This window comes from Poecilia mexicana, unplaced genomic scaffold (genome assembly GCF_051168715.1).
Source record: "Poecilia mexicana isolate PSO_F unplaced genomic scaffold, ASM5116871v1 scaffold_9, whole genome shotgun sequence".
Classification (NCBI taxonomy): Eukaryota; Metazoa; Chordata; class Actinopteri; order Cyprinodontiformes; family Poeciliidae; genus Poecilia; species Poecilia mexicana.
In genome coordinates, this window is record NW_028263378.1 from 1015185 (window position 1) to 1157161 (window position 141977).

The 141977-nt window shown below is 43.1% G+C and overlaps 7 protein-coding genes and 1 long non-coding RNA gene across 11 annotated transcripts in view; 4 read left to right on the top strand and 4 right to left on the bottom strand.

The window, feature by feature from the left end:
• Positions 1-979: 979 nt before the first annotated feature.
• ccdc180 (coiled-coil domain containing 180) lies at positions 980-19070 on the top strand. Its single transcript, XM_088008590.1, has 37 exons — positions 980-1475; positions 1603-1694; positions 1836-1903; positions 3009-3118; positions 3197-3313; positions 3721-3831; positions 4536-4631; positions 4700-4863; positions 5105-5212; positions 5296-5375; positions 6565-6653; positions 6749-6868; positions 6942-7115; positions 7196-7311; positions 7596-7722; positions 7802-7859; positions 7930-8024; positions 8136-8308; positions 8380-8540; positions 10797-11019; positions 11088-11234; positions 11304-11448; positions 11525-11641; positions 11720-11797; positions 12278-12361; positions 14773-14879; positions 14957-14997; positions 15103-15151; positions 15963-16070; positions 16717-16783; positions 16856-16991; positions 17064-17224; positions 17293-17418; positions 17487-17583; positions 18119-18197; positions 18272-18416; positions 18843-19070. The coding sequence occupies exons 1-37, from the start codon at positions 1416-1418 to the stop codon at positions 18981-18983; spliced, it is 4170 nt and encodes a 1389-aa protein (XP_087864716.1). The 5' UTR covers positions 980-1415; the 3' UTR covers positions 18984-19070.
• A 649-nt stretch (positions 19071-19719) lies between these two features.
• On the bottom strand, positions 19720-27376 carry card9 (caspase recruitment domain family, member 9). Of its 3 annotated transcripts, none has more exons than XM_014968905.2 (14): positions 27276-27376; positions 27068-27190; positions 26914-26983; positions 24736-24873; positions 24548-24666; positions 24277-24483; positions 24125-24208; positions 22932-23126; positions 21366-21491; positions 21110-21298; positions 20668-20722; positions 20299-20429; positions 20169-20218; positions 19720-20094 (listed from the first exon to the last, which is right to left on the bottom strand). In XM_014968905.2, the coding sequence occupies exons 2-14, from the start codon at positions 27179-27181 to the stop codon at positions 20010-20012; spliced, it is 1563 nt and encodes a 520-aa protein (XP_014824391.2). In that variant the 5' UTR covers positions 27182-27190; positions 27276-27376; the 3' UTR covers positions 19720-20009. The 3 variants fall into 3 exon arrangements, with proteins under 3 accessions (XP_014824391.2, XP_014824388.2, XP_014824390.2); XM_014968902.2 differs by having other exon boundaries at positions 22932-23177; XM_014968904.2 differs by having other exon boundaries at positions 22932-23177; positions 27068-27185; positions 27276-27358.
• Positions 27377-30574: 3198 nt separating this feature from the next.
• On the bottom strand, positions 30575-50159 carry LOC106904533 (protein mono-ADP-ribosyltransferase PARP14-like). The gene is made up of 23 exons (XM_088008573.1): positions 49835-50159; positions 49155-49243; positions 48940-48970; positions 48414-48488; positions 48039-48212; positions 47490-47615; positions 47178-47279; positions 44451-46629; positions 41849-42070; positions 41570-41645; positions 40756-40992; positions 40372-40593; positions 40195-40303; positions 38478-38627; positions 37326-37388; positions 37031-37216; positions 35986-36189; positions 35405-35520; positions 34986-35221; positions 34628-34899; positions 34402-34544; positions 31406-31580; positions 30575-31014 (listed from the first exon to the last, which is right to left on the bottom strand). Exons 1-23 carry the CDS (start codon positions 50016-50018, stop codon positions 30734-30736), a joined length of 5652 nt encoding a protein of 1883 aa, XP_087864699.1. The 5' UTR covers positions 50019-50159; the 3' UTR covers positions 30575-30733.
• An 11705-nt stretch (positions 50160-61864) lies between these two features.
• On the bottom strand, positions 61865-104429 carry LOC148157560 (protein mono-ADP-ribosyltransferase PARP14-like). Its single transcript, XM_088008574.1, has 18 exons — positions 104171-104429; positions 103528-103616; positions 103313-103343; positions 102787-102861; positions 102412-102585; positions 101875-102000; positions 101563-101664; positions 100016-101008; positions 99620-99793; positions 95415-95540; positions 88393-88494; positions 83323-84897; positions 74465-74580; positions 74046-74281; positions 73688-73959; positions 73462-73604; positions 64572-64746; positions 61865-64180 (listed from the first exon to the last, which is right to left on the bottom strand). Exons 1-18 carry the CDS (start codon positions 104352-104354, stop codon positions 63705-63707), a joined length of 5169 nt encoding a protein of 1722 aa, XP_087864700.1. The 5' UTR covers positions 104355-104429; the 3' UTR covers positions 61865-63704.
• On the top strand, positions 75237-76622 carry LOC148157561 (uncharacterized). The gene is made up of 2 exons (XR_015764220.1): positions 75237-75640; positions 75918-76622. It is a non-coding gene; the product is annotated as an uncharacterized LOC148157561 (long non-coding RNA).
• A 14651-nt stretch (positions 104430-119080) lies between the features above and the next one.
• On the bottom strand, positions 119081-129601 carry LOC106904537 (uncharacterized). 2 transcript variants are annotated; one of them, XM_088008585.1, is made up of 3 exons: positions 129456-129601; positions 120500-120578; positions 119081-120092 (listed from the first exon to the last, which is right to left on the bottom strand). In XM_088008585.1, exons 1-3 carry the CDS (start codon positions 129521-129523, stop codon positions 119202-119204), a joined length of 1038 nt encoding a protein of 345 aa, XP_087864711.1. In that variant the 5' UTR covers positions 129524-129601; the 3' UTR covers positions 119081-119201. The 2 variants fall into 2 exon arrangements, with proteins under 2 accessions (XP_087864711.1, XP_087864710.1); XM_088008584.1 differs by having other exon boundaries at positions 120500-120581; positions 129456-129598.
• On the top strand, positions 121717-128128 carry LOC148157562 (phosphatidylinositol 3-kinase regulatory subunit gamma-like). Its single transcript, XM_088008426.1, has 4 exons — positions 121717-121734; positions 127164-127301; positions 127375-127500; positions 127566-128128. Exons 1-4 carry the CDS (start codon positions 121717-121719, stop codon positions 127794-127796), a joined length of 513 nt encoding a protein of 170 aa, XP_087864552.1. The 3' UTR covers positions 127797-128128.
• Positions 129602-141394: 11793 nt separating the features above from the next.
• Positions 141395-141977, top strand: part of LOC106931031 (GTPase IMAP family member 8-like) — a 6907-nt gene continuing 6324 nt past the window's right edge. The window contains exon 1 of the mRNA XM_015008942.2: positions 141395-141971. Within this exon, the coding sequence (XP_014864428.2) occupies positions 141419-141971 (553 nt within the window). The 5' untranslated portion in view covers positions 141395-141418. The remainder of the gene's footprint in view (positions 141972-141977) is intronic.

Genomic DNA, 141977 nt, shown 5'->3' on the forward strand with positions numbered 1-141977 from the left:
TATGGTAACCACCAAGGAGCAGCATAACAGAAAATAAATATCTGGAGAAACAACTGAAGAATCTGAATTAATATGAGTTATTAATTCAGAGTGGATGCCTCAATGCTAACAAAACAAACCTGTGTGTGTGTGTGTGTGTGTGTGATGGTCCAGGTACAATCAATAACTGATCAATAAGCTATAAGCATTGTGCCAATATGTCCAACTCTAAATCTGCAGCCTTTAACAAATGATCTGTGATGTTAAAAAAGATAAAATAACAAAAATAAACATTTTTTCCTCTTGTCCTAAACATTCAGTAGTGTATTGAACATCTATTGTGATATAATCATTTTAAGAACAAATAATGAATTACATCTAATTTCTGCCATTATTCCACAGCTGAGTTCTGCAAACAGGCAGAAATTAACATTCATCTTTTAAATTATATTTAATGTTCTGAAGTACAAAATATTTCTGAGCACACTGAGACAAGATGTTTGATTTTTCCTGAAACATTATCTGGCTTATTTCATGACAACCAGCGCCTTCACATTTTATACATTCAGAAAAAAATAAAAATAAAATAAAAGATTTTCCCGTCAGAAAACATTTACCTGTAATAAAATAGTTGACCGATCTGTAATTTGAATTGAGTGAGAGTGAGACCTCTTGTTTGTGTACAAGCTTTGTTATTTTAACTCAAATTCAAAAATGTTTTATTTATCCCAAAACGAAATTAAATGTCGTGATAAGTCAGATCACCAGAGTTGATATTGATGAAATTCGGCTCGATTTCTGATTTCATTTCATTTTTTCCAGAGAAGAAGCAGCTTGACTGATATTAAATGATATTTCCTAAACCGAACTGAACCAACTCGCTGATCATCAGATCAAATAAGAAAAATACAGGTTCTGATTTTCTTAAATCAATAAAACATCTGAAACCAGAACTTTTGTTGGTTCTGAAATGTTTCCTGGTCAAACAGGAAAACCTCCATCAGAGCCATAAGTCTGCAGTGTCTATGTAGCTTTAAATGCTACATTTACGGCAATAAATGTGGGTCATTTACTGTTTATTTCCACTAAACCAGGGTGTACTTCATATTACGGCGTCAGCCTGTTGCTGAGCATAAACTATTCAGGATTGATGTTGAAGGTTTAAAATACCCGATAATTATATTTGAAGACAAAATAAACGACTCCTTCAGGGGTCCGTGAACGTCCCGCGTTGCCATAGTGACAGTAAACCACAAAGAGACGTTAAACAGAACCGGACCGACGGACAGAGAAACAGATTAAAGAACCAGACAAACGAACCGACACCGACGCTGAGCGCCGTTTGACGCCGCCCAGCAGCCTCTTTCCCCCGGATCTTCTTCCTCCGACTGTCCGGGGAACCCTGACCCGGCTGGAGGCTCCAGACCCGGGGCAGGATGAGTGCGAACCGAGCGATTCCCGGCGGGAAGGTTTACCGGCAGCTGTTCGACGCACAGGTGGGTCGAACCGAGTCTGGGTCAGAACCGGTCCGTTCGGATCCCTCCGATGTCTCAGTTGTGCTCCAGGAGGACATTTCTGTCCCATCTGAGCTGCTGAAGACACCCGCTGTCTCTCACGTTTCAGGCGCAGCTGTCCAGATCCCTGCTGGCAGGACGCAGGGTCCAGAGGACAGGCAGTCTGTCCCCGGTGGACAGCAAGACACCTGACAGCAGCAGGTGGACACACACACACACACACACACACACACACACACACACACACACACACACACACACGCACACAGGCCCTCAGGGGTCCTGTCTGTCCCCTCAGGACTAACGTGTCCAGGTGTAACTCAGGGGTTGTTCTTCCACCAGCAGGTGGCAGCAGAGGTCTGATGAAGTCGATGGCTCCGCTGACGTCATCCGGCTTCCTGACCGTCTGGGTCGGTACCAGCCGCTGATGGTTTGATGTTTATGAATGACATAAATCAGGTTTGCTTCCTGTCACAGCGCTGCATGGAGGAACTCTTCTTCACCTTCCGTCTCCGTTAATCGTGCGGCTCCATCTCGGCATCCGGGTTATTGTTGCAGTAAAAATGGCGACGTAATCACAGAAAAACAGCAAAATGTCCAACTGACGAAAATCAGAGTAACTGTTGATAACTGCAGTGAGAGACGGAGTGGATTTCTGGGTTGCAATAATGCAGCGCAGCCACATGGGGTTATTGTGGCCTTCTAGAATTAAGTTTACTGAAAATTTCAAAATAAAAGCCTTATCATCACTTACCTACTTTCTACATATTAAACTGCCAAATGACTATAACGGGATATTGGCTCAGAACAAAGACTTCATGCTTGTGATAGAAGACATTCTCAAGGTAGCGTCAACATGCTAGTAGATCAAAATGCTAGTGAGAACACACACACACTAAAAGTAGCATTTGAGCTAACATTAGCAGGGGACAGCAGCCCACTAATGCACTGCCTTGCGGAGCAGGACAGTGTATTAGCATTAGCATTTTAGCTATTTTTTAGTATCTTTGTTTAGCCTACTGAATGGAGCAAGTCAAGGTAAGACAACAAGCTAGTGATGCCGCACATGCTACTGACAACATTTAGGCTAACATTAGCATTTTGGCGAATTTTAACTTATACAACAACGTTTGCATACCGAGTGGATGTTAGTCAACATGCGTGTGACTCTCCACATGCTATACCACAGTATAGCTTACTTTAGCATTGATGCTAATTTTTAGCATCAGAGCGCTGGGTCCAACCAACGGGCACACTTTGACAGGCCCCTTTAAATTTCTTCAGAAATGTTCTAGTTATTGTTCAGCTCAGAGATTAAAGCATGTGAGGAAGAAACAGAAACCAAACAGTGTTTCAGATTTCTGATCGATTATTTCAGCTTTCAGTATTTTTGACTCATTTCTGTTCACAGTTTTAGGTTAAAAACTGAAAATGAATATTATCACCAGGACTTTTGGAGTTTGATTAGTTTAATTTGGTCTTAGCTGGTGGTGACATCACGGTTCTGATCCTCAGTGATTGACGGGTCCAGCTCCAGGATCATTGACAAACTGATGAAGAGGAGGAAGAAGAAGCATGATGAAGCTCTGAGGCAGCAGGAGGCGGAGCTGCACCACCTGTCCCAGGTAGCTGCTTCATCACCATGACAACCACGTGGATGGATGGAATAAATGATGGATGAACTGATGGTGTCTCTCTGTCAGGTGTGTGAGCTGGAGGTGAGGTCCATCTGTGAGCAGCTGGTGTCCTCTCTGGGGGAGGTGGACCTCAGATTGGACATCCTGAGGGACAGGATTGGACAGAAGCCTGTCAGTCTGGAGGTGTGAATACTGAGCCACACTGAAGGACTCCAGTCCTCGAGGACATGTCCCCACTGCAGCCTGTCTCACAGGAACCTGGTGCCCCCTGCTGGTCAAACAGCCTAATGACACGTCAGATCATTAGGCTGACGTCTCATGAGGCTCAATCCATGGGAAGCTGGATTGAGAAAAGTAGAGGGATCTTAACTAATAAGTTTTATTTCTTGCACTTGAGCCGATCTCCCTGCGGAGCCAAAGCTGAAATATTCACAAGTTAGATTTTCTGGTCCACTGGTCCACCATCTGGCTTCTTGTGATTAATCTCAGGAAAAGCTTGGACTATTGTTAGTAATGTGTGTGTGTGTGTGTGTGTGTGTGGGTGTGTGTGTGGGTGTGTGTGTGTGTGTGGGTGTGTGTGGGTGTGTCAGTGCCTGCACAGCCTCTGGGAGGAGGCGGATGGGGAGATGAGGCAGAAGAAGAGCCAGGTCTCAGAGATGCAGCAGAAGCTGAAGAGCTGTGATGACGGCAGGAGCCTGGAGGTCAGAGTTCACGCTTTCAGATGAACAGTTCCTGTGTGACCTGCAGGTCAGGTCTCCTCCACAAGGGGGAGCCAGTGATACCAGGCTGCAGGAAACAAACAGAGAAATCATGGGGTCCTGTGGTGGCGCAGAGGCAAAACACAACCCACTTACTGAGGCCTTGGTCCTCGTCCCGGTGGCCACAGGTTCGATTCCCGGCCTGGCGACATTTGCTGCATGTCTTCCTCCTCTTTCCTGTCAAACTACTTTCTAATAAAGGCCACTAGAGCCAACAAAACCTTTAAAAAATAGATAAATCAGGATGATAATTAATCAAATGGAGATTCAATAACACAGATAAACAAGCAGAAAATAGAATCATTGATTTATAAATAAATGAAACAAATAAAAAGATCCTCTGAACCAAAATGGTACCAATCTGACACTAACCGCTTCACGTCCCTCAGCCCGGTCCACGTCCCTCAGCCCGGTCCACGTCCCTCAGCCCGGTCCACGTCCCTACCCGGTCCATGGGTCGTGTTTTGTAGTTGTGCAGCTGGAACCCTCTGGGTGGAGCGCCTCCACCTCCACCAAGAGGAATGAATGTCCACCTGAAACCAGTCAGGACATTCCTGACTGGACCTTCAGTCAGAGCATCAGGTGGTTGTTTGGTGATGATGATGATGATGGTGATTCTTCTTCTTCTGTCTCTACTCCATCTTCAGATCAAAAAGATTCTGAAGAAGCAGCTCCACCTCCTGCAGCAGATCAGTTTCCTGTCTCCACCCGACGTCCACCGACTGATCCACTCCAAGGCCATGGTACCGTCTGCATGTCCCCACACGTCCCCTCTGACTTCATCATTACGCTCCTCCTCTTCCTCCTCCAGATGCTGAACCAGTCTCTGCTGGCCAACCGGCGCAGCTCGGCCCGGCTGGTTCTGCTGCTGCAGGACCAGAACCTCCAGCAGGAGTTCGTCCTCCGTCTGCACTGGGAGGAGAGTCTGGACCGCTGGAGGAAAGGCCGGGTGGAGGAGATGCTGGAGGAGCTGAGGTAGGGGAGGTCCGAAAGCCCGGCAGGTCCAGAGATGATCAGAACCAGCTGCTGCAGAGATTTAACTGGGTTAACAGATTATAAGCAGATCTACTGGTCAGAACCGGTCTGGGTTCTGTTCCCACTGCAGTCAGAACTAATTGTTGTCCTGGTTCTGGTTCTGATCTGAAGCAGATTTGGTCAGAACCATTTGTACTCCTGGTTCTGCCTCTGGTTCTGGTTCAGCCCGTCTCTGTTCCAGAACCATGTGCAGCAGCAGGGAGGAGGAGCGGAACCTGTTCTCGGATCAGATGCTACAGAACCAGGAGGTTCTGGTCCAGCAGCGCTCCGAGGTCATCTACAAGATCTGGTACCAAGCTGCTTCCTGTCTCTGAGCACAGGCTCCGCCCCCTGCTCTCTCCACCAATCACCTTCCATCACTCTGTGCTCCAGCTCTCTGGTCCCGCCCACCGGCTCCTCAGCTCTGGTTTCTAATTGGTTCAACGAGTTGATGGCCGTCAACCAGCAGATTGGTGGGTTGGAGACACGTCCTCATGTCTGTCCTCCTGTCTGTCCTCATGTCTGTCCTCATGTCTGTCCTCCTGTCTGTCCTCATGTCTGTCCTCCTGTCTGTCTTCCTGTCTGTCCTCCTGTCTGTCCTCATGTCTGTCCTCATGTCTGTCTTCCTGTCTGTCCTCCTGTCTGTCCTCATGTCTGTCCTCCATGTCTGTCCTCATGTCTGTCCTCATGTCTGTCCTCCTATCTGTCCTCATGTCTGTCCTCATGTCTGTCCTCCTATCTGTCCTCCTATCTGTCCTCATGTCTGTCCTATCTGTCCTCCTGTCTGTCCTCATGTCTGTCCTCCTATCTGTCCTCCTGTCTGTCCTCATGTCTGTCCTCCTATCTGTCCTCATGTCTGTCCTCATGTCTGTCCTCCTATCTGTCCTCATGTCTGTCCTCCTGTCTGTCCTCACGTCTGTCCTCCTATCTGTCCTCCTAGCTGTCCTCACGTCTGTCCTCCTGTCTGTCCTCATGTCTGTCCTCCTGTCTGTCCTCACGTCTGTCCTCCTGTCTGTCCTCACGTCTGTCCTCCTGTCTGTCCTCACATCTGTCCTCCTGTCTGTCCTCCTGTCTGTCCTCACGTCTGTCCTCCTGTCTGTCCTCCTGTCTGTCCTCACGTCTGTCCTCATGTCTGTCCTCCTGTCTGTCCTCACGTCTGTCCTCACGTCTGTCCTCCTGTCTGTCCTCCTATCTGTCCTCCTGTCTGTCCTCACGTCTGTCCTCCTGTCTGTCCTCCTGTCTGTCCTCACGTCTGTCCTCACGTCTGTCCTCATGTCTGTCCTCATGTCTGTCCTCACGTCTGTCCTCACGTCTGTCCTCATGTCTGTCCTCATGTCTGTCCTCACGTCTGTCCTCACGTCTGTCCTCCTGTCTGTCCTCCTGTCTGTCCTCACGTCTGTCCTCCTGTCTGTCCTCACGTCTGTCCTGTCTGTCCTCACGTCTGTCCTCCTGTCTGTCCTCATGTCTGTCCTCCTGTCTGTCCTCATGTCTGTCCTCACGTCTGTCCTCATGTCTGTCCTCACGTCTGTCCTCCTGTCTGTCCTCACGTCTGTCCTGTCTGTCCTCACGTCTGTCCTCCTGTCTGTCCTGTCTGTCCTCACGTCTGTCCTCCTGTCTGTCCTCACGTCTGTCCTCCTGTCTGTCCTCCTGTCTGTCCTCCAGCTGGTCTCCATGCCGACATGCGGGAGCAGCTGCAGAGGTTCTATGAAGACGCCTGGCAGCGTCGCCGGGCCGAGGCTCAGCGCTGCCAGGTGAGATCTGACCGACCAGAACCAGAACTCTAACAGAACCTTCCAGAAGTTCCTGCTGTCAGAAACCAGATTCAGTTAAAGCTGTCTTCCTGCAGGAGGCGCTGGCGGCGCTGCAGCTGTCTGACCAGCAGCTGGAGGACATCACGTCCTCTCGGCTCCTCCCTCTGATTGGACAACGCCAGAGAGACGACGAAGAGCGATTGGCTGGTTTAGACGTCGGTCACACAAAGCTTCCCGCTGTCTGTCCCCTGTCTGTCCACCTGTCCTCTGACTGTCCCTTGTCCTCAGGAGTGCAGTGACTGCGTGGACCAACATGTCCTGGGGGTCAGCAGGTCGGTGTCTGAGGTGATGCGCGCCGTCGCGTTGCTATGGGAGACGCACTGCCGCCGGTTGAAGAGGAGAGAAGAAGAGCTGGAGGCAAAGCTGCAGCTGTTGAAGAAGACGCAGAAGCAGCTGGTGGAGGTGAGTCCTCTGACCTCTGACCCCCAACCTGAGGGGCAGGGGTTGTGGGTATCCTCCCATGATGCTTTGCTGTTTCCCAGAGGATGATGGTGCCTTTGGAGAGCATGTTGGTGGCGCTGCGTCAGGAGAGCAGGGAGGAATTTCTGGACATGTGTCTGGAGCAAGTTCTGGAGCAGCTGAAGGACATCCAGGACAGGTAGGACAGGTGGGACAGGTAGGACAGGTGGGATGGATGGGACATCCAGGACAGGTGGGACGGGTGGGACAGGTGGGACATCCAGGACAGGTAGGACATCTAGGACAGGTGGGACGGGTGGGACATCCAGGACGGGTAGGACAGGTGGGACATCCAGGACATCCAGGACGGGTAGGACATCTAGGACGGGTAGGACAGGTGGGACATCCAGGACAGGTGGGACAGCAGCTGCAGTGTAGTGAGGACGTCCAGGTGTCTGATTGTCCCTGTCCGTCCCCGTCCAGCGTCAGGCCGTGTCTGTCCCAGCAGTGGGACGTCCTGGACCAGCTCCCTGCCGTCCTCATGGAGGAGCTTTACTCCTACAGTAACGCCGTCAGCTCCTTCTTCAAACTCAGCCATCAGAACAGACCGGTAACCATGGAAACGTACAGGCATGGACATCGAGGCCGGTCTCTCTCTCTGACATCTCTCTTGGCCGTCTCCTCCTCAGAGTCTAGCGGACTTGCACAACGTCTCGGTGTCGTCCAACAGAACTGGATCGGACCTGGGTCAGTCTCACTGTGCCGGTTCTGACTTTGACTGGTCCGTTCTGGCCTCACCTCGTCTCCGTCTTTCCAGAATCTTCCTCCCACTCAGAGATGTTCCACCCGAGAAGCGACTCCATCAGCAGAGAAGCCGGTTACTCCTTCAGCGCCCTCAAGCTCCTGACCGAGGTGAAGCTGATTGGCTGCTCAGCCCAGTGACATCAGCGACTCTGACGCACCTGTAAGCTGTGTGTGTGCGTGTCTCTGTGTGTGTGCGTGTCTCTGTGTGTGTGTGTGCAGGCGGCATCCTCGCTGAACCAACTCTACAACAGCAACACCACCTTTACATCGTCAGGGGGCGTGGTCTACTCCGGCCCCGCCTTCAGATGCCCCGCCCCCGACCTGCCTGACTTCATCCAGGAAACATACCTGACCCAGTTTCCTGTGGAGCTCCTCAGCCACACCCTGACCAGGTGGACGTCCGTCCGTCCACTCATGTCCTCACAGGGACATTCTGTCTCACCCTGCCTGTCTGATTGACCAGGACCCGGATTCTGGTTCTGGACCACATCGAGCAGAGCTTCAAAGACCTTCTCAGCTCAGCTGTTGCCATGGTGACCGAAAAGAAGGAAGTGGTCCGATTGGAGCAGGAACTCTCACTGACACCAGAATACATCCGGACAAAAATCTACGAGCCACGTCTCCGTAAGACACACACACACACACACACACAATTGAAGTCAACCAACAAGCTAATGTAGCTAGCATGACATGATAGCATGGTGGCTAACACTGGGCTTTCAGATAATTTATCTTAAAACCAAACTTAACTCACTGCATGTGAACCAACATGCTAACAGCCCCAATGACGATAGCTTTTTAGCTAACGTGGCTAAAACTTTCTAGCTATGCTTTATTCACCAAACCTCTAGCTGATGTAAACCAACATGGCAGCCGGAGCCAATGTGACAATGACAGCATTTAAGCTAATGTTAGATTTTTTTTTAGCTAATTTTGACTGAAAAGCTTCATTTGGTTAGAGAATGGATTGAAACCTTTTGACCTTTGGTCAAAACTGGCTAATTTAATCCAGCATGGGCCACAGAGTTAGGGGTCATTAGGGATTATTAGGGGTTATTATGGGTTATTAGGGTCATTAGGGATTATTAGGGGTTATTATGGGTTATTAGGGTCATTAGGGGTTATTCGGGGTTATTATGGGTTATTAGGGTCATTAGGGGTTATTAGGGGTTATTATGGGTTATTAGGGTCATTAGGGGTTATTAGGGGTCATTAGGGTCATTAGGGGTTATTAGGGGTTATTATGGGTTATTAGGGTCATTAGGGGTTATTAGGGGTCATTAGGGTTATTAGGGGTTATTATGGGTTATTAGGGTCATTAGGGGTTATTAGGGGTTATTATGGGTCATTAGGGTTCATTAGGAGTCATTAGGGGTCATTAGGGTTAACCCTAGTTTAAAGTGCAGAAATTTGTTTTTCAGCTAATTTGGACTATTATTATCTTACTGATTAGATTATGTCACATGTGTCAAACTCAAGGCCCGCGGGCCACATGTGGCCCGCCATGTCATTTTATAGGCCGATGATTTACTTAAAATAGGTTTTGAGCACGAATTGACTACAAACTACATCTCCCACAATGCATTCCGATTGTTACCAGCCAACATTGCGGCTTCTCGCCACTAGAGAGCAGCAGAGTCACCTCAAGCTGCTGATTGGTTTTCCCAGCGAATAAAACTGAGACATCGACAAGCTAACATCAAAACGTCCAAGGAAAGAAAAATCGATTTACAAGTAAGACTGTGAATGAAGATGTGTGAGTTGGTGTCAGGGCGGCAGGTGGCGCTAGACTTTTTTTGTTATCCTTATCTTGACCGACAACATAAAAAAAAAAAAATTGGCCATGTACTATTTTTATCAGTGAAATTACAATCATATTAACATCGGCTATTTAGCCGCATTTTATGCGGTTTAGTGAATATTCACCGTGAATCCAGATCCCATCACAGATTAAACAGATAAATGTATCTACATTTTTCTCTGTAGTGACAAAAACCACTGACTGAGGCCCCAATAACTTTTAATAAATTAAATTAAGCGACTTCACTTAAATTAGCATCACTTCACCCGCTGGGGTCTGAACAACTTCCTCCTGGTTCCCATCTGCAGAAAAATCTGCGCTAATTCATCAGTCAGTTGGATCTGTCTGATCCAAACAGATCAACTGAACTCTGAGTGTTTTACCCTGTCCGGTGTGGCTTTTACCAGGATTTTTATTTATTTTTTGCGTGGTTTCGCTTCTCCGAAACGGACAGATGATACGTCTGCAGCTCCTCCAGAGCGCCGCTCTCCTGGGTGACGTGAACCCAGGAGGCTCCATTTGCTAAATCCGCTGCCAGTTCCTCAAATGGATTAACACAACGTTCCATTCTCTTTAGTTTTCTCTGGTCTGTAATGGAAACTTGAATTTAACGCTCCATTTCAACCAAAGGTTTGTAATGCGCTTCCTAACCAGACGCTCCAAAGCGTCCGGTCCATAATCTTCAACACGCTGTCAGCTCCGGTCAGAAAGACGCATTTAGTTCAGAGACCATGAGATGCCCAAGTCTAGTTTTCCAGAGCTACCATCTGCAGCTTTAGATGGTTCCTTCTCTAACACACCTGGACCATTGACTCATTATGAGCCTCTACAGACCTGAATGAGGGAAGTCAACCTTTTGTTGGGGTGTTTTAGCAGGGATGCACTCCTGATCTGTACCGTCAATGTGGCCCGTTGAGGGGGGCCAATATGCTGAAGTGGCCCTCGGTGAAACTGAGTTTGACACCCCTGGATTATGTTAATGTTACTCAGAATGTTGGTGTAAGCCACCGTGTGTGTGTGTGTGTGTGTGTGTGTGTGTGTGTGTGTGTGCGTGCGTGCGTGTGTGCGTGTGTGTGTAGTTGAGCTCCAGGTCCACCGGCAGAATGTAGACACTTTCTCTCAGGAAATCTCGGAGATCCTGACCTCCTGCAGGATAGAGCTCCACGATCTCCTGGCCTCCATCCACAAGAAGAACCTGGAGCTGTTTGACCTTTTGACCTCCCGTAAGATGGCGCTGCAGGAGCTGCAGATCTCCATACAGAAGGACAACCAGATCGTCCTCCAGGCGGCGTTCAGGAGACGGTAAGACCTGACCCACCGTCCGCCGCCGGCCTGCAGCTGCAGACTCTGATCTGCCCTGTGTGTGTCAGGCTGGAGGACTTTGGCGCCGCCCTGCAGGAGCAACTGGACCGGCACGCCGAGGACACCCTGTGGTGCCAGACCAACTTCAAACAGGTGATCCGCGGCCGCCTGGAGGAGGCCAGGAAGAGAGCGGGGGAGCTGCAGAAGTCCTTCAGGTAGCCTCAGCTTCAGCTCAGGCAGCAGGAGGACGGCAGGCCTTCATCCTCCTCCTCTTCCTCCTGCAGGACGTTCAAAGAAGGAGGAGACTTCTCTCCCCAGGAGGTAAAGATGTTTCAGAAGAAGATGAAGGAGGAAATCAAGCGGATCGGTTCCACCGAGGACTCCATCTTCTCTGAGCTGGAGGTGTTTGAGTCCAAGAGTCTGCTGCAGGTGTGTCCATGTCCGGAGGGAACCGTGTCCCCTGCCGCCGGTCCTCACATGTCCAACCGTCTCCGTCCCTCTGCAGCTCCGCAAGGTGCTGGCTCCCCTGGACGACAAGTTCTCCTCCCTGCAGGCGGAGGTGAAGTTCACTGAGGAGATCCAGAAGATCATCAGCAGGACACAGATCCAGATCAAGGCCGAGGTGGCTGACCCCTGACCCCTGTCCTCTGTCCCTGTCAGACCGTCTCCGTCCACCTCTAACCGTCCTTCCGTCCTGCAGGCGGCCAGCAGCAACCTGCAGCAGACCAGGCTCAGCGGCCGGCTGGAGGAGCTGAGGGAGATGACGACCAACATCCAGGTACGACTGGGGGCCCCTGGGGGCCCCGGGGCCGTCCCTGGCCCCCCTGAAGCTCCGACCCTGCCCTGTTTTTGTAGATATAAAGGAAACAGATTGGATCATAGCCATGGAGTTTTCTATGATATTAACATTATTTCACTTTTCAGCTGCAGTTTAAACCCTGAACTTTGGGCTGTCCAAACTTTTTGTCTCATGGGCCAAAATAGTCGAGTCAAAAGTACCGATAGGCCAAGAAACAATATAATAAATTTAGAAAAAGACGAGCAAATCACAGTTAAATTTTGTTTCTGTTTGTTTTTGTTGTTCATCATAAATCCAAAGGATTTTCCATGTTTGCTGTATTAAAAGAAAAGCTTCAGGTTTTCTAGGTCTTTACTATGGCGCCCTTAGACTCCTGGCGCCCTGAGCATCTGCCTTTACGGCTCAAACATGGGGGACCTGCTGCTGGTTCTGGTTGATTCTGCCTCCCCGTCTCTCCAGGTGTCGCCGGATCAGATCTGCTGTTCGTTCTCGTCAGTGAAGGAGGAGATAAAGTCGCGCTGCAGCTACCTGGGTTTCAGCCAGGTGAGTTCAGCTGCTGCCTGAGAGACAAAAAGACATATTATATATTTAGATAAATATCTATTTTAGACAATTTGTTGTAATTTTTCTAAAAAGGCCCCATTTTATCTCTGTCTTTGAATTTAAGCAACGAAAAACAGAGAATACAGCAAGAGGAGGATTTATAGTTTTATTCTTCTGTGGGAAAGAAAATGATGTAAAATTAAAAGAACAGATTCGTGTCGATCCCTGAATGTCGTAAATCTGGTTCAGCTGGTGGAAACAGATCCGATGTCAGAATCCAGGTTTTACTGAAGCCTTTGAAAAAATTCACAATTTAAAATCATAAAGTGGAAAATGCAACACAAAGTCTTCATCCAGGTTTTTGCTTTGAATTAAATTTACCGTAATGGTAAAGGAGACAACAGAAAGCCGCTGACTTTCACTGAAATGCAGACGAGGCGGAAACATTTAATAAACAGGAACCAAATCCAGGAACCTGAAAACACACAAAACAATCTAGAAAAAGACAATTAGCCTGGAAAACGCTGTGATGTTTTAAATCTACAATCATTTACAGAATCTGCAGAAATGGGATTGCTTATTCTATTAAAATGTTAAGCTCCGTTTATGCTTCTGTTTATGCCAGTTTATTTATAACTGATGCAAATAAAACAATGAAATAGTTTAAGTAATAAAAAGAACAAAGAAAAATACAAAAACTGCCTTGGTGTGGACAGCCCTGGTGAAGAACCACTTCCTGTTTATCTGATAACAGTAACAGGAAGTCACTGTCTCTCTCGTCTCACCTGCTAGCCGTTAGCTTGTCAGCCCAGGTCTCATGTTCAGCGTTCAACCGACTCAGTATTTAAGCTTCTCTTTTCCAGTCATTACTGGCCGGATCCTCCCATCTCCTCCCTTCTCCTCCAGTCTCCTCCCGTCTCCTCCCGTCTCCTCCCGTCTCCTCCCGTCTCCTCCCGTCTCCTCCCGTCTCCTCCCGTCTCCTCCAGTCTCCTCCCGTCTCCTCCAGTCTCCTCCCGTCTCCTCCCGTCTCCTCCAGTCTCCTCCCGTCTCCTCCAGTCTCCTCCCGTCTCCTCCAGTCTCCTCCCTTCTCCTCCAGTCTCCTCCCATCTCCTCCAGTCTCCTCCCGTCTCCTCCAGTCTCCTCCCTTCTCCTCCAGTCTCCTCCCGTCTCCTCCAGTCTCCTCCCATCTCCTCCAGTCTCCTCCCGTCTCCTCCAGTCTCCTCCCATCTCCTCCAGTCTCCTCCCGTCTCCTCCAGTCTCCTCCCTTCTCCTCCAGTCTCCTCCCGTCTCCTCCCGTCTCCTCCCTTCTCCTCCAGTCTCCTCCCGTCTCCTCCAGTCTCCTCCCATCTCCTCCCGTCTCCTCCAGTCTCCTCCCATCTCCTCCAGTCTCCTCCCGTCTCCTCCAGTCTCCTCCCATCTCCTCCAGTCTCCTCCCGTCTCCTCCAGTCTCCTCCCGTCTCCTCCAGTCTCCTCCCTTCTCCTCCAGTCTCCTCCCGTCTCCTCCAGTCTCCTCCCATCTCCTCCAGTCTCCTCCCGTCTCCTCCCATCTCCTCCAGTCTCCTCCCGTCTCCTCCAGTCTCCTCCCGTCTCCTCCAGTCTCCTCCCTTCTCCTCCAGTCTCCTCCCGTCTCCTCCAGTCTCCTCCCATCTCCTCCAGTCTCCTCCCGTCTCCTCCCATCTCCTCCAGTCTCCTCCCGTCTCCTCCAGTCTCCTCCCGTCTCCTCCAGTCTCCTCCCTTCTCCTCCAGTCTCCTCCCGTCTCCTCCAGTCTCCTCCCATCTCCTCCAGTCTCCTCCCGTCTCCTCCAGTCTCCTCCCATCTCCTCCAGTCTCCTCCCGTCTCCTCCAGTCTCCTCCCATCTCCTCCAGTCTCCTCCCGTCTCCTCCAGTCTCCTCCCATCTCCTCCCGTCTCCTCCCTTCTCCTCCAGTCTCCTCCAGTCTCCTCCCGTCTCCTCCCGTCTCCTCCTCGTGTCCCCCTTGCTGGTGTTTTCGATATTTTTGTTTTTTCCGTGGCTCCCTTTGATTTTCCTACGCTTGTTTTCCATATTCTTTCATGAAATCTTTGGATTCTCTGGCATTTGGTCCATCAACACATCATGACAGTTTCATCTGGAATAAAACCAACAGCCGCCAAACACGGCGGTGGGGGTGTGATGCTCTGGGACTAACGGAACCATGAATTCTGACTGATCCAAACCTCAGACTGACTTTATGAAATCTTTCTGAGTGGTCTAGTCAAAGTCTTGTATCTCAACTTGCTGCTGCAGGACCAGGAAAACCTGGCAGTCTGCCTGAACTAGATTCGTCCTTTAGGGCAGAGCGGTCGGTCAAGGGTGTGTGTGTGTGTGTGTGTGTGTGTGTGTGTGTGTGTGTGTGTGTGTGTGTGTGTGTGTGTGTGTGTGTGTGTGTCCAGGACTCTGTGCTGCTGGACAGTTTTGCTCTGTCCAGAACCAAGGTCCAAGGCGCCGGCCTGCGGCGCAGCCGGTCCGCCACGGAGCTGCACGAGGAAACAACTGTCAGGTTTGTAGAGCAGCTGAAGCTCCGCCTGCCCAGGTTCACACACGTTACGGTTCTTCTTCTCCCTCCGAACCCGGCAGGTTCTCCTTCCAGCCGGACCAGAAACCAAAAACCGCTGGAGGTGAGCAGCAGACGGCGCCCCCTGCTGGAGCGTTTAGGATCAGCCGGTTGGTGTTCAGGTCTCTGGTGAGACGCTGAGCAGCAGTAAAACCGTTTCTGTGTGCAGACCAGAGCTCCGCCGCGCAGCAGAAGAGCAACTCGACCCGCAAACAGAGGTACAGACCCAACGGGCCCACAGCAGAACCGCCTGGTTCTGATGGAACCAGAGACCGGCCCATAATAATTAACAAATAAATAAACACAAACATATAAGCAGACAAATATAAATATTTCATTCCAGGATGAATATTTCCTAAACATTTTAATATCAGGACTGCAGCACAGAAAGCAATTCTTATGAAATATGTATAATTATATAGAAATACCATCAGATTTCATGGTTCTTTAATTAAAACCAAACAATTAAATCAATATTAATAGCAGATATTCTTTTAATCTCAACCTGTATAGTAAAGCCTCATAAAAGAGAAAAACTGGATGATATTCAGTCTGACCCGCCGGGCCGTCGCTCTGGCTTCAGGGTTCAGGACCAACTTCTTTGCTTCACATCATTTTCCTCTTATTTTATGGATTTTAACAAATATTTTCCCACAATATTAACTTTATATTTGCTCTCAAACTTAAAGCCGATTAGCTTAACGCCTCAGAAGGTGAAAACATCCAGTTTCTTATCGAGGTCGAGGTTTCATATCATCTTCATCTTGTGGTTTTCAGATTGATAATCAAATCAAATCATAACAAAATGCTGGACCTGAGAACCAAAAATTATTTCTAATAATTAAATTATCTTTCATTCTTTGAACCGAAATTAACATTTTTATGAATTGTAAAGCAGAAAGATTTGTTTCTTCCAGATCCAGAAAACTGGAGTCACTATAATTACTGACCCATTACTGTGTGAACAGAACCAGCCACCCAGGCGGTTCTGGTCTTCAGGTTCTGTTGGTTCTACTGTTTGTGTCTCAGTCTGAGGAGGAGCTCCAGGTCCACCAGGTCAGACGTCTTCACCGACATGAAGACCAAGAGGAAGTATCAGATTTTTGGAACTAAACCGGAACCGGAGCTGAGCTCACAGTAAGTCTGAATATTTCCCATCCCGACCCACTGGGTCAGCGGTCTGAGGTTCTGAGTTTCATCCCAGTTTCACTGAATAACAGAAGAAAAAATCCTGTTGAGTTCAGGCTCCTCCCAGAATTTACTCATTAACCGCCATGCTAACCTCAGAGAGCTAAGAGCTGTGTTTACGGCCTTAAAGATGGCCGCCGCAGCACTGTTTACGGCCTTAAAGATGGCCGCAGCAGCGCTGTTTACGGCCTTAAAGATGGCCGCCGCAGCGCTGTTTAAGGCAGTAAAAATGGCTGCCACAGCACTGTGTTTATGGCAGTAAAAATGGCCGCCGCAGCACTGTGTTTAAGGCAGTAAAAATGGCTGCCACAGCACTGTGTTTCTGGCAGTAAAGATGGCTGCCGCAGCACTGTGTTTATGGCAGTAAAGATGGCTGCCGCAGCACTGTGTTTCTGGCAGTAAAGATGGCTGCCGCAGCACTGTGTTTATGGCAGTAAAAATGGCTGCCGCAGCACTGTGTTTCTGGCAGTAAAAATGGCTGCCGCAGCACTGTGTTTATGGCAGTAAAGATGGCCGCCGTCTCTGGTTGTGCATGGTCAGCAGATGGTAAACCCGGCTCAGAATCATTGTCTCCATGTTGCTGATCTTCTCCCAGGTCCTTCGCCGCGGCGCTGAACGCCATCCTGTGGTGGTCCAACGACACCGTGCTGGAGGCTGCCAGGGTAACGATCAGAACCTCAAGAACCTCCAGTTCGGTCCGATCTGGCCCATAACCTGTCTGTCCTCCCCTTCAGGTTTTCTACAGCGCCAGCCACGTCTCCACCTTCAGCCTGGTGCCCGAGTCGGCCGACATATGGGCCGAGGCCATACAGAAAAGGCTGCTGGGATACCAGGAGCAGGGCAAGAAGTTCCTGATCATGAGCAAAGACGGTACGATATCTGCTCACTGTTAGACCCTACCTGTCCAGGTCTCACCTGTCCTCACCTGTCCTCCTGTCCCAGAGGTGGTGAAGCAGCTGTCCAAGTTCAGGGAGATGCTGGACTCCCTGCCTGAGGTCCTGATCAGCCATCATGTAGGCCAGGAGGGGGTGTGGCTTACAGAGGAGCTGGCCTTGGTCAGGAAGAGGCTGGAGGAGGAGTTGGCGGCCGGCAAGGAGCAGAAGGTGAGACGCTCAGAGTCTCTGGTCCACCTGGACGGACGGAGGTCCCTGAAGCTGCTGTCCGTCCCCAGATGTCCAACCTGGGCCGGCTGCGGGTGTCCCTCAAGGAGGACGAGCTGAAGACGCTGGAGAGCAAGGAGGAGCGCCGGCAGCAGCAGCTGCACAGCGCCATCCTCAGGTCACACTTGGAGCTGCAGGTAGAAGGGGGCGGAGCCAGAGAGGTTACCCCACCTGCAGTCAAACGCTCACTGTGTGTGTGATGCAGGAGTGTGTGAGAGGAAGAGCCGAGCAGTTTGTGACATCACTGGCATCTCTGACGGAGAAGCTGCTGCACCTGCTGGACGAGGTGCTGCCGGCCGCAGGTAAACCCCACTCACCTGGAACCAGTCCATTTACTCACCTGGAACCAATCCACTCACCTGGAACCAGTCCACTTACCTGGAACCAGTCCATTTACTCACCTGGAACCAGTCCACTCACCTGGAACCAGTCCACTCACCTGGAACCAGTCCATTTACTCACCTGGAACCAGTCCATTCACCTGGAACCAGTCCATTTACTCACCTGGAACCAGTCCATTTACTCACCTGGAACCAGTCCATTTACTCACCTGGAACCAGTCCATTTACTCACCTGGAACCAGTCCAGTCACCTGGAACCAGTCCACTCACCTGGAACCAGTCCACTCACCTGGAACCAAGCCACTCACCTGGAACCAAGCCACTCACCTGGAACCAGTCCATTTACTCACCTGGAACCAGTCCATTTACTCACCTGGAACCAGTCCAGACACCTGGAACCAGTCCACTCACATGTTGTCCCTGCTGACAGAGGGTTTTATCAGGTTTTATTGGTTTTTAACGGTTTTATCGGGTTTTTGATGGATGTGTTCTGTAGAAACGGATCCATTCAAGCCGCCTGAAGCTGAATCCCCGGAGGCAGAAGAAGAAACAGGAAGTGAGCCGATCAAAACCTGGTAAGGCGACGTTCCTGATAATTCAGACAGAACCGCGTTCCCCAGTAAACTCTGGGCTTGTGTGTGTGTTTAAGGACATGGCCAGGTATCACTCACCTGTTCTCATTGACCAGTGAGTCAGCAAAATCTCCCATCACCATGACAACAGCACCCATCAGTACAGTGAGGAACAGCCAGAAACATGAGGCGGTCATTGAGCGCAGAGACACTGCGTTAAAGGTGGCCACACACACATACACACACACACTCACACACACACACACACACACACACACACACACACACACACACACACACACACACACCTACTCATGTACACCTACACACGTTTGCGTGGCTATCTTTGTGGGGACTCTCCATTGACTTCCATTCATTTCTGCAGCCTAGCCCTTACCCCTATCCCAACCCCAACCAACCAAAACTCAATTCACACCTTAGTCCTAAATCTGACCCCTGACCCAAAAACAGTTTCCCCTTGTGAGAACCAGGCTTTGGGCCCCACAAGGAGCAGTGGGTCCCCACGACGTAGTGTCAGGAAAATGGTTCCCACAAGGCATTACAAACAAACACACACGCAGTAAGCACTGACTGATTGTGTGTGTGTGTGTGTGTGTGTGTGTGTGTGTGTGTGTGTGTGCGCGCCAGCGGTTTGAGCAGCTGATCCACTCGGAGGTGTCGCGTTCTGAAGCAGACAGACGGAACCAGCTGAGCGAGCAGCAGAACTGGATCTCCTACTGGGCCCAGCAGGTCTTCGCTCTGAGACAGACCCAGAGGAAGCAGCGCTGAGCCACAGCAGCTGATTGGCTGCTTAGCTCCTGTAGTTACCGTTTCCATCCAGCAGGTGGACGACCGTCCTCTGAACCCTCACACCAGCAGCTGGTTCGGTTGCCATGGCGTCCAGCTGATGTAATAAAACATTTGCTGTTGCAGATCTGAACAGTGGTTGGTTCTGGTTCTGTAGGTTCACACCTTCACATACGAGTCTTCATACCTGCCTGTTAGAGCTTAGCCCCGCCCCCTGATACATTTAGACCAATTCCACCAAAGTGGGCGGAGTCCAGAGACACAGAGGGGCGTGGCCTCATGTGAGGATGAGTGAACTTAGAAACTTTTTCTGCATTATTGGAGACGTTTCTGAGGAAACCGGCTCCACTCCACGTTCACATTGCTGACGCTGACAAACTGCCAGACTGCAGGTGTGAATTAGCTGCTTTAATCTGATACATTTATGTTTGAGCTTCACATTGTCTTCTTTTAAATAAAGTTTATTGTTATTCTCTACCTCCTGACTCGCCACCAGGGGGCGCGTTTGAGTGAGATGGTTTTGTACCTGAACTGAGTGGTGAAGACATAAACCAAGCTGGAACCAACAGAAAAATCCACCTGCAGTACCACCATTCAGCCCAAGGAGGGCAGCATTGAGACAGTCCAGCCAAATTTAAACAAAGTGTCACAAAAAACAAAGATGGCTCCCTGAAGGATCAATTTAAATTTACCTGTGAAACAATTGTTAAACATCTGCTTGTTTTCATAACTGATTTAGTTTTATTAACACAGGAGGTTCATGAACTGCAACCAGGTGAGAACCTGAAGGTTCTGGTCTGGAGGTCGGGTCCAATATTTAACCGAACAGGTTCAGTTTCAGAAATAAAACATTTATTTAACTGAAGAGAAACAGAAAATGCTTCAGAAGTTGTAAAAGAAGCGACGCTGTAGATCAGGAAACAGAAGTTTGTTGTGGTGAATCGTCTTCAGAACCGAACCGGACCCTCGTCAGAACCTGGTCTGCTGCTGGACCAGAACAGACCGACCTCAGTCCGACTCGCTGCCGGTGCTGTCCCCCACGTTACAGGCCACCGACTCTCTGCTGGGGAACTTTGACCTCAGGGCTCGCTTCCTGTTGTCATGGAAACCAGACAGGAGTCAGAGGCGCTGCGGTCAGGTGAGCGTGGAGAACAAGGCGGCGCTCACCTGAAGTTGGGTCGGCTCAACGTGAAGAATCCGCCGTCCGGCTGCTCGTCCTGCACAGAGGAGGCAAGAGTTCGGCTGAGACCCGGTCCGTTTCCACCGCGCTCCGGTTCCGGTGTTACAGCAACATTACCCATGATGCAGCGTTGTTGGGCCTGTGCTCCGACTCTCTGGGGCCCCCTGCTGGAGAGCCCTGTTCCTGCGGCGGAGCGGCCGGCTCCTCGTTCTCCCCCGACGTCCCGCTGGGAACCTCCTCGCTGCTGCCTGGACCACCAGAACCAGAACCGGACAGTCAGAACACCGGAATGGACCGGGCCGCCTTTCACATCATCCTCCTGTCACACCTCGCAACGCCCCTCTAGCATGAAGGTAAGCCGTAAAGGGAGAGCGCCCCCTATCTGCACACGCTGTCAACAACTCTTCAGGTTTTCACCGACATTGTTGGTATTTTGTGGAAAATCATAAAAGTGTTTGTAATTCTGCACGGGTCAAAGTTTCTGACCTTTAGCGGCGCTCTCGTTCGCCTCGTCTTCCTCGCTGCTCAAGTTCCTCTCAAACTGTTGAGGAAAGCGGCGTCATTACATCATCATTACATCATCATTCAATCAAATTTTATTTGTATAGCCCATTTCAGCAGCAAGCCATCTCAAAGTGCTTCACATAATTAAAATAAAAATAGGATGTGAGAAAGAGAAAGATTTTTTAAAAAAGATAATAACATTAAAATCCCTTTTAGGAGTTAAATGTCGGTTAACTCTAACCCTCTGGGCCTTTAGCCAAAAACGGCCTTTGACAAGGACATTACATCATCATTGTGTCATCGTTACATCATCGTTACATCATCGTTACATCATCGTTACATCATCATTACATCATCATTGTGTCATCATTACATCATCATTACATCATCATTGCATCATCATTACGTCATCATCCTCCCCCACCTGCTGGGAGTTGAAGGTCATCTTGCGGAGGCGTGTCCTCAGCTGGAGCTCCTCCCCCTGTGACCTCAGCAGCAGCAGCTCCAGCTTGTCTGTTTTCTCGGCCAGCTGCCGGACGCGCTCCCTGTAGCGGTCCTTCTCCTGCAGGTGGAGCCGCGCCTCCTCCTGCTGCTGCGCCTGCGCCACCAGAGCCTGGACACCACCCACAGTCAGTGACATCACCACCCTGCTCTTCATCCCCCCCCCTCCTCCTCCTCACCTTGTCCCTCTCTCGGATCACCTCCTCCAGCTGCCGGACCGTCTGCTTGCTCTGCTGCCGGTACATCTTGGCGTCTCCTTTCAGCTGAGCGCAGCGGAGGCTCAGCTCCTCCTTCTCCTCCACGCTCTGAAACAAACACACGCTTCTGTCTGGGCCCTGAACGCATCACAGCTGGAAAAAACTGAACTTGCATGTGTCCATGAATGCGCCATGCACAAACGCCTCAGAGTTCAACATGAAACACTTTACTCCTGGAGAGAAACGCACCTGAACGCATCACCAAAGCTTCCCTGAATGCATCAGGTGCTTCTGATCCACAATAAGTTTTTACTTCACTAATCGATTAATCTGATAAGAAAATGATCACATCCTGCATTTAAACCTTTTTATACCATATTACAAATACATTAAAATGCAACTATTACTTTTCTAAATAAAAAGATTTCATTTCCTTTGAGTGAATAATGTTGGTTTATGAACAAATAAACATCCAGATCTGATCTGATTAACTCATCAGGACAAAGTTTCTCCATCTTCACAGAAGGTGAAGCTAAAGAGTAAAAGATTTACAGACCGAAGATTTTCATCTGAATGCAAAATGTAATATGAAAACAGAGTCTGTATCAGTTAGCGGTTAATCGACCAGTTAATCAATTTATAATTAGTCAATAATGATTTCAATAATCGCTTCAAATCGGCAATTGAAGCAATTACTGGTGCGATCCATTCTAGCCCACTCCAGTCCAGACCGGTCCGGTCTGGTCCGGTCCAGTCCAGACCGGTCCGGTCCAGTCCGTTCTGGCCCGCTCCAGTCCAGTCCAGTCCGGTCCGGTCCAGTCCGTTCTGGCCCGCTCCAGTCCAGTCCAGTCCAGTCCGGTCCGGTCCAGTCCGTTCTGGCCCGCTCCAGTCCAGTCCAATCCGGTCCGGTCCAGTCCGTTCTGGCCCGCTCCACTCCAGACCGGTCCGGTCTGGTCCGGTCCAGTCCAGACTGGTCCGGTCCGCTCCAGTCCAGTCCAGTCCAGTCCAGTCCAGTCCGGTCCGGTCCAGTCCGTTCTGGCCCGCTCCAGTCCGGTCCAGTCCAGTCCGGTCCGGTCCAGTCCGTTCTGGCCCGCTCCAGTCTGGTCCAGTCCAGTCCAGTCTGGTCCGGTCCAGTCCGTTCTGGCCCGCTCCAGTCCACTCCAGTCCAGTCCAGTCCGGTCCAGCCCGCTCCAGTCCGGTCCAGTCCAGTCCGGTCCGGTCCAGTCCAGTCCAGTCCGTTCTGGCCCGCTCCAGTCCGGTCCAGTCCAGTCCAGTCCAGTCCGGTCCGGTCCAGTCCATTCTGGCCCGCTCCAGTCCGGTCCAGTCCGGTCTGGCCCGCTCCAGTCCAGTCCAGTCTGGTCCGCTCCAGTCCAGTCCGGTCCAGTCCAGTCCGGTCCAGTCCAGTCCGGTCCAGCCCGCTCCAGTTCAGTCCGGTCCAGTCCGGTCCGGTCCAGTCCGCTCCAGTTCAGTCCGGTCCAGTCCGGTCCGGTCCAGTCCGCTCCAGTCCAGTCCGGTCCAGTCCGGTCTGGTCCTCCTCCTGCCCCTCACCTTTGCCCTCTGCTCCTCGGCCTTGTGCAGCTCCCTCCTCAGTCTGAACACGGTGGTGAGGAGGTTCATCTGTGGAGACGCGCGGCCGTGCCGCTGGCCCTCCTTCAGCACCTCCTCCCTCCTGTCCAGCTTCTTCTCCTCCTGCGCCTCCTCCTCCTGCTGCTTCCCCTGAGGCGGCGCCTCCTGCTGCTCCTCCTGGTCGTTGAGTTGAAGAAAGGCGTCAGAGGGCGGAGTCAGGATTCTGCTCTGGAAGATCGGCTCACATGTTAGTCTGAGCTGCAGCTTCAGGGGAAAATCACAGAAACACAGTGATGTCATGAAACCATCATGGATGATCACATGATTTCTGCTATCGGTGAACTCTGACCCTGAACGCATCACACTACAGCCCAGCATGGTGGTGGCAGCATCATGGGACGCTGGATGGAGGCAGAAGGGCAGAAACTGGAGGAGTTCACGACCCGACGGGGAATTATGACTGAAATATTTCATATTTATGACTGAAATACTTCAATAATTATGTTTTATAAATATTTCTGTAACTGCCTCACTCTGACCTGTGACCCCGTGACCCCTGTCCTCTGGTCGGTTCCTCGTTTTCACGGTGGAGGACAGACTCCAGCTACGTCCGGTCCAGTCAAAGTAACAGGTTCAGAGCTGGATTGTACGTTTAGCATACAGTTAGCATAAGGTTAGCATATGGTAGCGTACGGTTAGCATATGGCTAGCGTACGGTTAGCGTATGATTAGCGTACGGTTAGCGTACCTGAGACCATTAGGTGGAAAATTCTAAAGTAATTTCAGCACAAACAGGAAGTGACCTGACCAAACTTCCTGTTTGATGTGGAAGCAGAAACACATCAGGAGGAAAACGGCAGAACTCGTGTGGAGACTCAGAGGTCAGAGGTCAGGGAGTGACAGATAGAAATATGAAACTAGATCAAAATGGAGGAGCAGATTTTCTGACTCTTCCTTCTACTCAGAAAACTTTCAGGCATCCAGAGTTTTTCCGACGGCTGGTATGAAAAATGAAAGTTTCCTTTCATTAGAACCGGTTCTGACCCAGAACCAGTTCTGACCCAAAACCAGTTCTGACCCAGAACCAGTTCTGACCCAGAACCGAACCGGTCCGGCTGATGAGCCTGTGAGTTTTGGCCCTCCTGGCTTCCCGTACTGCAGCAGCGGGTCGGTACCTGCTGCAGCGGCCTCATGGTCCTCCGTTTCAGCAGCCGCGTCTCGCTCTCCGCCCGCAGCACCGTGTGCTTCAGACGCTCCACCTGCACACAGAGGTCAGAGGTCAGCTGGGGCCGGGGCGCGGGTGGGCCGGGGTCAGAGGTCAGCTGACCTCTATCTGCAGGTCCCTGTTGGCCAGCAGGGCGTTGCTCTTGTCCTGCGTCAGGTTGGTGACGTCGGCCATCAGGTTGTAGTTGTGGAGGCGGAGCTTCTTCAGCTCCTCGGTCAGCTGCTCGCGCTCCTCACGCAGCTTCTGCACGCGCTCAGTCAGCTTCTTCAGCTCGCGCTCCTTCAGCTTCTGCTGCCGGGACCACGCCTCCTGCACCACACACACCTGGTTCAGCCACACACACACACACCTGGCCGCGGGTCGCCATGCCAACCTGTTCCTGCGCCACGGAGCAGGCCTGCTGGCGCCGCCTCCGCTCGTCCTGCAGCACCCTCTGCAGGCGGCTCAGCTCCGACATCAGGAACTGGGTCAGGCCCGATTCTCCCGCCGTGTCTGGACCAACAGAACAGAAGGCGTCAGAGAGGGCGGGTCCAAACGGGCCGGCTCAGGAACCGGACCCACCGATCAGGATGCTGAAGGTCTTGTTGGGCTCCTTCCCCGTGATGCGGCTGTACAGCTGGGGGTAGTCCAGCTCCAGGCTCTCCAGGAACGCCGTGTAGCCCTTCATCCCGGTCCGCTGCAGCATGTCCAGCAGGGCTCCTGCACACACCAGTCAGACCAGTCAGGTTACTGGGAACACACCAGTCAGACCAGTCAGGTTACTGGGAACACACCAGTCAGACCAGTCAGGTTACTGGGAACACACCAGTCAGACCAGTCAGGTTACTGGAAACACACCAGTCAGACCAGTCAGGTTACTGGAAACACACCAGTCAGACCAGTCAGGTTACTGGAAACACACCAGTCAGAGCCAAATGTACAAATTAAAACATATTTTGATGAAACAAAGTATAAAGTATAAATTTCTGCCTGAATCACAGATCCAGAGTTTATGGATGTTTACAGTCGAATGTTTTCTATGAATTCATCTTTCAATGATTTTCATCTGATCACAGCAGTTTAAACTTCACCAACTTCCTCCTGAATTCATTCTTCAGGTATCTAAAAGGTCAAAGGTCAGCTGCTGACTGGAGCTTTGTCAGCACAGAGGAACTGCAGGCAGGGAGTTAAATACTTATTTTTCCACCACAGCTGATAAGGGAGAAAATATATAAGAAGAAAAAAATACAAAAAGTTTCTGAATCACCTCAATAAATCAGCATCAACATCGGTATCGTCAGTATCGGTATCGGCCCGATACGTAAAGCTGGGCTGGTATTAAAAACTCAGGTTTATTTCTATATTTTTGTGCTTCTAGAGTGGAGAAGGTTGTTCCTGTAGCTTTAGTTTGGTCATATGACAGGTAAAGTGAAGCAGCAAAGGATTATGGGATGCTTAACTGTAGGTGTGGCTGCTTTTATATTGTGGCAAAAGTTTAGCAAAATATGGACAATAAGCATAATATCGGTAAATATCGGTTCGATATCGGCCCAAATTTCCATATTGGTGCATCTCTAATTTGTTCTGCATCCAGGAGCCACAAAGATTATTTCCAGGGCCGCAAATGGACACCGCAACATTTATAAGTCTAAGTCCCAGAATACAATTTAATATGAATAAATGATTCTAAGAACATGCGTCAGGTAACTGCAGTCGTTGAACCAGAGGCTGGTATATTGACTGAATGAGAAAAGTCTCGTTTCTTCAGGCTGGACGGCAGCCAGTCCGACTCTGACTGAGCTGTGACGCTCAAGAAGAAGAAACAAACCAGATCCTGGAACTCTGGATCAGTTTCTGTTTGAAGCAAAGGAACGTTATGATCAGGTGAAAGCTGCAGGAGCCGCAGGCCCAGCTGGTGAGCCAGGTCCCAGTGATGGAGGAGAAGGAGAAGTGAAAGTGAAGCAGGAAGCAGCTTCTGCAGCGTTACATCACATCGGTAAATTATATTCCAACAACTTCCACATTCATGATCACCTGATGCGATGCTTCAATAAGACCGGACTCACTGTAAAACCCAAACTGTTCCCCTCCATCAATAATCCCACAGATTATTCATGCTGCTCAGCATAAAGGGCCTCAGACTGTCTGGTTCCAGGGGTTTGGCTGCAGCGTTCTCCGGTTCTGTCTTTTCCTCGACAGAAACGTTTCACTTCATGTTGGATACACTATAAATTTAACTGGCAGCCAATCAGAAATATGAGCATAACAAATATAATTTCAATAAATTTAACAGATTTTAACTTAATGATTGAAAAGCAGATTAGATTTTATGATAAAACGTATGATCACTGATCAATAAGGTGGAACATCTTTTCACCCAGTTAACATCTGAACTAAATCTTTAAAAGTCCAAACGATGAATCATGAATAACCGGTTATTGAAAAATAGTCAACTAATTTAGTAATCGATTATTAGTTATACAGAACAGAGCAGGAATTAAACCAAACCTGAACAAAACATTTGCATTTAAGACAAACGAAACCTTTTCTGGAAACATGTTCAAAACTCCTCCATGTGTTTCTGTTAAATAAAACAAAAGATTCTGCTGAACCCACCAAGATTCTAATGTTATTGATTAATCATCAGATTAATCAATAGATTAATTAATCGCTATGATAACTGTAGCTGCAGCCGTGTTTGAAAGGTTCTGACTCAGGTTCTGGTTCTGGTCTTACTGGACCTGAACTGTGAGAACGTACCGACTTTCCTCCGGCGGATGACCAGGGTGGGGTCGTTGAAGAGCTGCTCCTCATCCTCAGCGCTGATCACCTGCCAGCAACCAGAACAACATCCAATCAGGACCAGGAGGAGCCCAGAGCGGGTCAGGAGGAAGAGGAGGAGGAGGAAGAGTACCTGGCACTGGCGGAGGTACGGAGTGATTCTGGATGGGTCGATGGTTTTAATCAGCAGCATCCTGAAGTCATCCAGCTGCAGCCAGCAGAGATCATCCTCACTCACTCCCTCCATCCTGCTGTCCTAGTCAAAGTATCACGATCAGAGTACAGAGCGAGAAGGAGGAGGAGGAGGAGGAGGAGGAGGAGGAAGGCCACCGGTTGGTTACCTGCTGAGCTCCAGCGCTGCTCCGTCTCTGTGATGCTCTGGGCTTCTGGAAAGATGTTGGTGGAACTTCTTTTCTTTGAAAGGCTCCGCCCCTTTCTGACTGAGAGCGATGTGATTGGTTCAAGCTCCTCCAATCAGATCACAGAGAAGCCTGAAGCTGTAGAGACTCTGCAGAGTCACTGCTCATAATTTGAGTCCTTTAAAAGATTCACATTTACTGTTTGGGAACCTTTAAAAGGTACAATCTGAGTTTATTAATCTGTTTGTTTCTTTATTTGTAGACACGATGAGTTAGTTGGTTTTGTTCAGTTCATTCAGACACAAAGAGGCCAATAGAGGAACCAGGGATGGATTAGAGAAGTTAGAACAGGAATAAGCTGCAGGCAACAGGAAGCACCAGCTGACAGATTCAGGAAGTCCTTTCACAGCTCATTCCTGAAAGTTATGACAGAAGTTATAGATGCAATCACAAAAATCACCAAGATGCTCTTTCCTGATACAAACCGCAGGGTACGGCATGTCGATTGGGCCACAAATCACTGCATCTTACCATACATGAAATGCTTTGGAGAGGCAAGTCGCTGTAGGCCCGATGTAGGAAAAAATCTAAATACAAGTGATGATAAAAATTTGTGTAGCTAAAAATAAATCTGATGAGTTGAAGGACATTAAGTAATTTATGGAGAAGGCAATATGATTTTCTCATTTCTAAAGGACAATAAAAAGTTACCAAAGTGTATTCTGTTTATATTTCACCCTCTATGGCATGGCGTTGCCCTCAGGCAACCAACCACATATCTGTACCTCATGTTGCTCCTTTATTTTATTTTTTTGGGGGGCGGGGGATGATTTAAAATACCTCCAGACATATTTTTGTCCACACAAAAGAGGTATTGAGGTTCATGTGACCTTTACTTAGAAGAGGAGCAGTCCTTTTTATGAAGCAGAGGTGCATGCTACACCTTGCCTACTACTTGTAAGTTATACATCACTTTTCTTCATGTTTAAATTTTGGGTAACTAAAAATATTTTTCATGTCTGTGAGTATGTAAAGAAGCATTGTAGATAATTTCAAGACAATTTTTTAAAATAATTTATTTGCTAAAACTGTGTTTTTTCTGTTTGTTGCCTCAGGGTAACATTGCGCAGTTAGGGCCCTTTTGCTCAGACATTATTATTCTAGTGCGTTGAAATGCAGTTTATTACAAAATAATTATCACAGCCTATTTTTTTTTTACTTTATTATTGACTAACAGCAATAGGAGATGGATGCAAGATCATTTCATGGACAAAATGTGCTTGGTTCATAAGCTGGGGTCATTCCCAATGAAAACATGAGGATCCACTGTACAACCATTATTTCATTGTTTGTTTATCCTCAAAACTAACTTCAGTCCCAAAGGGTGAAGAGCTGGTCATCAATGAACAAATGGCCCCATTCCAAGGCAGGCAAAGACTGAAGCAATACCTGCTAAACCCAAATATACGGGTCTGCAGGGTACTTCATATGTGAAGTGAAAATCTGTACAGGGTGAGTCATGCAACCACCAGATCTACCATATATGGTAGCTGGTGGAAATTTTGTAATTTCCACCAGCTAAAATCAGAATTACAAACTCTTAAAAAAAGAACCTGCAGCCCTAACTATAGTGACTGATGTAAATCTGGTCGCTACAACCCATAGATAATCAGATAAACAGATGGTGGGTCCCAGGTACGCCAATAATCAAGTGCCAAAAATGTGATATACACTCTTTTTCACATCAACAAGCAATCCCTTCTTGATGTTTTACACATAATAGGGGAAAAGACTGATGGCAACATTCTTAGTGATTTTAACTCCGCCAAACATACACATGTTAAGAAAATACATTTAAAATAAGCTAGTTTTAAAACTTAACATGTCTTGATTGAAATCGCCTAATTATAGTTTTAAAATCAGTAACGTATTCTGGCCTATTGACCTTTATTTTACCTGTAGTTAAAGCAGATGGTTTGTTAGGATCGTTTGAACTGCCTTTTGTCTTTGGGAAAACAATCAATAAGTAGAAGTTCCAACTTTCACACCCATCTGTGGAGAGTCGTAAACACAGCAGGAGTTCCTGGCTTCAGATAGAGGGTCAGAGACAGGTCCTGGTTGGATGAGCAAAGATACGCCTTATTTGAATAAATTAAAAAAAAGAAGATAAAACTTTCCACAAAGAGTAACAAATCAGATTTTGCTCTTGCAACTTCTCCAAAGACGTCTTTGCTTTTTGTTTGTCGTTTCCATCTTTTGTCTTTTTCTCTCTTAGGTAAATCCATGTGTTGTTTGTGCTCTGAGGTTTCTGATGTTTGTGCTTTTCTGGTGATAGTATGCATCTGTCTTGAATAAATGCTGATTATTGTGACGCCGTTATCTCAGTCTTTGCGCACAGCATTTTTCTGAATCCGGGCATAAGAGAGGATATAACGAGTCAAAGGGTTTTTAAAGTTTAAGAATTTTTCCTCTCTTAATAATGTACAAACACAAAAATGCTAGTTTTAGTAATTTGCTTAAATGTACCAGTCATTAATGAATGTTAGTTGTTTATTTTATATTTGGTGAGTTGGAACCATGCCTGATTTATTTTTGCAAAAAAAGTTTTTTTTATAAATATAGTTTTTGTTTGATTTGGATTTCACTTCTCATAATCACTGTAAAAAAACTTAGTGTTTTAGACCCCTTGTAGGGCAATGTTGCCCTGAGGAAACAAACTCAAATCTGGTTCTGGGAGGTGTCAGGGTCCGATTTTATGATTGATATGTAATTAAGGACCACCAAGCTCCCAAAGAATGCAGGAAAATATCCCCCCCCCCCAAAAGTTATGCCATAGGGCTAATGATCATTCACACACATCCTTGTTAACATCCCACCAGAGGCCTGAAAGTAGCTTACTGTTTTGTGGGGTCCACACTTTCTAGTGGTCCTACAACAGTGAAAAAAAAAATCAGGCTAGTCCACACACACACACACGCACACGTATGTGCGTGCGTGCGCGCGCGGACACACACAGAAGCACTTGAAATGACCTTTGACCTGCGACCTGGGTGTGTGGTCATTTGTCATTTCTCTGAGCTTCATGCTGTAACCTTGGGAAGATTGGTTGATGTTTTCCTCTCTCGAGAATGGACTTCAGATAAGATGATAGATGATATGACTCTTATAACCAAAAAGAACCACTGCTGGTGTTTTTCTGCCCCATAATAACACACAGTTTTCTGCTTTTATAGAAGATGAACTTGTTTTTTATACAAAGAAAAAAACACATCAAAAATGGATTCAAGAATTTACAATTTCCATCTTTATTTTGAGTTGAAGAAATTTACACCCACTCTTTCAGTAATTTATAACAATAGGTTCCAGTGGTTTTGATCTACAGTAGAAGAGTTATAGTCAGAGTTTAATTTGATCAGAATATTTGCAAAAGAGCTAAATCTTTAAGTGAATGTGATAAGGTATTCTGGATATGCCTGAATGTCGTTGAAAACAATAAACATGGATGGATTATTAGGTCTGTCAGTGACGCTGTCATACAGGTCGGCAGCATTGCCAGATTTGGCAGGGGGTGCTATCATGTTAGATCTTCCCGGGGTATAGTCTCCAACCAGAACCCGGGCCTGGTACATTCGCTTGTGACCTTTATTGTCTGGTTGAGCATAATTCCCGGCTGAATATGCAGGGTCCACAGCAAAGTAAGAGCCTTTACCGTATGCAGCACCTGTAGGAAATAAAACAGAAGGAGTCATGGATGGTAAAGTAAATACAAGTGTTAAGATCTTTAGAGGTTAAAATATATGAATTGATCTCTGAAAGACAACAAATAAAAAATAACACTTGAGTACACTGATGGTTAGAGAAGTTAAGGCTAAACTAGCTTAGGTAGCACGAATAAAGCAAACCACACTAACAGAGACAAGACAGAGTTAGACAATGGTGTAAAGAAAAGGGTTACAAATACAGAACCTTGAGGTATAACTTAAAAAAAGGATACAATGTTGAAACTTTTGTTTTGGAGGACAGAACTCCAAAGGGCCAATCAGAGCCTAAAATTGTTGAACATTTCTGTTTTCACATTTTCATCATGGACTGTCGAGTGTGACAATGTTTACCATGCATTCCCGCGTAGCTCCGGTTGAAGCCTTTAGAGTTGATGAGGTCAATGGAGTTGGCCCCAGTGCCATGATACAGCAGCCTTTCATTGTTGGTGTGTTTGTTCTTTACCTCCATCTGCTTCTTCAGGAGCTGGTAGCTCTGCCACAACGTGGTATTTTGGATCCGCTCGATCTGCCGACAGTTTAAACCACATGATCATGATTCTGATCAAATCCTAAATCAGTCGATATTAGTCATCTCTCATTAGGGTATGTGGAATAAAATAAAGGAGCAACGTGTGTCATGATGTAGTGGTGTGTGGTGGTGAGAGAGAACGCTGAGACCCAGATGATGATGATGATTTAATAAAGAGAAGCTCAAACACAGTCCAGTACAGGCGGCATGGCAGGAACACTAGCACACAGCTAATACCGGTAGCACCTAAAAAGCAAAAGACTGTATACCAAAGCTAAACCAACACAGGACTTGACAGTTCGACTGTGAAGGCAAACTGTCGTATGTCAGTTGTTGACATACGACAACAACTGACAAATCACATCTGTCGAGTCACAAACAACAGGACAGGACGGAACGTATTTGTCATGTTCTGTTTCATCCTGGTTTTATCCAATAAACTTCATTTTTTTCCACTCTCAGTAATGTATCTAAAAGAGGACTCCTCTTTTAGATACATTACTGAGAGTGGAAATTACTTATAATTATAAAAATAAAATAGCATATCTGGGGGCACTGGGGGAGGTAGAGTACAGTCAGACCTCCTCCCCTTCTTGCAACATGCTGTTCGTCCGTCCGCCCCCATCCGTCCGTCCCCCCAGCCCTCAACAGTACGCTAGCCCCGCCCTCTAAAGATATGCTAGCTCCCCACCTCAACTTCTCTCTTTCCCCCACAGTCTACCCTCCATCTTCTCTCCTTCTTCAAGGGACCTTCCAACCCCGTTCCTCCTGCGCCACCATTCCCTTGGCCCCCCATTCTCGCTCTTCAGTATGCTTTATCCCCCTTGCTCTGACTGTAGCAGCGGGGGACTAAAAGTTTCCGGTATTCTCAGATCCAAAACTTGTCAGCACTCTTACGGTCATGATCATTCTCTCCCGTGAGTTGTGAAGTTCTGCTGAAGAAATACATCCAGTTTTGACAGGTTCTAACAACGTGTCTTTCTGCAGCTCTCCATTGGTGAGAAAAAGTCCTGTAGACACCGTTATGCATGAGGGAGCAGAAAGCTTGACTTTGATGCAGCATAGATGCATACATAACACATGGTTACACATTCAGCTGGTGGATTCATGTCAAAACAAACCCCAAAATGCATTATATTCTTATGACAGGACACATGTTGGCTACACAACGGTGGCTTTAGGGTTTCCTAGTTGACCAGTCAGAAATATTCCAGAAAGAATACAGGCATGTCAACACAAGCTCAAGTCGCTCTCTGGTTATTATTGGCTCGGAAAAAGCCATTTCATAACATTACTGGTTGAATGCGGTGCCAATCAAAGGGGCTGGGGGTGGGGAGGTCAAGGCCGCCCAATAAAAGTGTCATAATGGACACCAGCAGAGTTTAAACCCTTAAATCTCAGACCCGGAAAATAAAATGGAAAAACGGCACGTGGACATTCCACAGCAGGTTAAGGGGTTAAGAAAAACCCTGTTCTTAAAGAAAGTTTCTCTCCTTCTATGGCTGTTGCTGCATTGGAAGAGCATCATCACAGTAAACCAAAGTCAAAGTATATATTCAGTCCATCATCTGGGTATCCAGTGACTATGATCCAGCTGAAGAATAAGCAAGCCTTGAATAAGTGGCTATTTATAATTCGATTAAAAAACCCTTTGAATTATACATTCTCCAAAAAGAGACACAGTCTCTGATCCTGTTGCTGAAATCACACTGCTGCCATTGTCTTGAAAGGAGATGCTGCAGCTTCGGACACACTGCCTTTATGCTAGTTCTTCTAACCGAGTCGTCACTGCTTTCCCCATTTTCTGCCTCAGCCGTCCCAAGAGAAAGAAACACCACATTGCAGCTCCATGTTTGGCCCACCACATACCAGTGCAATCGCATCGTCAAATCAAATGCTATCATGGCCACACCATCACATCTTCCTTTGTTCTCCACCACACAACTCACTGAGTACCGGAGATCTGACTCGTTCTCAATAACTTCTAGAGTAAAGCTTTATGTCTGGGCAGAGACAAACTAATTTAGGAGAAAACTACTGAAACATTGTTTCTGATTGTCTAGTTCATTGTCAATTTTGTCAAGTTTGGCATCTCATAAGAGAGGTGAGAGCAGAGAAGCTTATTGATGGCACTTGACAAAATGGTATTTTCTGTGACTTTGTATATTTTTCATTTTCATGATGTAAATCACTTTGAACTGCCTTGTTGCTGAAATGTGGCATACAAATAAACTTGACTGATTGACTGTGTAGGGACAGAAGGAGATCCTGACATGATCTGGCATTATTTAGATTGGCTCATAAAACTAATGACATTCACTGTGAAGATCTATAATTACTACATGCTGTGAGCCTCTGGAGGCTGGCTGACTGAATCATGATGTTACTCCATATCATTCTATGAGTTATTTCATGTTTTTCATGAGCCCAGACCTGGTGCTGTTGATCTGAATTACTAATTTTATAAATAACTTCCTTTGGTATTTATTAATAGTTATTCAAAGTCTAACCTATTGTTAAGTAAGGTGTTAACAAAAGTAATGCTAAAGGTAAATTTAAAGGTTTTTATACAGTTTTAATCAGTTCATCTAAATATTTTCACTAAAATGAGAGATAAACAATAATATCTCTATTATGTGTGTGTTTTATTCAATGATCCTCATGATCTCTTGTTTTCTGAGTTTTCTTCTTATTTGATTTCATTGGTTTGTTTGAGCTGCATTTTACCTTTTCTTCTCTGCTTTCAGGGCTGCATTCTGGAGGTCCAGAAGGTCAAAGGTCAATCTTTGCATGTCTGATGTTCTGAAGACGAACGTACCTCGATGATGTTCAGGGAAAGTCCGTTTTTAGTAACGTCTGCCAACACGTCGTTGTATTCCTGGGACCCAGCAGTCAGGGGAACTCGCTTCAAGATGCTGCCCTTCATGTCATCCCAGTGCTGAGGCAGCGGATTGTCAGGGGCTACGAGAAGAAGAGTTTTTAATGTTTGAAAGTTTTACAGCCTGGTAGCTCTCTGAAACCTGTCTGATCGTAGATTCACTCACTTCTCAAGTCATTTCTCATCAGCTCTATCTGCTTCCGTCCGATAGAGGAAAAGGCCCTTTTAATCACTGGATCAGCGTTAAAGGTCTCGTTTTTGATTTTGATCTTCACACTTTGATTTTTCTCAAAAGCTTCTTCAAGCTGGAGGTTGGTGTGGATGTCAAAGGACACCATTGATCCATCCTGGTGCTGGAACTTCCATTCCACCTGTTTCCTCACCATCATGGCTTTGTTCCTCAGATTCTCACTTCTCTCCACTTTCCGGATGATGTTCCTAAGCAGCATCAAAAAGATGAAAGAACACTTCAGAGTAATTTGATGACTGTGTACCTATAAGGAGCATATCGTCTGTTTGCTGACCTGATGTCTGACTCGGCTGTCAGGACGTCTCTGGTCAGACCTTCCAGGTGGATCCGGGGCTCCTGGTCTTCCTGTCCTCTGTCCAGGCGGATGCTCACCGTCAGATTCCTCTGCAGGGCCTTCAGCTCGTCCATGTCAGCCTGAGTGAACTGGTTAATGTACTGGTCCCTGATGGTTCTCTGGGCCTGCTCATTCAGAATGAGCTCACTGATCCTCTTCTTAGCCGTGCTCAGATTCTGTGGTGGAAAGAAAAACCAGAAAACCGGTGAAGATCAAGAGCAGAGGATTGGTTTTGGTCTCCTTCCGGCTGGTAGTCAGGTAACTAGTTTGTTCTCAGCACAGCACATGATGATGATGTCATGAACTGCTGCAGAGATTAAATAGCTTCCTATTAGTCACACAGAGATTCTCATACGAACCCTTTGGTTGTCGGCACACAGCTGAAACACAGCGGGGTCAAACTCCTGCTGCTCCAGATAAAAGTCAGTAGTGCTTCGCTGCTCCCCTCCAAGTCCAAAAAGTGAAGAAAATGTATCTGGGAATCAGATCAAGAGATATTTTCATCATGTGAAATGACTGCGCTAAATTTGACTGTTTCTGCTTAACAGCCAAAGTGCTAAAAGTTTGAACATCATTTCCAATGTTTCTGCAGATTTATCATCATTACGCTTTCCTGCACCATGAGTTGTATATCTGCAGAAATCTAAAGCTTGCTTAAGATTAAGTGACATTTTGCATTTCTTCATCCACAAATGCAAAATTATTTTCCTCACATGATGTTCAGATATTTAATTAGATTAATGGAAGTATATAAACTCATCCAACACCAACCTGCTAGTCTGTAAGCTCAGAAACCAGAAGCATTTAGAGGCCTGCTGTAACTAGTTTAGATTCCAACAGAACAGAAACCTTCTCTCTATTCACAGATTCACAGAATTATTCACAAATGATCTCTGGATAAAGTAAGTATGTTTTCACATAAAACAAAGCTGGAGGATACCTTTCATCTTGTTGAAGATGCTCTTTTCCGCCACCTCTTCTCCCTGCCTCTTTTTCATGCTGTTGTGAAATTCAGCGATCATGGCTGTCTGAAAGATTAGGATCTTCACGCTGCAAACAAACTTTGGCTGCTTCTTCCTCACGAACTCCACCACTGCACCGACCATGGCGTCGGCCACCGCCGATGGACTGACACCGCCCTGACCTGGAGGGGATGTGCGGACCAACCAAATAATGAAGATGAGGATGAAAACTGAAGCAAGTCTGCTCAACAATGTAGAAACGATGAAGCGATAAGTATGATGTAGCAAAACTTGTGCCGAGTTTGAATGTACCCTTTCAAATTGTTTATAGCTTTATATCCACACCTTAACAGCTGCAGCCAGTTTAGAAAATAAAAACCTTTTTGAATATGAAGTATTTATTTTAGAGCTAAAAACTAATATTTAATATATTTAAATGCAGTGTGTATAATTATTTGGTTGCTGCAAAGCAGATCTGCTCCTGGCTAGCTCGCCACTCATAATCCACAATGCTGAATTAAAAGTGGCGAGCTAGCCACAAGCATCAGAGTTTACAAGTTACATTGGTGATTTTATTTCCTCTGTGATGTTATAAGTTAAAAAAGTAAGATATAGTAGTAAGAGCGTCAAATGGGTACCACTTAACCCTGGATCAGCTGGATTCTTGGGGGCTCGTCCGGGAGAATAACACTACAGTTAACTTATATATTTTCATATGTAGGACTCTGATGGGGAACCTTTTTTTTAACAGTTTTTTTATGGTTCAACAAAACAACATAGGTTGTGTGCTAAAATCTCTGGTTTGCTAAGACTCTACCATTCAAAAAGTTGATGCAGTTTATGATTTACACTAAGCTAGTTTTTATGCAGCTAAGATGGCAAATGGCAGCAAAATAATCTGAATCTGGTGGTGAAAAGCCAAAAACAATCAGAAGGAAAAAATATACTAATCAAAAATGCTTAAATATATAGATACATATCATCAGTTTTGCATTTTTTTTGTATTTTGTTCCCAGCACAGACCTGTTCCCAGAGCTGGGAAGGCGACCGATCTGAACTTGTTCTCCTCGCAGACCTTCAGGACTCCCTGAACCATTTCCTTAATCTTAGTAGCATCATTCTGGCCGACGATGTGGATGATGTTGCTGGAGGGAAGCTGACCGCCTGAGGTTAAGATCATGGAACGAGGCATGTAGCCCGGAGAATTCACTGCAGAGAGGAAACATGTTCATTCACACTGTTGCAGATGTGCAGGTTGTTGTCAAAATGACACAAAACAATAAAAATGTTTTTAAATAACTAGAAATGAGAAACTCACCAATCTGTGCACACTCCAACAGAACCGTTGGGCCGGCGTTGTCCAAGATCGCCTTGGAAACTCCTGAAAAATAAGGAAAACACTGGATCAGTAAAAGTTCTGCTGCTGAGTTTCATCCTGGTTTTATCCAATAAACTTCATTTTTCCATCACTTCCGGTTTTCCAGATCCTTCTTTTATTCCTTGTGATGGGATTTTTTACATTTTCAGTTTTTCTCAGTTGGAGTTGAGCTGAAAGAAATGACCAACCTCAACCCAACTAAGCCGGACCTATCAGAGCTCTATGAGTCGCTTTAAAACTCCACAGAAACAGAAACCAGGTCGAGCAGAAAGCCTGGAAAACACAGGCAGGATGTCTGTTTATCACTGACAGATGGGATTTAAACGACTGAGCTGGGATCATAAAGATAATCTGAACTTTAACCAGATAAGAACAGAGCAGAGAGATTTCAGCAGAAATGAAACCAGAAACCAGAACTGGACCCATAAACCTTCATCCATTAAAAGAACTGGATCTGGGTTCATGTTCAGAGTTCACCACTTCACCATCTCCAAACAGGAAATAGGGTCAGCAGTATGCTGTCTGCCTGCATGCTGTCCTGTCCTCTTTGTTCATGTTTATATTTTAATAACACAATCATAAAGAATTCATCCATTTATATTTATGTTAGATTCAAAACAATCTAAAAATCAGGTTAAAAACTTTCACTTTCTCAGTAAAAGTCAAGTTGTTTTTATTACTAGATGAACCTTAATTATCACTTTTATATCAGCACTCAGTCAATCCAACACTCTCAATAAAACAGCTGCACACAGAGAAACTTATTTCTGGGATATGTTGCCTTCTGCATGACACTGATTCTCGATCATGTAAATTGAATTGATGAAATGGCTACATTTATATTCAAAGTTTATTTATTTTTATTTATCTTTGTTTTTGATTTAGTGTTGATATTGCTGAAATTGTGTAGTAATGTCCTTTCATAATGTTTGTAAAACGTTGCAACCTGTATATTTAAATTTGAATTTTGTGTGTAATTTAATTTTGTCTTATGTCCTTTGGTAATTTCAAAAAGGGATATTTAATTGTAATTAAATTGATGTTCTGCTTTCAACAGAGAGGAGAGGAAGACAACCAGCAACCATCCATCACCTGCTTGAAGGTTGAAGTTCTGATTGGATGAGTTGACGATGACATCACAGGTCTCCTTGGTGATGTCTCCTGACGACACCTCCAGGGCGAGTTGACCCATCTGCATCCGGTAGACGCCGAGGGACGGGGACAAGACCGGGCTGAAGGACGCTGAGACAAACGGAGACACAAAGGACCGATTCAGGATTTAAACGTTTTATTGGAGGTTCTGGTTGGTTCTGGTCTCTAAACAACCTGGAGAGACGATCCAGAACGCTGCTGCTGGAGCTCTGACTAAAACCAGGAACATAGAGACACCACCCGGTTCTACACCACCTGATTCTACACCACCCGGTTCTACACCACCTGGTTCTACACCACCCGGTTCTACACCACCCGGTTCTACACCAACTGGTTCTACACCACCTGGTTCTACACCACCTGGTTCTACACCAACTGGTTCTACACCACCTGGTTCTACACCACCTGGTTCTACACCACCTGATTCTACACCACCCGGTTCTACACCACCTGGTTCTACACCAACTGGTTCTAGACCACCCGGTTCTACACCACCTGGTTCTACACCAACTGGTTCTACACCACCCGGTTCTACACCACCTGGTTCTACACCACCCGGTTCTACACCACCCGGTTCTACACCACCTGGTTCTACACCAACTGGTTCTACACCACCTGGTTCTACACCACCTGGTTCTACACCAACTGGTTCTACACCACCTGATTCTACACCACCTGGTTCTACACCACCTGGTTCTACACCACCTGATTCTACACCACCTGGTTCTACACCAACTGGTTCTACACCAACTGGTTCTACACCACCTGGTTCTACACCAACTGGTTCTACACCACCTGGTTCTACACCACCCGATTCTACACCACCCGGTTCTACACCACCCGATTCTACACCACCCGGTTCTACACCACCTGGTTCTACACCAACTGGTTCTACACCACCTGGTTCTACACCACCTGGTTCTACACCACCTGATTCTACACCACCCGGTTCTACACCACCTGGTTCTACACCACCTGGTTCTACACCAACTGGTTCTACACCACCCGGTTCTACACCACCTGGTTCTACACCACCCGGTTCTACACCACCCGGTTCTACACCACCCGATTCTACACCACCCGGTTCTACACCACCTGGTTCTACACCACCTGGTTCTACACCAACTGGTTCTACACCACCTGGTTCTACACCACCTGGTTCTACATCAGCTGGTTCTACACCACCTGGTTCTACACCACCTGGTTCTACACCACCTGGTTCTACATTCCGTCACTGAGACTTTAAATCCTGCTGGTAGTTTATAAACCACTGAACGGATTAAAGATCTGCTGCTGGATCGACCTTCAGACCTCTCATGTCTCCTGGTTCTGGTTCTCCTGTGGTTCTGGTTCTCCTGGTTCTGGTTCAGTTTCTATGATCTTCAACAACAAACTTCCTTTAAATCACAGATAAAATCTATTTCTCCAGCGTTGCTTTAATAACTGGAACGGTTGTGGCATCATAAGCTTTTCTTTGCATTGTCATTATGATGTTTTAGCTTACTGTTCTATGTTTCCATCATGTGAAACACGTTCTGTGTTAAACCCTGGCTTTCCTTCATACATCCCCATCTGTCTGCAGCTGCAGTCCAGCCCATAATAAGCAGAATTTGATCTGAGCGGCTCTGAAGACAAGAAGTTGTAAATGTTTTCCTACTGGCGTTCTGCTGTGACCGGCTGAGCTGCGTCCGATCGGCAGACGAGTTCCCGTCAGAACCTCCATGCTGGACGTTCCCCGTCTGACCACTGAACTCTCTGGTGAAACACTGGAAAAACCACATGTTGAGTTTTTGCAGCAGGGTTTCCTGAAGCAGCGCAGCAGAGGTCGTCTCACTTCGGTGGTTTGGCGGTCGCTGTGGTGAACCACGATGACCACTTCCTTCAGGTGGCGGGGCGCCCCCCGGTGGCTGAACAGGTGGATCTGCCTCAGCAGGACTCTGGCCACCAGCTGCCTGGGGAAGCTCAGGTTCCCGGTTCCGATGGCCGGGAAGGACAGAGAGGTGAGCCGGAGCTTCTCAGCCTCCATCAGACAGGAAGTGATGATGTCCGCTAACCCCTGGTCAGAGCAGCGACACAGTCAGAGGTGATTTTACTTTCATAAAGGGCAGAAAGACCTGATGTTGAAACGTTCAGCACATTCTGCTGTGGGACAACAACTTCCTGAAATATTCAACTAAACGAACGGCCTGGAAATAAAACGACCTGAATGACCTCTGACCTTCTCCGCCTCACCGCCGCCGTTGTCCCAGCTTGGGCAGACAGCATGGAGGACTTTCTGACACATCAGGTTGAAAGCGTCAGTGACGACCACGTCTCCGAACTGCAGCGCCGACACGCCGGCCTCGGTCAGGACGGCCCGCTGCAGGTTCTCACCCGCCGCCCCCAGGATGGCTTTGGACACGGCGCCCTGGGTCAGGTTCATGTTGTCCGCCACCGTGTTCACGATGCCGTCCGTCTGCAGACCGAGGTCAGAACAGCTCTAAACACAGCCAGAACCTCCACTAAAAACACACTGAACACGGGCTGGGACCCGACTTCAGCGTCAAACTGAGGATCTGAAAATAAATTCACTGAAAAGGATGAAAACTGAAAGTTTTGTGCAGGAATCAAAAACGAGATGAGAAGAATAAAAGATTCAGCTTTAAAGAAGAGAGATGAACAGCAATCCCATGAAATGTTCATGTCTGAGCTGCAGGGGGCGCTGTTGGCTATAATTTATGTTCTAAACGATTTTTTCTCCATCTTAAACTTAAAAAGCATCATTAGCATTTCCTCCTCTGTGTTTCCGATACTTCAAATATTTATTAAGACGTAAACAAATAGACACAATCTAGCTGAAGATCTGGACACTCCAAACCTTACCAAGTATTTTTGATCCAGTTTCTAGTGAAATATCTCAGTACGCTTTAAATAAGACAAAATTAACTTACAAGCAACTTTTCAGCAGGAAAAATTTGTTAGTTTTACGTCAATAAAACCTTAATAATGAATTAATTTGCTGATTAATTTCCAGGTGTTCCTGAACGCCTCACCTGCTGGTCCTCAATGTTTCCTGTGCACAGAGCGATCTTCAGACCTGCAGGTGTGATCTGCTCCAACCTGCCAGACCTGAAATCAGCACAAAACTGAGTTTTTACCTTCACTAAAATACAAAGAGGAATCCGGTCTCAGCTGGTTTATAGCCAAAAAGCAGATCTATGTCGGTAGAATGGGACTGGAGATGGAAATGAGATGAATCTCACATATTTACATGTAAATGTCCTTTAATGCTTAACGGCCATTTGTTAAAACCAACAGGAACTTGGACTTACCCTCCCTGCTCTCCATGTCGGTTCTGACCTCTGGGGCTCGAACCGCCTGGCTGATGATCGCCATGGTAACCTCCTCTTCCATCTTCTCTTCTTCCTCCTCTCCCTCCTTCTGCTCCTCTGCCTCTGCCTCCTCCTCCTCTCCCTCCTCTTCCTCCTCCTCCTCCTCTCCCTCCTCTTCCTCCTCCGGACCAGGAGCCTTTGCCTCGTCCTCTCTGCTGACCGCTGGTGGAAACATCAGAGGTCATTCTGGATTTCCTCCAGCTGTTAGAAACTAACATCTGGTTCTGGTTTAGATCGGTCCAAACTTTCAGTCACAGAAATCATGCAGTCAGATTCACAGGCCGAGAAAATAAAACAACATAAATCAATAAAGCAGTCATCAAATTTTACTTTGCTTTATTATTATTATTATTATTATTATTATTATTATTATTATTTTAATCATAGATTCAAAATGTAGAAATGTTTTTCCATGTTTGCTGTATTAAGAGAGTTTTCAAACTGTTTTGAACATATTTGTCATATCAGTCCACTTACTTCCAAAATGTTTGTTTTATTTATCAAAGTTTATAAATTAAAAGTCGGTTTTCAGTAAAAGTTTCTGGATAAACTTGGTTCTAGTTATTATGAGAGCTCAGTTATAAAAATATGAAAACTTTGTTTCATGCTTAACATTTTCCACTGAAACTAATTTGTATCAGTTTGAACTGCAGCTGGGGGCCACAAAAACAGTCCAAGGGCCACACACGGCCCCCACTTTGGACCCCCTGGTTTAAATCATAAATCAGTTCCTCCAGATTTTTAGGCTCCAAGTAAAACATCTGACATTTTGGTTCAGTTTGACCTGAAGAACCCAAACATTCAGCTGGTTCCCGTTTTTACGCTCCAGCGGTAAAAAGACGGTTAACCAGGCTGAGCGAGTTTTCACTAAAACTCTGTAAATAAAGGAGAAATATTTAAGGTAAACCTGCTGTTTTTATCTGCCTGGCAGTAAGAAGGTTCTGGGATCTTCAGACGTTCCCCCTGTGCTGCAGAGGTTCTCTGGGTTCTCCAGAGGTTCTCTGGTTCTCCAGAGGTTCTCTGGTTCTCCACAGGTTCTCTGGGTTCTCCAGAGGTTCTCTGGGTTCTCCAGAGGTTCTCTGGTTCTCCAGAGGTTCTCTGGTTCTCCAGAGGTTCTCTGGGTTCTCCAGAGGTTCTCTGGTTCTCCAGATGTTCTCTGGTTCTCCAGAGGTTCTCTGGGTTCTCCAGAGGTTCTCTGGGTTCTCCAGATGTTCTCTGGTTCTCCAGAGGTTCTCTGGTTCTCCAGAGGTTCTCTGGGTTCTCCAGAGGTTCTCTGGTTCTCCAGATGTTCTCTGGTTCTCCAGATGTTCTCTGGGTTCTCCAGAGGTTCTCTGGTTCTCCAGATGTTCTCTGGGTTCTCCAGAGGTTCTCTGGGTTCTCCAGAGGTTCTCTGGGTTCTCCAGAGGTTCTCTGGTTCTCCAGAGGTTCTCTGGTTCTCCAGAGGTTCTCTGGGTTCTCCAGAGGTTCTCTGGGTTCTCCAGAGGTTCTCTGGTTCTCCAGATGTTCTCTGGTTCTCCAGAGGTTCTCTGGGTTCTCCAGAGGTTCTCTGGGTTCTCCAGAGGTTCTCTGGTTCTCCAGATGTTCTCTGGTTCTCCAGAGGTTCTCTGGGTTCTCCAGAGGTTCTCTGGTTCTCCAGATGTTCTCTGGTTCTCCAGATGTTCTCTGGGTTCTCCAGAGGTTCTCTGGTTCTCCAGATGTTCTCTGGGTTCTCCAGAGGTTCTCTGGGTTCTCCAGAGGTTCTCCAGAGGTTCTCCAGAGGTTCTCTGGTTTCTCCAGATGTTCTCTGGTTCTCCTGAGGTTCTCTGGTTCTCCAGGTACAGAAATGTTTCATTTCTCCTTCTGAGTAAATCCTGCTCCATCATTTAACTCAAGTCAGATTTCCTGTTTGTGAACACCATCAGCCCTGATTCCTGACCTTCGGATCCTCATCTTTCCTGGTTTCTGACTGAACATAAAGATTAGAGCTGCAATAAAAGCTGCACTGATGACCTTTGCCCTCCTGATCTCAGACTCTGTTTATAACTTTGGTGGTTTAACAACATTCCTCCGCCTGACTCTGGAACCCGTTTAGTGAGAAAGTGGCTCAGTTTCATTTCTGCCAGTGAATCTGAAGCTCACTGGGTTCAACACTGATGTGATACCTGCCATGAGCCAGGAGGGGGCGATAACATCAGTAGAGTTTTAACAGTAGAGCCACATTCATCCAGTCACATTAACTCATTCACACATCAGGTTCGGTCTCTTGTCTTGTTTATAAAATCTCCTGAGGACGGCTGAAGCATCGCCAGGCTACCGACTGACCCAAAACACTGGAAACTAGTTTTTAAATCAGAATCGATGGAGTTCCTCTTCTGCTCTTTACTCACAATATAAATCACTTCTTCATAAACAACCTTCGTAATAATTTGTCAAATGTTGTTTTTAACAAACTCAGCTCCTCATGAACAGGATGTGATGAGAGAAGGAAACCCGTCTGCTGTGGTTCTGCTGTGGTTCTGCTGTGGTTCTGCTGTGGTTCTGCTGTGGTTCTGGTTAAACTCACCCTGCAGCTCCCCTCGGTTTCCCGCCGGCCGGCTGTGGAAGCGTCATGATGGGCTCCAGGTCGCTGAACTCCCTGCTGACGGCGGCTGCCATCACCCTGACGGTGGCGTCATTGTTGTCCACCAGGTGAATCTCGGTTAAGCATCCCGGAGTGCTGGGCTTGTCGCAGTATTCCCGCACGGCCCGGGCGATGGTCTCGGTGCAGAGATCCACCGGAAAGCCGAACACACCAGAGCTGATGGCTGGCATCGCGACGGTGGAGCAGCTGACCAGCTCAGCTTGCTTCAAACTCTCTGTCACTGCACATTTTAGACGAAATACTGATGTCTTCCTGTCAGAGTCAGAGTAGCGCGGACCGACGGCATGCACGACGTATTTGCAGGGCAGACTGCATCCATCAGTCACGATGGCGTCTCCTGGGCGGAGCTTCCCGTGTTTGGCTACATGGTCGTTGCTGACCTTCTGCAGGTTTGGTCCGGCGGCTCTCAGCAGCGCCAACGCCAAGCCGCCGATGTGCTGCAGGTCTTCGTTGGCTGCGTTGACCACAGCGTCGACCTTAAAGCTGCAGATATCCGCCCTGCTGACAGAAACCAGAACCCCGCCGGCCGTGTGCACCTTGCAGTAACACTCGTCTTCAACGCTCCCTTCCTCCTCCTCTTCATCGTCTTGGATCTCTGGCTGAAGCATCACCACACAGCTGAACTCTGCCATCACTGGAGGCAGGAACATGCTTCCTTGGGACAGGAAGTACTTCTTTGCTCCAGGTTTGTCCACAGTTAAGGTGTCAGCAAAGAGAGCAGAGGTCAGTTGTTGGAGGATGGATCTGGCTCTGTGGGCATCAAGTCGAGCCCCGCTGATGACGATCTTTGGTCGTTCTGGATCAAAGGTCACAGACACCTTGTTGTCGTTGGCGACTCTGGACCAAACTTCATGTCTGTTCTTCTGAATGAACTGAGCTACGGCACAGGACTCGACCCGAAGGACCTCCTGAACCTGTGAGTAGTTCTGGATGAACTCCCTCAGACTGGCGCTCACCTCTTTGACAGGGTTGCTGAAGCCGGCGACCGTTACTTTGTCTCTTCTCTCCGGGTGGATCAAAATGATGACCGTTTTGTTGTTGGAGGAGTTGTAGGTGTCCAGCAGTTCCCCTATCAGCTCTTTCCAGTTCTGACGGTTCAAAACTTCCTGATCTTTCACATCCAGACTCTGCACAAACAGATCGTTCTTCATCTTGCTCTCAGCGTCGGCCAGGGCTCTGTCAGAGCTCCCCAGTAAGAAGACGCCTCTGCTTTCTGTGCAGTAGATGGCCCTGATGCCTTGGGACGTGAACAGGCTCTTTGACATGTCCATCTGGTTCACCTGCTGCAGGTATTCCAGGAGGCCTGCAGGGACATTCAGATTTTTCTTCTTCATGTTCAGATTTTTCTCTAGGATCCAGGATTTGATCTGGTAAACTTCAGCAGGGAGTCCCGAAATGGTCAACCTCCCAGTGGCTTCGTTGAACGAGAGCTTCAGCTCAGGAGAAACGTCAGAAGCAGCTTTCTGCAGCCCTTCCTCCGTCAGGATGTGGAAATACGCAGGAGAAAAGTCCAGGCGCTCAGTCACGCCTTTGGTCTGCCGTTCAATGTGACTCATTATTTTAAGAAGGATGTTTTCTACGGGAGCTCGGATTTTCTTTATATCGTCAGCTCTGCCGGCGACCGTCAACACGTCTCTGGATGGATCGAACTCCACTAAGGCGTCTTCCTTCACCACCGAGCGGACTTCCTTCTCAGCAGCTCTCCATGCCTCTGTGTTTGCGTCGCATTCGAAGGCCGAGTACTGGGCCATGAGTTTGCAGAAGGCGTCCTTCGCTGCCTCCGCCCAGCTGTCTACGTCTTTCGCAGTCAGACTTTTCTGCCTCAGAAAACTCGGCAGGGGGCCGAGTTTCACCTCAGGCTGGTCCAAATCTAAGCTGCAGAAATGCGGCCGCATCTGATCGTTGAGGCTTTTCAGCATTTTCTTGAATAGGAGGAATTTCCAGACCACTGGCAGAACCTTCTGGGTGACGGGGTCCGGCATCTTCCAGGCCGGCCGCGCCTGGCCGTACAGGGCGGTTCCCAGAGACTCGTAGAAAGCGTACAGCTTGACGGGGATGGAGCGCATCACATGGTCTTCTTTAACGCAGATGCTCTGAACAACTGCAGCAAGACACCAAGAACAGAGAGAGGCGGTGAAAGGATGAATTCAGCAGATAATCATGCTACAACAAATCTGGGACGTTTTTCAAAATAAAAGCTGCTTTGATGCAACCAGAGGAACTCAGTCCTTCAGTCTGTTAATCCTGACCAAACGTTGGGTCTGACTGCAGGTCTCTGCTGCTGCTTTAGGTTTTAAATCGCCTTGTTCACCCTGAGCGGTTCGGCCCGGTTCTGGATGCGGTTTGGTCCGTTTCCACCATAGAAGCAGCTCAGCGACCTGCAGCTCTACGTCCAGTGGCGCGGTGCGGTTAGGGCGGAGCTACCGGCTTCACACCACAGTCCGCTGTGACCACGGACCAAAGAGCATCACAAAACGAGACTCACCAGTACGATGTCCGGGTTTAACACCGAACATCGTACTGGGTTAAACCCAGAGTGAGAGTCCAACTGCTCTGGTTTCAATGACTAGTTTTACTCCTGTTATTCACAGCTGGTCTCCTGTCACTGCAGGGCTTTACTGATGAAGAACCAGAGAAAAGGAGCGAAACCTTTTGGGTCCCTGAAGGAGACGATGGCCGCCTGCTCCTCTGGGATCATCACCACGTCCTCAGGAAGCTCCCAGTTCTTCTCAAACCACAACTCAATCATGTCTGGAACCAGTCAGGGACAATCCGACACAAAACATGTAAAAATATCAATAATCATTTCAGTAACAAAACCTTATTAATTCCATTGATAAAAATGAGACCTGAGTGTCTCTCATTGTTCCAAAAACTTAAGAGTTAAACCAAAAAAGCATAAATGTTAAAATTGTAAGAGTATTTATTAAAATCAAACATATTTCTGAAATGTTTGTTTACCTTTGAGGACAGTCGGAGGAAGACTCTCCATGCGGACGCTCTTTGCTGCCCCTAGTGGCCGAGCCGTCAGTCCGTGTTTCTTCATCTTGGAGTTTTTCTGACTCGCAGTTATAAACTTTTCCACGTCTGATGAACAGTTTACAGTTTAGGGAGGGAGGCAGTAAGAAAGAACATCATCAAATTCACAGTTTTATTCTTTATTATCCAGTTTAACTTTCTCCACTGAGATTCTGGCAGATGAAGATATGAAACTTTAAAATCTTTAAACTGATGTTTGTGCTTAAAACATCATTTTTATTGATCTGATGTGATTTCTAATTTTCTCACAAACTGAATTTTGGATTTTTTTTGCCTGACATTAAAAATGTAAAACATAAAACCTTGAAATATTTTATTCTGTCTGAAGAATCTATAAAATGACGTTTCACTTCCTGATTGGACATTTATGCAGATTTGTTTAGATGAACTATAATTTGTTTCACAGAGGGGACCGGTCCGTCTCTGTCAGCCGGTTCTGGTTCTGGTTCCGGTTCTGGTTCCGGTTCCTACCTGTGGGGGCGCTGAAGTTCACCACGGCCAGGTTGGATTCCCAGATCATCTCCAGACTGAAGTCGTTCTCATCCAGACCAGAGACGGTTTCCACCAGCATCTGCAGATAATCTTTGTTCAGGTTCTCCGAGACGTTCTCCAGAACCACGGCAACGACCGGATCCGACCCAGAACCTGGCAGAGGTTTTACAGAAACATTTTTAGCTTCCCTTCGTTTCACGAGGAAGCGATGAAATGTAAGATGATCAGAGGGGAATTCTGCAGGAATTTAAGGTCAGAATAACCAGAAACTGTAACAGTTTGTCCCGTTGAAGAAAAAGCTCCTGAAGGTTTAAATCATTTTCATGTTTCTGTTCTGATCTCTGGTGTTTTTACCTCCCTGGTTTCCTGCAGGAGCTCCTTCCTCTGGTTCTGGTTCTGGTCTTTGGGTCTTGGAATCTGCAGCTGGATCTGAATCAAATATCATTTGTATAATTATTTGGTGCATTCTGCTGCAAAACGATATTTTCTCTTCTTAACACAAAGTATTTAGTTCTGTTAGAGCTGCGGGTCCATTTCCTGTCGGCTTCATGAACTGACAGCATTTCTGAGTAAAATTGAAGATTCAGTCCAGACAGTTTTCAGACGGAGACACGGTTCTGGTCCTTATGGTTCTGGTCCTTCTGGTTCTGGTCCTTCTGGTTCTGTTCCTTCTGGTTCTGGTCCTTCTGGTTCTGGTTCTTCTGGTTCTGGTCCTTATGGTTCTGGTCCTTCTGGTTCTGGTTCAGTGTCTGGTCGTTTGTTTAAATGTCGTCTGATTATTTTACAGTTTCTCTCAGTCTCACTAAGTTAAAACCGATTAAACAGAACCGGGTCAAACCCAGAGCAGAACCCGGATCTGGACCAGAACAGAGATGTTTACCTGAGCCGTCGGTGCTGCTGGTCGTCTGGATCTGTGGAGAAACCAGAGAGAATCATCTGAGACGGGAAGATCCACTGGTTCTGATGTGCATCGGGTCAGAACCGATAAACGTTAAAGTTCAGCTTTAACTGGACTCATGTCGACCAACAACTAGATGATTTATAATCCTGAGGGTCTTTAAACTAATCGATCTTCACCCAGACGGCAGGTTTTACCTGAGCAGGTCCAGAACCGAGCCGCAGCCGCACAGATTTACCGTCCACCTTGATCTCATGATCCTTCTTAGCCAGGACTTGATCTCTGACTGCAAACACATGAAGCATCGAGTCATCCTGACCGTTTATCCAGTTACACTCTGAATGCAGAGCAGCCCAGTTTAACCAGCAGGACTCCCAGTAACAGCCTGGTTCTGGAGTAACAGCTTCCAGAACCAGGCTGTTACTGGTTCTGGAAGCAGAACCAGTAACAGCCTGGTTCTGTCTCCATGTCCCTGCTGGGCCAGATCACCTCAGCTCTGATCCTGACCTTTAACCCCGGCCTCAGGTCATGAGGTCAGTCTGACCTTTAACCCCGGCCTCAGGTCATGAGGTCAGACTCGGACCTGATCAGCTGACTGGTGACTCATGTGCCTCCAGGATGAAGGAGCAGCCCAGGTGCATGCTGGGAGCTCAGCTGCGTGTCAGGTTGTTTATTAACCAGCAGGATGTTTATGATCATAATTAATCACTTTAAACATTTAGACGCCATTTTTGAAGGAAAGTTTAGGACTGAGAAAGTAAAACAGCTCCTGGTTTTCCTTCAGGACTTTCTTTAAGTCAGTGAACTTTTCCTCCCTGGCTAAACTGGACCTTTACGTCCCGGTTCGGAGCAGAACCACAGCCTCGCAGGAACTCACCCTCCTCCGCTCGGAAGAAGACGGCGGCTCTGGCGGCCTCCTCCTCCACCTCCACCCGGCAGTCTCCTCCGCTGGACTTCTTCTTGCTCTGGAAGTAAAGCTGCAGTTTGTTCCGGACGGTTTTACTCTGGGCCGGGCTCCAGTCGCCCTCCACGGTCACGGCGGGACACTCGGACTCCTCCATGGTTCGGGTCCAGACTCGAACTGACGGAACCGCCGCAGCAGCAGCAGGAGGAGGAGGTTCGGCTTCGGGTTTCTTTCACTTTCGTTTCGTCATAAACGGTGAAAACAAAACCAGAACCAGCGGCTGGAAATCAACTCAAACATAAAGTTTAATATGGAAAATATTATTTTTTACAGGCGTTAAATAAAATCTGAGAAAAATCTGAGAATCAACAGAAAATTCAGAATAAAACTAAAGAAATTATTCTTCATATCTAAACATAAAGTTTTAGAATCATTTTTAGTTAAAGCAAGTTTTATTTGTTAGTTTTTGCTTTTCCTTAAACAGTTTATTCTGAGCTATTTGGGCTCAGGTCGCATTTTAAACATCTCATTAAAACCACTGCAGGCGAGCAGCGCCCTCTGGCGGACACTCTCTGAACGGTTTGTTGTTTTCCTCTGTTCTACCTGAACAGGTAGAACCCGCGGCTTCATGTTAAACCAGGGGTGTCAAACTCAGTTTCACCGAGGGCCACTTCAGCATATTGGCCCCCCTCAACGGGCCACATTGACGGTACAGATCAGGAGTGCATCCCTGCTAAAACACCCCAGACAAAAGGTTGACTTCCCTCAACACAAAATCTTACCAAGTATTTTTAAAGTTTCCAGTTCAAATATCTCACTAAGACAAAACTAACTTAAGAGAAACTTTCCACTAAGATATCAGAGATTGTTTTAAATCAATAATCCATTAATATTGATGAAAATGTTCGAGTTCCACCGGCAGATTATTTCACATAGCAGGGGAAAATGTCTTGAACTAGAATTTGGTTGCTAGGTAACGGCCAGGTCTTGGCAGGGGTTGCTCAAACAAAAACAAAGACGACAGGAAGTAGCTGCAGGATATTTTTTAGTGACTTGTCATGTGAATAAACTTCTTCACCTTTGATTTTATTTGCATTTCTCATTCAGTGGAAGCATTGCTATTGTGAAATTGTGTTTTGTCAGCATTAGTAAAATTTTGAGCACATTTGTAAAGGAAGTGCAGCTACTGAGGTCAGAAAATGACAGGAATAATCCAAATGAAAGAAACTAAGAGCCAGAGCTAAAGAATAAACTACGAACCCAGAAACGGACCAACATGACAAAAGAAACTGACAGATTATGAGAAGACTTAAACTAGAATAAACACAACAGAAACTATTCAGGATGAGGAACTGCAGAATAACTTATAAAAACAAACTCATCAGAAAGAACTAATAATGCAAAACCTCTGAACCATAAATAACCCAATAAAACACAAACACCAAAGAGTCGTGACACAAAAGAAGAAACACGATAAATTGCTCATAAATTTTGGGTTTGATACGTTTCTTTGATCTTTGCCTGATATTTTTTCAACATTAACATTGACATTATATGTTGTGTTATAGTTATAACATTAACTATGTGACATATATATAAAATAAAGGAAAAGATCATCTTCAGACTGAACTTGGTTTTCAGATCTTTATTCTATCGGTGAAATTTCCTGCACAGTTGACCTTTCTGTTTTAATCCAGCTCAGTTTAAATGCCATCTCCAAAAACAAAGAATATGTTTACATAAAACCAAGCAGTGAATTATAATCACAGTATTGTTTATGCACTAAAAATATTCAGGACTGAAGGATCATTTTCATGTCTTAACAGTAAAATATGAGTCTCTGCATCTTCTAGTTGTTTTGCCGTTTTAACAACCTGATCCAAATAAAACCAGTTATTTTATTAAAGGATTGACTATAAACACCACAACAATACAGAAAGGACAGAACACATCATGAGACATAATAAAGGAAAGGATGAATTCATCTAAACCAACTTAATTATCATTAACTTTAGTAGTTTTATTATTATTTATTTGTCCTGTGGATATAAACCACTAATGATATTCAGGTTCCTTTATGGCAAGAAAAGGGAGCTTTAGTCCAACAGCAACATTCATTCAAGTGGACAATCCTAATTAAATTAGATACAAAAGCATTTAGTTTTCCTTTGGGATCAATAAAGTATTTTTGAATTGAATTATGGGAAATCAAAGGAAGGAAAATAATGTATAAACATAAATAACTGATTTTAAGAAAATGATGTTAAAATAAATATTAAAGACATGAAAGGAATGGATGTTTCAAGGCAGCATATTTGTTTTGTTTACAATATCTGAACTTTTGTTTTTAGTATTTTACATTTAATGTATCTGTTAAAAATAATACAAACATTATGTCTCATTAAAATACACATAAAACCTCACAAATATTTATGATGTCATATGCTAACATGTTTTATTTATGAACTCCTCTTTCATCTTTACTAAAGGTAACTTAGTAACATTTTAATAAAGTGAACTTTTGACTGAGTAACATTTTAGATCGGTGACTTTACTTGTATTTCAGTAAAATTGGATCAGAGTCACAGTACTTTTACTTAAGTACATTATGTTTGTACTCTTTCCCATAATGTTTCATGTTAAAGTATGAAAAATGAGTTTTATCCTGTGACGTTGCTGCTGTGACTTGGGCCCCCAGGGGCCTTTTTACGGCGTCACGCTGCTTGAAACTGTGTCAAGTCTGAAAAACAGCAATAAACACTCCTGCAGCTTTTAAAAGACTTTGCTGCATTTAGCACAGAAGGGCTTTGCTCTAAATTATACAGAGGGTTTCAGACGTAATGCGGCTGCAGTTCGTCTTCACTTCATCTAATGCATCTCTGCTGGATATTAATAGGTCCCAGTTGGTTATCTAAGTGCTGTTTAGCCTCTAATGTTCAGATAAAACTGACATCATCTTTTTAACAGCTTTTTTGATGAAAGGGATGAATGTTTCACACACTGTCGAACCCAGAGTTTTACATATTGGGTTAAAAGGAACGTCAACATGAGAGTGAACCGTTCATAAACGATTTTGCTACCCAGTCAGCTGAGGTGTTTAAATTTATCTGTTTCTGAAAGAATCTGAGGCCTTGTACACATGGATATCTCTGTGACATTGTTTAATAAAATAATAAAAGCTTCGGCAAACTTTTCATCCACATGAACCCGCACAAATCCACACCTGAGGTTTGTTTTAAACATGCCAAACCAACAGGGGGCAGCAGAGCGCAAAAGTAAAACCTCTGTAAGCCAATCAGATTGTTTCAAAACAACCACGACTTCCTGTTATGACCTAAACGTGGCGCCAGGAGGTTCATTTGTGTGGACAGATAGTTGAACTACTTTTAAATAACCTATATGAATATAAGGTTAATAAAACAAATGACGTTGTCATAGCAACTGACTGTATCAGGATTCAACACCAACAAAACGCACACATTTTCCAAACAGAGCAGAACATTCAGTCTGTTACAGCATTACGCTCTCGGGCTTGATGTTTATTTAGTGGTTATTAAGAAGTGATTGTTTAAATTAGCTTATGGTCAGAGTAACTGCTGATCCATCACGCTGCATTCAGATCAAACGCATTTCGAGCGTGAAGAAACAGGACATCGTTTCAAGTTGGACTCGTTTGCACTTTGAAGTCTGACACTTGACATTTTGCTCTAGAGACGTCAAAATCTCTCTCGCTGCGCCTTTGGGCAAGCCTTTGTTTTTTCTTGCCAGTCTCTTTGTACAAAGGCGGATAAAATTGAGAGAGTGGCACCAAAACATTACGTAGCGAAAGCTGCTGCAATCATAACAGAGGCTCAGATGTCTTTGCTGAATATTTTGTGTTCAGTTTTTATTGAACAAAGACAGATGATAACAGCTCAATGCGTGTTGGGAGGAGTCTCTTGCCTTTTTTCCGCTCCCAGTTACTTTGAACAATGGGGGATGAAATATTGAGAGAGTATCTTGGCTCGACTCGATTCTGAATGTAAACTCAACGCACATGGGGATCAAATCGCATTCGGTGTAGGTCACTTTTTTATTTACTTTTTATTGAACTGAAACAGGCCGAATCCCACAGCACATCTAAATATTAAGGTTGTCAAAGTCAAGCTAGCATAAATAAACTACTTCAGTTGCGTTTTTTCATTTAAACTTTTTTCTGACGATGCCATCTAGTTGTTGTAGTGTTGACAGTTAGTAGCAAAGCACTGCGTCTCTTTTTCCTTTACTCGTCACACGTAAATTTAAGATTTACCGCGTTAAGCTGACAACCTGGCAGCTAAAACCAATGCTAGTCAATGCTGAGCAGCTTTTTGCCCTCCAGCAGGAAGCTGGGGGTCGTTGCACATGTGATGTCATATTGCAATGAGTCTACAGCTTGAAATACTTTTAAATAACATATTAAAATATAAAGTTATTAAAACAGAAGGCGATTGGGAATCATGTTAAAGCAAGTCTGTGGATATTTTGTCAAATTTCTTTGTGCAGACTGCAACCATAAATCTCCATTTCTTCATGTTCACATGCAAACACAAATACAGAGTTTTCTCACACCTCCACTGTGGTCAGATCTGTTATAAATAATACTTTTTTATATTTAATGGAGTTTTCATGTGGATGAACATAAAATGTATTAGTTTTTCCAGAAATCCTCCTACATGTGGACCAGGCCTGAGTCGTTTAATATTAAATGTTGACTGATTTCTTTCTGTTTTTGCATTTTTGTTGGACTTCCAGGCGCCACGTTTTTATACTAGACAAAGAAAACTTGGTTTTCAAATGATGATTTCACTTCTTAAGGGAAAAAGCTACTGAAAGCAGCCTGACCCTGTGTGAAAAGGTCATGACCTCCTTCATTTGATAACTGGACGGCTCACATGTTGATGTGGAGCATTGCTGAGGTTTCTTTCTTCAGAGACTCAGTTTAACAGAAATACCATCTGTGGTTGAGTTACATCACAGCTGATCTCATTTAATGCTTTTTAATTACATCCATGTGGATCAAAACAGCAAAACCAAACTAGAATCTGTGTTCACAGCAAACATTCAGAATGAAACATACTGATGAGTCCCTGGTATAAAATATTAGCATCTGCCCATCACTCCAAAGGTTTACATTAACTGACTCACACCTACTAATGAACAGTAAACGGACCAAATATGACCCAAATCCTCCGCAGCTTAACTCGTCGTTTGGCTGCAGAGAAATGAAAATGACAGAAGATGATTAAATAATCTGAAAAGAGGTTTATTTACACATTTAGCGAGCAACTGTAGAGTGCTACTTCCTGGATTTTTACACTGCCGGGATCAAATATTGTTAAATTTAAGAGTAAAGCATGTAAATCAGTGGGATCAGGTCTTTGAAACACAAACGCTGTTTTTACTGGGTAGAAGATGCTTTACTCAGTCATATGTGTGCATAACAGACTTTTCATTTATTTACAGACAGTTTAACACATGTTTATCTGAATGTAAACAGTGACCTCAGTATTCTGATTAAATGGGTTTAAAAAACACAATAAATCTTTAATAATATTTAATCTGCTCATCTTGTCTGGAACACAGGCGTTCCACAGGGAAGTGTTGTTACTCCACTGCTGCTTTCAGTCTACAAATAATAAAATAGAACAAAGACTTTATGAAGGCTGGTTTGCATCATTTATTTGTAGCTCTTTGTTAGTATATTAGCTCTTACTTTCTCATCGTTCAGTATTCTTTGATTCGCATTTTTGCAGATGTTTTATTCAAATGTAACTCCAAGTTATTTGCAGATAATTTGCATATTCTTGGATTTTTTTTTGCATACCTGAAATATTAGTAAGAAAATGCAGCTTTGGAAGTGGAAATACGTAGAGGTGACGCTAGCTAACATGCTATTAAGAGGCTCAAGACCATCTTTTTAACTCCATTTCCTTAATTGGATCATTTTTTGTGCATTTTCCATACAGTTCCGTGTTTTTCCACGTGGCGGGGGGGTAATGGTTTGTTTTTAATGTACGGCACTGCTTCTAGTACAGGGGTGTCAAACTCAATTTCACCGAGGGCCACTTCAGCATATTGGCCCCCCTCAACAGGCCACATTGACGGTACAGATCAGGAGGGCATCCCTGCTAAAAGGTTGACTTCCCTCATTCAGGTCTGTAGAGGCTTATAATGAGTCAATGGTCCAGGTGAGTTAGAGAAGGAACCATCTAAAGCTGCAGATGGTCTGGAAAACTAGACTTGGGCAGCCCCAGCATAAATGTATAAAAATACAATGTTAAAAATAAATTAAACACCTCATATTGTTAAATAACTGATTTTATGTATTAAAGTTTTAAATATTACATTTGAGTTTCCATGGATGTAAAATTACTTAAAAATTACAATATTTAAATCAGTGTCACATGGGCAGACATTATAGACTTTATGCAAAGATTTAGTTTCAGAGGCAAATGAAATCAATAAATTAAAAAATCCTTTCTGAATATCATCTCATGGTCTCTGAACTAAATGTGTCTTTCTGACCGGAGCTGACAGCGTGTCTTCAACGCCATTTCAGCGCCATTTCAACCTATGTTGGCTGGTAACAATCTGAATGCATTATGGGAGATGTAGTTTGTAGTCAATTCGTGCTCAAAACCTATTTTAAGTCAATCATCGGCCTATAAAATGCTGGGGGGCCACATGTGGCCCGCGGGCCTTGAGTTTGACACATGCATTACGCCACAGAACTGCCAATTGGTAACTGAAGTAAAGTAGCTTCGATTTCAAAGAAGCCGACATTGAAGTCGATTGGCAAATGAACCATCACAAAAGAGGAAGGCTCTTATTGTCTCACTGCACCCCAAGAGATGCAGAACCTACAAAAACCGTTTCTGTCTGGTTTTGAACCAGAGACCTTTTGCGTGTGAAGCAAACATGATAACCACTACACTACAGGAACTGAACTTCTCTGCATTGTTTCAGTTTGAGGTTCCAAAGTTGATGATGTGAGATGCAACGCATGAAAATTTCAACTGAGGCTTGGACTCAGATGCCTGGATTCAGAGTACAGACCATGACACCACAGACCCTTGTTGGCCTTTAGTAAACAACTGTGATGAATAGAACATGCAAAATCTGTTTCTGTCTGTGTTACGACCCGGCTCGGCCAGGGGAAAGGGAAGTAACATTAAAGAAACCTAGGTGGTAAGGTTTTAACAATTTAGAGGTTTATTGTTTGGGTTCAACAAAATAAAGAGGGTAAAAATTAACAATAGTCAAAATGTAGGGACTTACAACAAAAAGGTACTAAACAAAACAAATTCCACAAAACAATCAGTTGTAAATCAAAGAACTTAACCAAACAAAAATAGACTTTCAGAACAGGGTACGCAAAACAAACTACAAATCTCTAACAGAGATTCAAAGATCCCTCACAGGGACAAAGTGAGTGACACAAGCTAACAAAGGTTGTCAGAGCTAGCAAAACAAGTTTACAGCAGTCAAACACCTAACAAAGTGGCAAGCTGTCTAAACAAAAAACAGCCGCACCTTCTCCCAGGATGTCCTTGGTTCTTAAAGGGGAGGCCTCAACAGTGATTGGTGGAGCCGGCAATTGATGACCCAATCACGGTAGGCCTCAGGATGTGGCTCCAGGTGGAGTCAATCTGATTAGCCACTGAAGAACAACGAACAAACACAGAAAAGGCCACTGGCTGTAACAGTCTGGTTTCGAACCAGAGACCTTTTGCGTGTGAAGCAAATGTGATAACCACTACACTACAGAACCTCAGGCTCTTTGCAGTGTTCCTGGTAGATGATCCACATTTTGTTAGTGACTAATGTCAACGATGGGCATGGAACAATGTCAAATACTTACAGATCCTCTCAGTAACTTGGTGAACAAACTGTCAGACTTATACTTGTGCCTAATTTCACATTACAGTCCATAAACTAAGCCTGGGATCAAAAAATGTATTGAAGATGTCATTAGCAGAGACAAATGGTTCTACAGAGACTTGGCTAAATGGCTATAAAATAAAATCAATACTTACAAATAAAAAATGGTTCAAAAATAAAATTAACACATTAAAATAAAAAAATATCTCTGAAATACAATCAACACTTGAAAATTAAAAATGGTTCAAAAATAATATCAACACTTCAAAATACAAAATCTCTGGAAAATAAAATATTATGTATGTTGTTTTGAAAAACATTAGAATATAAGCACTTTTATCAAATCTTCATTGTGGTGAAATCATGTAAGTTCTTCTTAAATCCATGGAAACTCAACAGTTTGTAAGGTAGGTGAGTTAGCTCAGCAGGTTAGAGCACCGTGCTGGTAATTCTGAGGTCATCGGTTCAAACCCCATATGGGGCAATTCATGTGTAAGGTATTTCAGACAATCAACACTTCAAAATAAATAAGGGTTCAAAAATGAAATCAACACTTCAAAATACATAAGGGTTCAAAAATAAAATCAACACTTTACAATAAATAAGGGTTCAAAAATAAAATCAACACTTCAAAATACATAAGGGTTCAAAAATAAAATCAACACTTCAAAATTAAAAATGGTTCATTTATGTTTTCACATCCACCTGAATAATATGTAGTTGTGCCCCTGGTTGTGTTAATCCATTTGAGGAGCCGGTAGTTTATCTTGAGGAAATAAATGACGACGCAGAAGTTAATTAGACTGTAACATGCGCAGTCCGCTGCTCAACCACTGCGGACGCGGCTCCGCTACTGCGAAGAATTAAAACCGCTGGAAGTAACTCATCCAGCGGATTTAATAAATAGAGCCTCCTGGGTTCACATTACCCAGTAACATCATCTGTCCGTTTCAGAGAAGCGAAACCACGCAAATAAATAAATAAATAATAATCCTGGTAAAAGCTCACACCGGACAGGCTAAAACACTCACAGAGTTTTACATCTGTTTGGATCAGACAGATCCAACTGACTGATGAATTAGCGCAGATTTTTCTGCAGATGGGAACCAGGAGGAAGTTGTTCAGACCCCAGCGGGTGAAGTGATGCTAATTTAAGTGAAGTCGCTTAATTTAATTTATTAAAAGTTATTGGGGCCTCAGTCAGTGGTTTTTGTCACTACGGGGAAAAATGTAGATGCATTTATCAGCTTAATCTGTGATGGGATCTGGATTCACGGTGAATATTAACTAAACCGCATAAAATGCGGCTAAATAGCCGATGTTAATATGATTGTAATTTCACGGATAAAAATAGTACATGACCGATTTTTTTTTTTATGTTGTCAGTCAAGATAAGGATAACAAAAAAAGTCTAGCGCCACCTGCCGCCCTGACACCAACTCACACATCTTCATTCACAGTCTTACTTGTAAATCGATGTTTCTTTTCTTGGACGTTTTGATGTTAGCTTGTCGATGTCTCAGTTTTATTCGCTGGGAAAATCAATCAGCAGCTTGAGGTGACTCTGCTGCTCTCTAGTGGCAAGAAGCCGCAATGTTGGCTGGTAACAATCGGAATGCATTGTGGGAGATGTAGTTTGTAATCAATTCGTGCTCAAAATCTATTTTAAGTCAATCATGGGCCTATAAAATGCTGGGGCGGGCCACATAAAATGACATGGCGGGCCACATGTGGCCCGCGGGCCTTGAGTTTGACACATGTGATTTAACTGAACCAGCAGTGGAAAACTAAAACTTGTGAATCGTTTATTTTTTTTACTTGTTGAAATTGAATCACTGCAATATTTCAGTGGAACAAATCGTCATTTTTGACAGAACTGTAAGCCATTTTGATTCAAAATGTTATATTTGATTTTCTTCCCTTTTCTCAGATCCAGGTCTGTCACAGTAAAACGTTTAGCTGGACAATGAATCGTCCCTGAAGTTACTGCGATAAATTATAATATTGTTGTTTTGAGACCATTTTCCAAAAATAGTAATATCATAAAAATGCAATAACACATTCTGATAAATAAACTTTAAAATATAATATAAATTAAATGCATTTTAAATATCCAAAATAAATGAAGAAAACAGCAGAAACACATAAAATGAACTCTGAAGTCTCTGTAATCACATGTCCTTCAAAAAAATATGTAAATATCTAAAATATAATAATAATCTCATCCACCCCCAGGGCCCTGCCACCGAGGAGCTTTTTGACCACCTCAGTGACCTCGTCCCCAGAGATTGGAGAGCCCAACCCAGAGTCCCCAGGCTCAGCTTCCTCAACAGAAGGCATGTTGGTGGGATTGAGGAGGTCTTCGAAGTATTCCGCCCACCGGCCGAGTCGAGGTCAGCAGCACACCATCCCCACTATAAACAGTGTTGGTGCTGCACTGCTTCTCCCTCCTGAGACGCCGGATGGTGGACCAGAATCACCTCGAAGCCGTGCGGAAGTCTTTCTCCATGGCCTCTCCAAACTCCTCCCATGCCCGAGTTTTTGCCTCAGCGACCACCCAAGCCGCATGCCGCTTCGCCTGCCGGTACCCATCGGCTGCTTCTGGAGTCCCACAGACCAAAAAGGCCTGATAGGACTCCTTCTTCAGCTTGACAGCATCCCTCACCGAAGGTGTCCACCAACGGGTTCGAGGGTTGCCGCTGCGACAGGCACCAACAACCTTGCGGCCGCAGCTCCGATAAGCCGCCTCGGCAATGGAGGCACGGAACTTGGTCCATTCAGACTCAATGTCCCCCGGGACGTGTTCGAAGTTCTGCCGGAGATGGGAGTTAAAGCTCCGTCTCACAGGGGACTCCACCAGACGTTCCCAGCAGACACTCACTACACGTTTGGGCCTGCCAGGTGTGACCGGCTTCCTCCCCCACCACCGGAGCCAACTCACCACCAGGTAGTGGTCAGTGGACAGCTCCACACCTCTCTTCACCCGAGTGTCCAAGACATATGGCCACAGATCCGATGAAACGATAACAAAATCGATCATCAAACTGCGGCCTAGGGTGTCCTGGTGCCAAGTGCACATATGGACACCCTTATGCTTGAACATGGTGTTCGTGATGGACAATCTGTGATGAGCACAGAAGTCCAATAACAGAACACCACTTGAGTTCAGATCGGGGGGGCCGTTCCTCCCAACCACGCCCCTCCAGGTCTCACTGTCATTGCCCACATGAGCATTGAAGTCCCCCAGCAGAACAAGGGAGTCCCTAGGAGGGGCACTCTCCAGTACCCCCTCTAAGGACTCCAAGAAGGGTGGGTAATCTGAACTGCAGTTTGGCCCGTAAGCACAGACAACAGTCAGAACCCGTCCCCCCCCCACCCGTAGGCGGAGGGAGGCTACCCTCTCGTTCACCAGGGTAAACCCCAACGTACAGGCGCCAAGATGGGGGGCAACAAGTATGCCCACTCCTGCCCGGCGCCTCTCACCGTGGGCAACTCCAGAGTGGAAGTACGTCCAGCCCCTCTCAAGGAGACTGGTTCCAGAACCAGAGCTATGCGTTGAGGTGAGACCGACTGTTTCTAGCCGGAACCTCTCCGCCTCACACACTGGCGCCGGTTCCTTCCCCACCAGAGAGGTGACATTCCACGTCCCAAGAGCCAGATTCTGCAGCCGCGGATCAGACCACCAGGGTCCCCTCCCTCGGCTGCCGCCTGTAGCAGCTGCAATTTATGTTTTCGCATCCACCTGAATAATGTGTAGTTGCGCCACTGCCTATCAGTGAAAGTAAACTCTGTTTAAGCTGGGCGCGAGAAACACTAGCCTTGTACGACCTATGCCTCCAGATGTCCCATCCTATTTCACCCTGTGAATTAGCCAGATAGAGCAGCCCAGAATCAGCTAGTTTCACAGAGCACACCTGTTAACGGTCGCTCTTTCTCTTCATTACAACTTGCACTTGTTACTGAACCAGGTAGGTTTTAGTTTTGGCTAAAAGCAACCTATAAAACATTTTCCACTTTCTCCTCCCAGAATCAAACTTCATAGCTGCTTTATGACCATCAAAGAACTTTAAGGTGACTCATTAACTGAATGTCCACAACATCTTTTAGATTTTCTTAATGCTAATTATTTTATTAGTAAGGCAGTTTTGCAAGGGTCAGTACAGCTTTAATCAGTAACAGAAATAATCAAATAAGTAAAATCAATAATCTAGCCTATCTTTCCCTAATGCTGACACTGTGAACTAAAAAAGGAAACTTTGAGAGAGACGGACGGTGTTTGGCATTTTGAACCCCAGAACTGGCCTGATGATGAAAAAGGTGTTGCAGCAGCAGGAGGCTCCCAGTACAGGAAGAGTACTGAGTCAGAGCGGCAGATCTCGGGCCTCAGGGTGACTTCCTCATGCTCGTAGCGGTCCTCTCCTTCTTGTCTTGCAGCTCTGGAGCTCCTTTCTCCTCGTCTCATGACCTTTCTGGTCCATTGAGATGTAGACGAGCTGATCTCACAGAAGGAACACACCAGTTCTTCATCTTTGTCTTTGTTCTTTATCTTTGTCTTTATCTTCATCTTCATATTTGGGGTCCAAACCCAGCTGGTGAGAGAAGTGCAATTTGAAGCTACATGTTGCGGGGCTAACGGGTTGGTCCCCATATGCAGAACAGTCTTCGGCTCTGTGGCTCCGGCTCTTCTTCAGCTGCAGAGTTCTTTGTCCATCTCGATCTTGGCTCGAAGCTGCCAAGGATCCAACCAAAGGTTCCTCTTTTGCACCCACCTTATAAAGGGTTTATCCACCCTTTTAGTGCATTTGCATTGGCTAGCTTTGTTGCTGTGCCTGTTTCATTGGCTGACTGCTTGAACAGATGATCTCATATCCATCACCGTCTTGGAGACATTATGACCTGATGTCTGTTCTAATGACCCCGAGTTGCTCAACAGTCCTCTTGTGTCTAACCTTTTCTTAGGAAAGTTTAGCAATAAGGCCTTGGTCATCTCCGCTCTCCTATGAGTCCCTCTTTCTCCCTGACCTTTCACCTACCATCTACCTCCAACACAACATCAGTGACCTTTAGTTACAGTTACACACTTTACACCATTTCAAGTTCAATGTCAAAATCACATTAACATTTTAGTTTCTCTGATTTAACATTTATAATTTTATAATAACCATTACTTATTAGTTACTCTTATTATAATCATGATGTGAGTTATTACAGACATTTCTGAAAAGAAACCAAGAATAATTCATTATTCTAATTATTTGATACCAAAGTTACAGTTACTTCTTTCACCTTTAAGTACTTCCATAAGTTTAAGAGTAAGTGTAAATATTCTTATAATCAAACCAACATCAACCACTGGTTAAACCAATATTAATTATTGGTTCAATTATAAGTTATTATTAATTTAAGTTTCACTCTGGGTTTTATCCAGTTACTCAAAATGTTTAGGTTTTATTCTTTAAACCTTTAAAGCTTTGAAATAAAGAGTAGTCTGAATTATTTTATACATCAACAGGCTGGGAACTTTCTTCCTCTTTCTTCCGGAAACCTGCTCTTCCTGTTCCATGACTCTCTTTCTGCCTGACTATGATTTTTTATGATTTTTTTATTATTAAATAGAAAAAAAGTAGAATTAAAGCAAAGTTTGCAAGACACAATAACAACCAGATAAATTTTATTACAGTCTGACTACTGTTGGGTCTTTATGTCACCTGTGTAATTATTTTTAAATGTAACTTTATTTATTGTTACTATTAAACTTAAATCTCCAGCATGGGGAGGTGGGACGATCTCAACTTTTCTCGACATTATTTTGATTTGAAAAATACCTGTTTTCAATAGTAGCAATAATATTCCAATGGTTTTGATCTACAGTAGAAAAGCTGTAATCCGCCAAAAATTTATTTTGTCGGATTACAAGAATATTTGCAAAAGAGCTAAATCTTTAAGTGAATGTGATAAGGTATTCTGGATATGCCTGAATGTCGTTGAAAACAATAAACATGGATGGATTATTAGGTCTGTCAGTGACGCTGTCATACAGGTCGGCAGCAATGCGAGATTTGACAGGGGCTGAGATTATGCCAGATCTTCCCTGGGTATAGTCTCCAACCAGAACCCGGGCCTGGTACATGCGCTTGTGACCTTTATTGTCTGGTTGAGCATAACCCCGGGCTGAATATGCAGGGTCCACAGCAAAGTAAGAGCCATTACCGTATGCAGCACCTGTAGGAAATAAAACAGAAGGAGTTTTATTTCCTACAGGTCTGAGACTATACCCAGATCTTCCCTGGGTATAGTCTCCAACCAGAACCCGGGCCTGGTACATGCTCTTGTGACCTTTATTGTCTGGTTGAGCATAACCCCGGGCTGAATATGCAGGGTCCACAGCAAAGTAAGAGCCATTACCGTATGCAGCACCTGTAGGAAATAAAACAGAAGGAGTCATGGATGGTAAAGTAAATACAAGTGTTAAGATCTTTAGAGGTTAAAATATATGAATTGATCTCTGAAAGGCAACAAATAAAAAATAACACTTGAGTACACTGATGATTAGAGAAGTTAAGGCTAAACTAGCTTAGGTAGCACGAATACAGCAAACCATACTAACAGAGACAAGACAGAGTTAGACAATGGTGTAAAGAAAAGGGTTCCTAATACAGAACCTTGAGGTACAATTTAAAGAAAGGATACAATGTTGACACATTTGTTTTGGAGGACAGCGCTCCACAGGACCAATCAGAGTCTAAAATTATTCAACATTTCTGTTTTCACATTTTCATCATGGACTGTCGAGTGTGACAATGTTTACCATGCATTCCCGCGTAGCTCCGGTTGAAGCCTTTAGAGTTGATGAGGTCGATGGATTTTGCCCCGGTGCCGTGATACAGCAGCTTTTCATTGTTGGTGTGTTTGTTCTTTAACTCCATCTGCTTCTTCAGGAGCTGGTAGCTCTGCCACAGCGTCGTATTTTGGATCCGCTCGATCTGCCGACAGTTTAAACCACATGTTCATGATTCTGATCAAATCCTAGATTAGTTGGTATTAATCTTATGAGTGTGTTTTATTGTATTAGGTGCGTTTTGTGTTCATGTGATGAAAGCAAATGTATATTTCTGATCGTTTCTATTTTTAATTAGTTCATCTCAATATTGTCACTTTATAGAGAGATAAACAAGCATGTTTTTATCTTTACTTTTTATCCATTTATTAATTTCTTTTTATTTCTCTTTCTCACTGTTTACGTTTTTAATGATGTAAAGCCCCCTGGAAAACGTCCCAGTTAAACGAGCGGGTTTTAATGGTTTTATCTTTTTTAATCTTTTTTTTTTTCAAAATCTCTTTCTCTTTCTCACTATTTATTCAATGTCACATACTGTTTTTATTTTAATTATGTAAAGCACTTTGAAATGCCTTGCTGCTGGAATGTGCTATACAAATAAAATTTGTTTGATTGATTAGAATAGTAAGAACAACCAAAAAGTCAACACAAATAAAGTTTAAATTGGGAACAAATTATGTTTTGGATGTCTGGAATAGACAGTAATTCTTCCCCTGTTTTTGATGTCTCCGTGCTGAACAATTTTATTTATTTTTAATTCTCACAGGGAGAGTTGATAAAGAAAAAGAGACCTAAACAAAAGAAGGGTATTTCTGGGAAATGTACATTTTGCATCTTTTCCAAATGTTTTTGAATTTGGATTGCTGGAGTCTCATTCAGAAACTGATTCTATTAATCAGAAATATATAATAGACCAGACCTGCCCAAACTTTTTGAGAGAAAGATCTACTTTTTCTCTCACCAGCCGCCTGAGATCTACCTCATGACACAAAGACATAAAAATTGCAAATTAAACTCTATTGACATATTTTATATGTGAATATCCATCAGTTATAGCAGAAATAATAAAGTGACAGAAAACCTGATCCAGTTTCTTCCTCAGTGAGATTCTGACACTGGGAGCAGGTTACTGGTTTCTCAGTCAGAAGCTGGTTTCAGACCAGCAGGTCAGTCAGTCATGGTGGATCTGAACTTTGGTTTGATGACTGAAATATGAGAAACTACAGACTGATAGGAGGAACCAGAGAGCCCAGTAAAGGCAAATCTTCTTATGTCGGGATATAATTAATTTAATTTCACATAATTATCACAGTAGAATTATTTAAACTTAATGAAATATATTTGTCCTATTTGATGTTTGTTGTGACGTATACTCACAAAAAACGAGGTAATTAGTCCAAGTTTGTCGTTTATTGAATATTCAGAAACTACAGCAGGTGTGATGAGCCACAGCAAAGGTAAAACAACCTGAACAGGTGATCAACTCTAAACCACTCCACCTTTTTACTCTCTGTCTCTTTGTAGTTTCAGCCACCCGTTGCCATGGTAACCGCCTGCGCCCGCAAGCCGAGCAGAGATTATGTTAAAAACACAACATTCAGTTGTTACGATATCAGGTTTCCAGGCTTGATATTTATTTCTCGATTATTAATAAGCCTCTCATGAACACAGCGGTGGTTGAGTAGCTCATTTGAACTCCTGCTCTGCTCGTCAGTCGGTCTTTCAGTCGCTTTTTTTTCTTTTTTTTGTTAATGGGACCGAAACGCACTGAATTGCGCAACACCTTGTTCAAACAATAATTACTGAGATTATTAATTTTAACACATCTCGTTGATTTTTTAAAATAATTATTCTTTTTTAATGAAGCTACAAACGTTTAGGATCTTAGTGAATATTTTTGATAAGCCCGTCAGAAGAGGAAGTGCTGCTCTCAGCCTCCTGGTGGCGTTCAGATTGTCACCTGCTGAGATCGACTCAGAACCTTGGGCACCCCTGTAATAGAGGATGTCACAAAATTCGTCTATACTTGCAATATCAGGTTTAAATGATTTCTTTGTTATTCCATTTACAGTAGTTGATTTTACCCAAAAAAAAGTGTTCCCAGTTAAAAGTAAAGTCTATTTGTCTCTAATTTTGTAAAAATTTGCTGCCAGAAAATAATCATTTTTGGACATTTTGCTTTGTACTTTGTGGCGCACCAACAAAATAGAATCCTTAACTGGGTAATCATTTACAGGAGGAAGTGCCAATCCATCTGGTTCTTTTGCTGATTGAATAATTTGAAATCTTATTCTTGCCAGATAAAAGCTGGTAGCTCTTGAATTGCTACAAAATAAAGCTGTATCTCCTTCAGCCCACTGGCTGCAATGTTGAACCTTGAGATGCCATGAGACCTAAACTCTGAACTTCATGACATGGAGTACATCCCAGTTTTCCATGTCTGGCATATAACCATTCATTTTATCTTTTAAACTGGTTCTATTGATCCTGTGTCCAGACAGAGGGATAATCAGTAGCCCAGCATCATGACCTGTTTGTTCTGAAGATCCTGCAGCTTCCACTTCTCTTCCTAACATGGCTCCTCCTCACCCTGACTCTCATACTGACAGGAGGAACCACAGAGCTCTGTTAGGTTAAAGCTCATCTTCTGAAGTTGGGATGTTTTTCCTCCAACAGGATCCAGAGGAATCACCTCAAACCAGATGTTGGACTGGATTTTATTTCAGTGTCATTTGTGAATGTTAGAGCCTCATTTTCAACAGTGGAGCTATAAAGGTTGAAAAAAGTTATTATTTTGGAGAAAGTCTCATCAACATCAATATTTCCACTAAATAAGAGGCAAAAAATAGTTTGATGTAGGAAAAAACTCTCAGACTCTGAGCCCGACAGCACCAAACTATTTATCCATTTGTTTGTTAAATACTTGATGAAACATATTTACCATGTTTGATGTTTGTTGTAAATGACTTATACTCACAAAGAACGAGATAATTAGTCCAAGTTTTGTCGTTTATTGAAGTTCAGAAACTACAGCGGCTGTGATGCACCAGAGCAAAGGTAAAACAACCCGAACAGGTGATCAACTCTAAATCACTCGCACCTTTTTACTCTCCGTCTCTCTGTCATTTAAACACACCCGTTGTCATGGAAACCTCCTGCGCTCCCCATGCCGACCAGATTACGTTAAAAACATTCAGTCCGATACGATATCAGGTTTTCAGGCTTGATATTTATTTTGTGATCATTAATAATCCTCTCATGAACACAGCGGTGGTTGGTTAGTTAAGTTTAAAATCCTGCTCGTTATTTTGGTAATGGAACTGAAACGCTGAAACAATAATTACTGAGATTATTATTGTTGTTGGGTCATTAATTTGAACACGTTTTATTGATTTTTTTTGTTCTTTAATAAAGTTGTGAACGTTTTAAGCCAATCAGAGGAGGACCTGCTGAGCCTCAGTTTGTCTCCTGATGCTGAGATCCACGTGTTGCTGCTCTGATCTGCTAAAGCAGGAACAGAAACAATATGAAATGGGAAAAAAGTTATTTATTAACTGATTAAGTCATGTTTTAGATTGTTCTTGAAAAACTAATCAATCTCAGCTGATCAATGAACCAATTGATTCTTTACAGCCGCTCCTCTCTTGCAGGTACTGCGAACCCCGCTAAATCTTTTAGGGGACGCGGTACCTGACCGAACCCCCCTACTGTCACCCCTGTGTATAGCCTATATCAGTAGGCTGTTAGCAATCAAGCAGTAGAGAACTGCTGGTGAGGAAGAGAACACAGACTTGCTGTCATGAAAGTCAAGGCAAAGTTATTGATCGCAGACTCCCCTAGTGAAAGAAAAAAAAATACTTCAGTATATTTCACACATACTTACATTTGTGTATGTACCTTTTAAGTATACTAAGTATATTACTTAGTATACTGGTCTCGAAATTTTATTTCAAGACTGGTCAAGACCACAACTGTGAAATTATCACAAAATTGCCAGCATATTGTTCAGTTGATTTCTATGCAAAACATACCGATTAAAATCCAAACAACAATGTGACTTACTAATTACATGTTTCTGTTACCTCTGTCACCCGTTATCCCCCTCCCCCCTTCATTCACAAGCGGCGCTCCAAGAAATGTCTTCTGCCGTCCTCTGAGCGGCAGAAGATGTCTGTCTAATCGTCAGTAATACAATAGCGCTGCATAAATCATAAGAAATCTGATGGCCACAGCTAACTCAGCAGCGTGTAATAGAAAATTTCATTTTCAGTGTTATTTCATTTTTGATGGAACTGATGATACATTTTCCTCATTTATTTACGGATTATATCTGCTTTGTTTTTGTATTTCTGCAAGATGTGTTTATCCGTTAAATAAGTTTGCAGATCATGTTTAGATGTTTCCACAGTTGTGATAGCAGAAGAGACCTGAAGACATTTTGGGTAAAATAGGTAAAATGCTTGATCTGATAATTGTCTTGAAGGGCTGATGTGTGAAATGTAGTTTGTACCCTGTTTGACCTGCACTATGACTGACAGAAGAGTTAGAAGTTTCTCCTGAAATCCTTATCAGCTCTTTCCTGCCATAAAATAATCTCCTCCAACAGGTGAGGGACAGTACTTGAGATCAGGATTGTGTTTGTGGTCCATCTGGTGATAGAGATAAGATCAGACTTTGGGTCTTTGTTTTGCTGTGACTATATAACAATGTGATGTGTGTGGTTCAGGGCTCTTCTCCTGACTGCGCTAAGGAGAGGGGTCTACGAACGCTTTTGCCTTCGAATAAAGAAACTTAAAGACAAAGATTAATCTTTCTTTTATTATTGAAACAGCTTCTCATTCTTTGATAATGAAATTTCCATAACAAGAGCTTCGCTTTCACAGATGGTGGGGACAACGTCTAACTTTTTTCATCACTTAGAAAAGTAGCTCAAAGAAGGTAAGCTCCATTGACATGATGTTAGCAAAGCTAGCTGTACTGGGACACATAAGCACAGTGTTGTGTTCAAGACCACCTAACCCGAGACCGAGACAAGACCAAGACTTTTAGGGTCCGAGACCAAGTCAAGACCAAGACCGGCTACAGCTACATGACACAATGAAATGTAAAATATGATCGAAATTGCTTCTCAAAATAATCTGAAAGATCCATATTCCCATAAAAAACACCTAGATATTAAATACTTAATACATTTTACCAATATTAAATATTCCATTTCTGTGCTAAAATGTGTGATGGTCTCGTGCCATCCCTAAAAACATAACGCCCTGGGCATTTGCCCATATTGCTCATATAAGAAACCACCACTGTCTGCACCATTAAACATAGCAATTGAGGCAATGCCCTGATGGTAAATAACGCTCAACCATGAACACTGACCAAGGAGCAACAAGCAAGAAGTAACCAAACAAGGCGCTCACTGTGACTGTTTTCACTCTCTATCCCAGTACATGAAGCCAGGTAGTCTGACACCATGGCAGACATTACAGCTGCCACTTTGAACAAAACCAATCAAAGAGCAATGTGCATGCTCTGCGTGCTCTTTTGTTCTTGTGTTTTAGTTATTTGTTAATTTAAATATCAACGTACATAATTAAATTAAATAATGATGCAGTGCACACAGAGCATTACAAGAACAAAGAACGGGTGTTCTGTCAGGTCAGATCGTCATACGCTTAACACAAACTCACGGTGTTCTGTCAGATCAGCATACGTTGTCAGATAGTCGTACGCTTAACTCAGACATGCATACGCTGTCATTACCATATGATTTTATTTAATCAGCAACATAGAATCATGACGTAGATCATTATTAACAGTTATTAACAGTTGTATGGCATCCAGCTGCAGCCAGACCTGCATTAAATACACTTTGAAACCACGACAACGCATGTATATCTATCTAGTTATCATATTATGTCATATTATAAACAATTTAATGACTTATTTTCGTCATAACTTGTTGCGTATGCTGAACTGACAACTCCACTGACTTCTTAAGGCGCATGCGTTAGCATGGTACTCACTGCATGTATGCTATTCTGACAGCGTATGGCTATCTGACAGAACACCGGCTATATCTGTCAGACACGTCATTACCATAAGATTTAATTTAATCAACAACATAGAATCATGACGTAGATCGTCATACACTTTGTTATTAACAGTTGTATGGCATCCTGACTTAGCGGTTAAGTGAGTTTTACACGGGCGTGTGTTGTAGCTGACTCCAGCTGCAGCCAGACCTGCTTTAAATACACTTTGAAACCATGACAACACATGTATATCTATATAGTCATCATTGAAAACAATTTAATGACTTATTTTCGTCATAACTTGCTGCGTATGGTGAACTGACAACTCCTCTGACGTCTTAATGTGCAGGCATGGTACTCACTGCATGTATGCTATTCGGACAGCGTATGGCTATCTGATAGAACAACGGCTCTCAGCGACACTCCAGTCCAATCTAATAAGTAAAGAGACGAGCAGATGAATCGTACTGTTCTTGAATGTCACATCACTATATTGCAGACTTTTGGACACAGCGTTGTCCCATATATGCGACAAGTCAGTCAACATCTCTGCACAATAATTCAGGCAGTGAGTGACTTTTTTTCATCACAAATTCTTGTGTGTCTATACAGCTAGCTTTGCAAACATCACGTTAACAGAGCTTACCTTCTTTGAGCTACTTTTCTAAGTGACGAAAAAAGTTAGACGTTGTCCCCACCGTCTGTGAAAGCGAAGCGCCGCTGAGTTAGCTGTGGCCATTGGATTTCTTACTATTTATGCAGCGATATTCCATTACTGACGATTAGACAAAGAATTTCTGCCGCTTAGAGAAAACCACTGCTCATGTCTCAGAGCGCCGTGCGCGAGTGGAAGGTGGGGAGGGGAGGAGGAGGGGGAGGGGAGAGTAACAGAAACATGTAGTTGCTTGGATTTTAATCGGTGCGTTTTCCATCCACTGAATCAAAGATATTAAATAAACTGGACAGTATGCTGTACATTTAGTGATATTTTCACAGTTGCGGTCTCGACTGGTCTTGAAATAAAATGCCGAGTCCTCAGAGCCCGAGACCGAGACGAGACCGAGACCATCAAAAAATGGTCTTAAGACTGGTCTCGAGACCAAGACCAACTTCGAGTACCACAACACTGCATAAGCATTTGTGATGAAAAAGTTGTCACTCATACGCTGAATTATTGTGCGGAGGTGTTGACAAATGTGTCGCAAATATGGGACAACACTGTGTCCTGTCATGTTGCTATTAAGTTTTCTAACCCACATGCAAGAACACAATCAGGAGAGGCAGGTAAATGAACAATGATAAGTTTATTGAATCCAGGGGAAAGGGAAAAAATGGGAAGAGTACTGGAGCGGTTGACCGGTTCGTCTTACTGTCAACGAGAGACAAAGAATTAGTGAGGGAAGGTGAGTGATTTCCAGGAATGAGACGGATTGGTTTTTACTTGGTTTGAAGGTGAGTAATTGTGAGCATAGCATTGGATAATGGAGCTTCGTTGGAGGGCGTACAGGTTTGTTTGTGGCGGAACGAGTGGAGTTCGACTTGGTCCAGTTGTTTCATTTCTCCAGATGGGTTTGGGCTCGGACCGACAGATCCTCTGGCGTCCCGAAGGGGAATCCATTGGAGATGGACCGACGACAGGGTGGAGGCAAACACACAAGGGGTGGCGTCCGGCTGGTAACACCAGCGGCGTGACAAATTTTTCGGCCATGCCCCTAAAATGGGTTAGGGGCCCGGTAATTGGCCCTGCCCCCCGGCCCGACGCTGACTTGTTCCGCTAGTGCTTCAGGTAATCCTTTATATACAGAACAGAAACCGCTATGCTAAAAACTAATTACGAAGTGAATTCTACCAGTCGAACTTTGCAATCATTTCGTGATCTCACTACTTTTGCAGCTGCTCCGTTCGCGCCACTCCTCCTTTCCACTTCTTTCACGGTTACTTGCGCAACTTTACTTTGTTTCTTAATTAAAACGAGTTTACTTCGAGTTGAGATGGAAACGCCGCATAATTACTTGTTCACAAATATAAATCATTCTCAACGCTCCTCTGAAAGCGACAACAAGTTAGTCCTGTGGTTCACATAGAGCTGCGCAACCAGAGCTAACGCGGTGGGTTTAAAATTTTACCTTGATGTGAAGTAGACTACTCCAAAAAAACATAATTCCTCACAAGCGGTTAATGTAAATATCTATACAGGTCAACCTGTGTCCAGATTGAGTGAAAGGGGGCGCGTGGGATCTGCGGTGAGGTTAACTTAAAAGCTCATTCTGAGGCAATGCGCAGAGGCACCAGTGCTGTGATTGGTCCGCTCCCCGGCTTTAAATGCATAAACTATAAAATTATCTTTTAGGAATAAATTTGCTCCACTTGTGAAACTCAGACCAACAGAAACGATTTCAATACTGATTAAATTATTTGAGATAAATAAAAAATAAATGTGGTCTGGCCATTGGAGGGGGACTAGTAAAACGTGGAGGGCTGCCAGGATTATAAAACATTGGGGGAAACCCTGGTTTGCCAACTGCATAGGGCATTTATTCATTGTGCATTTTTCTAAAACTTTTCAATCAAGTCCTTATTGAAACCATGGTTTATTTTGTTTTTGTTTTTAATTCACTTCCTATGTTTATCTGCCAAATCATTCTGTTCTTATTGACATATTTCTCTCATGATCTCCTGTTTTCTGAGTTTTCTTCTTATTTGATTTCATTGGTTTGTTTGAGCTGCATTTTACCTTTTCTTCTCTGCTTTCAGGGCTGCGATCTGGAGGTCCAGAAGGTCAAATGTCAATCTTTGCATGTCTGATGTTCTGAAGACGAACGTACCTCGATGATGTTCAGGGAAAGTCCATTTTTAGTAACGTCTGCCAACACGTCGTTGTATTCCTGGGACCCAGCAGTCAGGGGAACTCGCTTCAAGATGCTGCCCTTCATGTCATCCCAGTGCTGAGGCAGCGGATTGTCAGGGGCTACGAGAAGAAGAGTTTTTAATGTTTGAAAGTTTTAGAGCCTGGTAGCTCTCTGAAACCTGTCTGATCGTAGATTCACTCACTTCTCAAGTCATTTCTCATCAGCTCTATCTGCTTCCGTCCGATAGAGGAAAAGGCCTTTTTAATCACTGGATCAGCGTTAAAGGTCTCGTTTTTGATTTTGATCTTCACACTTTGACTTTTCTCAAAAGCTTCTTCAAGCTGGAGGTTGGTGTGGATGTCAAAGGACACCATTGATCCATCCTGGTGCTGGAACTTCCATTCCACCTGTTTCCTCACCATCATGGCTTTGTTCCTCAGATTCTCACTTCTCTCCACTTTCCGGATGATGTTCCTAAGCAGCATCAAAAAGATGAAAGAACACTTCAGAGTAATTTGATGACTGTGTACCTATAAGGAGCATATCGTCTGTTTGCTGACCTGATGTCTGACTCGGCTGTCAGGACGTCTCTGGTCAGACCTTCCAGGTGGATCCGGGGCTCCTGGTTCTCCTGTCCTCTGTCCAGGCGGATGCTCACCGTCAGATTCCTCTGCAGGGCCTTCAGCTCGTCCATGTCAGCCTGAGTGAACTGGTTAATGTACTGGTCCCTGATGGTTCTCTGGGCCTGCTCATTCAGAATGAGCTCACTGATCCTCTTCTTAGCCGTGCTCAGATTCTGTGGTGGAAAGAAAAACCAGAAAACCGGTGAAGATCAAGAGCAGAGGATTGGTTTTGGTCTCCTTCCGGCTGGTAGCAAGGTAACTAGTTTGTTCTCAGCACAGCACATGATGATGATGTCATGAACTGCTGCAGAGATTAAATAGCTTCCTATTAGTCACACAGAGATTCTCATACGAACCCTTTGGTTGTCGGCACACAGCTGAAACACAGCGGGGTCAAACTCCTGCTGCTCCAGATAAAAGTCAGTAGTGCTTTGCTGCTCCCCTCCAAGTCCAAAAAATGAAGAAACTGAATCTGAAATCAGGTCAAGAAATATTTTCATCATGTGAAATGACTGCGCTAAATGTGACTATTTCTGCTTAACAGCCAAGGCTTACAAACTGTGCATACATGTTTAAACATTCATTTTAATAATTCTACAGATATATCTTTTAAAACAGGGGTGTCCAACTCTAGTCTTGAATCAGATGAATTAATTTGCACCTCAGCATGCCATGAAGTTTGGCAACACCCAGGTAATGAGCCATTCATTTGATGCATCTGTGTTGGAAGCAGAGGTCGCACTAGACTTTCTTGTCCATCATTTTGACTAGTGTCAAAAAAACTGTCATATTTTATTTTTACTCATCAAATTATAAATGATATTGATATAGGCTATTCTGTTTTTAGCTTTTGTTAACCTTCTAGCGGTCTTGAGAGATGGGAACAACTGAACCTTGCAAACTTTTGACCCTGTGCGCGATCAGCTGCATGTTTATTATGACATCTACAAAGAAAGACTACGTAACTATCACACAACACTAAAACATGCAAGAGAGTATTTGTTTGCAGATGTCATATACAAAAACCTTAACAATGCTCGAACTTTATTTGCTACTGTTGACAGGCTCACAAACCCTCCTATGACGTTACCACCTGAACTTCAATCTAATGCCGCCTGCAGGTGTAACCCAGGTTAAAATAGCCTCTTCATAAAAATAATAGTAAATTAGATAAATAGGAAATAAATAAATAGGAAAATGAATAGGGAATTAATCGATCTTAAAATTGTTATTCTCTTATTCTGAAGGGTCGCATTTATGTGTAACCCACGTGACTAGCTTCAGCCAATCGGGTTACTACGTTCTCTGACGTGAGAGAAAGCAAGCAGAGAGCGTAAAGCAAGCAGAGAGCGCAGAAGCAAACGGGATTGTGCTGAAAAGAAAAGACGGATAAGAGAAATGGACCACTCGTAGCTGATTTGCTGTTTAAGACGAGTTTGTGTTTTTATTTCTTGAGAAGGAGCTTTTCGCATATTTTTTCTCTCACCCTGACTGCGTTCGGGATCATTTTTTGTGTTGTGGAACTGGACTTGGTGAGTTGAAAGTGTATTTTGTTTCTTTTGTTTTCTTTTTTTTTTTAAAGATAATGTATTTGTTAAACATTTATTTAACTTAAATGGAAAGCTGAAGCGAAGGCTGATCAGCGGAGGCGTCGGCTGTTGCTCTTGGTGCTAACAGCAAGTCAACTGAAAGTCAACAGGAGTAACAGCTGATCCGCTGAAGCTAACAGCTGCTCTTGTCAACAGAAATTCAACCGCTTATCAGCAGAGGAGCTAACTGTTGCTAACTGTCGCTCTTTGTTGGCAACAGGCTTTTTTTTTTTTTTGTTTTGTTTTGTTTTGTTTGTCGTTTACGTTCGGCTGGGATCTGGACTAAGGAGTCTCGGATCGTCACTGAACTGAACCCTCCTAAAGAGTCTCGGATCATCACTGAACTGGATCTTCCTAAGGAGAACGAGATGGCGAGCCAACCCTGGAGCTAAAGACCATCAAGTAGGAGCTACGCCTTCTGCTGGACATTGCCAACCCTGCAACTTGGTATGACCTGCCCATGTTGTCATGCGTATTAGCAGTGGGTCATTGAAACAGAATTAACTGTTGGATCATCGGAAGAAACAAGACATCAATCTGAAGCACAGTTTGATCTGTCCTTTCTGAATTGTTCTGCTGTGTTGTTGTTTTGCTGTTATTGTTTTTTTTTTAACTCCTTAAGGGAAACACCAAAGAATTAAAAATAGATTAAACAGATTAAAACAAACTGTAAATCAAAATAGATAAATAGTATTAACTAGAACTTAAATAGAACTAAATAGTATTAACTAGAACCTAAATAGAACTATAACCTAGGTAAAATAAATAGTATCCTTAATTTAGATTTATAAAATACTCTGAAAGGAACTGGAAACTATTTTTCTTTTTTTGAATTTGTGTCATTGTGTGTTAATTGTGTAACATTGTTGTTGTTTATTCTTTTATTGTTCTTTAAACTAATAATAAGCCGGCTGTTTTAACTTAATTTTCTTTGGTCTGTGGTCATTAATTCAAACTACACTTCTCACTACTCCTGTAGCCGAACCTAACTCTGGTCTTATTACAAATTTATTAACTGTAAACACATAGCGAGTGTTACACAACAAGTTCTCTAGTTTCTTTTCAGAGAAAATTCAAAAGATCAGAGGATTAATCTGCATATCCTCTCCAAAGCCAGTACCAATGCTGTGTCCAAACAAAACAAATGCAGAAAAATGACCCAATTTCAACTACTTCATTATAAAACCCTAGAAGAAATTATAAGTCAGTGAAGCTCCAGTTCCTGCTGTCTGGATGTCCTACCCACACATTTCTTTAAGAAAGTCCTGCCTGTCGTTGCTAATGATCTGCTCCATATAGTAAACACATCGTTGTCTTCAGGTGTTTTCCCCCAGGCTTTGAAAACAGCAGTTATCAAACCACTGATAAAAAAGAACAATCTGGACAAATCACTACTGCAGAATTACAGGCCGATCTCTGACCTCTGATTCATCAGCAAAGTTATTGAAAAAGCAGTTTTTAAAAAATTTAATAACTTCCTAACAATAATGAATCGCTTTGACTCCTTCCAGTCTGGTTTCCATGCTCACCACAGCACAGAGACTGGCCTAGTCAAAGTGTTCAATGACATCCACATAAATACAGACTGTGGGAGAACCACAGTGCTGGTTCTGTTGGACCTCAGTGCAGCTTTCGACACTGTTGACCATGACATTTTACTGAATCGACTTTCTCCAGCTGAACAGAAACAAACTGAAGTTATTATCTTTGAACCTAAAGAGGAATGAACTAGAATCAATGCTCAGCTTCAGTTATTACAACTAAAAACCAGCGATCAGCCCGAAACCTGGGAGTAGTGATGACCTCTGACCTGAACATTCAGAGCCACATTAAGACAGTCACAAAGTCGGCCTTATATCACCTGAAGAACATCTCCAGGATTAGAGGACTAATGTCTCAGCAGGATCTAGAGAAACTCATCCATGTGTTTATCTTTAGCCGTATTGATTACTGCAGCAGCGTCTTCACAGGTCTGACTAATAAATCAATCAAACAGCTGCAGCTGATCCAGAAGCTGCTGCTCGTGTTCTCACTAAAACCAGGAAGATGGAGACATAACACCAGTTTTAAAGTCCCTACACTGGCTCCCTGTAGCTCAGAGGATAGACTTTAAAATACTGTTGTTAGTTTATAAATCACTAAACGGTTTAGCACCACAATACCTTAAAGATCTGTTACTGCTGTACCAACCGTCTAGACCCCTCAGATCTTCTGGTTCTGGTTCTGCTCTGCATCCCCAGAACCAGAACCAAATGAGGAGAAGCAGCATTCAGTTTCTATGCACCACAGATTTGGAACAAACTTCCAGAAAACTGAAAAACAGCTGAAACACTGAGTGCCTTTAAATCTCAACTTAAAACCCACCTGGTTAGAGCTGCTTATGGCTAAATTAGGGTTAGAATGTGGGTTTTGATGTCTTTGATGTTTTTAATGTTTTTATCTTTACCATATATCTATCAAGGGTGTGAATTATAACCTGGCAAAATGACAGATGGGCTTCAAATTTCTCCGTTGTTTAAAAAAAAACATACAGAAAATATTTTGCTAACGCGACCTCTGGTTAGAGCAGGTGAAATGTTGAAGTTGTAGAATTCAATTTGATTTGTGTCAATAGCGCCCCCTCTCTGCATGTCTGGTTACATGCTGCTGGTAATAATCAGTGTCAGTCCAGGAAATGTGCATGAGAAGTGAGTTGCATTTGTCAGAACACAGTAGCTGTGTTTCCATTACAAATGTGCAAAAATCTTTGTCTATATTCTGATGAGATATATATATATATATATATATATATATGTATAGCTCAGTGGGTAGTGGGTAAGACACCAGTCTACCACTCGGGAGACCGGGGTTCGAATCCAGGCTGGGGCAAGTTACAACAGTGCAATTGAGCTATGCAGTGTGGGTCCTTAGGCAAGACCCTTGGAGCTATATAGCCTACCTCATACCATGAGAGACACTGATAAGCATAACATGCCGGCTCAGACGTCGCCCGGCCAAACAAGGTCTGCGTCAGGTGCTGGGGAACCAGAGCACCTTGATGAAAAATGGGCTACAGGAACAAGACGGAAATGGGCGAGAGACGAAAACATGGATCTGTTGGAATGCTACTACTCAAGTAACCCTAGTCAGAGGGGTTACATGCAAAGACTGAGGGTGGAATGGTTACTTCGACACCCACAGTCTACAATGACTGCCAAACAACTAGTAGCTCAGTGCTCCAACATCCGCAAACGGCAACTGCTATCACAACTTGAGATTGACGAGATACAACACAAATGCTACGGCAAGAGGGATATTCAGTCCCATCCAACTATCGGCCGATAACCTGTCTCTCTACAACATGGAAGCTCATGTCAGGCATCATAGCGGCTAAGATAAGCGGGCACATGGATAAATACATGAGCACGGCACAGAAGGCCATCGGCATAAATAGTAGAGGAGCCAAACACCAACTCCTTATAGACCACACAGTCGTACACAGTATTACAAGAAAGCCTTAATATATATATTGCCATTGCAGTGTTTCCATTCAAAAAGCAATTAATTTAAAATCACAAATGAATAGGATTGTTCATGAAATAAGTCATTAAAAGTCATTTTCAGCCCTGGTGCTAACACTCATCACCCATCAGCCAACCAGAGGAGATGTCTTAAACATCGCCAGTGAAAGGATATTTAAACCCACAACTAGTCTTTAAAACAGGAACTCAAAAAATACAATTAAAATAAATATTATTTGCACTTTTGTGTAATCCAAATTAAGTTAGCAGCTCCATCAGGGCCCCCATAAATGATAATATTTTAACAGATACACAAACTTAAGATGTGTTAATTGACATTATCAATGCTGCTAAATTTGATTTATTGGTTTCATTAAAATATTTTAAATTGTTTAACATTTATATGTAAGATTTTAAGGAGCTGACAAGTTTACTTTGTAAAAGTTCAAAGAACAATATTCATAGTCAGATTGTTTTGTTACCATAGCAACAATCTAATGCTGTGAGTTTAATCTTTGAATTTGAGCTGTTTGTTCACAAATACAAATTAGTAAACTGCAATTTATAACTGATTGCTTTTTAGGTTGGCTAATTAAACTCCTCCCCCTCTCCCAGATTAAATCCAACACATCTGTCAGAGGTGCTGATATTTTTAGCAACAAAAGGGGCCCCTAAATAAGATTCTGCTCCAGGCCTCATACAGCCTTGGACCGACCCTGTATGATGAAGTAATCTGCTGCACTATGCAGAGATGAGCAACAAACGGGAGATTTAATTCAATGCTTCTGATGTGGCTTTAGTAGCTCTTTCATTTCATGTCTGTTGAGTTTTTAATAAGCTGGTTGGTAGAGTTTATGGGACGAGTTTCTCAGATCTCAGCTGCGCACATTAACTCTGTCTGACTAAGTGGACAAAGCATTTGGTACGGTTTGATGCATCATGTAACCGGAAAAATAATACTAAAAATAATATAATATAAAATCAGCGTGACGCGTGACTCCGAGGAGAGCGCGAAAGCTCTTCACCAGGCTGAACCTGCATGATCAGGTTAGCGCTGGGTCATTAACTAATACACTGGCCAACTGGGAACACATAGATAATCTTTATCAGTGCAGGCAGAGCCGGGCTGGGCAGCGTGTTGAGATGGAAAAGCCACACAAAATTCTTGGTCCACAAATATAAATCATTCTCACCGTTTGCTCAACGCACCTCTGAAAGAGTGACTATAAGTTATTCCTGTGGTTCACGTAGAGCTGCACAACCAGAGCTAACCAGAGTGGGGTTTAAAGTCCTACCTTGACAAAAATCTCTGGAAAGAATCATAATTCCTCACAGGGGGTTGATGTAAATATCCATACAGGTCAGCCTGTGTCCAGTTTGAGTGAAAGGAGGCATGCAGGTTCCGTGCTGAGGTAAACTTAATCCAGCGACTGCAGCGCGCGAGGCAACGTGCAGAGGCCAGCGGTGTGATTGGTCTGGCTTTAAATGCATAAAGTATAAACCTATCTTCTATAAAAATATCTTTAAAAATATCTTTTAGGAATAAATCTGCTCCGCCAGTGAAACACTCAGACCAACAGAGACGCTTGCAATCCGGCTTAAAAAGAAAAGGTGATTGTTTAATTTTTAAATTATTATTTTCCAAAAAATAAACAAGAAAGACTTATCCTGGCGGTGGCACTAATAAAGCATGGTGGGTCGCCAGGCCTATAATACACTGGGGGAAAATCTGGTGCAGAGTAGAAAGGTTATTTGAACCGGCTTGCAGTGTTGTGGTACTCGAAGTTGGTCTTGGTCTCGAGACCAGTCTTAAGACCATTTTTTGATGGTCTCGGTCTCGTCTCGGACTCGACCGCATTTGGTCTCGGTCTCGTCTCGGTCTCGGGCTCTGAGGACTCGGCATTTTATTTCAAGACCAGTCGAGAACGCAACTGTGAAAATATCACTAAACGTACAGCATACTGTCCAGTTTATTTGTTAACATCTTTGTTTTCACTGGATGCAAAAAGCGCCGATTAAAATCCAAGCAACTACATGTTTCTCCCCCTCCCCTCCCCACCTTTCACTCGCACGCGGCGCTCCAGGACATGCACAGTGGTTTTCTCTCAGCGGCAGAAAATGTTTGTCTAATCGTCAGTAATATAATAGCGCTGCATAAATAATAAGAAATCCGATGGCCACAGCTAACTCAGCAGCGCTTCGCTTTCACAGACGGTGGGGACAACGTCTAACTTTTTTCGTCACTTAGAAAAGTAGCTTAAAGAAGGTAAGCTCCGTTGACGTGATGTTAGCAAAGCTAGCTGTATAGACACACATGCATTGTGATGAAAAAAAGTCACTCACTGCCTGAATTATTGTGCGGAGGTGTTGACTGACTTGTCACATATATGGGACAACGCTATGTCCAAAAGTCTGCAATATAGTGATGTGACATTCAGAAACAGTCGATTCTTCTCCATGGCTCTTTACTTATTAGATAGGACTGGAGTGTCGCTGAGAGCCGTTGTTCTATCAGATAGACATATGCTGTCAGAATAGCATACATGCAGTGAGTACCATGCCTGCGCATGCGCATTAAGAAGTCCGACCGTCAGAGGAGTTGTCAGTTCACCATATGCAGCAAGTTTTAATGACGAAAATAAGTCATTAAATTGTTTTCAATGATAACTATATAGATATACATGTGTTGTCATGGTTTCAAAGTGTATTTAAAGCAGGGCCTGGCTGCAGCTGGAGTCAACTACAACACACGACCGTGTAAAACTCACTTAACCGCTAAGTCAGGATGCCATACAACTGTTAATAAAGTGTATGACGATCTAAGTCATGATTCTATGTTGTTGATTAAATGAAATCTTATGGTAATGACGTGTCTGACAGATATAGCCGGTGTCCTGTCAGATAGCCATACGCTGTCAGAATAGCATACATGCAGTGAGTACCATGCTAACGCATGCGCCTTAAGAAGTCAGTGGAGTTGTCAGTTCAGCATACGCAACAAGTTATGACGAAAATAAAAATTGTTTATAATTTGACATAATATGATAACTATATAGATATACATGCGTTGTCATGGTTTCAAAGTGTGTTTAAAGCAGGTCTGGCTGCAGCTGGATGCCATACAACTGTTAATAACCAAGTGTATGATGATCTACGTCATGATTCTATGTTGCTGATTAAATAAAATCATATGGTAATGACAGCGTATGCATGTCTGAGCTAAGCGTACGACTATCTGACACCGTATGCTGATCTGACAGAACACCGTGAGTTTTGCTAAGCGTATGACGATCTGACCTGACAGAACACCCGTTCTTTGTTCTTGTAATGTTCTGTGTACACTGCATCATTATTTTATTTAATTATGTATGTTGATATTTAAATTAACAAATAACTAAAACACAAGAACAAAAGAGCACGCAGAGCATGCACATTGCTCTTTGATTGTTTTTGTTCAAAGTGGCAGCTGTAATGTCTGCCATGGTGTCAGACTACCTGGCTTCATGTACTGGGATAGAGGGTGAGAACGGTCACGGTGAGCACCTTCTGCTTGGTTACTTCTTGCTTGTTGCTCCTTGGTCAGTGTTCATGGTTGAGCGTTATTTACCGTCAGGGCATTGCCTCAATTGCTATGTTTAATGGTGCAGACAGTGGTGGTTTCTTATATGAGCAATATGGGCAAATGCCCAGGGCGTTATGTTTTTAGGGATGGCACGAGACCATCACACATTGTAGCACAGAAATTGAATATTTAATATTGGTAATATGTATTAAGTATTTAATATCTAGGTGTTTTTATGGGAATATGGGTCTTTCAGATTATTTTGAGAAGCAATTTTGATCATATTTTACATTTTATTGTGTCATGTAGCTGTAGCCGGTCTTGGTCTTGACTCGGTCTCGACTTCCCTCGGTCTTGGTCTTGACTTGGTCTCGGACCCTAAAAGTCTCGGTCTTGTCTTGGTCTCGGGTTAGGTGGTCTTGAACACAACACTGCCGGCCTGTGAAAGTGGAGTGAAGAAGAACCCTGTTACACAGGGATGCATGTAAAAGCTGCAGAAAAGTAGCTCTTAAGGACTAAAGTTGGAGACCCTTGACACAAGTCTTTACTTCCTGCAGAACAACCTAGAAATGTGATTTTGTTGAACTTCTCTTCAACGCTCCCTTCCTCCTCCTCTTCATCGTCTTGGATCTCTGGCTGAAGCATCACCACACAGCTGAACTCTGCCATCACTGGAGGCAGGAACATGCTTCCTTGGGACAGGAAGTACTTCTTTGCTCCAGGTTTGTCCACAGTTAAGGTGTCAGCAAAGAGAGCAGAGGTCAGTTGTTGGAGGATGGATCTGGCTCTGTGGGCATCAAGTCGAGCCCCGCTGATGACGATCTTTGGTCGTTCTGGATCAAAGGTCACAGACACCTTGTTGTCATTGGCGACTCTGGACCAAACTTCGTGTCTGTTCTTCTGAATGAACTGAGCTACGGCACAGGACTCAACCCGAAGGACCTCCTGAACCTGTGAGTAGTTCTGGATGAACTCCCTCAGACTGGCGCTCACCTCTTTGACAGGATTGATCAATCCAGCAACTGTTACTTTGTCTCTTCTCTCTGGGTGGATCAAAATGATGACCGTTTTGTTGTTGGAGGAGTTGTAGGTGTCCAGCAGTTTCCCTCTCAGCTCTTTCCAGTTCTGACGGTTCAAAACTTCCTGATCTTTCACATCCAGATTCTGCACAAACAGATCTTTCTTCATCTTGCTCTCAGCATCGGCCAGGGCTCTGTCAGAGCTCCCCAGTAAGAAGACGCCTCTGCTTTCTGTGCAGTAGATGGCCCTGATGCCTTGGGACGTGAACAGGCTCTTTGACATGTCCATGGGGTTCACCTGCTGCAGGTATTCCAGGAGGCCTGCAGGGACATTCAGAGTTTTCTTCTTCATGTTCAGATTTTTCTCTAGGATCCAGGATTTGATCTGGTAAACTTCAGCAGGGAGTCCCGAAATGGTCAACCTCCCAGTGGCTTCGTTGAACGAGAGCTTCAGCTCAGGAGAAACGTCAGAAGCAGCTTTCTGCAGCCCTTCCTCCGTCAGGATGAGGAAATACGCAGGAGAAAAGTCCAGGCGCTCAGTCACGCCTTTGGTCTGCTGTTCAATGTGACTCATTAATTTAAGAAGGATGTTTTCTACGGGAGCTCGGATTTTCTTTATATCGTCAGCTCTGCCGGCGACCGTCAACACGTCTCTGGATGGATCGAACTCCACTAAGGCGTCTTCCTTCACCACCGAGCGGACTTCCTTCTCAGCAGCTTTCCATGCCTCTGTGTTTGCGTCGCATTCGAAGGCCGAGTACTGGGCCAGGAGTTTGCAGAAGGCGTCCTTCGCTGCCTCCGCCCAGCTGTCTACGTCTTTCGTAGTCAGACTTTTCTGCCTCAAAAAACTCGGCAGGGGGCCGAGTTTCACCTCAGGCTGGTCCAAATCTAAGCTGCAGAAATGCGGCCGCATCTGATCGTTGAGGCTTTTCAGCATTTTCTTGAATAGGAGGAATTTCCAGATCACTGGCAGAATCTTCTGGGTGACGGGCTCCGGCATCTTCCAGCCTGGCCGCGCCTGGCCGTACAGGGCGGTTCCCAGAGACTCGTAGAACGCGTACAGCTTGACGGGGATGGAGCGCATCACATGGTCTTCTTTAACGCAGATGCTCTGAACAACTGCAGCAAGACACCAAGAACAGAGAGAGGCGGTGAAAGGATGAATTTAGTAGAAGAGAATCTTAAATAAATTCATTAATTTATGCAGGTCATCAGAAATTACCATTATCGTAATAATTACTATTAGCTGATAATTCAGTAAGAGTTTAGCACTTATATGATAATACTAGAGTACTATATTATTATATAATTTAAATGGCAGTAGGCAGTGGTCGAAACAATAACTTTTAACAATGAATCCATAACTGACTCTTATCAAAAATATTTGAGTCTAACATTCACCTGTTTGTTCTTTACCCTGCAATTCTGTCTATCATAGAAACCTAAAACAGGATAATGAATGTATGAGCTCATTACATAAAGGATGTCTATGAGAATAAAAATAGGTTTAATACATCCAGATGAAGAATAAGTCAGCTGAGTTATTCTTCATCTATATGTTACTATATGCCAGTGGTTCCCAAAGTGTGGGGCACACCCCCTAGAGGGGGTGCTGTGCCATAGTGGGGGGGCACGATGAATGTGGGAAAAAATAAAAACTCTCGGGGAACTGTTCGTGTTTTAACCCGATTTCCAGATGGAATGAGCAGGAATGAGACACACCTGGGAACAATCAAGGGGAAGACAGGACAATACAAAAACTCACTGGACAGAAACCTAAAATAAAGACACAGGAAAACTCAAATCATGACAGAACGCCCCCTCAAGTGCGGCTCCCAGATGCCCAAAAACTCCAAGACACAAAATAAACTCAAACACGGTGGGAGGAGGGCTAGAGTCCTCCCAAAAAGCACAAAATAAATTCTGTCCACAACAAAAAAAATTATCAGGGCTGGGATGGCTGTGAACAGTGCAGGAGGCGGACCCCTCATGGGAGGTCCAGCGGCTGACTCAGGCGCAAGAAGCAAACCCCTGGAGGCGGGTCTGGTGGGCGACACGGGCGTATGAGGAGCTCGCTCCCAGGTGGCCGGCGACGAAGAAGCCATTGGGGCCTTGGGAGGCGATGAAGGAGCCATTTGGGGCCGGCAGAGGGCTCAGAGGAGTCACTAGGAGGAGCAGAAGACTCGGAAGGAGAACTAGGGGTCTAAACTCAGAGGGAGCACTAGGAGGCAACAAAGAGTCTCTGGAGTCATTAAGGGGCGACAAAAAGTCTCTGGGGCCACTAGGAGGCGACGACCCACTCACTGGGGCGCGCCATGCCACCAGCTGTGCCACTTGTCGGCCAGGTGCCAGCTTGGCCTCCTGGAACTCCATGATCATGGGGACTGTGGCTGGAGCTGGGGTGGTGGAGCGGAAAAATGGAACAGAGTCTCTGCCTCCTGCAACAGCTCCACCGAACCCAGCGGAGGGAGGCGTGGAATCCAATATTCCAATGATAACACCATCTGCGTAGTCATCGGCAGGTGGAGTATGGCTTAGCCCTAGCCTCCACATAACCCTTAATAGTTCCTATTAATTCTTCACAACCCGCAAGGTCCATGCTGATGTTTCTTTCTTACCGTTCCTCACCGTACATACTTGTGGTCGGGTCCTTCTGTCATGAGGTACGGTTGAGAGGCGGTGGTGTGGTAGATGCTGAGACCCAGGTAAGTGAAAAAAAATGATGAATTTAATGATGAATCCACAAAAAAATACAAAAGTCCAAAATCCCAGGGAGCGCAGATGAGCAGAAGCCTAAATGCTCAGAGCTGGTAGCAACTGGTAAAATAAAACGACAAACCTGACGGCAGACTAGACAGAAACCTAAAATAAACACACAGGAAAACTCAAATCACAAGAGTAGGTTTATGTCTGGTTGAACGACGTGTGTGGCCAGTTGATTTTTTTTTCTTTATGGGTGGGGGGGTGCAGGGGATTTTATTGCAATCCATAGGGGGGCCCAGAAGAAAATCTTTAGGAACCACTGCTTATATGGGAACCTGGGCCAAATTTTCCCATGTTCCAGGTTACACGTTAGTTTCCATTGCAACTGATTCCCTCTAATTGGCTGCTTTCAGTATTAAATGTATTAGTTGCAGGCGGTTATCCCAGTAGCTGGAGTCATCTGTGATTGGATTGCAAGAAATTAAAGAGCTACGACATAGAACCTCAATCTAAGAAGCAAATAAATAAAACTCAAAACTTCTTCAATTAGTTGAAGTAATTCAACAGCCTGACTTGGTAGCAATGCTTTAGTGTAGATTATCACCTCTATTCTCAACATAGTGACCAATAAAAAGTTTTCATTAACTTCTTAACTGTCATGATGATATGGTTGTCTTCATGGACTCATTGACTTATATATGTGTTTTGGTTTGACAGTTGTAATAGAAAATGTAATTTTAACCTTATTTCATCTTAATTTACTTAACTTTATTTCACTTTAACTTTATCCAAGTTTATATTGATAATATTATGTATCTGAATGTTTTTATTATTCTGTTACTGATAAAGAAAACCTAGAAGGTTCTGTCTGAGCCTGCATCTATGAGTTATTGATAAAAACTAACTAGAAGTTTATGTTGGAATTCTTGTCAGCTCTCACACATGCAGGGTGTGGGTCTCCGACGAAAAGTCTTAACTAGTAAAAATCGTTGCCTCCAATGAGGTGAGGGACAGTTGCATGAGATGGCGTAAGGATTTGCCTCTGTAGTAATTTATTTGTATTGCCACCTGGCAATAGAGATAAGTTCAGAATTTGGATGTGCCTTTTTTAGCTGTGATTATATAAACATGTACCGTATTTTCCGCACTATAAGGCGCACCTAAAAACCTTCAACTTCCTCAAAAGCCGACAGTGCGCCTTATAATCCGGTGCGCCTTATATATGGACCAATATTGAGCCACAACAGGTCTAGCAACTACGGTAAGCAGCCGCCGACTTCATTTTCGCCCGTAGAAGAAGAAGCGTGCAGTGCATGCTGGGATAGTTGTCAGAACGCTGGTTTGTTAATAAAGTTTGATAATACATTTAAGGGGGGGACAGAGCAGCGTGTCGGTTGGTCTGTGTTACCCAGAAAGCAGTTGGGCACAATATCGCAACATCAACACCGCGAGTGAAACAATGACTGGGGCAGCCGACTATATAAAGTACTTGGGGACCATTTCTGTACAAATGTGGATGTGTGATAATAGAGTACAGAACAAATTGGCAACCCAAATGTGGGTGTGCCTTATATATGAAAGAAGTTTTAAAATAGACCATTCATTGAAGGTGCACCTTATAATCCGGTGCGGAAAATACGGTAATGTGTGTTGTTCAGGGCTCTTCTCATAACTGCATTCAGTGAAATGGATCTTCGAACACTTTCACCTTCGAATAAAGAAACTTAAAGACAAAGATTGACCCTTCTCTTATTAATGAAACAGATAATCATTCCTTGATAAAAAAAAATTCTATGACAGAGTTAAGGGGTTGAACCAGTTTAGATGATCATCTGCAGATCGAACAATCTGAAACATTTAGCTTTTATATTTACAAGTTATTGATAAAGAATCAGAGAAAATGAGGGAAACCTTTTGGGTCCCTGAAGGTGATGATGGCCGCCTTCTCCTCTGGAATCATCACCACGTCCTCCGGCAGTTCCCAGTTCTTCTCAAACCACAACTCAATCATGTCTGAAAGTCAGTCAGGAAGAATTCAAAGAAATATAAATTATGATAGAAATTTTAAAGTTATCAAAATTCAAGTAATGCCAGTTCTCATATCATTTGGGCTAAGAACAATAATTCTACACATTATAAATAGAGAATCAAGTGTCTCTCACTCTCCCAATAACAAAATAAAGTAAGGTGATTTTATTTATATAGCACATTTTCAGCAACAAGGCACTTCAAAGTGCTGTGCAAGTGTAAAATGAAAGATAAATAAAAATGCGAAAACATAAAAAATGTACAAGTATTTATTTAATACATCCATCCATTATTTAACATGTATATCAATGCACGGTCGTGAGAGGTGCTGGTGCGTATCTCCAGCTGTCAACAGGCAAGAAGAGGGGTACACCCTGGTCAGGTCACCAGTCCATTATAGGGCAACACAAAGACAGACAGGATAAACAATCATGCACACACTCAAGTCTAAGGACTAGGAATGTCCCAATCAGGTTTTTGTCCAAGTCTGAGTCCAAGTCATTTGATTTTGAGTATCAGCCAATCCAATAATTTATAAAAGGAATAAGTGGCTAGATGACAACATAGCTTAATTTGCATATTGGTGGGTATTGCTGGGTTTCAGACACGTGACCCACAAAATTCCGATGGAGGTCCGGAAACTAAGCTGAAGTTGGTTTCTGATTCCCGCTTGAATTCGGAAATGGCTAAAGGGCGATTCCACCTAATTTTTTGCTACCTTCTGCATCTTTAATCTACTCTAGTTAAAAACTACAACACCTAGACTCTACAGACTTGTACTAAATTATTTTGTTCTCATAGCAGAATATTTAGAACCATGTTTGTTATTTGTGAAACATTTTTCTGATTTGTAAAACTTCAATAAAGGTTGATTTCACCACTTTTTTCATCAGTATCAAACTAGAACTGTCCAGTTCCTAAATTACAACTCATAGACACTTCAAGCACTTAAAATATTAATTCATGTTTGGGGTTTGTGAAATTGTAACCGAGGTTAACATAATCCTCACTAAATGTAAGCCTTTCCATAAAAATAGATAAATATAAATAAATAAATAAATAAATAAATAGGAGAATAAATATGTCTTAAAACAGTTAAAAATATAAAAAGTAATAATTACAGACATCATAAGTGTTGTATTTCATGTTATGATATTTTATTTGGTTAAAAATCTGCATAAAATAGTTTTATTTTGTCAGCAGCTAAAACGGTCAAGTGTGAGATAAATCTCTTATTCTGAAGGGTCACATGGATGTGTAACCCATGTGACTGGCTCCAGCCAACCGGATTGCTTTGTTCTCTGGTGCCAGAAGAAGAAGCAGAGAACAAAGAAGCTAAGAGAGTTGTGCTGTGAACAAGAAAAGATAAGAGAAATCGACAATTAAAACATTTATTTTTTTCCATTTTTTGGAGAAGGAGCGTTCTGCATTTTTCAACCTGACTGCGTTCGGGGTTATATGTTACAGAACTGGACTTGGTGAGTTAAAAAGTGTATTTTATTTTCTGAGTATACTACTTTATTCAGTACCAAGCAGAGTTAAATGAACTTTTGTTATGCTTTGTTGGTTATTTAACCAGGCCTTTTTAAGGTTCTGCTGGAAATCGGACCGGGAAATTCCGAGTTGATTGCTGAGTTGGATTCCGCTAGTGAGAAACAAGATGGCGAGCCGTAACCCAGGAGCCCTGTCTGGCAGGAGCTACGCCCTCTGTTGGACACTGCAAGTCATCCAAACTGGTATGACCTGCCCATGTTTCCTGCTGAAATAGCAGCGGATTCAGAGAAACGGGATTAACCCTTCAGGATCATCAGAGAGAAAAGACATCGATTTGAAGCACAAGTTATTCGGTCTTTTGCTGGATTGTGTCTGTTGTGTTTTATTGGTTTTTTCCTTTTAACCACATTCAGTGTCTGTTGTTAAAGTGTGTGGAATGTGAAATTGTTTGTTGGGTTTAAAATATAAATAAGAAATGGTTAAACATGAAATTAAAAGAACTTTAACTTCTTAAATGGAATACTAAACTAAAATAGATTTAAAAAGATTAAAACAAACTGTGAAATAGATTAACAGTATCAACTTGAATTTAAATAGAACTATATCCTAGGTTTAAATAAATACTATCCTTTAATACCTAACATTAGGTTTAAATTTCAAAAAAAGTGATTATATAAAATATTTGGAAAGAAACAGGGGAACTATTTTGTATTGAATTTGTATCATTGTATGTAAACTGTTTGTATAATTGTTAATTTTCTTTTTCTACAAAAATAATAAGCTGGCAGTTTAAACGTATTTTCTGGTCTGTGGTCATTGATACACTTGCCTTCTCCTTACTCCCGTAGCCGAACCTAGCACTGGTTCGGCTATGGGAACCTAAGGTAAAAACATAACAATAAAAAAAAAATACAACAATAAAAAAACCATATCAATAAAAAAATACAAGTTTGAACCCAACAAATATAATAATTTAAGAGCCACATTTTCAAGAGTACTAGTGTACTGTGATTACAGTACTAGTGTACCTAACCCTGGTCACTGTAATAATTAACCCTTCCAGTCCATATTCTGTCACCAGACTTTCACCCAGGAGACCCGGGTTCGAATCCAGGCTGGGGCAAAAAGTTACAACAGTGAAATTGAGCTATCCAGTGTGGGTCCTTAGGCAAGACCCTTGGAGCTATATAGCCTACCTCAAAATAAAAACAAGCAACACTTAGCCTGGCGGGGGGCCTAGTAAAGCATGGTGGGCCGCCACGCTTACATACTGGGGGGATACCCTGAGATGGGAGAACAGTGGTAAACACAGAAGCTACCAGCTGCCTTGAGCACAAGGGTTGTGATTAACTCTCAACCTACGCTAGAATGATCTTTCTGTGCTTGAAGCACCCCCTCTGGCGGTTAGTAGGGATGAAATGAAACTTTATTCCCCAAGCTATTGGGAAATAAACATTTCCTAGATATGAAATGGAAGGGAGTGTGAAGGATAGTTTCACACTACATTTGACATGTTTATTTATCCGACAGTCACTGAGGGGTTTCTTTGTTGATAACTCCTAACTGACGTAACCGGGTGGTGTATTAGTTGAAAACCGTGTTTTCATAAAGTGGCTGTAAATTCCCACCCATTTTGGGGCCCTTGAATACATCTATGCCCCGTTTCCCCACCTTCACTTCCCTTTCACAGCTTTGTCGGTTCATTAGTGTATACAGGCACCGGGTGTTCCTGCCAATCTAAGAGTGTCTGTCAGGTTTGGTGTGTGCAGTTGGGTCTCGGTCAGATGCTCATCAGGCTGCTGAGAGAAGATCTGGATCGTGGCTATTTGTGCTGCTGGTAGGATAAATGGATTTTTGATGTCACTTGTGGCTGGTTCTGTGTAATGTCAGGTCGCTTTTTATATTGTTGCTACTGGTTTGTTTGATGTGATTTCTAATAGCTTCTCTTAGGATGCATTTCAGTGGCTTCTCACTGCAGCGTCTAAATGTACCCATTGTGTGGCTGATTAAGGTACCTTTTCATTTTACCTTACATGGCTTTATTAATGTCAGCAGACACTTTGTTACCTTTAGGTATTACAGATTGCTGCTGTTGCTTATTATGCTCTCACCAAAGTGCATTTGTTTGGTAATTTAGATGCTCTCAATTAATAGGTCGTCTTCTAGAGCTGGAGTTGTAGCACAAAGCACTGCAGAACCAGAACGACAGTTCATATTTCTTTTTTTTTATGAATTAGCTTATGGGGCACAGCCTTATAGGACTGGGTTGATGCAATGTGGGATTTGTTTTTGTCGTCTAACATTATTTTGTGTCATTAATTTGTGTTTCTACTTGTGTTTTGGTTTGCAGTTGCTTTTGGTTAAGTCTCAGATTGTTTCTAGTCTTGTCCTGGGTTCCTGTGCTTTATTGGGTTTTAAATTAGAATAAAGTTTATTTTTAATATTGTAAAATAATGTATAAATAAAATATACAGGTCCTTCTCAAAGAATTAGCATATTGTGATAAAGTTCATTATTTTCCATAATGTAATGATAAAAATTAAACTGTCATATATTTTAGATTCATTGCACACCAACTGAAATATTTCAGGTCTTTTATTGTCTTAATACTGATGATTTTGGCAAACAGCTCATGAAAATCCAAAATTCCTGTCTCAAAAAATTAGCATATTTCATCCAACCAATAGAAGAAATGTGTTTTAATACCAAAAAAGTTAACCTTCAAATAATTATGTTCAGTTATGCATTCAATACTTGGTCAGGAATCCTTTTGCAGCCTTCAATGCAGCGTGAAGGCCATCAGCCTGTGGCTCTGCTGAGGTGTTATGGAGCCCAGGATGCTCCGATAGCGGCTTTAAGCTCATCCAGAGTGTTGGGTCTCTCAACTTTCTCTTCACAATGTCCCACAGATTCTCTATGAGGTTCAGGTCAGGAGAGTTGGCAGGCCAACAGTAACACGATGGTCAGTAGTAATACCAGTGGTTTTGGCTCTGTGAGCAGGTGCCAGGTGGTGCTGAAAAATGAAATCTTCATCTCCATAAAACTTTTCAGCAGATGGAAGCATGAAGAGCTCCAGAATCTCCTGATAGCTGCTGCATTGATCCTGCCCTTGATAAAACCCAGTGGACCAACACCAGCAGCTGACATGGCACCCAGACCATCACTGACTGTGGGTACTGGACCCTGGACTTCTGGCATTTTGGCATTTCCTTCTCCCCAGTCTTCCTCCAGACTCTGGCACCTTGATTTCCAAATGACATTTTCTTTCATCCGAAAAAAGTACTTTGACCACTGAGCAACAGTCCAGTGCTGCTTCTCTGTAGCCCAGGTCAGGCGCTTCTGCTGCTGTTTCTGGTTCAAAAGTGGCTTGACCTTTGACCTGGGGAATGCGGCACCTGTAGCCCATTTCCTGCACACGCCTGTGCACAGTGGCTCTGGATGTTTCTACTCCAGACTCAGTCCACTGCTTCCCCCAAGGTCTGGAATCGGCCCTTCTCCACAATCTTTCTCAGGGTCCGGTCACCTCTTCTCGTTGTGCAGCGTTTTCTGCCACACTTTTTCCTTCCTACTGACTTCCCACTGAGGTGCCTTGATACTCTGGGAACAGCCTATTGGTTCAGAAATTTCTTTCCGTTTCTCACCCTCTTGCTTGAGGATGTCAGTGATGGCCTTCTGGACAGCAGTCAGGTCAGCAGTCTGACCCATGATGGCGGTTTTGAGTAATGAACCAGGCTGGGAGTTTTTAAAGGCCTCAGGAATCTTTTTCAGGTGTTTAGAGTTACTTTGTTGATTCAGATGATTATTTTTATTGCTCGTTCAGAGAACCTTTTCATAATATTCTAATTTTTTGAGACAGGGATTTTGGGTTTTCATGAGCTGTTTGCCAAAATCATCAAAATTAAAACAATAAAAGACCTGAAATATTTCAGTTGGTGTGCAATGAATCTAAAATATATGACAATTTAATTTTTATCATTACATCATGGAAAATAATGAACTTTATCACAATATGCTAATTTTTTGAGAAGGACCTGTAGTTTGTATACTATTTCTGTTTCATCATTCTAAGCCAGACCTACCTGGGTATTATTGGTTACAAGATGGGAACTCTACACACACTGAATGTGTGCGGGTTGTGTGATGATCTTCTTATAAGTTATTTATAGCTATCAGAGCAATGCATATCAGAAGCTTTATGTAGGGTTTTTATTTATTTAGTGCTGATGTTTTATGGGCTAGATGGGTATATGGAATTTCCCTGGTGATAAATATCATATTTATCCATCTACATCAACACTGTGACAAGGCAAGAGTAATTAAAAATACATGAAACAATCACAGTTACAAATAAACTTTATGAAATAATTTAATAATGTCAATTTATTGATGCAAATATTTTGCCTGAACCTACACTAAATAAAAAAGTTTTGTATAATATCAAATTTAGCCAAAGGACAGTTATCAGAGGAATGCATCATAGAGGAGTTGAATCAATGAGCTGTTTATGATTCACAGAGATCAAAAGGATTTATTTTGGTCCGACAGTTTCAGAAATAAACACAATTAGGAAACATAAAAACTATATTTACTGTAATCCATAGTGGGATCACCGGCAGCTTTGTGCATGCATGATTCTAATGGAATGGAGTGGGTTTCCTCTCTGCTCTACTGCAGCCTGCTGCATGATGAGCCTGCTGTTAGACGATCTGTAGGTGCTTTGGAGGCAGGACTGGCTCATGGCAGCTCTCACCACTTCCTATAACTGCTGTACTATTAGAGAGTTCCCATTTTGTAACCAAGTCTCCAATAAACCAGAGAAAGTTGCGAGATTTGTTACTAGCTGCTTTTTTGAAAAAAAGTTTCTAGAGAGGTTTGAAAAGTTGCCAAAGATAGCAACAACATCAGCGAAATGGCAGGATCTCATGGCACAACACGGGATCAGTCCTATGTCTCAAAAAAACACGGGACTGTTTTTTTGAGACAGTCTGACTCTGTACCACCACATAGAAATAGATACTAAGTTAGTATTCCTATTTGGGTTTAGAATAAATATACATATGTATCTGCTCCCTGATTGGGATGTAACGCCCAATTCTGATAGAGTCTGAAACCACGTGATCAGTAAAGGACATCCATACTGAAGAGAATTTAGAGAGACCAATTAACCTAACAACCATGTTTTTGGACTGTGGGAGGAAGTCGGAGTACCTGGAAAGAACCCACACATGCATAGGGAGAACATGTAAACTAAATGCAGAAAGACCCTGGGCCGGGACTCAAATCCAGGACCTGTCTACTGCACCAGTGCTACCAACTGCACCACTGTGCAGCCCAGTATTTATTTAAATCAAATAAATCTCTCAAATGAACCCTCCAGAGCGGCTGAAACCTGTAGTTTTGTGGGAATGTACCTTTGAGGACAGTCGGAGGAAGACTCTCCATGCGGACGCTCTTTGCTGCCCCTAGTGGCCGAGCCGTCAGTCCGTGTTTCTTCATCTTGGAGTTTTTCTGACTCGCAGTTATAAACTTTTCCACATCTGAACAAACAATTTACAGGTTAGGGAGGGAGGCAGTAAGAAAAGACAAATAGATGTACAGCATATGAAGGAACATCATCTTTAAAATTGGTCCCATGCCAAGACTAAGCAGTGTCCTCTACAAAGTATTAAGAGTGCTCACATCACTCATTAAAAAAGACAAACACACAGAAGGAAAAGGTAATGGAATGTGATTTTCCTTCCGTGACCTGGTGTCAAATACTTGCATGTCTGTGGACAAGTGGTGGGAAGAAGTGAAAATTAGATTCTTTAGTTCACTACCCAACCCTATGCTATGACAGCCAAACTGGCTTCAGTGACTTGTTGACTACAGGCTGAGTCCAGTAATATTTTCCTTCCTTGTGGAAAGTAAATGCAATTTCACTTGTTTTGACACTGGAAACACTACTAGATCATTCACATGTTGAATTGACTCAAAGGAGAAGGAAATCAGTGGCGTTTCTAGCCCAGTTTTAGGGGTGTTTTAACACCCCTAAAACTGTGTCTCAGCACCCCTGAATATGGCTGCCACCCGTCCCGTAAAATACGGAGTCACCCCATTTGGCCGTTAAATGTGCGTCCTGTATTGAACCGATGCGTATCTGTCCGATAGACACCCCTATCACACTCACATCAACACTAAGTTTAACAATAATGACCAAAATAAAACACGGGAAATATTAAGGTCAGTTAAATTCTAGTGGCAGGAGCTAAAGGACCCTAGAACGCTACGGACCGATGCTGAACGTCACGGTTGCCTAGAGACGGACACTACGCAGCCGTGGTAAGGCTCTATCAACCCGCGTCTTTTTAAAACGTCCTCTACCCAATTCTCCACCGTCCTTAGAAGCAAAAACACTTTCAAAAATACAGACATGAGTGAAAAGACGCAATTTAAGTTAGGATGCGTACTGTGAACATCAATCACAAAAATGTGTACGTCATGGCGCAGTGCTGCTGTATGATAGACAGAATGGATCAGCAGAGGAACTGCAGACCCGTTAGAACCTAAAGAACCAGAAATCAGCGCCTCTTCATCCTCAATCATCTCCTGAGGCTGGTATGGTGCAGAACATTTAGCTATGATTGATTCGGTTTCTTGTTGTGATTTTAGTTGACTATTGTGGTTTGATTATTTGCTTAGGATGTCGAGTTTGGATGATATTTAATAAATAATAGCATTAGCCAAAATAAGTGGCTATTTAAAGAACAAATCAAACTAATAGATTAACAGTAAATACATAAATATTTCCTACATTAAAAACGTTTGTTAGGACTTTCCGTGTGTTTGATTCAGAAATGTTGATATATTTTATGAATAATTGTTCAGTGGTCATTTAATGCATTATTTCACTAATATTTTATTAATGTGGTTTACCAGTTTGGAAAATCTGACTTTCTATCAATGAAGAAAAATCATGCTAAGCTGAAATGCACCAGACCTGCAGCCCAGGGGCAGTTAGGAAATTATACTAAATAAAAGTCTTTTTTAAATATTGAGTGGTGGATATTTTTTTACACCTTCAGAATTTTATTTCGAATGTATTTTAAAAATCCATTAAATTTATTTTTTAATAAAAATTAATTTAATGAATTAAAAATTCTGGTGCTGCACTTTTAGCTGCTGTGTGGAGATTGGATCAGACTTTCCATCTGCTGGATCAGGATCTGAATCTCTGGAGACACAAGTGGCTCTTTGGTTCACAATGTTAAATGATGAAATATTGCTCTGTTTTTGTTTAATTCTTTTTAAGTGTCTCATAAAAAACACTGACTACAGGGCCCCTCTAAATCTGGTTTAGAAACCGGCCTCCAAAGAAAACAGTAAAGACCAGTGTATATTTTTAAACAGCTATAAGGGAGCAGACTTGTATCATCAGCACCTTTATTCAGATGATAATTTGCAAAGCAAAATATTATGCTTAGTGATTTTTTTCCAATGGGCAATTTTAAGTGGCCCTTAGCCTTGTTAATTACTCTTGTTCCGTTTTGAAAGTTGATTAGTGACTGTTGTGTTGTTTTGTAATTAATTTCCCAAACCTCTGGAGTCACTAAATAAGGTCAAACTAAAGAACAGTTCCTGTTAGCGTCAGGCTGTGTGAATAGAAAGGAGTTTTGTACTGAAACCACCACAGACCCACTTCATAAACTGTGAACTGAAATAGTAAAACTCTGACTCATAATGTCACTTTTCCATAGATGGACAAAAATTCTTGTTTAAAGAAAAAAGGTCAAGAGCCGCATAACGTTCAGATAAAAATCATTGTGATGCAATTTCTTAGTATGATTTTCAAATAAAGTTCAGGTTAATGGCAAATGGAGGACTAGTCATTATCCTGAACTTCTACCTCGATAATACACTGGTTTTAGGTTTATTAATAGTGTGAAATTTAAAAAATGTTCTTCAAATGAAATGCATAGTTCTGAGTAGATTTTATTTTAATTCCTGGGGCAGCAGACCCAACTAGGACTGTGTCCACAGCTCCTTGTCTCTGATTAACATTAGCAGAAGTTGGCAGGTATGATGTCGTCTGATTGTGTTACAAACTGAGTTTATACACCTCTGGAAAAAATGATCAGTTTCTCTGATTTTATTTTTTATAGGTACATGTTTGAGTAAAATGAACATTGTTCTTCTATGAATAACTGACATGTCTCTTAATTTTGTTAGTGAATGTATGTAAATAATAGAGATGTGCCGATCAGGTTTTTTCCTCCCGATACCGATCACCCATGAGGGCCGATCACCGATACCGATCACCGATACCAATCACATAATTATTATAATTATTTTTTTTATCATAAACACTACCGGTTACATTATGTGGAAAAAGGAACCATGAATTCACCTTAATTTAGACAAAAACTTGTTTTAATAACTTTTTCCAAGAAGAAAACTAAACAAAACGGGCATTGTGCGAATTGTACTGGTATCAATAATACTATCTTTAACAGACTGATAACATATGAAGGCTCTGAAGAGGCTAAATAATGCAAAGAGTCAAAATAAAACCTCTCAACATTGCCAAAAGATTCAAGTATAAAACTTAACATTCAAAGGCAAAAACAGGATCCATTACAATAAACAATCCAGAGTTACTGAATGAAAACTTCCTGATAGCATGGCGGCTAGCTGGTTACTGCTAGCTCTGATTGGCTGTTTCTGACTGAGCGGAGTAATTATGCAGATCAGGGAGGAGATCGATTATTTTTTTAGAGATTATCTGTCTCATGTTAGGACAGCGAAAGTTTTATTACGTATGTAAAATGTATTTTTTAAGTTAGATGCTGCAGCTTTAAGCAGAGGTTCGGTGTGAGAGTCACTACCAGGTGGAGCAGAAGCGAAGCTCCGTCTGTCAGATATTACTACCTGTAGCGTAGCAGCGGTTCAACAGGAGAGCAGAACCAGAGTCTGACATCGCAGCTCGAAGACTTAAATAATTTTGCGGTTTATTTGTTTAGCTTTCTGACCGTCATGCTAATCCGGGTGAGTGTTTGTAGCTGTGCGCTGCTTTACCTGCTATCTGATCCTCCATATGTCTTTTTTACTGCAGTGAGCCTCGATGTAGCCAAACTCCGTCAAGTATCTCATTGTTTTTATGTCGTATTAGCTTCGTTGTGTTGATGCATTTTGACCTGCTTCAATTTTCCGCCGCAACACGCAAACTTCCCCTTTCACTCAGTGGTTATAGTTCCACATCGCTTAGGATTTGTTGCTGCGCGTTTGCGCAGAGTGAAGGAAAGAGGAGACCAGCTGCACGGGCAGGCTGGAAATGAGATGATCGGTATCGGCAACAAGAGCCAATGATCGCCGATCACCGATCATGCACTTTTTCACGAAAATCGGCCCGATTATGATCGGTGACCGATCGATCGGCACACCTCTAGTAGATAATCAGTTAGATTTAGAAAACTGCACCAACGAATATCTTCTCATGGGTCTTAGCCGTGCTGGGGGCTGATACCCCTAAAGGTCAGATCCTAGAACCGCCCTTGAAGGAAGTGTCTTTAGGTGGAACCAGTCCGGCTCTGAGTGGCTGTCAGCCAGTTCTCCCTCTGGTTCTGGTTCCGGTTCCTACCTGTGGGGGCGCTGAAGTTCACCACGGCCAGGTTGGATTCCCAGATCATCTCCAGACTGAAGTCGTTCTCATCCAGACCAGAGACGGTTTCCACCAGCATCTGCAGATAATCTTTGTTCAGGTTCTCCGAGACGTTCTCCAGAACCACGGCAACGACCGGATCCGACCCAGAACCTGGCAGGAAAAACATAATTTTTTTAAACTATTATTTCAAAAATAGTTGTATCTCCCTTCATTTACACAAGGTAGTGATAAAATGTAAAATAATCAAAAATGGTTTTTGCAGACATTTATTTTTAATCTATATTAAAGGTTTCAGATTATTTTCACATTTTGATGTATTGACTAAAGTTAAGACAAAGAATCAGAATGACTCTTTATAAAGCTTGTTTTTACCTTTCTGATAAAGTTTCTTATCTTTTACATCCAAAGTCTTCATCTTGCTCTCAGCATCGGCCAGGGCTCTGTCAGAGCTCCCCAGTAAGAAGACGCCTCTGCTTTCTGTGCAGTAGATGGCGCTGATGCCTTGCGACGTGAACAGGCTCTTTGACATGTCCATGGGGTTCACCTGCTGCAGGTATTCCAGGAGGCCTGCAGGGACATTTAGCTGTTTCTTCTTTATTTTTAAAAATTTCTCTAGGATCCAGGATTTGATCTGGTAAACTTCAGCAGGGAGTCCCGAAATGGTCAACCTCCCAGTGGCTTCGTTGAACGAGAGCTTCAGCTCAGGAGAAACGTCAGAAGCAGCTTTCTGCAGCCCTTCCTCCGTCAGGATGTGGAAATACGCAGGAGAAAAGTCCAGGCGCTCAGTCACGCCTTTGGTCTGCCGTTCAATGTGACTCATTATTTTAAGAAGGATGTTTTCTACGGGAGCTCGGATTTTCTTTATATCGTCAGCTCTGCCGGCGACCGTCAACACGTCTCTGGATGGATCGAACTCCACTAAGGCGTCTTCCTTCACCACCGAGCGGACTTCCTTCTCAGCAGCTCTCCATGCCTCTGTGTTTGCGTCGCATTCGAAGGCCGAGTACTGGGCCATGAGTTTGCAGAAGGCGTCCTTCGCCGCCTCCGCCCAGCTGTCTACGTCTTTCGCAGTCAGACTTTTCTGCCTCAGAAAACTCGGCAGGGGGCCGAGTTTCACCTCAGGCTGGTCCAAATCTACGCTGCAGAAATGCGGCCGCATCTGATCGTTGAGGCTTTTCAGCATTTTCTTGAATAGGAGGAATTTCCAGACCACTGGCAGAACCTTCTGGGTGACGGGCTCCGGCATCTTCCAGGCCGGCCGCGCCTGGCCGTACAGGGCGGTTCCCAGAGACTCGTAGAACGCGTACAGCTTGACGGGGATGGAGCGCATCACATGGTCTTCTTTAACGCAGATGCTCTGAACAACTGCAGCAAGACACCAAGAACAGAGAGAGGCGGTGAAAGGATGAATTCAGCAGATAATCATGCTACAACAAATCTGGGACGTTTTTCAAAATAAAAGCTGCTTTGATGCAACCAGAGGAACTCAGTCCTTCAGTCTGTTAATCCTGACCAAACGTTGGGTCTGACTGCAGGTCTCTGCTGCTGCTTTAGGTTTTAAATCGCCTTGTTCACCCTGAGCGGTTCGGCCCGGTTCTGGATGCGGTTTGGTCCGTTTCCACCATAGAAGCAGCTCAGCGACCTGCAGCTCTACGTCCAGTGACGCGGTGCGGTTAGGGCGGAGCTACCGGCTTCACACCACAGTCCGCTGTGACCACGGACCAAAGAGCATCACAAAACGAGACTCACCAGTACGATGTCCGGGTTTAACACCGAACATCGTACTGGGTTAAACCCAGAGTGAGAGTCCAACTGCTCTGGTTTCAATGACTAGTTTTATTATAACTCCTGTTATTCACAGCTGGTCTCCTGTCACTGCAGGGCTTTACTGATGAAGAACCAGAGAAAAGGAGCGAAACCTTTTGGGTCCCTGAAGGAGACGATGGCCGCCTGCTCCTCTGGGATCATCACCACGTCCTCAGGAAGCTCCCAGTTCTTCTCAAACCACAACTCAATCATGTCTGGAACCAGTCAGGGACAATCCGACACAAAACATGTAAAAATATCAATAATCATTTCAGTAACAAAACCTTATTAATTCCATTGATAAAAATGAGACCTGAGTGTCTCTCATTGTTCCAAAAACTTAAGAGTTAAACCAAAAAAGCATAAATGTTAAAATTGTAAGAGTATTTATTAAAATCAAACATATTTCTGAAATGTTTGTTTACCTTTGAGGACAGTCGGAGGAAGACTCTCCATGCGGACGCTCTTTGCTGCCCCTAGTGGCCGAGCCGTCAGTCCGTGTTTCTTCATCTTGGAGTTTTTCTGACTCGCAGTTATAAACTTTTCCACATCTGATGAACAGTTTACAGTTTAGGGAGGGAGGCAGTAAGAAAGAACATCATCAAACTTCACAGTTTTATTATCCAGTTTAACTTTCTCCACTGAGATTCTGGCAGATGAAGATATGAAACTTTAAAATCTTTAAACTGATGTTTGTGCTTAAAACATCATTTTTATTGATCTGATGTGATTTCTAATTTTCTCACAAACTGAATTTTGGATTTTTTTTGCCTGACATTAAAAATGTAAAACATAAAACCTTGAAATATTTTATTCTGTCTAAAGAATCTATAAAATGACGTTTCACTTCCTGATTGGACATTTATGCAGATTTGTTTAGATGAACTATAATTTGTTTCACAGAGGGGACCGGTCCGGCTCCGTCAGCCGGTTCTGGTTCCGGTTCTGGTTCCGGTTCCTACCTGTGGGGGCGCTGAAGTTCACCACGGCCAGGTTGGATTCCCAGATCATCTCCAGACTGAAGTCGTTCTCATCCAGACCAGAGACGGTTTCCACCAGCATCTGCAGATAATCTTTGTTCAGGTTCTCCGAGACGTTCTCCAGAACCACGGCAACGACCGGATCCGACCCAGAACCTGGCAGAGGTTTTACAGAAACATTTTTAGCTTCCCTTCGTTTCACGAGGAAGCGATGAAATGTAAGATGATCAGAGGGGAATTCTGCAGGAATTTAAGGTCAGAATAACCAGAAACTGTAACAGTTTGTCCCGTTGAAGAAAAAGCTCCTGAAGGTTTAAATCATTTTCATGTTTCTGTTCTGATCTCTGGTGTTTTTACCTCCCTGGTTTCCTGCAGGAGCTCCTTCCTCTGGTTCTGGTTCTGGTCTTTGGGTCTTGGAATCTGCAGCTGGATCTGAATCAAATATCATTTGTATAATTATTTGGTGCATTCTGCTGCAAAACGATATTTTCTCTTCTTAACACAAAGTATTTAGTTCTGTTAGAGCTGCGGGTCCATTTCCTGTCGGCTTCATGAACTGACAGCATTTCTGAGTAAAATTGAAGATTCAGTCCAGACAGTTTTCAGACGGAGACACGGTTCTGGTCCTTATGGTTCTGGTCCTTCTGGTTCTGGTCCTTCTGGTTCTGTTCCTTCTGGTTCTGGTCCTTCTGGTTCTGGTTCTTCTGGTTCTGGTCCTTATGGTTCTGGTCCTTCTGGTTCTGGTTCAGTGTCTGGTCGTTTGTTTAAATGTCGTCTGATTATTTTACAGTTTCTCTCAGTCTCACCAAGTTAAAACCGATTAAACAGAACCGGGTCAAACCCAGAGCAGAACCCGGATCTGGACCAGAACAGAGATGTTTACCTGAGCCGTCGGTGCTGCTGGTCGTCTGGATCTGTGGAGAAACCAGAGAGAATCATCTGAGACGGGAAGATCCACTGGTTCTGATGTTCATCGGGTCAGAACCGATAAACGTTAAAGTTCAGCTTTAACTGGACTCATGTCGACCAACAACTAGATGATTTATAATCCTGAGGGTCTTTAAACTAATCGATCTTCACCCAGACGGCAGGTTTTACCTGAGCAGGTCCAGAACCGAGCCGCAGCCGCACAGATTTACCGTCCACCTTGATCTCATGATCCTTCTTAGCCAGGACTTGATCTCTGACTGCAAACACATGAAGCATCGAGTCATCCTGACCGTTTATCCAGTTACACTCTGAATGCAGAGCAGCCCAGTTTAACCAGCAGGACTCCCAGTAACAGCCTGGTTCTGGAGTAACAGCTTCCAGAACCAGGCTGTTACTGGTTCTGGAAGCAGAACCAGTAACAGCCTGGTTCTGTCTCCATGTCCCTGCTGGGCCAGATCACCTCAGCTCTGATCCTGACCTTTAACCCCGGCCTCAGGTCATGAGGTCAGACTCGGACCTGATCAGCTGACTGGTGACTCATGTGCCTCCAGGATGAAGGAGCAGCCCAGGTGCATGCTGGGAGCTCAGCTGCGTGTCAGGTTGTTTATTAACCAGCAGGATGTTTATGATCATAATTAATAACTTTAAACATTTAGACGCCATTTTTGAAGGAAAGTTTCGGACTGAGAAAGTAAAACAGCTCCTGGTTTTCCTTCAGGACTTTCTTTAAGTCAGTGAACTTTTCCTCCCTGGCTAAACTGGACCTTTACGTCCCGGTTCGGAGCAGAACCAGAGCCTCGCAGGAACTCACCCTCCTCCGCTCGGAAGAAGACGGCGGCTCTGGCGGCCTCCTCCTCCACCTCCACCCGGCAGTCTCCTCCGCTGGACTTCTTCTTGCTCTGGAAGTAAAGCTGCAGTTTGTTCCGGACGGTTTTACTCTGGGCCGGGCTCCAGTCGCCCTCCACGGTCACGGCGGGACACTCGGACTCCTCCATGGTTCGGGTCCAGACTCGAACTGACGGAACCGCCGCAGCAGCAGCAGGAGGAGGAGGAGGTTCGGCTTCGGGTTTCTTTCACTTTCGTTTCGTCATAAACGGTGAAAACAAAACTAGAACCAGCGGCTGGAAATCAACTCAAACATAAAGTTTAATATGGAAAATATTATTTTTTACAGGCGTTAAATAAAATCTGAGAAAAATCTGAGAATCAACAGAAAATTCAGAATAAAACTAAAGAGATTATTCTTCATATCTAAACATAAAGTTTTAGAATCATTTTTAGTTAAAGCAAGTTTTATTTGTTAGTTTTTACTTTTCCTTAAACAGTTTATTCTGAGCTATTTGGGCTCAGGTCGCATTTTAAACATCTCATTAAAAGCACTGCAGGCGAGCAGCGCCCTCTGGCGGACACTCTCTGAACGCTTTGTTGTTTTCCTCTGTTCTACCTGAACAGGTAGAACCCGCGGCTTCATGTTAAACCAGGGGTGTCAAACTCAGTTTCACCGAGGGCCACTTCAGCATATTGGCCCCCCTCAACGGGCCTCATTGACGGTACAGATCAGGAGTGCATCCCTGCTAAAACACCCCTGCTAAAAGGTTGACTTCCCTCATTCAGGTCTGTAGAGGCTTATAATGAGTCAATGGTCCAGGTGTGTTAGAGAAGGAACCATCTAAAGCTGCAGATGGTGGAAAACTAGACTTGGGCAGCCCCAGCATAAATGTATAAAAATACAATGTTAAAAATAAATTAAACACCTCATATTGTTAAATAACTGATTTTATGTATTAAAGTTTTAAATATCACATTTGAGTTTCCATGGATGTAAAATTACTGCTCAGTTTAAAAATTACAATATTTAAATCAGTGTTTAAAGGTGAGCAAACAAATAATAAAAACAAGTCACATGGGCAGACATGATAGACTTTACACAGAGATTTAGTCTCAGAGGCAACTGAAACCAATTAATAAAAAAACCCTTTCTGAATATCATCTCATGGTCTCTGAACTAAATGCGTCTTTCTGACCGGAGCTGACAGCGAGTTGAAGAGTTATGGACCGGACGCTTTGGAGCGTCTGGTTAGGAAGCGCATTACAAACCTTTGGTTGAAATGTAGTTTGTAGTCAATTCGTGCTCAAAACCTATTTTAAGTCAATCATTGGCCTATAAAATGCTGGGGGGCCACATGTGGCCCGCGGGCCTTGAGTTTGACACATGCATTACGCCATAGAACTGCCAATTGGTAACTGAAGTAAAGTAGCTTCGATTTCAAAGAAGCCGACATTGAAGTCGATTGGCAAATGAACCATCACAAAAGAGGAAGGCTCTTATTGTCTCACTGCACCCCAAGAGATGCATAACCTACAAAAACCATTTCTGTCTGGTTTCGAACCAGCGACCTTTTGCATGTAAAGCAAACGTGATAACCACTACACTACAGGAACTCAGGCTCTTTGCAGTGTTCCTGGTAGATGATCCACATTTTGTTAGAGACTAACGTCAATGATGGGCATGGAACAATGTCAAATACTTACAGATCCCCTCAGAGAGCACAGTAACTTGGTGAACAAACTGTCAGACTTATACTTGTGCCTAATTTCACATTACAGTCCATAAACTAAGCCTGGGATCAACAAATTGTATTGAAGATATCATTAGCAGAGACAAATGGTTCTACAGAGACTTGGCTAAATGGCTAAAAAATAAAATCAATACTTACAAATAAAAAATGGTTCAAAAATAAAATTAACACATTAAAATAAAAAATATCTCTGAAATACAATCAACACTTGAAAATGAAAAATGGTTCAAAAATAATATCAACACTTCAACATACAAAATCTCTGGAAAATAAAATATTATGTATGTTGTTTTGAAAAACATTGGAATATAAGCACTTTTATCAAATCTTCATTGTGGTAAGATCATGTAAGTTCTTCTTAAATCCATGGAAACTCAACAGTTTGTAAGGTAGGTGAGTTAGCTCAGCAGGTTAGAGCACGGTGCTGGTAATCCTGAGGTTGTTGGTTCAAACCCCGTATGGGGCAATTCATGTGTAAGGGCTTTCAGACAATCAACACTTCACAATAAATAAGGGTTCAAAAATAAAATCAACACTTTACAATAAATAACAGTTCAAAAATAAAATCAACCCTTCAAAATTAAAAATGGTTCATTTATATTTTCACATCCACCTGAATAGTTGCGCCCCTGGTTGTGTTAATCCATTTGAGGAGCCGGCAGTTTATCTTGAGGAAATAAAAGACGACGCAGAAGTTAATTAGACTGTAACATGCGCCGCTGCGAAGAATTAGAATCCGCTCATACAGCGGATTTAGCAAATGGAGCCTCCTGGGTTCACGTTACCCAGGAGAGCGGCGCTCTGGAGGAGCTGCAGACGTAACATCTGTCCGTTTCGGAGAAGCGAAACCACGCAAAAAAATAAATAAATAAATAAATAATCCTGGTAAAAGTGCACACCGGACAGGGTAAAACACTCAGAGTTCAGTTGATCTGTTTGGATCAGACAGATCCAACTGACTGATGAATTAGCGCAGATTTTTCTGCAGATGGGAACCAGGAGGAAGTTGTTCAGACCCCAGTGGGTGAAGTGATGCTAATTTAAGTGAAGTCGCTTAATTTAATTTATTAAAAGTTATTGGGGCCTCAGTCAGTGGTTTTTGTAACTACGGAGAAAAATGTAGATGCATTTATCTGCTTAATCTGTGATGGGATCTGGATTCACGGTGAATATTAACTAAACCGCAAAAAATGCGGCTAAATATCCGATGTTAATATGATTGTAATTTCACGGATAAAAATAGTACATGACCGATTTTTTTTATGTTGTCGGTCAAGATAACGGATAACAAAAAAAGTCTAGTGCCACCTGCCGCCCTGACATCAACTCACACACATCTTCATTCACAGTCTTACTCAGGGGTGCAACTACATATTATTCAGGTGGATGCGAAAACATAAATCGCCCCCCCCCCCCAAAAAAAAAGGAAGGTACGTGAAGGAGCGTAGAAAACATACGGTCGCTTTATCCGTATGAGCGACCGTATGTTTACCCCCCCGAGACGAAGACACGTGAAAGGTAAAACTCGCTACATTTACATTTACATGTGCGCGAAGTGAAGGAGCGTAAGGGCGCGGTGAAGTGTATGCGAAGGCATCATCGGGGCGCCGCCCCCTCCAGACGGGGTTTTGACGCCCCCTCTGGTGCAGCGCCCCTATGCGTTGCATGCACTGCATACCCACTTTTTGCACCACTGGTCTTACTTGTAAATCGATTTTTCTTTTCTTGGTCGTTTTGATGTTAGCTTGTCGATGTCTAGTTTTATTCTCTGGGAAAATCAATAAGCAGCTTGAGGTGACTCTGCTGCTCTCTAGTGGCGAGAAGCCGCAATGTTGGCTGGTAACAATCGGAATGCATTGTGGGAGATGTAGTTTGTAGTCAATTCGTGCTCAAAACCTATTTTAAGTCAATCATCAGCCTATAAAATGCTGGGAGGGGGGGGAGGCCACATAAAATGACATGGTGGGCCACATGTGGCCCGCGGGCCTTGAGTTTGACACATGTGTGTTAAACCGTCTCATGTTTTATATATTTCTACCCATAAAGTCCTGAAAGGGTTTGGATTTAAATCCATTTCTGAGCTTCTGCTCAGATAAAAACCAGGTAAACCCTCAGTCAGACCCACTGACTTCAGAACCAGAACCAGAACCATTTAGTCTCTCTGCTCCTCAGATCTGGAATAAACTCCCTGGAAACCTGAGATGTTCAGAAACTGTTGATTCCTTATAATAGTAATATGAATATAGAATTTATTTACAGTTAATTTGGTTTAAATATTCATTAAAATGTTTTTATATGATGATTATTTTTTAATATCTGTCTTGTTTTTAATGTAATTTGTGTTCCTCATATTTCCATCTGCATGTGCAGGAACTTTAATAAATCAAACTAAACGTTTATAAATATGTTTATTTTCTATGTTGATCATTTGATTCAAATTTGATTTAAAAAAGAAACAAAGCAAACAAACATCAAAACTAAAAGTGGAATTATAAGCGAATGGGACCTGAAAAGATTCAGGCGTCAGAGGATGATGATGATGATGACGATGATGATGATGATGATGATGATGATATAAAACATCTGTGGACTTTCTGAGGACGCGGCAGCAACACGACTCCATCAGAAACCATCTTGGTAAAAGGTCATTGATTTCTTAATGAGGAGAAGGACAAACGGATCAGGTACGGTAAGCTGTAACTTTGTGACGTTACAGCTTACCGTACCACCAAACCACAGCTGCACAGTAAAGATGGTTGGTTATCAGTACAGGATGGACATTCCCTTCACCGCCCTCCTGAAACGAACCTATGAAGACGGAGAGACCAGATCAGTCATCGTCTCTGGAACGTATCATGAAGTCCAAGTTGGAGAAATCAGGGCTGAGGTGGAAAGATGTAAACCTTTGTCCCGTTCTTAAGCCTTTTCAAACTAAACACAGGAAGGAAACTGAAAAACTATAAAGTATAGTTAGTACAACGTTACCAGGCATCTGACACAGAGCTTCAGCTTCATTTATGCTTTTTAATTTAGACTCTAATGTAATCAGTGGGAGTCATACAGAATATTTCTGGTACATTTCAGGCCTTTTGGTTTGATATTTTCAGAAAGTTATCATTACCAAAGTAATTTTCTCCAGTGATAATTTACTTGTTGTGCACTGAACTTAATTATTCTCCTAAATCATGTTAAAATGAATGAAAACATCAAGATTAGAGAGACAAATGGGGAGAACCTGCTGGGTTTTTACTGCTGCTTGTAGTAAAGAACCAGAACATCATGGAGGCTTTTAACTCTGGGACTCTGGGACTGGAGGAGTTTTCACAGCTGGTGCAAACTAACTAACTAACTAACTAACTAACTAACTAACTAACTAACTAACTAACTAACTAACTAACTAACTAACTAACTAACTAACTAACTAACTAACTGCTGAGTCAGTTTGTTAGCTTGTTGTGCTTTCCAGTACAATTTGTAAACTTTTCTGTCTATATTATCAAATAACTCCAAACTTATTAAATCAGATTTGATTTCATAAAGTTTTCAACCATTTCTGTTTTTAAACTGTCATTTGATGCTTTTATTAATTTATTAGTTAGAAAAGATAAAATCACATTTTAATTTCCCACTGCAGAATAAAAAAAGATAAATTTATCTGATTGCAACGTATCAAAAACAAACAAAACTTAAACTGCAGCAGCATCGTTTCTCTCTGCTGCCACATCCAAACTGACCTGCTGCAGGATTCACTGCTGCATCTCAGTACCTCAGTCATGTGTCTACATGATGAAGAACATAAAGTATTTAGTTAACAATCATCTAATTTAAAGTTTATTCAGATCCAGATGAATCATTGTGAGCCATTTTATGTATTTTTTTTGCCATTAATAAAGTTTATAATCAATAAAAATAAAATTGCTGTTTTGTTCCAAACTTACATGAATTAATTTTTAAATTGTATAAAATGACAAAGTTTCTAAATGAACAGTGGAGGCGGCCAGCCATGAAATGAGTCTAAAACTAAAGAATAACTAGAACATAGTTAAACTAGAGAAGAAATAAACATAACTAGAATAACTACTAAAGTAAAACAGAAACAAAACTGGTCTAATCAAAGAAACAGGACGATAAACAAACCTCCAACCAACCCAGGATCCAAACAGCCTGTTACCCATGAGCCTCTGCAGCTGCTGGGAACTAATCCATGTTCCTGGTGCTGGTCAGGACTCAGACAGCAGCAGCTGCTGCTTAACCTGGTGAAATAAAACCTGCAGCAGTTTTTCTTTGTCCTGGTTAAACAGAAAAGTCTTTATTCTGGAAATGTGTTTAAGGTAACAGCTGCTGGATTATTGAAAGACTATATTTGGTTGTTAAAGTTACATTAAACACATTGTTGTTATGGTTTATGTTGCTTTGTGTTTAGATTCTTACTATTTTCCTTCTCCTTCAGCTCTCTGGGCATTAACTTTAGACTTCATTCTGGTTTCAGGCCTTTTGGTTTGTAGATTCTTTGACTTTATTTCTGGTCTCTAAATGTGTTTATTTATAATTTCCCATAATGCCTTGCTCATTTCTTTCCCACAGCTGCTTCACCTGATCAGACTCACCTGGTTTCTGTTTCCTCCTCAGTACTGAAGCTGCTGGTTTCCTTTATTTCTTTCTGGTTTCTTCCTTTGCACTCAGCCAATATTTTTTTATCAGTTTATTTTATTTGGGCCTGTAATTATTTATTCTGAGGCATTTAGACCAGGACTCTGTAAAAGAGGCTTCAGCTTGATGCAGAGTTTTCCTGACTGGGTGTAAAAAATTGGCATAAACTCTTGTAGTTTCACCACCTGCTGCTGTAAATACTGAAAAAGTCATTATAATCTGACATTTAAACATTTATGTATAAAGTTAAAAGTGATTAAATAAATGCAGCTTCCATTGATTTCTTGGATTCAGTTTGTTTTACCCAAAATGTTCACAGCCCTTCTCACTTTTCCTTCTGCTGGGTGTGAACAGGTTTCCTCTCATCCTCGTTCTGTCTGACCATTTAAAAAACTTTTAAATAATAAAAAATAAAAGAATCTTTGAAATCATCTGGTAATTTCCTCAGTTTCCCAGCAGAGGGCAGCAGCATGTTTCTGTCATAACTCCAGGTTGTGAATTTACAGTCTTTATAAAACAGAACCAGCAGCTTCATGATGGATTTATTTATAAATGAAACACAATCTGTTACCTGAACATGGTGACTTTGTCAGGAAAACGAGGCACAACTGTAGAACCTGATCTGGGTTTATGATTCTTATCCAGTTCAGCTTTGAGTTTTCAAAATAAAAACCAACATTTAACTGAACCAGCAGCGGAAACTAAAACTTGTGAACCGTTTTGTTTTTTTACCTGCTGAAATTGAATCACTGCAATATTTCAGTGGAACAAATCGTCATTTTTGAGAGCAGAACTGTAAACCATTTTGATTCAAAATGTCACATTTGATTTTCTTCCCTTTTCTCAGATCCAGGTCTGTCACAGTAAAACGTTTAGCTGGACGATGAAGTTACTGCGATAAATGATAATATTGTTGTTTTGAGACCATTTTCCAGTAATATAATAGTAATAACATAATAATGCAAGAACACATTGTGATAAATAAACTTTAAAATCTAATATAAATTAAATGCATTTTAAATATACAAAATAAATGAACAAAACTGCAGAAACAACAAATAAAAGGAACTATGAAGTCTCGGTAAGCACACCTGTCCTTCAAAAAATATTTAAATATCTAAAATAAAATAGTAATAATAATGAAATCTCTGTAAATAAAAAAATGTCTGGTTGAGACCAAAACAACAGACTGAAGACTTTATCATCCAGTTTTACGTAGAAAGAAGAATGGGAATGATTGATCTAGTTTTAATTTATCATGTGATTTATTGATTTATTTACTCCGACGGGCCTAGTCAAAGTCAAACATTTAAAAAATCAGTTAAATGCTGATTTGCGTTTGAGAATGTCTGCTTTTGATAAAAAGTTCTTGGATATCTGAGTTCCTGATCACTAAGAAATGAAACAGGAAGCAAAAGAAGATGATCAGTAAAAAATGAATCTTTGAGTTTCCTGTTGCTGGGCCATGAAGGACTGAAGGAAGAGCATCTGATCAGCACCAGGAAGAGGAAGGAAACTGATCAGCACCAGGAAGAGGAAGGAAACTGATCAGCACCAGGAAGAGGAAGGAAACTGATCAGCAGGAAGAGGAAGGAAACTGATCAGCAGGAAGAGGAAGGAAACTGATCAGCAGGAAGACGAAGGAAACTGATCAGCACCAGGAAGAGGAAGGAAACTGATCAGCACCAGGAAGAGGAAGGAAACTGATCAGCACCAGGAAGAGGAAGGAAACTGGTCATCACCAGGAAGAGGAAGGAAACTGATCAGCACCAGGAAGAGGAAGGAAACTGATCACCAGGAAGAGGAAGGAAACTGATCAGCACCAGGAAGAGGAAGGAAACTGATCAGCACCAGGAGGAGGAAGGAAACTGATCATCACCAGGAAGAGGAAGGAAACTGATCATAACCAGGAAGAGGAAGGAAACTGATCATCACCAGGAAGAGGAAGGAAACTGATCAGCACCAGGAAGAGGAAGGAAACTGATCACCAGGAAGAGGAAGGAAACTGATCACCAGGAAGAGGAAGGAAACTGATCATCAGGAAGAGGAAGGAAACTGATCACCAGGAAGAGGAAGGAAACTGATCACCAGGAAGAGGAAGGAAACTGATCATCAGGAAGAGGAAGGAAACTGATCAGCACCAGGAAGAGGAAGGAAACTGATCACCAGGAAGAGGAAGGAAACTGATCACCAGGAAGAGGAAGGAAACTGATCATCAGGAAGAGGAAGGAAACTGATCAGCACCAGGAAGAGGAAGGAAACTGATCATCACCAGGAAGAGGAAGGAAACTGATCAGCACCAGGAGGAGGAAGGAAACTGATCATCACCAGGAAGAGGAAGGAAACTGATCAGCACCAGGAAGAGGAAGGAAACTGATCATCACCAGGAAGAGGAAGGAAACTGATCAGCACCAGGAAGAGGAAGGAAACTGATCATCACCAGGAAGAGGAAGGAAACTGATCATCAGGAAGAGGAAGAAAACTGATCATCACCAGGAAGAGGAAGGAAACTGATCATCAGGAAGAGGAAGAAAACTGATCAGCACCAGGAAGAGGAAGGAAACTGATCATCACCAGGAAGAGGAAGGAAACTGATCATCAGGAAGAGGAAGAAAACTGATCAGCACCAGGAAGAGGAAGGAAACTGATCATCACCAGGAAGAGGAAGGAAACTGATCATCAGGAAGAGGAAGAAAACTGATCAGCACCAGGAAGAGGAAGGAAACTGATCATCACCAGGAAGAGGAAGGAAACTGATCATCAGGAAGAGAAAGAAAACTGATCAGCACCAGGAAGAGGAAGGAAACTGATCAGCACCAGGAAGAGGAAGGAAACTGATCATCACCAGGAAGAGGAAGGAAACTGATCAGCAGGAAGAGGAAGGAAACTGATCAGCACCAGGAAGAGGAAGGAAACTGATCATCAGGAAGAGGAAGGAAACTGATCAGCACCAGGAAGAGGAAGGAAACTGATCATCAGGAAGAGGAAGGAAACTGATCAGCACCAGGAAGAGGAAGGAAACTGATCATCAGGAAGAGGAAGGAAACTGATCATCAGGAAGAGGAAGGAAACTGATCAGCAGGAAGAGGAAGGAAACTGGTCAGCACCAGGAAGAGGAAGGAAACTGATCAGCACCAGGAAGAGGAAGGAAACTGATCAGCAGGAAGAGGAAGGAAACTGATCATCACCAGGAAGAGGAAGGAAACTGATCAGCACCAGGAGGAGGAAGGAAATTGATCATCAGGAAGAGGAAGGAAACTGATCATCAGGAAGAGGAAGAAAACTGATCAGCAGGAAGAGGAAGGAAACTGGTCAGCACCAGGAAGAGGAAGGAAACTGATCAGCACCAGGAGGAGGAAGGAAACTGATCATCACCAGGAAGAGGAAGGAAACTGATCAGCACCAGGAAGAGGAAGGAAACTGATCAGCACCAGGAAGAGGAAGGAAACTGATCATCAGGAAGAGGAAGGAAACTGATCATCAGGAAGAGGAAGGAAACTGATCATCAGGAAGAGGAAGGAAACTGATCAGCACCAGGAAGAGGAAGGAAACTGATCATCAGGAAGAGGAAGGAAACTGATCAGCACCAGGAAGAGGAAGGAAACTGATCATCAGGAAGAGGAAGGAAACTGATCATCAGGAAGAGGAAGGAAACTGGTCAGCACCAGGAAGAGGAAGGAAACTGATCAGCACCAGGAAGAGGAAGGAAACTGATCAGCACCAGGAAGAGGAAGGAAACTGATCAGCACCAGGAAGAGGAAGGAAACTGATCATCAGGAAGAGGAAGGAAACTGATCATCAGGAAGAGGAAGGAAACTGATCATCAGGAAGAGGAAGGAAACTGATCATCAGGAAGAGGAAGGAAACTGATCAGCACCAGGAAGAGGAAGGAAACTGATCATCAGGAAGAGGAAGGAAACTGATCAGCACCAGGAAGAGGAAGGAAACTGATCAGCACCAGGAAGAGGAAGGAAACTGATCATCAGGAAGAGGAAGGAAACTGATCATCAGGAAGAGGAAGGAAACTGATCATCAGGAAGAGGAAGGAAACTGATCAGCACCAGGAAGAGGAAGGAAACTGATCATCAGGAAGAGGAAGGAAACTGATCAGCACCAGGAAGAGGAAGGAAACTGATCATCAGGAAGAGGAAGGAAACTGATCATCAGGAAGAGGAAGGAAACTGGTCAGCACCAGGAAGAGGAAGGAAACTGATCAGCACCAGGAAGAGGAAGGAAACTGATCAGCACCAGGAAGAGGAAGGAAACTGATCAGCACCAGGAAGAGGAAGGAAACTGATCATCAGGAAGAGGAAGGAAACTGATCATCAGGAAGAGGAAGGAAACTGATCATCAGGAAGAGGAAGGAAACTGATCATCAGGAAGAGGAAGGAAACTGATCAGCACCAGGAAGAGGAAGGAAACTGATCATCAGGAAGAGGAAGGAAACTGATCAGCACCAGGAAGAGGAAGGAAACTGATCAGCACCAGGAAGAGGAAGGAAACTGATCATCAGGAAGAGGAAGGAAACTGATCATCAGGAAGAGGAAGGAAACTGATCATCAGGAAGAGGAAGGAAACTGATAATCAGGAAGAGGAAGGAAACTGATCAGCAGGAAGAGGAAGGAAACTGATCAGCACCAGGAGGAGGAAGGAAACTGATCATCACCAGGAAGAGGAAGGAAACTGATCATCACCAGGAAGAGGAAGGAAACTGATCATCAGGAAGAGGAAGGAAACTGATCAGCACCAGGAAGAGGAAGGAAACTGATCAGCACCAGGAAGAGGAAGGAAACTGATCATCAGGAAGAGGAAGGAAACTGATCAGCATCAAGAAGAGGAAGGAAACTGATCAGCACCGGGAAGAGGAAGGAAACTGGTCAGCACCAGGAAGAGGAAGGAAACTGATCATCAGGAAGAGGAAGGAAACTGATCAGCATCAAGAAGAGGAAGGAAACTGATCAGCACCAGGAAGAGGAAGGAAACTGATCAGCAGGAAGAGGAAGGAAACTGATCAGCACCAGGAAGAGGAAGGAAACTGATCAGCAGGAAGAGGAAGGAAACTGATCAGCACCAGGAAGAGGAAGGAAACTGGTCAGCAGGAAGAGGAAGGAAACTGATCAGCAGGAATAGGAAGGAAACTGATCATCAGGAAGAGGAAGGAAACTGATCAGCACCAGGAAGAGGAAGGTAACTGATCATCAGGAAGAGGAAGGAAACTGATCAGCACCAGGAAGAGGAAGGAAACTGATCATCAGGAAGAGGAAGGAAACTGATCATCAGGAAGACGAAGGAAACTGATCAGCAGGAAGAGGAAGGAAACTGATCATCAGGAATAGGAAGGAAACTGATCATCAGGAAGAGGAAGGAAACTGATCATCAGGAAGAGGAAGGAAACTGATCATCAGGAAGAGGAAGGAAACTGATCATCAGTAATAGGAAGGAAACTGATCATCAGGAAGAGGAAGGAAACTGATCAGCACAAGGAAGAGGAAGGAAACTGATCATCAGGAAGAGGAAGGAAACTGATCAGCAGGAAGAGGAAGGAAACTGATCATCATCAGGAAGAGGAAGGAAACTGATCAGCACCAGGAAGAGGAAGGAAACTGATCATCAGGAAGAGGAAGGAAACTGATCAGCAGGAAGAGGAAGGAAACTGATCAGCAGGAAGAGGAAGGAAACTGATCATCAGGAATAGGAAGGAAACTGATCATCAGGAAGAGGAAGGAAACTGATCATCAGTAATAGGAAGGAAACTGATCATCAGGAAGAGGAAGGAAACTGATCAGCAGGAAGAGGAAGGAAACTGATCAGCAGGAAGAGGAAGGAAACTGATCAGCATCAGGAAGAGGAAGGAAACTGATCAGCACCAGGAAGAGGAAGGAAACTGATCATCAGGAAGAGGAAGGAAACTGATCAGCAGGAAGAGGAAGGAAACTGATCATCATCAGGAAGAGGAAGGAAACTGATCAGCACCAGGAAGAGGAAGGAAACTGATCATCAGGAAGAGGAAGGAAACTGATCAGCATCAGGAAGAGGAAGGAAACTGATCAGCACCAGGAAGAGGAAGGAAACTGATCATCAGGAAGAGGAAGGAAACTGATCAGCAGGAAGAGGAAGGAAACTGATCATCATCAGGAAGAGGAAGGAAACTGATCAGCACCAGGAAGAGGAAGGAAACTGATCATCAGGAAGAGGAAGGAAACTGATCAGCAGGAAGAGGAAGGAAACTGATCAGCAGGAAGAGGAAGGAAACTGATCATCAGGAAGAGGAAGGAAACTGATCATCAGGAAGAGGAAGGAAACTGATCAGCACCAGGAAGAGGAAGGAAACTGATCAGCACCAGGAAGAGGAAGGAAACTGATCATCAGGAAGAGGAAGGAAACTGATCATCAGGAAGAGGAAGGAAACTGATCATCAGGAAGAGGAAGGAAACTGATAATCAGGAAGAGGAAGGAAACTGATCAGCAGGAAGAGGAAGGAAACTGATCAGCACCAGGAGGAGGAAGGAAACTGATCATCACCAGGAAGAGGAAGGAAACTGATCATCACCAGGAAGAGGAAGGAAACTGATCATCAGGAAGAGGAAGGAAACTGATCAGCACCAGGAAGAGGAAGGAAACTGATCATCAGGAAGAGGAAGGAAACTGATCAGCATCAAGAAGAGGAAGGAAACTGATCAGCACCGGGAAGAGGAAGGAAACTGGTCAGCACCAGGAAGAGGAAGGAAACTGATCAGCAGGAAGAGGAAGGAAACTGATCAGCACCAGGAAGAGGAAGGAAACTGATCAGCAGGAAGAGGAAGGAAACTGATCAGCACCAGGAAGAGGAAGGAAACTGGTCAGCAGGAAGAGGAAGGAAACTGATCAGCAGGAATAGGAAGGAAACTGATCATCAGGAAGAGGAAGGAAACTGATCAGCACCAGGAAGAGGAAGGTAACTGATCATCAGGAAGAGGAAGGAAACTGATCAGCACCAGGAAGAGGAAGGAAACTGATCATCAGGAAGAGGAAGGAAACTGATCATCAGGAAGACGAAGGAAACTGATCAGCAGGAAGAGGAAGGAAACTGATCATCAGGAAGAGGAAGGAAACTGATCATCAGTAATAGGAAGGAAACTGATCAGCAGGAAGAGGAAGGAAACTGATCAGCAGGAAGAGGAAGGAAACTGATCAGCAGGAAGAGGAAGGAAACTGATCAGCATCAGGAAGAGGAAGAAAACTGATCAGCACCAGGAAGAGGAAGGAAACTGATCATCAGGAAGAGGAAGGAAACTGATCAGCAGGAAGAGGAAGGAAACTGATCATCATCAGGAAGAGGAAGGAAACTGATCAGCACCAGGAAGAGGAAGGAAACTGATCATCAGGAAGAGGAAGGAAACTGATCAGCAGGAAGAGGAAGGAAACTGATCAGCAGGAAGAGGAAGGAAACTGATCATCAGGAATAGGAAGGAAACTGATCATCAGGAAGAGGAAGGAAACTGATCAGCACCAGGAAGAGGAAGGAAACTGATCATCAGGAAGAGGAAGGAAACTGATCAGCAGGAAGAGGAAGGAAACTGATCACCAGGAAGAGGAAGGAAACTGATCAGCAGGAAGAGGAAGGAAACTGATCAGCATCAGGAAGAGGAAGGAAACTGATCAGCAGGAAGAGGAAGGAAACTGATCATCAGGAATAGGAAGGAAACTGATCATCAGGAAGAGGAAGGAAACTGATCAGCACCAGGAAGAGGAAGGAAACTGATCAGCAGGAAGAGGAAGGAAACTGATCAGCAGGAAGAGGAAGGAAACTGATCAGCATCAGGAAGAGGAAGGAAACTGATCATCAGGAAGAGGAAGGAAACTGATCATCAGGAAGAGGAAGGAAACTGATCAGCAGGAAGAGGAAGGAAACTGATCAGCACCAGGAAGAGGAAGGAAACTGATCAGCACCAGGAAGAGGAAGGAAACTGATCAGCAGGAAGAGGAAGGAAACTGATCAGCAGGAAGAGGAAGGAAACTGATCAGCACCAGGAAGAGGAAGGAAACTGATCAGCAGGAAGAGGAAGGAAACTGATCAGCACCAGGAAGAGGAAGGAAACTGATCAGCACCAGGCCCTGTGTGAGGCGCAGCTGCACTGCATGATGGTGATTTTATGTTTCTAACAGAAACATCATTGGATGAAAACAATGAAGCACCTGTACTAATTAAAACAGCCCCTAGGGGGCAATATTTTATGTTTTCCAGGCACATAGAGACATTATAAAACTCCACCAGGTCGCCATGTTGGAGCTGTTTGCTTAAAGCTGGGATTAAATAACATCATTAAATAATTTCTCTGAGATTTTCTGAGGTTCTCGTAATAAAAGCCAGTCGAGTGGCTCAGATCTGCAGAGTGACTGAAAACTGAGAGTCTACAGTAAAAAAATAATTATTTTAATTTGACTCATGTATTTGTTTTTCTGGTGTTTAACTTGTAAATGTTGTAAAACAATAAAACTGACAGTAGACATGATCAGATGCTCAACTTTATTAAGACAGAATCAAATTCAGATAGCAAATCATTTTGCAGAAGCTGGATATGATGAAGATGTGATCAGAATAAAGGGATATTTGCTCAGAATAACCAGGACCCTCTACTTAAAACACACATACTCTTTCACGCCGTCATTGTTAGAGTTGAGGTCTTTCTCGATGACGTTGATGCCGGCCCTCTTGTAGGCGGATACTGCCTCCATGTCGAGGATCACCGTGAGCAGCTTGATGGGATCGTTGCTGAAGTCCGTCTTCTTGTACCACAGGTACACCGGGGTTCCAGAGGTTCCCTCATTCAGGTTGACTCTCACCTGATTGTACTGTTGGTTCTCATAGCTCCTTTCGGACGCCTGATCAGTGGAGACCTGCAGATCTCTGATGGCCTTATTCTCAGCGGTGCTCTGTTGGTACCAGATGAAGACGTAAGACCCACCTGCACCTCTGTTGGTGTCTTCATCTATCCGGATGTAACCTTGACGGAACAAGTTGGCATCTGAAGAAGGATTGTTGGTGGCCTGGATGTCACAGATGTAGGTCTGATGCTCCCTCTTCATCCACAGGTAGATCCAATCTCCTCCAGCTTCACGGTTCAGGTCGCAGGTCGTCCTCTGCCACTGAGGCTGGGCCTTGTTGGCGTCCTCTTCTGCATTAGTGGAGACGGCCAGCTCCACGATCGGGACGTCGTACTCAGTAGAACCTTTGAAGAACCACAGGTAGATGTAGCTGCCCTTGGCTCCTTTGTTGAGATCCTTATCGATCTTGTGGTACCCTTCAGTGATCAGACCCTGTGTCATCTCATCAGTGAAGGAAAACTGGATCCTGGTGATCGCTCCAGAGGTACCGGTTTTGTACCAGAGATAGATGTAATTTCCCCCGACTCCTTTGTTCAGATCTACAGGGATTTTGGTGTAGCCTTGATGAATTAGATACCGCTCCTCATCTTCGTTCAGAGAAACATCGAGGTCAGTGATGTACTGCGTCATCTCTGGCTCCTGCATCAAAGTTAAACCAAGCATGAGACGGAGACCTGATACATCTGGCTACAGAGGAGAGCATTTTATTTAAATAAAATATCTTTATATATCTGATAAATATGAAACATCTCTTTCTCACGGAGATTCAGCTGCAACAAATGAAAATAAAATATAATTTATATGCATTGATAAAACTGTAAAAGCAGAACTAGTTGTTCTAAAGTTGGTTTGAATCAAGCTTGAAATTCAGACAAAACAGAAATATTTCCAGATTTTAAAAGGATTTGATAGAAAAACGGGTCAAATATGAACCCAGCTGGTTCTGTCCAGTTTGTCAAAATGATGGTTTCCTTATCAAACTGCTCAGTAACAGTTTCACTGTTAAACAGTTAAAGAGAGATGAATGGATGAAGCTGAATACTCACCTGTCCCCAGGTGATTGGCTGGTCGGATCTTCTGTCTGAAGGCTGCTGAACCTGAGCTGCTGACCTGGTCTTTATAAACCTGCTGGGAGCCGAGAGATGGTGGGTGTTAGAGAATTTTTGGTATTATCATTTTGTTATTACTTTAGTTCATATTCAGTCTAATGTTAATCAGTATTGTTGTGATTTTCTGTTTAAAGTGTTCTCTTCCTTATGTGTGTATGAACTGACCTGGAGGTCACGACTGTCTGTTCATCTTCATCGTGAGACAGTCAAACTCTGTGGTTCTCAGACCTTAAATTCTTCTTGTGTTATTTACCCTTTTTTTAGTTGACAGTTTGACCTAGAGCTGAACCGGGCTCAGACCGTAGATCAGTTATCACACCTGGAACTGGGTTGCTGGTTGTTTTAGTTACATGTTTTACGACCTCTGTTGTTTTCCTAACTGCCCCCTGTGACTGTTTTTCTTTGACAATAAAAGAAGGAGCTCACGTGAAAGCAGACCAGAACTCTCTGTCAGCAGCTCGGAGGAGATGTTGATGGAGTCTTCTCCTTTTGCAAAAGCTTTGTCATAAAATTCATATACGTTGTCTGTGGTTCTTTTATATAGGTTCGAGAAAAATACCCATCAGTGGGAAAACTTCTCCTATCAGGAGACGGTTTCTCTAGAAACACACACACACACACACGTTTGTTTTGCTATCTTTGTGGGGACTTTCCATTGACTTCTATTCATTTCTACTAATTTCTACAGCCTAATCCTGACCTTTACCCTTTTCCTAACCCTAGCCATCACATACCTAACCCTAACCAACCAAAACTCAATTCATACCTTAGCCCTAACTCTGACCCCTGACCCAAAAACAGGGTTTCCCCTAGTGGGGACCAGGCTCCGGTCCCCACGAGGAGCAATTGGTCCCCACAATGTATTACAAACAAGCGCACACACACAGAGACACACACACACACACGCACACATACGCACACACGATACTAAAACGCACAAGACATAAAACTGGAAGGATTCTCATTTCTTAATGTGTCTGTATAAAGAAAAATCTGAACTGATTCATTCATTAAGTTTCTGCCTGGAGGCCAAGATTCAGTTAGGGGTTTGGGGTAAGTGTCTGTGTGTGTGTGTGTCTGTGCGTGCATGTGTGTGTGTGTGTAGGTGTGTGTGTGTGTGCTCACATGTGACACAGTCACAAAGGGGAGGGTCGATGGCCCTGGTGCTCAGTGTAGGAACTCAGAGGGAATTAAACTACAACACATTTTAAATCGTGATTGTAATTTCCTTCATCCGTTCCAAAAACAGTCACTTAAATTTTAAACTCTAATAGATTATTTTCTGTAACACCTGCTAGTGTGACACATTTCAGTAAAAGCTTCTCATCTGTAAATGTATTTCTTAAGGATATGTGACAGAGACTAAACAGGCCCAGGTGAGGCTGCTGCTCATTTTTTCAGTTTTCCCCAAAGTTGAAAGTTTTTTACAGTGTACAACCTCACTCCAAGAGTTGCTCCAACATGGTAAATTGTTTTGTTTCCTTTAAAATCATCTACAGCTTTTGTCTCTGACTTATACGCTGCATGTTTTTTTTGGCCCTAATGATTCTTTTACTCCATCCAATATCTTACATGTTGAGTTCACTAACAAAACATAGTTCACCTGTAGTTGTTAAGGTTTCATTACTAAATATTAGAAATGATTAATGTGAACCATAAGTCTGTGTTAAAATATTTAATACAATTTGTATTTTTTATTTAGATTTGATGTTTTGATGTCAGCACTTGGATTTCTATTGGTTTATTGAATGATGCTCTATGTAGATATTTATCAAACTGAATGGTCATTCAGGGTTTATATAGTTTTTTCTTTTCTTTCAATGTTTGTTGTAAAAATTCAAATATATGCTGGCTGTCAACCAGTGTGATATTATTTACCAACAACCATGTAGCTTATTAGCATGGTGTTACATAAAATCTAAAGATGAAATGTACACTTGTTGTGGCTTATAAAGCAACAATCTTACCGGATGTACTCCGTGTTTTTCTTTCTTGTTAAAACTCTGACGTGATAAACAAACGTTGGAGGATGGTTGTGGGGAGGATCGGTTCAGCATGAGGCTTTCTGATTAATGTGACTTTTACTACGAGACTTCATGAAACTACCTGAGTGAAGTCGCCCCCCCCCCCCACCTTCTTCAAATCAGACAAAATTGGTGTCAAACGTTTGTGCTGGTTTGTGCAGCAAAAATTTTCATTTGTGCCGCTGTCATTTTAAAGATATAAAAAAATGTTTGATTTCATAAACACCAATTTTGTCTGATTTGAAGAAGGTGGGGGTAGGGGGGGCACTTCACTCAGGTTATGAAACTCCAGTTGTGTCCAGTAATAAAGAAACAAAGAAAGAAGGCAGAAAACGTACATGTTGGTTCCACAATGTTCCCCTGATAATATGGATAAAATCAGACATTACAGGGTAAAAGTAATTTGAACAGCAGGAAGCATATAAACAAGTCATGTCAATAAGTCAATGACATGATGCAATCCGCATATTTAAGTCAGACCAGGTGGAAAATGTATTGGAAAAGATTTTTTTTAAATTTCTTAGTTTTGTTCTACACCACCCGGTTCTACACCACCCGGTTCTACACCACCCGGTTCTACACCACCTGGTTCTACACCACCTGGTTCTACGCCACCCGGTTCTACACCACCCGGTTCTACACCACCTGGTTCTACACCACCCGGTTCTACACCACCCGGTTCTACACCACCCGGTTCTACACCACCTGGTTCTACACCACCCGGTTCTACGCCACCCGGTTCTACACCACCCGGTTCTACATCACCTGGTTCTACACCACCTGGTTCTACACCACCCGGTTCTACACCACCCGGTTCTACACCACCTGGTTCTACATCACCTGGTTCTACACCACCCGGTTCTACACCACCCGGTTCTACACCTCCTGGTTCTACACCACCCGGTTCTACACCACCCGGTTCTACACCTCCTGGTTCTACACCACCCGGTTCTACACCACCTGGTTCTACACCACCTGGTTCTACATCACCCGGTTCTACACCACCCGGTTCTACACCACCTGGTTCTACACCACCTGGTTCTACACCACCCGGTTCTACGCCACCCGGTTCTACGCCACCCGGTTCTACATCACCTGGTTCTACACCACCTGGTTCTACACCACCCGGTTCTACACCACCTGGTTCTACATCACCTGGTTCTACACCACCCGGTTCTACACCACCCGGTTCTACACCACCCGGTTCTACACCTCCTGGTTCTACACCACCCGGTTCTACACCACCCGGTTCTACACCTCCTGGTTCTACACCACCCGGTTCTACACCACCTGGTTCTACACCACCTGGTTCTACATCACCCGGTTCTACACCACCCGGTTCTACACCTCCTGGTTCTACACCACCCGGTTCTACACCACCCGGTTCTACACCACCTGGTTCTACACCACCTGGTTCTACACCACCTGGTTCTACATCACCCGGTTCTACACCACCCGGTTCTACACCACCCGGTTCTACACCTCCTGGTTCTACACCACCCGGTTCTACACCACCTGGTTCTACACCACCTGGTTCTACATCACCCGGTTCTACACCACCTGGTTCTACATCACCTGGTTCTACACCACCCGGTTCTACACCACCCGGTTCTACACCACCTGGTTCTACATCACCCGGTTCTACACCACCCGGTTCTACACCTCCTGGTTCTACACCACCCGGTTCTACACCACCCGGTTCTACACCACCTGGTTCTACGCCACCCGGTTCTACGCCACCCGGTTCTACACCACCCGGTTCTACACCTCCTGGTTCTACACCACCCGGTTCTACACCACCCGGTTCTACACCACCCGGTTCTACACCTCCTGGTTCTACACCACCTGGTTCTACATCACCCGGTTCTACACCACCCGGTTCTACACCACCCGGTTCTACACCTCCTGGTTCTACACCACCCGGTTCTACACCACCCGGTTCTACACCACCTGGTTCTACACCACCCGGTTCTACACCTCCTGGTTCTACACCACCCGGTTCTACACCACCCGGTTCTACACCACCTGGTTCTACACCACCTGGTTCTACACCACCCGGTTCTACACCTCCTGGTTCTACACCACCCAGTTCTACACCACCTGGTTCTACACCACCTGGTTCTACACCTCCTGGTTCTACACCACCTGGTTCTACAGTCCTTCACTGAGAGGAGTCTTTAAATTCTGACGGTTGTTCAGAAATAACTGAACATTTTAGCTCCACTCCACCTTGTTGAGAAAAGCTGAGATCATCCCACCTGCTGGAGATTTTAGCTTAATAGTAACAATAAATAAAGTTACATTTAAAAATAATTACACAGGCGACATCAAGACCCAACAGTAGTCAGACTGTAATAAAATTAATCTGGTTATTATTCTGTCCTGCAAACTTTGCTTTAATTCTACTTTTTTCTATTTAATGATAAAAAATCATAGTCAGGCAGAACGAGAGTCATGGAACAGGAAGAGCAGGTTTCCTGAAGAAAGAGGAAGTTTCCAGCCTGCAGTGAATAAAAATAGTTCAGATTGCTCATTTTGGGCATTAAAGGTTTAGAGAATAAAACCTAAACATTTTGAGTAACTGGATAAAACCCAGAGTGAAATACTTGAATTAATAATAACTTATAATTAGGCCAATAATTAATATTGGTTTAACCAGTGGTTGATGTTGGTTTTATTATAAGAATATTTACATTTACTCTTACACTTATGGAAGTACTTACAGGTGAAAGAAGTAACTGTAACTTTGGTATCAAATAATTAGAATAATGGATTATTCTTGGTTTTTCATTAATGTCTGTAATAACTCACATTATGATTATAATAAGAGTAACTAATAAGTAATGGTTATTATATTATAAGTGAATGCTAAATCAGAGAAACTAAAAGGTTATAAATGTGATTTTGACATTGAACTTGAAATGGTGTAAAATGTGTAACTGTAACTAAAGGTCACTGATGTTGTGTTGGAGGTAGATGGTAGGTTAAAGGTCAGGGGGAAAAGAATTCTCCCAGGGCAGAGGGAGCAATCAGTTCTCAGATACTCAACACAGCAATCAAAAGGTTTTAGCACAGCACATCTCTACTGATTAACATTAGACTGAATAATGAACTAAAGTAATAATAAAAATGATAATACAAAAAACCTCTAACGTCTATAAAAGGTGGGTGCAAAAGAGGAACCTTTGGTTGGATCCTTCAGGCAGCTTCGGGCCAAGATGGAGATGGACAAAGAACTCTGCAGCTGAAGAAGAGCCGAGGCCACAGAGCTGTTCTGCACATGCAGGGGCGGATCTACTGGGGTGGCAAGGCTCTCATTTGGGTTGGCAGTTGCCACCATCATGTACGTTGTTGCCACCCCAGCTGGCGACTATGAATTCAATAAATAGTTATGGGAAATCGGACATTAAGCGCACGAATCTCTTTTTTCTGACAACATTGAATGCAACACATCGTAACCTGACCCCTACTCCTGAGTAGCGGGAAGTGCGAGAGAAGGACAGAGGCAGCAGCATTGATATGGATGGATATAAATTACTGGACTGGACATTATGTGACTTATCGTGCGCCACACATGCCCATTGCTGTCCATTGAGTCAACGTTATGGACGAAGCTGAAGTTGGTTTCCAATTCTAGCTTCCAATAGCTAAAGGGCGATTCCACTTAATTTTTCACTACTTTCCGCATCTTTAATCAACTAGTTTAAAAACAACAACACCTAGACACTTCAAACCTGGACTAGATTATTCTGCTCTAATAGCAGAATACTTAAAACCATGTTTGGGATTTGTGAAACTTTTTCTGATTTGTGAAAACTCAATAAATGTTGGTTTTACCACTTTTTTGCATCTGAATCATACTAGAACTGGTCTAATTCCAAATCTACAACACCTAGACACTTCAAACCTGGAATAGATTATTCTCCTCTTCAAGCAGAATATCTAGAACCATGTTTGGGATTTGTGAAACTTTTTCTGATTTGTGAAACTTCAAAAAAGGGCAATTTTGCCCTATTTTTCGGTCTTGATCACACAGGAGCTGCTTCGACTCTTCAAACTTGAACTAAATTATTCTGCTCTAATAGCAGAATATGTAAAACCATGTTTGGGATTTGTGAAGCTTTTTTCTGATTTGTGAAACTTCCAAAAAGTGGATATCACCACTTTTTATTTATTTATCTCGGTCACACAAGAACTGCTCTAATTGGGGCCTGCCCATAGCAATGCATAGGGAGAGCAGCGACTGACTTGCAAAGCAGGTCAGTCACTGCCTCCATGCACTGCCTGGCAGGCACCTATTGTTCTACACCCAATAGAATGTCTCTTTAATATTTATTATTTATCTTTATTAAGGCAGTTCATTAACATTAGCACAAACATTAGCATTTCACTGCCCCCCACTAGTGCACTGCCTTGTGCACATTAGCCTTTTACCTAAAATAACCTATTTATTAAATTTCTTAATTATTTGCCATGTTTAGTATACTGAATGGAGTAAGTCAATGACAGAGAACATGCTAATGATGCCCCACATAAGAAGACTATATGGACACCCTTCTGTCAAATTTTAATCGGAGGGGAAGTACGGCTTCTCTGACCCGCTGACCTTCAGCTCGGTGGTGGAGCTCATCAACCACTACCGCCACGAGTCTCTGGCCCAGTACAACCCCAAGCTGGACGTCAAGCTGCTCTACCCGGTGTCCAAGCACCAGCAGGTAGGTGTCCCCGGCCGCCCTGCGGCCCGCGGCGCCGCGGCCCCTCTGATTGGCCGGTCGTGTCGCCCCTCAGGACCAGGTGGTGAAGGAGGACAGCGTGGAGGCCGTGGGCAAGAAGCTGCACGAGTACCACATGCAGTACCAGGAGAAGAACCGCGAGTACGACCGGCTGTACGAGGAGTACACCAGAACGTCGCAGGTACGGCCGGCGGGACGCCGCGCAGCCGCCGCTGAGCGCAGTGTCTGACCCCTCTGCCCCCCCAGGAGATCCAGATGAAGCGCACCGCCATCGAGGCCTTCAACGAGACCATCAAGATCTTCGAGGAGCAGTGCCAGACGCAGGAGCGCTTCAGCAAGGAGTACATCGACAAGTTCCGCCGCGAGGGCAACGACAAGGAGATCCAGAGGTGGGCAGTTACCACGGCAACCACCTGCAGCACACACATGCACTGGAGGCTGGGTTGCCATGGCTACAGAATCAGCTGGAAGAGCTGATGAATTCAGTTTGAACGATTCGGTTCTAAACCTGTAAAATATTCCTGCGATCATATCGGTGTCCATCGTCTCTTATACGTCGTCCTGCCGTGGTTTTCTGTCCACTGGTCTCTTTACGGCGGACGTTTTCGTCTCCAAAGCATTTTATCCCAACGCCAGAGTGAAGTTAGTGCTACATCTCGAACATGAAACTTATTGTGTCAAAATAAAAGCACGTAAACAGCCGATACAGCCCAGTATGATGCTGATCAGCATCCACCTCGGCTGGACAGGAAGGAACCACCTTCCTGTGTTGGTTTTTCAAAATAAAATACAGTTTCATGATATTTAAATTTGTTTCAAGCTTTGATAATGGTTAATATAAGTTCACAAATATGATTTATGTTTTAACTTATTAAAGGAAAAAACATAATTGTGAAGATTTGGGCCTTTTATTTTGTCATGCAGAACTAAGAACTAGACTAGCGGTTCTCAACGTGGGCGGTACCGCCCCCCAGGGGGCGTTCAGAGGACGGCAGGGGGCGCTGGCGGACATTTTTACTACTTCTACTCTTTAAGTCAAATAAATCTTGCAAATTTTACATCAGAATTTAGAAAACAAAATTGCCAGCTTGTTTCTTGTTAAATCAACTTAATGAACTTTAGTTTCTGAGTTAAAATAAAAACAAACTTCTAGTTGACTTTACTTAGAGTGGTAAGTAAATTTCTATCTTCAGGTGAGACCACCTGAAAATAGGTGGTCAAACCTGACCTATCATTATTAGGTCATAATGATATAACCTAACATCATATCATTAATGAGTCGTCAATAAGTCTTAGCAAAAAGATAAACTTAAACCTTAATAAATAAATAAATTAATTAATACAACTTTTCTACCTCCCACAACAACTCCCAGAGTGGATTTTAATTTGCAGCCAAAACTTTTGGCAAGGACAAAAATGTTCTGCTTTGCAGCTCTAATATTTTTAGATATTTTTACATGTCTCCATGGTCTGAAAAAAAATATTGAACAGATTTTAAAAAAGTTCAAAGGCTATTATAAGCAAATAAGCATACTATATGTGAAAAATTTATTTTAAAATAAATGAAAAATCTTCTTCATATATTTAGTAATTTCTTACCCCATGCTAGATAATCCATGAACTGCTATGGCATTAAGTTAATGACATTGTTTTTGTTTATTAACCTGTTGTTAAGAATAGATAACATTTCCTTTACAGAGTTAAGATCTCTCAACGCTCCTGACTCAAGTAACTAAATATCATTCTTTTGATCTATATTCTTCTACGTTGTGAGAGAGTGGCTCATCAATACACAAATCACCAAAATACAACACTGTGTGTGTCACACTCTTAGATAAGAAGCAACCCTACACATGTTAATAAAATAAGTAAAGTCTGAATGCTTTTCTTGGCTGATTTTATGCTCCGTGTGTCAATACAAATTATGATTCATCGATTGAGATTCTCGTTCTCAACAATACCCACCGGGTTTATTCCCTATCAAGATTTTCATCGCTTGAAATCCGTAAATAACAGGGTGGTATTAAATGGGAGGAGGCATGCGTTGCTATGTGCATTTAGAACAAGAAATATGCAGATCCACAGAGCCGACATAGATTCACGATATGAAGGGAAATGTGCATTTTAATAACTTACCTTTGAGATAGACTAAAGACAATAAACACCCAGAGTAACCACTTCAGTGGGAGGGAAGGATTCGCCATTGCTATTGAGCATCTAGAGGTTGCCTTCGGTGAAGCAGGTGTTATGTCAATCCGCGTTTCCCCATCAGATACGGTTCCCCCTTCGTCTTCTTGCCGCTCCGCACCGCCCACGCGGCAAAATAGGCGCGTGCTCGTGATGAGCACTGAGAAAGCACGCGCGTAGCAAGCACGCGCTTGTTCGGCGCGCTTGTCTGAGGAACTACGGACACCGTGAAAGCTCAAACAACATGTTTCGGCAAAGTTGTCCCACTTTCTTCACGTTTTTGCGGGAAACTAATAGTAATAATACTAATAATTATAATAAATATATATGTTATACATATTATAATTATAATAAATAATATATATTTTATACATATATTATAATTATAATACATAATATATGTTATAGTTATAATTATAATATATATATATATATGTTGTATATATTATAATTATAATATGTTGTATATATTATAATTATAATAGATAGATAGATAGCCTAGTGCTATATGAATTAAAAACAGGGCAATGCAATTTAATGCTCAATATTACCCATCAGATACCGTTTCCCCTGTTTTAAAGTGGGGGAACGCTATCTGATGGCCATAAATCTCCCATCACATACCGTTTCCACTAGAAGACTATATATACCACCTTCTGTCAAATTTTAATCGGAGTTTGATGGATTAATTGATATTAATTGATATCAAACCCCCTCCCCCCATGGGAACTATGTGACCTCTTGACCTCCTCCCTCCCCCCAGACATATGTGACATATATCATATGATGGGAAATTTGTGACCTTGTGACCCCCCCCCCAAAAAAAGTGAATATTGAATTAATAAATATAAGTGAATAAATATATATAGTATATTCTAAACCATGTTGAATTAGATTAGGAATTTTGTAACTACCTCTGGTTTTAAACAGATTGTCTTCTTGATACACAGTGTTGGAATTAAAGCCTTTAACTCTTGTTCCAAAAGAGAGACACAGGCTGACAGAGAAACCAGAGACCTGCTGCATGTGTGTGCCTGCGTGTGTATCTGTCTTTAAAGAGGAGGGGGCCTTGCAGAGCCGTTCTGCGTGTGTGTGCGTGTGTATCTATCCTCAAGGAGGAGAGTCTTACTGCTGCGTGTGTGCGCATGCATGTCTGTCCTCAACTATGCAAAATCCTAGATAGAACTGATTTTTGCAGTTATTTGGTATCAGACTATAGATAAATGCTGCATCATGATCTTTAACAGGACATGAGAAAAAACTTAGAGCATCTGTTCTTTGAGTCAACATACGGTGAAACCTGCCTCATACTCTTTAACAGGATATAAGATAACCCGTGGCTAGGTAAGAGGGGATGACCTCTGACCCTGCAACCGTTGATGACTGCCTCAGGCAATTCTTCTGAAGGAAAACAACAGTTTAACTGTTTTACTGCAATATTTATGGCAGCACGACTAGTCACTGCTGACTATGAGTTTGTAATTTCCTTCCTCCGTTCCGAAAACAGTCACTTAAATTTTAAACTCTACAGATACTTTTCTGTAACACCTGCTAGTGTGATACATTTCAGTAAAAGTTCCTCATCTGTAATTGTATTTCTTAAGGATATGTGTCAGGTACTAAACAGGCCTACATGAGGCTACTCAAATTTAACTTTTAGCTTTTCTACAGTTAAAGTGAAAGACAAACTAACATCGATCCCTTTCCAGAATTTGTCCTCACCTCATTGTGAATGCTACTTTGCTTCAGTCTTTTTTTTTTTCTGTTGTTGAATCAACACTGATCTTCTCAGTGCTTCATGGTTTCTCCAAAATAGTAAAGGTTGGTACATTTGAAACTCACAGGTATTTTTTTATGCAACACTTGCTAGTGTGACACATTTCAGTAAAAGTTTCTCATCTGTAAATGTATTTCTTAAGAATATGTGACAGAGACTAAACAGGCCTAAATCAGGCTGCTGCTCATGTTTATCTTTCAGTTTTCCCCAAACTTTAAAGTTTTTTTTACAGTGCACAACCACACTCCAAGAGTTGCTCCAACATGGTAAATTGTTTTGTTACCTTTAAAATTATCTACAGCTTTTGTTTCTGACTTATACGTTGTTTGCTTTTTTTGGCCCTATTGATTATTTTACTCCACGTGTTATCTTACATGCTTAAGTGCACTAACAAAATATAGTTCACCTGTAGTTGTTAAGGTTCCATTACTAAAAAATTATAAATGATCAATGTGAACCATCAGTCTTAAAATATTTAGTACGATTTCTATTTATTTAGATTTGATGTTTTGATGTGAGCACTTGGATTTCTATCGATTTATTAAATGATGCTCTATGTAAATATTTATCAAACTGAATGATCATTCAGGTTTTATATAGTTTTTTTTTCTTTTCATTCAATGTTTGTTGCAGAAATTCAAACATATGCTGGCTATCGACCAACAATTCAATCAGTGAATCTTTGCTTTTTTTCTCAAGTAGCCCCTCTCACAGAGACTTACTCACATCTTCTGACACCTGGCCCAACTTATAATAACATTAACCAAGTTTGCTGTTGGTACACTTACCTAAAGAATAAAACATCCTCGCTACACAGCCAAGCTCCAAGAGTTGGTCACAACATGGTGAATTGTTTTGTTACCTTTAAAATTATCTACAGCTTTATTTTTTCCTTGGTCCTAATGATGCTACCTGTTCATTAATGTTCACTAACAGACAGGTCACCTCTTGTAACTGATAAGTATATAAATGTGAAGCATCAGGATGTGTTCAAGAAGATCATATCAGTCAGATTTCGTAAAATATCATGAAACTCAAAGGAATCAAAATTATAGTTCACAGAAAGGTAATCTATCCCTTTTAGGGAGCTTTGACTGTGAAAAGAATGAATGAAATATACTATGAAAAAATTCAATTTGCAGAATCCTGATTATAAAACTTCAATTGTGAACTGAATGATCAGATTGTATCTAGACACAAAAGAATCGACTGTTAATTAGTAACCATACTATGGAAATGACCACCAAGATCTGAACAAACAAGAAACTTGACTAGCTCAAGAGATTTCACTCGTTGGAGAATGAACCGTCTGACTTTCTTTAGTCGACTAAATTTAATCTTGCCACATTTTTGCCGTAGAGCAAACAGGTACTGAGTTTGAAGCGTGGATCAGATGCCTCCAGCCGTCTGCTAAAGCTCCGGCCTTCCTCACTGTAAAATAAAACATTCTGCTTAATTAAAGAGTTCAAGTGAACATCACTTCATTCTCAACAACTTGTTGTTTGTTCTCATCTTAAACAAGCGGCAGGAACTTTTGGTTTTAAAAAAGACGCCATATAAGTTAATCTATTTAAGTTGAGTATGCAACTAGAACAAAATAAAAAGTGAACTATTTGAAAATAGTGAGGATTTTGGGTGGTAAATGTTTAACATTTTAACATACACAGACATTACTCCATTTCTACTCAAACAAACCAAAAGGTTTGGAACAGAACCACTATGTCAAGTAACGACATGCAGTAAATACATGCTGCAGCTGCTGCTGATGCTGCTGCTGCTGGCAGAAAGTAAAATAAATTTTGCATTGAATAATATTTTGGATGAGTTTAAGAATATTGTTTGCCAAAATCACACAATGTAACTACACTTGTCTTTTACACGTTGCAGTAATTGAATCTTTTGGGGCAATTGGTTTGCATACATTTAAGTAACTACAACCTATTTTCCTGCTCCACATACTTGGCTAGCAATTTTCCAGTTAGCTTCCCAGTCTGAACTTCTGCACAATGTCTCGATTCAGTCAAATCTTCTATCCTGTATCTCCTGTACTCTGATATTCTACTACATCCACTCTGTGAATGCTTTGCTTGCTGGTCTTCTTCATGCTTTGAATGCAGCATCAGGTTTCTCTTACTTTAACCGCCCAACATGCAGCTGATTGGCTTGTTAGCCTTTCCATTCCCTCCCAGTGAGGAGGTGCTTCACAAAGCAAACTGTTTGTCAAACTGTCGATCTCCCTCAGAAGATGAGAAGACATGGTGACTGAGTTTTAGACACTAGCAGCCAGGTCATACGGCTTTTTTTTTTACTAAACGGCAGTCCTAAAAGTATATATCTTTAAATTATGAATAAATACGTACAATTTCATAATTATTCGATCCAGCGGTTATAGAGGTTTGGTAATAATGTTGTTTCTTAATGTCAGTGTTTCTGCTACTGGAGTGAGACAGTAAGAAGACAAGGAACAGGGTTAAATGAGGATTTAGAAATAAAACTACAAAGATGATAGTTGTATTTACTGGGAGAAAGGCTATGACTAGTTATCAGGACAGAATGAGACCCGTAAAACTGTTGGGTCCATATGATCCAAGGAGTGAACCGGTCATCTGCTCCAACAATTTATTACCCTTTAGGAACTACGTTTGGACACCAGGAGCAGGAACATCACAACATCCTTATATCAAACATTTTTCATCCTTATATCAGTGATTTAAAACCATTTCTAATTTCTGATACCATACGACAGGCTGCAAAGTTGTGCATGAATGTAAAATTAATTTATTTTCTTCACTGATAGAAAAGTGTAATGTGTTTATTATGAGTAGGATTAACCGAGCTGAAGGAAAACAAAGAAAAAGGAGAAATATTCATTGATACAGAACCGAATCAGCAAATATGAACTTAGGAAACTATTGAAAACCTTCAAGAATCTTATGTTGTGTAAGATATTTAAGAAAATAATAGTGGAACCGCACTCATCAGTTACTTTATTTGGCTGTTATCTCTAAAATATGTTACTTTTTATGTTGAACACCAGACACATCTCACCTTTCTCCCAGTTTTTCACTTAGTTCCTCGACTGCAGTGGATTTTATAGTCAGTGTTAAAAGCAGCACAGAGTCTGAAGCGATGGAGGAAATTTACGTCAACATGGAACCTGTTGGACAAACTGCATCTAACCACACAGGTAAGAATAAAGTTACAGAGAAATCTAGTATGTATTTAATTGGATTTTGCTAAGGTTCAGGTTTTCGTTAAGGTTCGAACGGCTCCAAAGAGGCTCTGCCTCTGTGTGGCTTTGGGAATCCTGAATGTTTTACTTTTGGCTGAACTCATCGCCATCAGTGAACGCAGTGAGTCTTCTTCTAGTCATCTTAAAGATGAGTACATTTTAATACAGTAAATTTTATGTTTCTGTGATCAAAATGTCATCGGCTCTTCTGAAATCAAACTGACCAAATAACAAGGGTTTGAAAAGTAGAAAGCTTGGTGACTCAAAGTGTTGCAGAGAGGTGAATCTGCAACACCTCTTTGATTCTTTCAAGAATCAAAGAAACTTTTGATTCTTGAAAAAGAATCAAAAGTTTGATTCTTTTTCATCATTGGTTGCATTTGCACACATTTAGGTTAGCATGTCTTTAACATCTCCTCTTTTTCCACTATTTACCCAACAATTTATTGTTCAGTGTTGCCTCAGTTTAAATTCTACAGCCATAACCAAAATCATAAAACTATTTTATAAGTCTTAAGTGAAAATTTGATGCGACTTCTATTTTTGCAAACATGCTTGTTGATTTTTTTTTCCAGCTCATGACATGACAGCAGATTTTCTGACATTAGTAACTTTCTGACTGAGCAGAACAGCGACAGCAAGTTTCCCTCCACAAACGCTAACGTCACTGAAACGACTCCACGAGCTGAAGAGACTTCAAGGTTTGTCAAAACTTTAAAACAATTTGGATCTCATTAAAATGTCTAAAACCTTTTCCCCTCTGAATTGTAGAGTACAGCTTATAACTTTCCTTTTGTGGCTAAATGAATATAATGTAAATGAACAACTTTTATTTTAATTTATTAAGTACTGTATCATTTGTGTGCTCTAAAAACAACAATGTAAAAGAAGCAAAACTTTTTTTTTCTTACAGAACGGACAAACATCAGTTGTTCCTGTTAATCCAGGGGCTGCAGAAGAAAAAAGGAGCAAATCCAGTAGAGATCGATGATTAGGATTTGTGTTCGGTGTGATATTATTTACCAACAATCATGTAGCTTATTACCATGGTGTTACATAAAACCTAAAGATAAAATGTACATTTGTTGTGACTTATAAAGCAACAATCTTACCGGATGTACTCCGTGTTTTTCTTTCATGTTAAAACTCTGACTTGATAAACAAACGTTGGAGGATGGTTGTGGGGAGGATCGGTTCAGCATGAGGCTTTCTGATTGTGTCTTAATGTGACTTTTACTACGAGAACATTTTGTTACTAGGTGGGGGTTAATCATGTTTCAAATTAAGCACTACATGTTGAGAACAGTGGGTTGTGATTCCTTTCTGTACATTTTCTTACTTGTCTGTAAATATTATTACTGACTGTGCATAATGTGTTGACACAAAAACATCTACAAGTCTGTACTAGGAGTTGTACAGTCCACCTCCCCAATTTTACACTTGTGTTTTGTCCCAACCAAACAGCCACTTTGCTGCTGGCTTGTTTGCTACCGGCTTCTGAATTGAATTCTCCTCTGAGCACTTTTATGGTAAGTTTTTCAATATTACTTTGATCTTAAATGTGTTTATTGAAAAATAAGGGCATTGTTTTGTGCCCATAGTAATCCTGGTTATCTTGGGGCAAAACGAATATTTTTAATAATTGAGGTCATGTCTCCTTTTGTATTATTTTCATCCTACCCACCACTCCAGGCCTAAGTATGAAATCCTGTGAGATTTTGTGGGATTTGAGTTTTTAAAATAGGGCGGGGCCTATTGTTTGGTCTGGGAGAACATGTGGTGGACAAGGAAGTGTAAGGCTGGCTGCTCCAGGTGGGCTTTAAATTGTTGTGATAGTAATCACTTGTTTTTAACTTTTTATTATGATGTGCTTAGGGATGTGCTTAAATGAGCCTCTGTACCAGAACAGCTGAGTTGGATGATTACATGACCGTCTGCAGCCATCAAGAAGTGCAGAAGGTTGTTAATCATCCACAGATTCAATCCAGGTGAGGCAGAAGGGAAACACTTAACATGTAAGGCAGGTGAAACACTGAACTAAACCTGCTAATGACTGATTCAGTCTGTTGATCCTTGGATTGGTAACTGGTTAAATTGAACTGGACTATTGTTACTTGTGTGGGATCTTTATTAGCATATAGACACTTTTTAAGGAATTTAATCAACTTATTTGGAAATATTTGTAGTTGATGGAAGATTGAACCAGCTATTTGATGGAAGTTTATTCTGTATAAATTATAATTCATTTTTCCAACTGGACCTTCCTCACTTTTATTTTTTTCAGCTGTTGCTCTGCAGTTTGACCGAAAGCTGACTCTTGAGGACTGCAGCAAAACTGTCAAGAAGTGGCTTCATTATGCGCCAGAATGAGAGGAAGACATCACAAGGAATCAAAGTGATGCCAACCAGAGTCAAACTGGGGTTACCACAACTTGTACTGTTTCCCTACTTCATACAGTACAAAGCTTAACCTCATGGACTCTGTTCTTCTGTGGACAACATACTGTTGTTTTGACAGTCAAAAAGGAATCAAATATGTTTAAAGATCTGTCCCTCTTTTCTTAAATAAAATGTTAAATCAAACCCATGTTGTCATTTTTAAACTTTTGTACACAGTTTACCCATCATCTGCCAATAATACAGTGTTTAACACCAGTGAAGAAACTTTTAGTGGCATGTTATGATGTAGACCTATCAGACCTAAAATGTACATAAATCCTGAGCTTTCATTCAATATAAAAACAACCCAAATCTGCATGTACATCCACAGTCAAATGAAGGTTGAATCAATGTTGATTCCTAACCTATTCAATGTAATATCACCACAAATATGCATACAAGTTGACATACAGATGATGGTTGAATCAACATTGATATGTCAGTTATGGTTGAAACCCTAACGTTGATTCAACATACAAGTCACCGACCACTTTTAATGTTGATTCAATGTTTCAATCATTCTGTGCTATCTGGGATGTGTAAAGATGATTTTGGTCTTGACTCAACAAAACATGTTTGTTAAACTGGTTTCTGAACTCGTGACTGTTTGATGCTTTTATGACATTTTTCTGCTGTTTTTATGATGTTTGTTCAGCTATAAACCGATCATCATCCTGAGTCCTGGCTCCGACCCGGTTCAGGTTCTGAAGACATCAGAGTGAAATCTCTGATGTCTTTTTTCTCAGGAGTTTCTCAGGAGTTTCTGGGTCCAGTCTGGTACCAGCAGGTCGGTAACGAAGCTCCGCCTCCCAGCAGGAAACCAGAGCGAAGCGGCTGGAGCACAAGCATGAAAACAGCCAGAAATATTAAAAATATCAATCAGGATGTTTATAATCCCTGTTTTTATAGGGAGGATGATGAAATGAAATAACTTCCAGGTTTTGATTCATAACTGCAGACTGGTCTCTCTAGTGAAACTAAAACTTTTAATTATGAAATAATGAGAAAAAAGATGAAACTTTATTAAATATCTAAACTGATACGACTAAAATCTGGGAGAGACAGATTGTTTCAGGGCTGCAGAGCAGAACATTAATAATTAATCTGAAGCTGAAACATTAGAAAAGTTTCAGGTGAAGATGAAGGTGAGTCTGTGAGGCGTTCAGGTGGAACAGCAGGAAACGTCCCAGAATGCATCTCTGCTAAAAAAGATTTCTGTAACTGTTGAACTTCCTCTGCTGGTCGGTTAAATTGGCTCCAAGCTGTGGCTCCGTTCAGGGCCACACAAAATCCTCCTGAGGGCCGCAGACGGCCCCCGTGCCTCAGTTTGGACACCACTTTAAAAACGCTGCTGATTTTTCTTTATTTTCTTCATAAATGTTATAAAGTTTAATAAATCTGGGATCATATTCCTGTTCAGTGTTTCCATCAGCTGCAGGTCTGATTATTATAGATAAATATAAATAATATTTATTTAAATCATGAAAAATAAAAACGTTTCCTCTCAGACGCCGGCCTCTGATTGGTCAGTTTATCTGTCCCTGTGTCTCCTAAGCCCCGCCTCCTGTGACCTTTGACCTCCTGTCAGGCAGATCTTTGGTGAAGTTGAACATGGAGTCAAAATGATGTTACAACAATTTCTGGTGAGTTTATTCAAATTAAATCTTAATAATTAAAATATTAAATGAAAACTTTTAAAATCTTTTCTAACTTCTGCAGCTTTTTTTCTGTTTGATTTGTGTCTGAATTTTCTCTGGTTTGGATCCAAAATCATCTCCAGAACTTTATTCCTTCTCCTAGAATCAGATGGAAACATGAAGAACAAATCGACTTGTTTCTGTTTTCGTCTTCATAAAGGAGGAAATAATCAAAGTTCAAACAGAAACAGAATCAACAGCAAAACAGCTTCTTATAGCATCAATAAAACTGAATTATAAAGTCAGATGAATGCAATAAACAGAACCAGAAGGTCAGAGCAGAGTTCAGTCCGTCTGTCAGCAGGGAAAACCGACATGAATTTGTCTGAACTTATGATTTAAATGATGGATTATTGATTCAGCTCTCAGTTTAATTCAACGTCTGCATGTCCAGGAATCAGCCGGTGAGTCTGTAGACAGGATCCTCCAGATCCTCCAGAGTTCAGTCTGCAGGTTTGATCATTTTTATTGTTGAAACTTTGGCTGATGAAAATCTGAAATCATCTAAAATTCTGATTTATGGAGTTCTGATCCACAACCAACATGTTGCTTCTGCATGTTGGGATGAGGAGAAAAATGTCACCTTACCTGAGAAATATTAACAATTAATGGGGATCCTTTCAAAATAAAGGCATAATTCAGGAGAGTTTCTTCTCCAGGATGTTTTTCAAACACATCTGAGACGCTGACAGGTTAAACATTTAAATAATTACTAAATAAAAGCTCATTTTATCAGTTCAGAACCTTTGATATTGTAAATTTAAATATTTCTGTTTGCTCAGTTTCTCCTCGTCGTTTCCTGAAGGATCATGATGGATGAAGCAGCTGGTGAGTTCAGACTGTCTCTCTATTTAAACAGATCTACGTACATTCTGTTTCTCATATATCTACTCTGATCAGGCATAACATTATGACCAGCTGCCTAAAATCTGTTGGTATTATCCACGTCACCTGTCAGTGGTCATAATGTTCTGCCTGATATCACAGCTTCTGTTAGTTTAAACAGACCTTAATACAAATGATTAAAACTTATATTTCCTGAACTCTGTTTTACCTGCAGAGTTAAAGAAAATCAGATTTTCTGACCTGAATCTTCAGTTTTTACACTTTTTAAAACGTTTGTGATCCTAAATTATCCAAAATGTTTTTAAATTATCTTCTTGCTTTATTTCAGTGATTATTCGATCATAACTTCTGTTTCCAAATGCATCAACATTTATTCCAGTTTGCTGCTGGTAAAAAACCTGCATCTGGAAAAAAATGAGATGTCAGCATGAAAACATGTCACTGCGCCCTCTAGTGTTGAAAAGGATCAACAGCAACAAAAACCGAGAATGGCTGCAAAGTCACAGAGATCGTCTCCACCCTGATTTTATAGAGTCCAGCTTTATTGGCTTTCTATGACGTCACATAAACTTCCCATAATGCATCGGAATGACCTAACAGAAAACTCTCTCTCTCTCTCTCTCTCTCTCTCTCTCTCTCTCTCTCTCTCTCTCTCTCTCAGTTTTTTATGACGTGCCTCGTTCGGCCAGCAGAGGTCTCCCTCTGACCTGTAAGTCCTGATCTGACATGTTTCTGCAGCTGATGGTCCATCTGCAGGTTTTGGTGTTTATCTGGGTTTCTGAAGCTTTTCCTGAATGTGAAAACAGGAAGTGTTGCCCTAAATGCAGGTGTGTGTGTCTCAGGTGTGTGTGTGTCTCAGGTGTGTGTGTCTCAGGTGTGTGTGTCTCAGGTGTGTGTGTGTCTCAGGTGTGTGTGTCTCAGGTGTGTGTGTCTCAGGTGTGTGTGTGTTTCAGGTGTGTGTGTGTCTCAGGTGTGTGTGTCTCAGGTGTGTGTGTGTGTCTCAGATGTGTGTGTCTCAGATGTGTGTGTGTGTGTGTCTCAGGTGTGTGTGTGTTTCAGGTGTGTGTGTGTCTCAGGTGTGTGTGTCTCAGGTGTGTGTGTGTTTCAGGTGTGTGTGTCTCAGGTGTGTGTGTCTCAGGTGTGTTAAAACTGGAGACTCACTGCTGCTGGACTCCTGAACCACAAAGCTGTTAGTTTCTGAATATAAATGAGTTGAAGTTGCTGCTACCCAGCAGTTCACCACCAACAGTGAATGACTGACTTTAGGGTGAAACACTTTGGACTTGATAAAGTTCTGCACAAGTTCAGACCGTTAACTTTCCTCATCCTCAGTTTATCAGTGAATCTTTATCAGTGAGAGGAAAATGACTGTATCGTCACAGCAAAGTACAGAAAATCCACAAATCCCCCAAAAGGAGTAAAACATTAAAACATTATTATAAACATAAACTAACATTTAGCTAAAACTGGGAGGAAGTCGCCTCTTCAGCCTCAGGTGGATCATAAGAATGATGCTAAGACACGTTGGGCAACATTTATGTCTTTAGGCTGTCAGCCTCTGTTGAAACCAAATAGGCTTTAATCTATATTCATATTTCTATAATTTTCCTAATCTCACATGTGGCAGTGGCAGCCATTTTGGCTAGTTACCATTTACCGTGGATATCCAGTTTCAGTGGAGCATCTGAACTGTTGATGTAAATAAACTGAACTGGTTTGTTGTTGGGCTCCTCTGGTTGTTGCTCCACTTACACTAGTTGGCCAGTAGGTGGCACTACATGCACACAGACTCCAATCAGAACCTGCGCAGATGCAAACAAAGCTTCTGAAAAGTTACCAACATGAATGAAGGACCAGAAACTGGACAATGTTTCTAAGTTTCCTGTCTTGTTCTTCAGTTTCCCCACTGAAGATCATTCTGATGGGGAACAGCTGGTCTTCAAGGAGCCAGGTTGGAAACTCCCTACTGGGACAATCCCAGTTCAACACCGAGGTGGAACCAGAAACCTGCCTGAGTTTCAGAGGACAGCTGATGGGGAAAGGCCTGGTCATCGTCAACACTCCCAATCTGCTGCTGCCCAACATCTCCCAGTTCCACCTGATGGAGCACATCGAACGCTGCATGAGACTTTCTGCTCCTGGACCTCATCTGTTCCTGCTGGTTCTGCAGCCTGAGAGCTTCACAGAGGACCACAGAGACAGGCTCTGCAGGATCCTGGAGCATATCAGTGACCAGTCCTTTGCTCACTCGCTGGTTCTGAAGACACCCAGAGAGACTCCCGGACAAAACCCTGCCAGTCTGGGGGCCCTAGAGGCCATGGTGAGGAACTGCAGAGGAGAGTTTCTGTGGAGGAGGACCACCAGACTCTCTGACATCTGGCAGTTTTTGGAAAAAACTCTGACAGAGAACAGAGGACGACGAGTCAGCTCAGAGAAATTTGAGGAACAGACATCGATGGACCCCCAGGTTTCCAGTGAGT

Bases quoted from the DNA above. Each gene is read 5' to 3' on its own strand.
- ccdc180 (XM_088008590.1), top strand. From the start codon at position 1,416: ATGAGTGCGAACCGAGCGATTCCCGGCGGGAAGGTTTACCGGCAGCTG. The intron at 5,213-5,295 runs GTACCAAGCTGC...TCTGTGCTCCAG, and splicing joins GAGGTCATCTACAAGATCTG to CTCTCTGGTCCCGCCCACCG. The intron at 11,449-11,524 runs GTGTGTCCATGT...GTCCCTCTGCAG, and splicing joins AGTCCAAGAGTCTGCTGCAG to CTCCGCAAGGTGCTGGCTCC.
- card9 (XM_014968902.2), bottom strand. From the start codon at position 27,181: ATGGAGGGAGTGAGTGAGGATGATCTCTGCTGGCTGCAGCTGGATGAC. The intron at 24,874-26,913 runs GTACGTTCTCAC...TGGTGTGTGCAG, and splicing joins CATCCGCCGGAGGAAAGTCG to GAGCCCTGCTGGACATGCTG. The intron at 24,484-24,547 runs GTTGGCATGGCG...TGTGTGGTGCAG, and splicing joins GCTCCGTGGCGCAGGAACAG to GAGGCGTGGTCCCGGCAGCA.
- LOC106904533 (XM_088008573.1), bottom strand. From the start codon at position 50,018: ATGGAGGAGTCCGAGTGTCCCGCCGTGACCGTGGAGGGCGACTGGAGC. The intron at 46,630-47,177 runs GTTTCGCTCCTT...GTCTTGCTGCAG, and splicing joins CTCCTTCAGGGACCCAAAAG to TTGTTCAGAGCATCTGCGTT. The intron at 34,545-34,627 runs GTGAGTGAATCT...TTCTTCTCGTAG, and splicing joins GATGAGAAATGACTTGAGAA to CCCCTGACAATCCGCTGCCT.
- LOC148157560 (XM_088008574.1), bottom strand. From the start codon at position 104,354: ATGGAGGAGTCCGAGTGTCCCGCCGTGACCGTGGAGGGCGACTGGAGC. The intron at 101,665-101,874 runs GTAAACAAACAT...GACTGGTTCCAG, and splicing joins TCCTCCGACTGTCCTCAAAG to ACATGATTGAGTTGTGGTTT. The intron at 64,181-64,571 runs GTAAACATTGTC...TATTTCCTACAG, and splicing joins GAGCTACGCGGGAATGCATG to GTGCTGCATACGGTAATGGC.
- LOC148157562 (XM_088008426.1), top strand. The intron at 127,302-127,374 runs GTAGGTGTCCCC...GTCGCCCCTCAG, and splicing joins CGGTGTCCAAGCACCAGCAG to GACCAGGTGGTGAAGGAGGA. The intron at 127,501-127,565 runs GTACGGCCGGCG...CTGCCCCCCCAG, and splicing joins AGTACACCAGAACGTCGCAG to GAGATCCAGATGAAGCGCAC.
- LOC106904537 (XM_088008584.1), bottom strand. From the start codon at position 129,523: ATGGCGAATCCTTCCCTCCCACTGAAGTGGTTACTCTGGGTGTTTATT. The intron at 120,582-129,455 runs GTAAGTTATTAA...CTCGGCTCCCAG, and splicing joins GTCTTTAGTCTATCTCAAAG to CAGGTTTATAAAGACCAGGT. The intron at 120,093-120,499 runs GTGAGTATTCAG...ACTTTGATGCAG, and splicing joins AGCCAATCACCTGGGGACAG to GAGCCAGAGATGACGCAGTA.